Here is a 144,179-nt window from a genome sequence, read left to right as displayed (position 1 = left end):
AAACAGTTTTCTCTCTGATAAAATTACAGACTTATACGGTAGGTGGAAACATGCGTGTGAAAACACGGATAGTTCAGTTTAGAAATAACCTACCGAAATCATGGCCGGAATAGAGAAAAACGGAATTCACTAGTGGCGAAGCTATTGTGAAGATGTTGTCAATAATCAAAAACTGTGTAACCATTGCCGGGTTCGAAGCAGAAATTATGAAACTATACTGGCCTACTGCTGATACGCCTGAGCAATTTGCTTAATTTTCTTACTAATTTCTGGACAAATACTTCTATTAATTCTAGAAACAGCAGGAGCTTTAATTCAAGCTTATGCTTCTCAATCCTAAGAAGTTTATATTCTAGAAAAGGTAATTAAAGCTCCGCCAATGGCAACAACACGGTTTCAGTCGTATTTAGCGTACTTCGGTGAAATTCTGAAGAGAAATCAACGTCTGGACAACCAATATAGGAACGGAAAACTAATTCAGTTGTTTGTCAATACCATGACGACGGAGCACAACAGAACTCTCGTTTTTGTGTAGAAAAGTGACTTGGGGGCTATCACATTGACATTAAAATATCTGGATGAGATCGAGGGGGAAGAAAGGGCGGCGAGTGCTTCGGTACTTCCGAGAGGCAGCAATGCGGGAACTTGTGTGGTTAGGAGAGCGCACTTGGAAATGTGGGAGAGAGCGGTAACGGCAAGCGGAGCCATAATCCAAAAGAAAATTGACTTAGTCCGCATCCGAGGTAGTCTGACGACAAAGGACCACAACGGGCCGGAAAGTCGGTGCCTCGAAGAGAGAATGGAGGTGGTGAAGTAGTAGAGTTACGAAACTGGATTTTGTTTTTATTACGTGTTCTGTAACAGTAGCACTAGGGTATTTACGTATAAGTCGTAGTGTGATTTATTCTTAACTGTGAATAGTTAGTGTGTTGTGGTATTTAGTGTTTTGTTCATGAGTGTTCATTTGTAGGTCTGACCGCATTACATTTAATTAGTTGTGTGCGTAGGGCGTTAGAATAAACGCTCATCGCAGTGAGTTTGCTGTAGATGCGTCAGAGAGCACACGTGATTTGCTTTTGCACCCACTTGGCAGAACGTTTGTTTTATTCATGAGTGTATACGTGTTTTCGACATTTTGTGTTTTCGACATTTTGTAGATTATGATGCGCCGCAGTGAGGTCCGAGAACCATCGGCAAAGCCTGATGACATATATTCATTCGTCTATTCTCTTTAAGCAGCATTGCGACTATTACGCGAAGTGATCAAAAGTAATAAATGTATCTTCCAGTTTGCAAAAGTATCCGGACACCTCGCCGAAAATGACTTCCAAGTTCGTGGCGTCCTCCATCGGTAATGCTGGAATTCAGTATGGTGTTGGGCCACCATTAGCCTTGATGGCAATTTCCACTCTCGCAGGCATACGTTCAGTCAGGTGCTGGAAGGTTTCTTGTTTGGGGAATGGAGGCCCATTCCTCACGGAGTGCTGCACTGAGGAGAGGTATCGATGTCGGTCGGTGAGGCCTGGCACGTAGTCGGCGTTCCAAAATATCCCAAAGATGTTCTATAGGATTCAGGACTCTGTGCAGGCCAGTCCATAACAGGGATTATATTGTCGTGTAACCACTCAGCCACAGGCCGTGCATTACGAATAGATCGTGTTGAAAGATGCAATCGCCATCCCCGAATTGCTCTCCAATAGTGGCAAGCAAGATGGTGCTTTAAACATCAACGTAGGCGTTTGCTGTGTTAGTGCCACGCAAAACAACAACGGGTGCAAGCCCCCTACATGAAAAACACGACTACAACGTAACACCAGCGCCTTCCAATTTTACTTTTGGCACTACACACGCTGGCAGATGACGTTCACCGAGCATTCGCCATACTCACACCCTGCCACCGGATCGCCACATTGTGTACTGTGATTCGTCACTCCACACGCCGATTTTACACTGTTTAATAGTCCAATGTTTTCGCTTCTTACACCAAGCGAGGCGTTGTTTGCCATTTATCGGCGTGATGTGTGGCTTATGAGCAGCCGCTCGACCATGAAATCGAAGTTTTCTCACCTTCCGCCTAACTGTCATAGTACTTGCAGTGGATCCTGATGCAGTTTAGAATTCCTGTGTGATGGTGAGGATTGGTGTCTGCCTATTACACATTACGACCCTCTTCAACTGTCGGTGGTCTCTGTCAGTCAACAGGCGAGTTCGGCCTGTATTCTTTTGTGCTGTACGTGTCCCTTCACGTTTTCGCTACACTATCACATCGGAAACCATGGACCTAGGGATGGTTACGAGTGTGGGAATCTCGCGTACAGACGTATGACACAAGTGACACCCAATCACCTGACCACTTTCGAAGTCCGCGAGATCCGCGGAGCGCCCCATTCTGCTCTCTCACAATGTCTAATGACTACTGAGGTCACTGATGTGGAGTACCTGGAAAAAACGTATGTTTTTGGGGATGTCCGGATATTTTTGATCACATTGTGTAGAGCAAATTGTCTTTATATTAGGACATGTTTTTGTGGAACAGATCTGAAGATGGTCATTATAGATCGAAACCGGTAGTCTTATGACAAAAAAAATTGTGAGCATAGTACTAAAGTAAAGGACATTTGATCCGTGTGAGATTCGCTGTAATGATTTTCTTGTGAGATGTCGGATTTAAATTATAAATGACAGACGTTTGGTGTCAGCCACCTGAAAATGAGTTTAGAGTGGCGTGAATTTAAGCATTAGCAATGGGAGACTTGAGTTTATGTTAGTGATGTGAGGAGGAGTCAAGTGTTGTATGTCATGTGAGACTATGATACACACGGCTGATAATGTAGGAGAGATCTGAGCTTCCCCAAGCGGCGATTTGAGCCTCGGGGAACTAGCTGAGATCAAATTACTTTTTTTCAGCCAGCGATTATGGCCATTTGAGCATCGAGCGTGCTTGACGTTACCTTTTCGAGTTTGATGTTGTGTGCATCAGCTCTCTGTGTCACACAGGCTATTCTTACCTTAAAAGTTCCCATCTCTGGGTGCAATTCCTCATTCCACCAGTCTCTCCTGGACTTCCAGAACCTTCAGTCCTTAGCCCTTACCCAACTTGTCCTGAATCTCTACACTACTTCATGTAACCACCACTCCCAACAGCTCCTATCTCTCTTCAAAGTCCTCCACCTCTCAAACCCTTGCTTGGAGAACACACTCAGGAACATCATCCTAGAAGCCAGCTGTAAACTTGAGTTCCATGCCACACACCACCTGAAAAAACTATCCACAGTGCTAGAAGTGGGTTCCCTCTCCCTATCCCTCACAAACACCAACCACAACAGAACCTTCAACAAACCCCCCTCATAGCCAATAAACCTAGCCTAGCAACCCTACTCAATCTCCCAATCCCAGCACATAACCCACACAGACCAAATCTCAACTATAACCACAGTCAAATGCCACATATCACCAGTCGCAATTCAGTTCTAAACCTCTCATCCAGATCCCTCTCTCCTCCAGAGACATCTGTTCTATCAAATGGCTTAACCTTTAGCCCCACGCCTAAATTCAACCACACTGCCCTGGTTAAAGATCTCCTCTCATTCACCCGGAACCTCAACTGGAAATATCACTTCACTACCCAGACACAGCCCCCAAATACTATACCCAGTGTTGAACCCTGTCTAGAACAGTTCCGACCGCCTTCTCAAAGGGATCCTCCTCCCCTCCCCCAAAACCATCCCTTTCAGACATTTAAGGAATTCCTCACATCCAGTGTTGCCTCCCAGTCCTTCTTGAAGAACATCCTGACAACCCCCAACATCACCCCACTGAATCCCGTGCCATTAAGGAGGTGAAAACAGACCACTCTATTGTCATCCTCCCGGCGGATAAAGGCTCCACAACAGTGGTACTTGACCGTGTGGAGTATGTGGCAGAAGGTCTGCGTCAACTCTCCGACATCTCAATCTACAAAGCTGTTACCCAGGATCCCATTCCCTCCATCCAGACTGAGCTGCACAAAATCCTAAAAATCCAAGGTCCCTCACAAGGCCTCACAACGGCTTCCATAGACCTACTCACTCCACCTGATCCACGTACCCCTACCTTCTACCTATTACCCAAAATCCACAAAGAGAAGCATCCTGGCCGTCCCATTGTAGCAGGCTTCAAAGCCCCAACAGAACGTATCTCAGCTCTGGTAGACCAACACCTCCAACCTATCACCTGCAGACTCCCATCCTACAGCAAAGACACAAACCACTTCCTAGAACGCCTCAAATCCATTCCCACTCCCACCTGAAACCTTTCTTGTCACCATAGAAGCTACATCCCTTTACACAAACATCCCACATCCCCATGGTCTCTCTGCCCTTGAGCACTACCTCTCCCACCCAAAGATCTTCCAAAAACCTCGTTCCTTATCACACTTACCAACTTCATCTTCACCCATAACTACTTCACTTTTAAAGGCCAGACCTACAAACAAATCACGGGAACGGCCATGGGAACCAGGATGACTCCGTCCTATGCCAACCTCTTCATGGGCCACATGGAGGACACTTTCCTGAAGACCCAACAGCTGCTTCCCCTGGCCTGGTATAGGTTTATAGATGACATCTTTATGGTCTGGACTCATGGTGGAGAAACACTCCTTAATTTCCTCCATAACCTCAACTCCTTTTCGAATCTGCATTTCACCTGGTCCTTCTCCAAAACCCAAGCCATCTTCCTGGATGCTGACCTTCATCTTGTTGAAGCTCACATCCACACCTCTGTCCATATCAAACCCACAAACAAACAACAGTACCTTCACTTTGATAGCTGCCATCCATTCCACATCAAACGCTCCCTTCCCTACAGCCTAGGTATTCGTGGCAAACGTATCTGCTCCAGTGACGAATCCCTCAACAATTACACCAATAACCTGACCAGTGGTTTCCTCTCCCGCAACTATCCTGCAGACCTTGTCCACAAACAGATCTCCCGAGCAATACATTCCTCCCCGTCCAACAACAATGTTCCTGTCCCCAGACCACACAGAAGCATCCCCCTAGTCACCCAATATTATCCTGGCCTCGAATACATCAACAAATTACTCCGCCAGGGAAATGACTTTCTCAAGTCAACCCCTGAAATGAGATCATCCCTTGACAAAATTCTCCCCACACCACACAGAGTTGCCTTTCGTCGCCCCCCTAACCTCCATAACATCCTTGTCAAACCCTACAATATTCCCAGACTACCTTCTCTACCCAGTGGTTCCTACCCCTGTAACCGACCCCGCTGCAAAACATGCCCCATGCATCCCCCCACAACCACCTACTCCAGCCCCGCTACTCGTAAAACATACACAATTCAAGGCAGGGTCACACGTGAAACTACACCTGTCATTTATCAGCTGACATGCCTGCACTGCACAGCCTTTTACATCGGTATGACAACAACTAAACTGGCTGAGTGCATGAACGGACACAGACGAACTGTCTGCCTAGGAGATGTCCAATACCCAGTAGCAGAGCATGCCCTCCAGCATAATTCTAGGGACCTAAGAACCTGCTACACCGTATGTGCCTTTTGGCTTCTCCCACCCAACACCAGTCCCTCGGAACTGCGGAGATGGGAACTTGCACTCCAACACATCCTTTCATCCCGCCATCCCCCTGGACTGAACCTACGTTAAACAACCTCACTCTCATTTACTCTTCAGTCTCCTCCTCTTTCCCTTTCCTCTTTATCCATTCACGCATCTTTTCATCCTCCATAGTTTATCTTTATATTATATACCTCTCTACTTCTGTATGCATCCCCTTTGGTTTGAAGCTGGCACAGTACTTACAGTAGAATATCTTTGGCTTCCCTCTGCCAACCATGCCTCCATCCTTGCTACCCTCCCTGTTTTCCTTTCCCTGTTGCTTCATAACCTGGGTTGTGAGTAACTGAATCCACTTTCCCTTCTTCCCTTTTTTCCCCTCTCTCCTCCCTGATGAAGAAACAAAGTTCTGAAAGCTAGGAACGTAAATTTTCGGTTCTGTTTTTTGTGTATCTATCGGCTGTACTGAGCTGAGGTAAGTACTGGCCAGCCCCTCTATCTCTTTGTTAGTATGTGTTTCACATCTTTATATGAGATTTTCCATTAATCACACAGGCTATTCTGTTCGTTATTGAGTTAGAATTATAATTTTGCCACCCCTACTAAATCAATTATATGGTAAATCCATCTTACTAGTACCAGCCACATACGCTGTATAAGGATTTTGGGGAAACGAGAACTTGTTTTTTTTCTTATAATTGTGAAACAATCTAACAGTCAATATGCACCATGTTTCGTTGCGGTAACCGTATTTGCCTTTCTTAAAGAGAACTGACTGAAAAAGTTGCATAACAACAAAATTGTTGCCACGATCCCGCTAATCATTTAGTAAACGCTGTGAACTCGTGTTACGAAATAAATTGTTGGTTTAGGTTTACGGCTTTGTGATGCATTATGTTGATGAAGTATTTTTCTCTGTGGACAGTTCGAATGTTTTACAGCTAGCCGCGTCGCGGTGTGAGCAGAAGTGAACCTACAGTAGAAGGGAGGGGCGACTGACCCTTCCTCTACTGCCGTAATGACACCCACATACCTGTTATAATCCCGGAAGCCGCTCTTTGGCGCTTGCGTTTTGTAGCCCGACGAGTCGGAGCACAACAGATGCTTTTGTCGGCTTAGACAGACAGCGGACTGAGTGTTGCCGCGACAATACCGCTTCAGAGAAGAAGGTCACTTTGTGACGACTAATAATGTCTCAGGTGTGCCTGCCGGCTAGAGTGGCCGAGCGGTTCTAGGCGCTACAGTCTGGAACCGCGCGACCGCTACGGTCGCAGGTTCGACTCCTGCTTCGAGCATGGATGTGTGTGATGTCCTTAGGTTAGTTAGGTTTAAGTAGTTCTAAGTTCTAGGGGACTGATGACCTCAGAAGTTAAGTCCCATAGTGCTCAGAGCCTTTTGAATCATTTTTTGTGCTGTGACTCAGAATTTTATATTGTAAGCCCACAAACGCTCTCATATTTGTACGTCAACCTTTTGGCACGTACATCACACTACGCTCATTTGCAACGTGACGCATAAATAAATTCAATGTATGTGTCACATCTTTTAACGAAGGCAATAATGCTTACGGTAAGATTTATGCATAAGATTTTCATTTAAAACATGTGTTTGGCCAAATGAAGGCGTCACAATTTAATATAATTTTTCTTGAAACTTGTTCATTGTTTATTTCGTTACAATTTTGTGAACACTAACAGATCGTAGTGACATTTTTTTTCCATTAATCATTTTTTTGTGATACACATGAACCACTGTCCGTGTGGATATTTGCCACAGCTCTTAAGGTCTTTCATGAGAAGAGATCTCCATAGAAAGAGACAACAATTACGATGTATCACTTTTTATGGAAGAATAATAGTTTATAATAAAAAATTCATTTAACTTCACATTAGCGATGATGAGCAGACATAATTACGTTTCTGATACCAGGTGGACAAAGATCCCTGTTTTCTGGTTAAAGCCGAACAACCCATTTAGTATGTGGTAATCAAGAGGTACCATAGTTATCTTCATGTTTTTATTGCCATTTTTATCATACCGGCGACGATGCCTTGCTATATTTTTAATTTAAATAGATGTAAGAGTGTCAGGAGCCTCGTGTTGTCAAATTTCCGGTTCTGAGTTGACGCATGTAATTTTTTCATCATGCCAATGTTCAGTGAACATTGAGGACAGCGATCATAGGAGTTTTGTTCTTTTTAAAAGGAGAAGCGATTAGGTGATGTGACATTGCGAACACGTGTCACTATGTTTACTTTTATTTACTGATTTTTGATTATGTTTGAGGAAAGCACAATGCTGTCTAGCTGTGGAGGAAGGGTTCAGTGTGCATTGGTGGAAAGCAAGCGGGATTAGCACCTGCATAGCAGTTCCACCATGACCACAGGTCCGTCACAGGCTCTGGTGGAAAGAGATCAGACGGCTTTTCGCAGAAGCTTCTGCAGTAAGTCACTGGCCGTCCATTTAGTTACGAATACGGTTTTCTCCTTTCAAAGGAGTTGCCGACAAGCTCCCAGAAAATTGCCATATGTGACGAATTCTCATTCCGGTACACAGAACACAGGAGAGAACGATATGGTACTAGTAACCTACCGTGGGAATACTCGTTGCCTTTCCTCCAAAATCTGTTTATCAGATCACGTGAATCTTGTCCGATACCGTGCGTTGGCATGAAGATTCAAATGGCTCTGAGTACTATGGGACTTAACTTCTGAGGTCATCAGTCCCTTAGAACTCATAACTACTTAAGGACAGCACACACATCCATGCCCAAGGCAGGATTAGAACCTGCGACCGCGGCTCCAGACTGTAGCGCCTAGAACCGCTCGGCCACCCCGGCTGGCTGCCGTGAAGGACTGTACCATAGAGCGGAACCTGGCTAGGTGTCAGTGCCAAACTTCTCCATACTAAAATGCGTGCAGTGATCGAAAAATGGGAAATTTATGGTTCAAATGGCTCTGAGCACTATGGGACTTAACTTCTTTGGTCATCAGTCCCCTAGAACTTAGAACTACTTAAACCCAACTAACCTAAGGACATCACACACACCCATGCCCGAGGCAGGATTCGAACCTGCGACTGTAGCGGTCGCTCGGTTCCAGACTGGAGCGCCTAGAACCGATCGGCCACTCCGGCCGGCGGGAAATTTATGCAGGGTTCTCCTTTTTTCTGGAAAAGAAAGTGAAATTGTCGCTCGGCACTCTGGCAATGGTTGGTGATCGCCCAGCTCACTTCCCCAGATTGGATTTTTCGAGAGCTGGAGTGTTAGGAGACAACGATTCCGTTTCGGGATCTGCCGTGGACCGCTCGTCTGGACCTGTCCAGACGTCGGTGAAGATCATTCTCGGCCGCCATTTTGAATTCGATGTTGACTTGTGCCTTGGCGTAAATGTTCGATGAGTTATAAATAAGTATCGCAGTTAGCGGTCAGTCTTATAAGAGCAGCTCACAATTTGCAGGAATTGCAGCGCATCTTAGATTGCTTGATTACTTGCCATCTTTTGCGAGTCTTGAACCCGATTACTTTGCATTTGCTGCCTGTGAACGTCACGGAAGTTAGATGACGTTTCAAAGGCTCGCATCCTCGTTTTGTTCCTCAAGACATCTACATCCCAGCGAAGTCTGTCGGTGTAATTCTGAAACACCCTGTGTACACCGTGCTTCTCAGTACTCAACATGGGGTGAGCTGAAAGATCTCTAGAGAAGTTTGGTGTTGCGAGACCAGTAAAACATAGTTTTCTGCTTTGTACCTCATAGTGCGCTAATTTAATTATCATTTTTATTTCGTCTTTAGTCGAAATCGCCCGTGTATAGCTTCTCTGGGAGGGCAGGTATCCGTATAGTGAACGAGCATACAGAAGTTTTGGTACAGTTAAATCAGCTACAGCTAATATTCAGCTCGCTGCAAGGGTTCAGGTGGCTGCCTACTGCAACAATAGGTTACAGATTGCCAGTAACAGTACCTGCCAAGTACTGTTGGGCTTGCCACTGACTTGAATTCTCAACTACCATTAAGTTTTTGAGGCCAGAACTTTACGCACGGGACTTTTCACGCAGGACGTGCAGAACGTTTGCAGCGTGCTCGAGGTGAGACCCGGGGCTGTTAGCGCGGCTCACACGGGCCGGCTAATATTGACACGTAGGCCCTTCCAGACCGTGTCAGGCGTCGTGGAACAATTAGGCGCGCACGGTGGGCTGCCGGCCCCGGCCCTGCGCTATTTACCCCGCTGCGCGGACGACCCCAGCCGCCAGCCACAGCCCTTTGATCTCGCGGGCCAGCGGCTAGCTGCGCGTCCGGCCGCTGCCATCCCCCCCCCCCCCCCTCCCGCCCCACCATAACCCCCGCTGTCTCCGGATTAGCCCATTAAGCCCCGGTAATTACGTCATCACTTATGTGCTTTAAACTTCCGACAGGTCAAATTTCCTGTAAACGGGGTCTTATTTGTCGACGATGAATTGTCTCTCCTTCAATGTCGTTAATAATTTATTACCGCAATTGACAATCCGCTCATTCGTGTTCCCAGGCGATAGTTATTGTTTCAATAACGCTTTCGGCATACCCTACGTCGTATATCAAAAGGCAGTCGTTTCTCGGCATTATACATCCACTTCCTTCTGGTTGCCATACGTTGACAATGGGAGAATTTGTAAAGCTGTGTTCATTTCGGTGCAGAGAATGTTAAGCACCAGTTGTTAAATCTGTGCTACATTCACCTAGGGTATCCCGATACATCGAGACCATCGCTGTTATGGACCTCCCTTCCCGACATCCCGACAAAACTCGGTTTTGTCCCGATTTTGTAAAATACTGTTACGAGCTTGGCTCAGGTACTGAAGTAACGCCATCCGTTAGTGCAGTATGTAAATGCAGCCTGAGTTAGTTTTATTTATGTCAACAGGCTCAACGGTCTCAGCGCTTCCTTCAAATCCACCTAGACCAATTTACCACTTGGTGTAACCAAGGCTCCTCCAGATCAATCCTTCAAAAACCCAGGCAATCATCGTAGGATGCACCATCCCCTCCTTCTGGCTCCATGGTTTCTACACCATTTATGACTTCTATCCAGTATACTCTCCTTGAAATGCCATGGTCTCACCTTTGATCATCACCTCACCTGGACTCCACATTTCCTTAGCATCCAACACAAAGCCCACAATCGACTCCACCTCCTGAAACTCTCATCTGGCCACACATGGGGACTGCATCAAATGGTTCAAATGGCTCGGAACACTATGGGACTTAACATCTGAGGTCATCAGTCCCCTAGAACCTAGGTCTACTTAAACCTAACTAACCTAAGGACATCACATACATCCGTGCCCGAGGCAGGATTCGAACCTGCGACCGTAGCAGCCGCGTGGTTCCGGGCTGAAGCGCCTAGAACCGCTCAGCCACCGCGGCCGGCGGGACTGCATCCTTCCACCATCCTTCATACCTACAAATGCTTGATCCATCCCATCCTTTGTCTTGCAAGTGTCACCTGGATCTCCACCCTTCTGAAATTCTATAAAGACTTCCAGATCCTTGAATGCAGTGTTCTCTGTCTTGCTTTCTGTACCCTTCTGCTGTCCCCCATGAAGGTCCTCTATGACCTCCTCCCTTTCCCACATCTCCTCCTTTTCCTTCAACATATCTGTGTCCTGTACACCATCTGCAGTCTCGTGTCGGTGTCACACGAGATGCGACAAATGTAGTGGGCCTCATTGTGTACTGCGCCTAACCTGTTGCTATTTGTGCTCCTGTGGTGGTCAGTACCCACCCACGGACCGATCCTGTCCTGAATATCATAGAGGGCTCAGGATCTAGCTACGTTTAATAACATAGACTTCAGGGATGCTCTGAATATTTGCTCGTAAGCCAACCTTTGCTTCTGTCACAGGGGGACATCAAGTTTTCTATTTTGGGTCGATAGCTCCTGCTCAAATAAACAACAGCGCTCCGGATCGCCAAAACAAAATTTTTTATTTTTTTTTTATTTTTTTATTTTTATTTCTTTATTTTTGTCCCACCCGGTAGGCTGCGCGTGGGTCTGCTCCTGTAAACTGAAGGGTAGGCCGAATGTAGGAAGTGAGTAGTAGCAGGAAAAGGTGAAATTCTTGGTACAACTTTTTACGTAACAGTACATTTAATAGAGAATATTAGTCAATGACATACGTAACTTTGCACTGAGCAGCACGTGGGTGCAAAACCAGACGTATCAAAGCTCACAAAAGTTACACAGGCAAAATCTGTAGTGACTAGCCCACTATGAAATAGAAACAATGTTGCTTGGTCGTCTACTCGGAATCAAATGGGCAGAATCTGGAGCGGCGCTCGTAGAGCTGCACAGCGCCGGCTAGAGGGCGCTGTCGTCGGTGTCGGTGTCGCAGTGCCAACCTACGAACTTGCACCTACGTTGTGGCATCGTAGCTATCGATATCACACTTTTCCCGCTGCTACCCGCGACAAGCTTAGATAGTTATACGCGCACAAGTGGGATTGGTGATAAACGTGTGGATGAGCCTCTTCCAACATTGCTTACTTACCGACCTTATCGATGGCAAACGAAAGTAGGTGAACACCTTAATGGACATGAGTGGTCTCAATAACGAAACTGCTGTACACCACGCAACATGCAGTCATTCTTATATGTGAGAATCCCCATGTGCCTAGTGCTCACAGGGTAACTACTTCGCAAGTACCAAATCAGTGACAGTCTCTAGTTCACAATGAACTAATCGATGAGTTAATAAATGCTATAGACATTGTCGTTCAGGACAAGCGACGAAACAGTACTATGAACGATAACGATATCAAGCTTCTCGTAACAGATGTCTTTCTCTCCCATCCTAAATTATGATGCATATAAAAGCATTGAATTGGAACGCAAGAACAGTTAATTCCAACAGAGAAACTTGCAAAGAGAACTATTCATCAGTCAGCCTGATACAGTCCTGTTACGCGAAACATAGTTCAAGTCTCATCAGACTATTCGCTTTAAAAATTATTTCCTAATAAGGGAGAACAGTCTCGATGGGAAAGGTGGCATCGCTTCGTTAGTAAAAAATACTCTGCCGCGTAAAAGATTCAAGTTCAATGCAAGAAACCGTTAAATCGAATTTGTTGCTGTGCAAATACAAGCTGCTCACAAAACCCTTTACAGTAGTCTCTGTGTATAAAGTTCCACAATATAGAATCGTAGCTGGCCGGTTCTAGGCGCTTCAGTCTGGAAACGCGCGACCGCTACGGTCACAGGTTCGAATCCTGCCTCAGGCATAGATGTGTGTGATTTCCTTAGGTTAGTTAGGTTTTAGTAGTTCTAAGTTCTAGGGGACTGATGACCTCAGATATTGTCCCATAGTGCTCAGAGCCATTTGTATCATAGAATCTTGGAAGATGACTCGAAACTCCTGGTTCCATTAATAATAGTGGCGACCTGATTTCGCATCATGTTGCGTGGGGAAGATAGGACTGGTAGTGCTTTGATGGATGTTACCGAAGACAACAGATGTGACGTTTTGCTCCCCTTGTTTTACTGAACATCCTAATAGGCACTTTGAAACTGACTAAGTGGGGTCAGATGATCTCCCAATAGATTTCTTCATTAACATAAACGTTGATACCAAACAAATATTTTATGCAAATAGTAAGTGGAAAATTGCAGAAGCCAGCTGGGGCAAATACAGGGACACAGTTCTAAGAAATCTAGAAATTGCACAGAGCAACTTCCGGGAAAAAGAAGCATACCAGATTTTACTAAATGCTATAGAAACCGCAGCAGGTATCATCTTTCATAAGAAATAAGCGATTACTGTTATGAAGCAACATTTTCCTCTCTCGTGGAATCACGAATGCTCTATAGAAGTTGCTAAACGCCATCTTACTCTAAAAACCTATCACCAAAATGCTGATTAGGATAATTACTAGGAAGTGAGAAAATTAAGTGAGCTGTAAACAAATTTGTGACAAAAAAACAAAAACGGAAAACTGGTTCAGATAGTGTACTTCACTGAATAATGCAACCAGTATGTCCAATATGTGGTATAGAGCACAGGCTTTTAGAAACAGCCGTCTGCCATCGACTCTTCCCACTACAACTTGTTGGACAGAGGGACTTATTGATACGCTCGCTCCTCCAACGGTCCCAATCCGACATTATGCACCTTCAGCTGAAGAGGACTATCGTCGTATCTTGCCTCATCCATTCTCTAAAGAAGAACTAAACGATGCTATTAAAACATCGTGTGATAGCTGTGCTGGTATTGACTGCATAAATTATCCTATGCATGAGAATCTGTACATGGAAGCAGAAGATTTGCTATTGCTCATTTCTAATCACTATTGGTTGAAACAGGACCTATTGAAAACGTGGAAGACGCAGGTTATGATTGCAGTTCTGAGGAATTGGAAAGATCCAAATATCTCCTCTATCAACCGGTTGTGCTGTCGTCTTATACAGGGTGTTACAAAAAGGTACGGCCAAACTTTCAGGAAACATTCCGCACACACAAAGAAAGAAAATATGTTATGTGTACATGGGTCCGGAAACGCTTACTTTCCATGTTAGAGCTCATTTTATTACTTCTCTTCAAATCACATTAATCATGGAATGGAAACACACAGCAACAGAACGTACCAGCGTGACTTCAAACACTTTGTTACAGGAAATGTTCAAAATGTCCTCCGTTAGCGAGGATACATGCGTCCACCTTCCGTCGCATGGAATCCCTGATGCGCTGATGCAGCCCTGGAGAATGGCGTATTGTTTCACAGCAGTCCACAATACGAGCACGAAGAGTCTCTACATTTGGTACCGGGGTTGCGTAGACAAGAGCTTTCAAATGTCCCCATAAATGAAAGTCAAGAGGGTTGAGGTCAGGAGAGCGTGGAGGCCATGGAATTGGTCCGCCTCTACCAATCCATCGGTCACCGAATCTGTTGTTGAGAAGCGTACGAACACTCCGACTGAAATGTGCAGGAGCTCCATTGTGCATGAACCACATGTACTTGTAAAGGCACATGTTCTAGCAGCACAGGTAGAGTATCCCGTATGAAATCATGATAACGTGGTCCATTGAGTGTAGGTGGACGAAACTAAAATGAACTCTAACATGGAAATTAAGCGTTTCCGGACACATGTCAACATAACATCTTTTCTTTATTTGTGTGTGAGGAATGTTTCCTGAAAGTTTGGTCGTACCTTTTTGTAACACCCTGTATAGTAATAACGCTGGAACGAATGGTCAAAATGAGATTGGAATGGTGGCTTGAAAAGTGTAATTTAATGCTGACTACCTCTATTATCTTGCTATGGACATCATCTCAGCCTTTCACACGAATAAACGGGCTTGCCGTTTTTCTTGACGTTAAGGCAGCTTATGATGACATGCAGATACCGATTCTTTTGAACAAACTGACGGATCTTGGTGTTCCTTCCAGGATGATATATAGCATCACTTGTCTGGTCGCTCAAAGAAAAGTCTATATCAGATTTAAAGGAAACATGCCAGTTTCTTCTCTCTCAGGGCCTGCCACAGGAAGCAGTTTTGAGCCCCTCTTGTATACTCTGTATACTTTTGATTTACAAAGAATAATCACTCTCCCGACAAAAGTTTACAATATGCAGACGATGTTTGTGTTTGTTCAACTGTAAACTCATACATTCAGACTAAAATGGAGTTACTTACTGCTACAGAACACATCGATGAATGGCTGTCTAACAATGGGTTGGAGAGCGCGGCTGAGAAATCGGTGATCGTACCTTTTTATAAAACGAGTACTGCTTGCATTGTTTATCATGTCACATACGGAAAGTATACTTTCCAGATAAAATCTCATGCTCTTTTCCTCGGAATCATATATGACTCTTGGCTCAGCTGGGCGTCTCACAAACAATCTATTGTTGATATTTGCGAATAAGGAAAAGTATAATTCGCTCTCTCACTCGTGTTCGGTGAGGAGCACATCAAAGTATTCTAATCATGATGTATCGAGGAATTATTCGACCCAGACTGGACTATGGTTGTATGCTGTATCACAAAGCGCCTCAGACGTTTCTTAGTTTTTTTGTTTTGTTTTTTGTGTTCTTTTTCCATCTCAGAGTAGCACTTGCAACTTACGTCCCCAATTATTTGTTGCATGTACACCAATGTCTGTCTTTCTCTACGGTTTTTGCCCTATACAGCTCCCTCTAGTACCTTGGAAGTCATTTCCTGACGTCTTAAAACATGTCCTATCATCGGCCCCTTCTTCTTGCCAGTGTTTTCCACATATTCCTTTCCTCTCCGATTCTGAACAGAACTTCCTCATTCCTTACCTTATCACTTAAATTAATTTTCAACTTTCGTCTCTAGCACCACATGTCAAATGCTTAGATTGTCTTCTGTTTAGGTTTTCAAACAGTTCATGTTTCACTACCATACAATGCTACGCTCCAAACGTACATTCTCAGAAATTTCTTCCTTAAAATGAGGCCTATGTTTGATACTGTTAGATTTCTCTTAGCCAGGAATGGCATTTTTCCCCGTGTTAGTCTGCTTTTCGTGCCCTCCTTGCTCGGTCCGTCATTGGTTAGTTTGCGGCCTAGGTAGCAGAATTCCTTAACTTCGTCTGCTTCTTGAACATCAATCCTGATGTTAAGTTTCTCGCTGTTCTCATTTCTGCTGCTTCTCATTACTTTCGTCTTTCTTCGATTTATTCTCAATACATATTCACTAGTCATCAGACTTTTTATTCCATTCAACAGATCCTGTAATTCTTCTTCACTTTCACTCAGGATAGCCATGTCATCAGCGAATCGTATCATTGATATCCTTCCACTCTGAATTTTAATCGCACTCTGAACCTTTCTTTTATTTCCATCATTGCTTCTTCGACATACAAACTGAGCAGTAGGGGTGAAAGACTACATTCCAGTCTTCCACCCTCTTTAATCCGACCGCTTCGTTCTTGGTGGTCAACTCTTATTGGTCTCCCTTGGCTCTTGTACACGTCGAATATTAACCGTTTCTCCCTATAGCTCACCCCTATTTTTCTCACAATTTCAACATCTTGCATCGTTTTACACTGTATTCAAATTTACTGGTTTTATTAAAATAGAAAAAGTAAAGTAATTATAATAGCCTAGATCAGTATAAAACATGAAAATGTGGTGACTGGTTTTATTTGACTAAGCAGCCGTCTTCAGGACAGTAATGGTAAAATTACGTCAGAATAAAGCGAACTGAAAACCCTGCATCGTGTATGTAGCTGGGAACTATGTGAGTTATATTTTTTCTTAAAAATAATTGACTGCAGGGTGGGAAGTCACGTCCTATTGCAGATGCCAACGTGTGGTATAACAGAGACTGCACCATTACATATAACAAAACATCTAGTGACCGCGAGTAGCTTCAAGCATGTAGGTTAAAGTCTTCTTCAGATGGACACCAGCAGATCCCATGCCCTCCCCTCGCAGGCTTTATAATGACAGTCTCTGCCTTTTTTGTACACGTTTAGTATCCTCTTTTATTTTATTTGGTACGGGTCCCACACGCTTCAGGATTTGCACTTCCTTTACAACTTGGCTGTTTTTATCTCGTATTCTACCACTGCATCGAGGTTTGCCATCTGATTTACCTACAACAGAGGCTAAGTGACGGTTCCATTCAGTTTCTCTAGAAACTGTTACGTCCAGATATTTATGGGAGCTGACCGAGTCCAACTGCGACTCACTGCTATTGTAAAGTACAAAATTTTACCTTTCAAAATATTTTGGCAGACTGCCAGTTCTTGCACCATTCTGAACTTTGTCAATGCCTTACTAAACGTTTGTGCGGCATTTTTCAGGCAGTACTTCATTACAGGTAACAGCACAATCTGGCAAAATCAGAGGATACACCTTAATATTGTCTCTTAGATCGTTAATACAGGATGTTCCAAATCTATTAGGTCAAATTGGAACGGATGATATTAGGTTCACACCCGATTATATTGAGACAGGGAACAATGGTCGGAAATGCATAGTTATTATGTAATGGGCATAAAGAGCGTACACCACATAACAAGAATGTTGCTCATAGTAATTGTTCAAAACGACGTCCGCCAGTCTCAATTCATTTATTGCAACGGCACCCGCAGTTATGCTCCACTCTCGCAAACAAACAAAAAATGTTCAAATGTGTGTGAAATCTTAGGGGACTTAACTACTAAGGTCATCAGTCCCTTACCTTACACACTACTTAACCTAATTTATCCTAAGGACAAACACACAACCATGCCCGATGGAGGACTCGAACTACGCCGGGATCAGCCGCACAGTCCATGACTGTAGCGCCCCAGACAGCTCGGCTAATCCCGCTCTCGCTAACATTCTGGGTGTGTGTTGTCCACTGGAACAGTCAGCGAGTGATGAACAGCCTACACCCCTGACCACCAAACAGACATGATGTACACAACTTAACTTAACTACTTAACTACTTAACTACTAAGGTCATCAGTCCCTTACCTTACACACTACTTAACCTAATTTATCCTAAGGACAAACACACAACCATGCCCGATGGAGGACTCGAACTACGCCGGGATCAGCCGCACAGTCCATGACTGTAGCGCCCCAGACAGCTCGGCTAATCCCGCTCTCGCTAACATTCTGGGTGTGTGTTGTCCACTGGAACAGTCAGCGAGTGATGAACAGCCTACACCCCTGACCACCAAACAGACATGATGTACACAACTTTCCTCACAATACGCATGTCATGGGACGACCACATGCATCGCACCGGCGCATTAACCTGTGCCGCACGCACACCACTATTCTTGGTGTCAGATGTCCACTGAATCAGACAGCTTGTGATATGTCTATGGTGAGGACCTCATTTTCTGCATCCCTATTTGACTGATTCACTTTACCTGGTGTTTCTAGGAGATGTACTGCCGCAGTTATTGGAGATGTACCACTTGTTGTCCGCAAGTGAATGTGGTTTCAACACGACGGTGCACCAGCCACTTCGATGTTAATGTCGGCGAGCACCTGAACAACACGCACCCTTATATCTGAAGTACAGAGATCCCGTCCTGTGGCCAGCGCGATCACTGGATCTCGCATCTCGGTACTTTTTCCTCTGGGGTTCCGTCAAGACGTTAGTTATGACACCCCCCGTAGAAAGAGAAGAAAGACGTGCTTGCTAGAATCCAAGTTGTCTCCTCCTGTTCAACAGACACCAGGGATTTTTGAGAGTGCGACAGAACTTCATGCACCGTTGCCATGCATGCACTGACATTGGCGGTCGTCACTTTGAACAGTTACTGAAATACGTTGTTGTCACGCGTGTACGCTGTGTATGTCCATAACACAATAATTACGCATTTCTTTGTCAATATAATCGGTTTTGGACCCTCTGTCACCTGTTCCAATTAGACTCAAAATGTTTGAGACACCCTGTGCACAACATGAACACCTAGGGTCCCAACACACTTCTCGGCTACAGATGAAGTTTCTTCTACATCTGTCGGTGACTTTCCCTCCATGGTGTGTTCTCCCTGCCAAGAAATGATTGATCCCATTGAAACGTCCCCTTTGAAAAATTATGAATGTCTGTGCTGGTAAACTTCTACGTTATTTAATTTAAACAGCTGAGCAAAACGGAACGTACTCAGGCAGTTTTCTCTTTACTTATTCTGATCATCACTAAACTGACACACAATATTTTTAGCGCAACGCAATCTGACTTTCAATAATCCCTACAAAAGAAAGGCCCTGATTAACAATAACCTATACCATTCATTAATCACTTACCTCACAAAAATCTTCGTTACTCGAACTACTGCAATGCAGCGAGCGCCAATACTGCCAGCTAAACAAAAGATTCTAACTACTGAAGGCACTAAGTACTGATAGGCATAGTTCGCAAATGAAAGATTTTGATAGAGAACAAACAATGTATTTACCTTAATAATGTTCAAAAGTCATCATATATTTATTTAGCAATTCATGACATCCATCTTTACAAATTTCCTTTTTCTGGCGGACACACATCCAGATCGTCCGCTTATAGTAACCTCTCAAAACTCTGGCATCTCTCTCTACACATCCACCACTACTGGCGGCTCACCTCCAACCAGTGTTTCCAACTCTAAAAAAATACGAGTCCTAGATTCAATATCAGAAGTCGCTAGAAAGTCGCTAAAACTGATTTTAATAGGGGTGTATTGAAAATTTCGTGCTGTGAATGGTGCAATAAGCCATTGGGGGGGGGGGGCGGGGGGTCTAATAAAATATTAATAAAAATTGTCTCATACGTAATTGCTATATTGTCTTAATTAAATGACGCATCGCTTGCAACAACATACATATAAAGTACGCCAACGTTTAATTAAACATGTTATCATAATTGACACAACACATAAATTGTTGTTTCAATCACAGTAGTCAAATATACTAGAAATATACAACTATATTTGTAACAAAAGAAAGCAAGAACTCAAATTTGGTTACAAAATATATACATACTGGTACGTGAGCTATTCATCGTCGTCACTCAGAAGATCGAATAATTCTGTTTCATGCTATGACAGAACTGTAGTTGATGTAGATGGTTGAACGTCGCTCAAAAGTTGATGTTGCAGTTCGACTGGTTTTGTCGCAAAAGAGTAACTTTTGTTCGTTCCAGTAAGCTCCAATACGTCTGACGGTATGTCAGAAGATGCACAATATTTTGTTTCTTTAGCTGGTCTCTCAATATGATCAAAGCATTAATTGTCTTTAACGATAATCTGTTACGTTGTTTAGTTTTTATAATGTTCATAGAACTGAATATTCTTTCCGTTTCTGCATTTGAATGCGATAGGCTTAGAAAAGGCATTGCTAGCTGTGAAATCAAAGAAAAAGGATTCTCCCCTGCGGCATTTTTATTCTGCAAAACCTCACTCAAAAATCGAACGGTGTTAGTAGTGTTATTCCACCTAATGAAGTTGATATTATGCTATTCTTGCAGCATACCGTCTATGAAATCGCCACTAAAACCCAATTCTTTGGCTACATACGCTACAGCATTATTTTTATTCACTTTTAGTGTTTCTTCAACATTGAGCATTGACTTTCTTATCAGGATCGTAACGTTACTTGGCAGTCTTTGTTGAATTTCTTTTATGAGTTTCAGTCTAAACTGAATGCATCTCTTCTTCAAATAAACTTTATTTTCTTCAGACAAACTTGACTCAGACAATTACTGTTCAAACATAAAGCCAAGGTTCGGATTTGCGTACATACGTTTGCTTGGAACTGGTTTTGTCAACAAATCAACAGTCGGAAAAACTTTGTTTTGTCCGAGTGACTGCATGAGAAATACAAGTGTATCTAGTAATTTAGTGGGGTCATTGTCTTCTACTTCAAAAGCTTTTATTGCTATTTGTACGTCTTTTAAAGCATGTTTAAGGTAAAATATGTAAATATGATTTGAGTCGTCACAATACATCTTGTACAAAAGATCGGCAGTGTAACAATTATCTTGAACCATGGCAAGTGAAAAATGTAGCTTTAGTTCTTCCCACTGCTCCAGAATTCTTCGTATTGCTGGTTCAACTGAAAGCCAACGTGTTGCACAGACCTTCAAAATTTTTAGTTGCTGTTTTCCACAATTTATTGTCTCATAAACCTTTTTATATTCCTCTTGTCTTTTGGGTGAAATGAAGAACCACTTGTAGGTTTCCCGAACAAGAAACTCTATGTTTTTAGGTATGGTATTCACTGAGACGTGCGAAACTGCAAGCTGAAGAGAGTGACAAATGCAACGTGTAATACCTCCGTTTATTTATCCCGACCCGATCTGATCGAATAGCAGCCCAATAATTAGTATTAATGTGACCGTGTACCTAATGGGGCTGGCAATCGGAATTGACTGCTACGGAAGTTGTTACTTTCCAGTTCGTCCTTCTCAATACTGTAATAATGAAATGTCTGGTACAAGAAAAACATCAACACAGTTTCATTAATTACGAATCTATATTCGTCTCAAAAACAAAAAAAGGAGGAGACAGCCACTGCCTTCGTCATACATATCTAATTACGGCTAATCTCAGCACAGGCTTCTTCATTTTCCATTATCATCACACGCTAATCCATCACTGTATCCAACACTGCAATCCAAGGTGATGCCGGCGCGGTAGACGCGAAACCAAAATATCGGCACTCGAAATGTCACTGATCACTTCCGTAATGATACTTCTTCACTAACCACGGCGATGGTGACTCCCTTCACCGTTAAAGCCTTGCATTACAACTGTCCGCAGCTCGTGGTCTTGCGGTAGCGTTCTCGCTTCCCGCGCACGGGGTTCCGGGTTCGATTCCCGGCGGGGTCAGGGATTTTTCTCTGCCTCGTGATGACTGGGTGTTGTGTGTTCATCATCATTTCATCATCATTGACTCGCAAGTCGCCGAAGTGGCGTCAACTAAAAAGGACTTGCAATACGGCGGCCGAACTTCCCCGCATGGGGCCTCCCGGCCAACAATGCCATACGATCATTTCATTTCATTCATTACAACAACTGGCCTCCACACACCTCTACCCGCAACATGGCCCTGGCTCAACTCCACACTCGCTCTCGCAACACGATACAATCGATTGTTCGCCCTATCGACCTGTGCCGAGTGCAAATTTATAGTAAGGGCCTACAGACCCCTTACAAACGGATCAATACCAAATGCGTCAAACCATATTCTCTTTTGAGTTGTTCGATAAGCCCATTGTTTATTCCAACCATTGCAGAAGCATTATCTGTGCCAATTCCTACCATATTAGCGATTGGAAGTTTGAGATCTTTCAAAGAATTCACAAGAACAGCAGCCAGATTTCTTACATCTGCGTTTCTACTACAGCGAGTTTGAGAAATGCGGATCTAATGGTTTGGTTGTTTACACCGTAGTACCGTATAAGGATACCTAGCATTTTAGATATTGATACATCTGTGGATTCATCTCTTAGTACACCGTATTTTTGGTTACCTATATCTTCAACCAATGATTGTGTAAAATATGGAGCCAAAGCTTCAGTTATAACGTTAGAGCAACTTTGTACTATGTAATTGCATGTTTTTAGCGCCCTCACCACCGGAAAACACCTTCTTTCACAGTATTCCTAAATGATCTACAGCTAAAATAGAACAATGTTCAGCAATAAATAAAGAAAGGGCGCCTTCCGCTCCGCTTGCTATTCTAACTGTAGTTTTCGAAACAATTTTCACAGGTAAGGTGGTTCGTGTTTTTTTTTAAATCAATTTTTTGTTTATGCTTAATAGTTTTCGAATGCTTTCTAATATCACACAATTTAGCATAAAACTCTGTTGCACATACTTGACTTGCCTTGGATAAGTCTCCAACGACTGGTTTCAGCCACCCTTTGAATTCAGGTTCTGCTTCCGACGCATCCCGATATTTTTGAGCGTACTGCTTCTTCTTCTGCGGTAAATCCATTATGTAAGCCACCACAACATAAGTTTCACCAATTTATAATCACTGGAAATACACTAAAACTCAGGAGAACTAGAGGTCATGAAACAATCTACTCACTCCGTAACTCGATATCAGTCCTATTGTTCATGGTTTAAAACGTAATAATGTCTGAGATACCCCCACCGAATTGTTCTTGCGTTACCACTGGGCATGTGGTAATAATTTGACTGCGAATTAACATTTTCAAAAATTAGAGGTTGCTGGACAGAAATGTATTTTATTATACTTAATATTACGTATGTTTTTTGTCAGTTTGAAAAATAAAGGGAGTTCAAAAGTTGAAGAATTATAGATCGATACGCTATCGACGATAACAGTCTAGTGGGTAATGAATAATGAATGTTCTATAGTCAAGGTTTTCTTACTCTGTAGGCAATGCCCACATTCAGGTTTACTAAATGCTGAACAATGCTACATGATCTGCTAATAACTTAATTTAACTTAGTAAATCTAGAACAAAGTCAGTGCAGTACCCATACTTATAGTCAAAATCTTAGCTTTTTTAATGAAAATACTGGCCCAAAATAGTTTTGATTAGTACTTCAAAAGTCGTCAGTACTCCAAAAGTCGCCAGATAAGTCCCTAAATAATTTTTGTTGCTAAAAAGTTTTTTTTTGTCGCTAAGGCGAAGGCAAAAGTCGCAATTTCTAGCGACAAAGTCGCTAAATTGGCAACACTGCCTCCAACTGCCCAACGTTACGCGCTGTTCACATCCAACTGCCCAACACTACAATAGCAAATAATCGAACAATGCCAACCAGCCACAGACTACACACAGCACAGTCAGTGATTTTGATACAGAGCGCTACGTGGCGTTACCAACATAAAAACCTAAATAGCCTAGTTACACCGTCACAATTTAACCCAATAAGTGCTGTAAGACATTTCAGATCGTTTTGCTAGGAAACCTAGTTAATACATAGTGGGAATGAATGTATACTATTTGCACTTTCTTTCGTTCTCAAATGGTTCAAATGGCTCTGAGCACTATGGGACGTAACATCTGAAGTTATCATCCCCTATAACTTAGAACTACTTAAACCTAACTAACCTAAGGACATCACACACATCCATCCCTGAGGCAGGTTTCGAACCTGCGACAGTAGCGGTCCTACGGTTCCAGACTGAAGCGCCTAGAACCGCTCGGCCACACCGGCCGGCTCTTTCGTTCTCAGATTTACATATTCTGAGAACAAAAGGTAGTTTGTATCTCTAACGTTCCTTGGTGTTGATTCTATGCAGACGGCGGAGAGGTATGTAACTTCAATGGAAGAATAATCGCATTTTTATTGTGTCGCAAATCAGAAGCAGCAAGGAACGGTGTCAAAAAGCATTATAGAATATTGTTCAGTTCTGTACATGCCCACCGTCAAATTCAATCTCTAGCAGATTGCTGTATTATTAGTGTTAGCCTTGGAATTCCTACCAGTCAGGTGTTATGAGGTCAGTAAAGAGAAACATGTCGCATGGTGATATGTTTTGTAGCACGAAGTTTGATTGCACTAGGCAACACGTTAAAACTGGTGCAGAAAGCAGCAGGTGGGACGAGCGCAAGGCGAAGCCAGGTCGTGGGCGGGAAGCAGGCGGTGAGAAGCTGGGAAGCCGCGGCGGCTGAGTTAGGCGGGCGTCGCCTGCCTGGGGCTGCCTGCTGTTTGCTGAGCGATGTTTGCTCTCGGGCCGGCAGCTGCGCCACTCCTCCAGAGATGGAGCCACCGGCGGCGCCTGCGCAGCCAGGAATGCTCCGACACTGTGCGTCGCCTTGCAACCAGTGTACGTACTGAAGGAACGTTTCGCCGACCAGCAAGCTTGCATTTGTCTTTACAGATAAATTATTCATAGTAAATACTGGTGCATTGAGACCACCGAGTTACTGCGTCATAATGTGAAACTGGCTTCAATCAGGTAAGTTCCTTGAGGGAGTTGGCGATCATTACCTTCGTGAAACACACTGAGGTGTCAGAAATGATGGGGTAACGATATACACATATACACATGGCGGTGGTATGACGTATACAAGGCACAAAGCGGTCCTACATTGGTGGAGCTATCGTCTGTACTTCGGTGATTCATGTGGAAAAGCTTCCGGTGTGATTATGGATGCAACACAAAAATTAACAGAATTTGAACGCCGACTGGTAGTTGCAAATAGATGCGTGGGACATTTCGTTTCAGAAAAGGTTAGGGAATTTAATATTCCGAGATCCATAGTGTCAACGGTGTGCTGAGAATACCAGATTTCAGGCGTCGCCAAGGCAACGGAGTGGCCGATGGCCTTCACTTAACAACCGACAGCAGCAGTGTTTGCATGGAATTGTCCATACCAACAGACAAGCAACACTGCATGAAATAACAACAGAAAGCTATGATGGGACGTACCACGAACGTATATGTTAGGGCAGTGCGTCAAAATTTGGCGCTAATGGGCTGTGGCAGCAACCAACCCTAAAGTATTTTCTGACAGCGCGACATAGCTTGTAGTGCCTCTTCTCGGCTAGCGACCATAACGGTTGGACCTTGGACGACTGAAAAACCGTGGCCTGACCAGATGAGTCCCGATTTCAGTTAGTAACAGCTGATGGTAGGGATCGAGTGTGGCGCTGACCCCACGAAGCCATGGATCCAGGCTGTAACAAGGCACTGTGCATGCTGGTGGTCACTCCATAATGGCGTGAGCTGTATTTACACGGAATGGACTGGATCATCTGGTCCAATTGCACCAATAGCTGACTGGAAATGGTTATGTTCCGCTACTTGCAGCCATTCATGGACGTCATGTTCCCAAACAACGACGTAAATTTTATGGATGACAATGCGTCACGTCACCGGGGCCACAAGTGTTGGCGATTGGTTTGAAGAACATTTTGAACAATTCGAAAGAATAGTCTGGCCACCTAGATGAACCGACACGAATCCCACCGAACACTTATGGTACATATTCGAGAGGTCAGTTCATACACAAAATCCTGCATTGCAACACTATCGCAATTATGGACAGTTATAGACGCAGCATGATTCAATATTTATGCAGGGGACCTACAACAACTAGCTGAGTCCTTGCCACGTCGGTTTGATGCATTAAGCCGGGGAAAAGGTCTCATGACATCCAGTTTAACAAATTTCTTTTTCTGACGGACACACGTCCAGATCGTCCGCTCATATTAACATCTCAGAACTCTCGCATCTCTCTCCTCGCATCCACCACTGCTGGCGGCTCACCTACAACTGCCCAACGCGACGTGCTGTTCCCACCCAACTGCCCAACACTACACTGGCGAATAACTTCCAACAACGAGTCCAACCAGCCACAGACTACACACAGCGCAGTCAGTGATTTTAATAGTGAGCGCTTCGTGCCGTTACCAACATAAAAACCTAACAGCCTACTTGAAGTCTGAGTGGTATTGTGAAGTTGAACTCGTGATTATGTAACCTCCCCACAAAATATTCTAAAATAATAACTATATTTATTAGAAATGGTGCCACAGCTAAGTGTGAACTCCCACAGAAATTTTAAAAACAATATTTATTAGAAATGGTGCCATAGCTAAGTATAAACTCCCACAAGAATATTAATGGCAAAGACAATTAAATGAAAGCTCGCTATCTGACTCAAGTACAAGTTCCCATTAAATAATGAACGCTAATCCCATGATAATGAAACTACAGTGATAATCAAAAATCAATTTAACCGAAATGTCGGTCTTTGCCCTGTGCGAATTCAGAATAAATTTCTTACCTTATTAAAACTGCATGTCAAAATTCTGCTCTTATTGTTGGCTGCGGCTTGGAGGAAAAACATTGCAATTGCCTTTTTTTTTTGAAAAATTTTGTTAAAGGGAAATGGAGGGAATTTGAATGATTGTTTGTAAAATTGTTTTTTTTTAAATCCAAATCATTATTGGGGGCGATTTTTGAAAGTTAAATTACAATGAGTGGACCTTACATTATCTGATAAGCGCAAAGCTGCATAAACATTTATTTAATAAAATTATACCTTGTCCTGAATCTTGACCATCGCTGTGCCGACGCCCGCCGACGCAACTGCTACAGACACACTACTCTCCGCGGCAGCTACCAACAGACTACCTTACGCGACTGCTCGCGACACACAACTTTACGCGACTGCTCCTAACAGACTAAAGTACTGCACTGCGCTTCGAGCGCAACTGCTCTGGTCAGAGATTCTACAATGCCTCAGCATCGCTGCCGCACAACATACGTGTTTCATAACCCTCCACTGGGGGGCAAAAAATTTGGCAGCGATGGTGAGTCATTTGGACTTGCCATCGTAACAAATTTTTCATTTAATTAATTAACATTTACAAATTATTTGGGTGTAATACATGAATTAAATGTTGTGCGCATGCACTGATTACAAAACATTACAGACAAGAGAAAATATAAGTACTGAGCATATCAGCAAATCCGAAAAATGTATATACAAATTATTTGACAGATAACAAAGTGTACACACACTGAAAAATTCTTTAGCAGTTTCATAACAGGCAAAAAAAAATCATGTTGACAAGTGTCATGAGTGCACATGCACTGCAGTGGAGAACATATCAGTAAAAGACGAAATGTATATACAAGAGTAACAAATGACATAAATCATAAAAGGTATACAGAATGAACACAAATCATATCGAAAATTGAGAAGAGTGCACAGGCACTGTAGTTCAGTTGAAAACATATTCACATAAGTGCACATGCACTGAAAACTTTTGAACATTTTTATAACAAATAAACGCAAGAGTAGAAAAAATCATCAAATCACAAAAAGTATATACAATATAGATGACAAGAGTGCACACATACTGTACTTCAAAACAAATCGAAAATGTCTTTAGTATTTTGACAACAAATGGCAAAAATCATGTCGACAAGTGACACAAGTGTACTCGCACTAGAGTTCAACAAATCGAGAAAAAATGTATATGCCATGAACATAAATGGTGTTAGTAAAAAAATGATTTTCACTATTAGGATAGGAAAGGAAGGATTGCATCATGGTTGTAGCACTTTAGTTTGCACATAGCTGCACTGAAAGTCCATATCTTTCCACAGAATCACAACTAAGTGATACAATCTGCAGTTCCGTTCCCAGAAGTATTTATCAGCTTATCAAGACAGTGAAACGTCGTAGTAGTATTCCATACTATCATTTGGCAGTATACCAGGTACACCAAACAGTGGGACCAGAATAACGTCTTCATCGGTTACGGTGGTGGACAGCATGTCGTGTCAACACCACGCTCTTAAGAGGCGGCACACAGTGCTCCATAACAAAGTCTTGATTAGTGATTACATAAGTAGTTTCTTCGCCTACAGTGGTGGACAGCATGTCGTGTCAACACCACGCTTTTAAGAGGCGGCACACCAACGTAGAATTAGTGCAAAAACCAAATATAGTGCTCCATGATAATGAGGATGGACAAGACAAATGGATGTTACAATAATTTCAGGTAGTTAGGTCAGAAGGTGAAGGACATTAACTAACACACAAGTCTTGATTAGTGATTACATAAGTAGTTTGCGGTATCCATACTCTAGTCATTGAACATTTCTGTACCATGAATGTAGTATTACAGAAAAATGTTCATTAATTAATTTAAAGACAAGAGTGGTAATCAATCGCCATCAAGTATTGAGTATTACAAAACATTTTTCCTCATTCAAATGACATATTTACAAGTAACTATTAACATTCAGTGGCCTAGCAACTTTCGATTAGTACTAAATATTTATCATCATTCAGTATTAATATGGGAAGTCATCATTGAAAACACTAACAAAACGTTAAGTTACATTAATTATTGGCACTCAGTGGCCAGCAAGTATTGAATAGTATAAAACATTATTCATCATTCAGTATTCTTCATATCATTAAGAAATCATTATTAAAAATCAGTTAATTACAGTCATAGCCTTAATAATCATGGGCATAATAAGTAATTACATTAATTATGGGCACTCAGTGGCCAGCAAGTATTGAATAGTATAAAACATTATTCATCATTCAGTATTCTTCATATCATTAAGAAATCATTATTAAAAATCAGTTAATTACAGTCATAGCCTTAATAATCATGGGCATTCTAAGTTACATTAATTATGGGCACTCAGTGGCCAGCAAGTATTGAATAGTACAAAACATTATTCATCATTCAGTATTATTCATATCATTAAGAAATCATTATTAGAAATCAGTTAATTACAGTCATAGCATTAATAAGCATGCGCATTATAAGTTACATTAATTATGGGCACTCAGTGGCCAGCAAGTATTGAATAGTACAAAACATTATTAGCATTAATAAGCATGGGCATAATAAGTACTCTCATTACAATAGATAGTGGCAATTATGTTTTGGTATCATTAAGAAGTCATTATTCAAGTGACATACTATTCAGAGCTGATCAGTGTTATTCAGAATTATCATAAACTAGTGACATTATCTGGGACTGTTAATACATTTTGTTTTTTTTTTGCTAGCAATGCATTGCTTTGGGTAATTATAAGGGAAAGCAAGAAGAAATAAGAGAAAAAATTGCTTCTAGGTTGTTCCTATAAATGAAAAGATTGTGTAACGTCATTCGTCATGAGTCAGCTGTAGCAAGATTATCACATTTATAAATGATAGACACAAGTGGGTAAGAAAAATGCAAGTACTAGAACAGGTATAATAAGTAACAAGTTTAGTAAGTATCATAAAAAGCTTCTCCTGAAAGAAAAATACAAAATGGATTATTGAGCTGAAAGAAGAAACGCAGACTATGCTGAAAAGTAGTGAACTTCGAATTAACAGGTAGTGAAATGTGTATAAAAAATGTGTTCCATAGCTGTCCTTTCCAAAACCTTCAGTCATCCTACTACGCAATATAACACCTGCTGTCAAAGTAAACTGCAACAAATACTTAAATAACTACATAGCATAAATACATAACTTCAACATTATCCTCATCTGTAAAGAAAAAACTTCATTATCCATATTATCATAACTTCATTATCATCACCTATAAAGAAAAGCTTCATTATTCATAGTACCATATTCATCATCATTATTCTTCATCAGCATTAATTATCATCTGTAAAAAAATCACTTCATTACTCATTACACAACTATTCCTTATCTCTAGCATATTTCATCACTTAAAACTAAAATGTGTAGTTCTGTCTGACAGCTTGCATCAATCGCTTCGTATTCTGAAAGAAAAAATTAGTTAAGACTGCTATTCGACGATGTGTATAGTATATTCTTGTTAATGCTTGTTAATTCTGATCCATTTACTCTTCCTCATAAAGTTATTGCATCTTCTTTCGTTTATTCCGTAGGTCAAATTCTCATCTGTTTAATTTATTTCCATTACGCATCATTTCTTTCTGAAACTGATGAACAAAGATTAATGTCTTGCATTTAAATCCTATACCCATTAAATAATGACTGGTTAATGGTGGCACAATTAAGCATACAGCATAACATGACAGAAAAACGTAATATGTCAAAAGCATAGACAGTGTTCAAAGGCAAAAAGTGTACAGAGAATAATTAAGCATACAGCATAACATGACAGAAAAACGTAATATGTCAAAACATAGACAGTGTTCAAAGTCAAAAAGTGTACAGAGAATATCACAATGCAGCAGCAAAAAATGAAAATGTAAAACAGTCACGATGTTGAGATATCATAGGGCAAAAATGTCAAAGTCAACTTGTGTGTGTTATACCTTAGCTATTTCATAATGTATACAAACAAAACAGGAAAACAATCATACGCAAAAAAATGAAAAATGTGCACAGTCTGATGTGTAACGACAAGAAAAGCGACCTGCTAACCTTACCTTGCCGGGCACTTGCCAAGAAAAAATACGATAGTCATCAATAATTGTTCACATAAATATCTGGAAAATGTATTACAGTGTGATAACTCATTATGTATGTTCATTCAATAAACGCTTTAACATTGGAGATATGGTGATTGCCTTTCGATTTTCTAGTTCTCAGAGTTTCGACGTGTACAACATTGGGGTGAGGAATGCTACGAATCCGATATGGACCTGCGTACAGAAGTTCAAATTTACTGCACTTACCTTTTAATTTGCTGGATAAATAGTGTGTTCGTACTAATATCTTCTGTCCAACGTGAAAGTCTCGGCGTCTACAAACCTGTTTTTGCTGTCTTCTCCGGCGCTCTGCGGCACGTTTGATGTTGTTCAGCGCAATGTCAATTATTTCGTGGTGTCGTAATCGACGAGATGTAGGAAATGTTACTAATTCTTTAATTTTGTTTGGTGGTTCAACGTTTTTCAGTATAACATACGGAGATAGCATAGTGGATTCATTTGGAATGGAATTAATTACATCTTGGAATGAGTGTATGTGTGTGTCCCAATTAACATGTCTTTTGTGGCAGTATATTCTACACAGTTTACCAATTTCTTTCATTAATCGTTCACAAGGGTTCGAAGAAGCGTGGTACTTGGATATATAGATCGGAGAAATGTTTCTAGCTCGTAACATACGTGTCCATATGACAGATCGAAATTGTGATCCATTATCTGAAATTACTTTCATCACATGCCCTACATGAAATAAGAAATGTTTTACAAATGCTTTCGAAACAGTTTTAGCAGTAGCTTTGCGTAACGGAGTGAAGGTAACAAATTTTGAAGTGAGTTCAACAGCGACAAAGATGTAGCAAAAACCTCTATTAGTTCTCGGAATTGGACCAAAAATGTCTACTGCGGCCATATGTCTTAATTTAACAGGTACAATGGGGTATAATGGAGGAATGTGTGAAGTGGTGTCTGACTTAGCTTTCTGGCAAATTTTGCATGACGCTAAAACTCGTCGTATATGTTTTTCCATGTTTGTAAAATAACAGTTCTGTCTCAGTATAAGAAAACATTTTCTTGCTCCATAATGTGCGTAGCTTAAATGAGTGTACCAGATTAATTTGTTAACCAGTTCGTCAGGAATGCATAATAACCAATTGTTACTGTCTGGATGAGAGCGGCGAAACAGAATGTCATTGCGTACAGTGTAGTGGTTTCTAATCGTAACATTATTCTTATCTTGCCAAAGGTGTTTAATTTCTTTCCATACATTGTCTTTACTTTGCTCTCGTGCTATGTCCTGTAATGACGATGAAATAAAATTTTCAAATGCGACTTGTTGAATGTACATGACGCTGAAATTTGCTTTGCAGAAATTGGTTGCTACGTCTTCCTGATTGTTGCTGAGAGAACGCGACAGTGCGTCTGCTATAACATTTTGTGTGCCGGGAATGTGAACTATTGTAAAATTAAATTCCTGTAAATAAAGTTTCCATCTGCTCAGTCTGTCATGAGTGAATTTAGCTGAAAGTAAAAATTGAATAGCTCTGTGATCTGTGTAAACTGTGGTGTGTCTTCCATAAAGAAAGTGCCGAAATCTCGTAAAAGCCCATACAACACATAATGTTTCCAATTCTGTGACGGAATAATTTCGTTCAGCAGGCGACAGAATGCGACTTGCAAATGCGATGTTTTTGATTACTGTTGAGCCATCTTCTTCAATTTCCTGAAAAATGTGTACGCCTAAAGCGGTGTTGGAACTGTCGGTGGCAATGGAAAAATTTCGTGTAAGATCTGGGTGCGATAAAAGTGGAGCATTCAACAAAGCATCTTTCAGGTTCACGAATTCAGAGTGTGCTTGCTTATCCCAAGACCAAATAGTGTTTTTACCTGTTAATTGGCATAATCTAGGCGTGTCTAAAGCAGAGTGATGAATAAATTTACGAAAAAAGTTAATTAAACCCAAAAAACTGCGTAGTTGTTTCTTCGTTGTAGGAACAGTAATGTCACGTAGAGCTTGAAGTTTTTCTGGATCAGGCGCAATGCCTTTTGCTGAAATTACGTGTCCAAGAAATTTTATAGAAGTTTTGCCAAAATGCGATTTACTGAGGTTAACTGTAAGTCCTTGTGCATGAAAAGTTTGCGACAGTCGTTCAAGAATCAGATTGTGCTCAGACCAGTTAGCTTCTGCGATAAGAATGTCATCTACGTACGTCGTAATTCTGTCTTTAAGTTCTGTCGGAAGTATTGTGTTCAAACCGCGAATAAAAGCTGCAGAAGAAATAGTTAAGCCGAATGGTAATTTACAAAATTGATAACAGTCACCAAAACAGAGAAAAGCTGTGTACTTTCTGCAATTCGGATGAAGTTGAATTTGCCAAAATCCCGATTTCAAATCTAATGTAGAATAAATAGCTGTACCGTGAAATTTCTGTAGTAGTTCTTCTAATGTCTGTGGTCGATCTGTTTCATTAATAATAATGTCATTAATGTGACGTGAATCAAGTACGAGGCGAAGTGAGCCATCTTTTTTCTTAACAATATGCAGCGGGTTTATGTACGGGCTAACTGCTGGTTCAATAATTCCTTGATCGAGCATATCCTGCAATTCTTTTTTAACTTGTTCTCTGTGGATATATGGAATGGGATAATGCTTTGCTTTAAATGTGTCGTGCTGTTTGACTTGAAATTCATACATAAAGCCGGACATAGTACCAGGAATGTTGTCGAAAACTGGAGCTTGTTGTAAAAGAATTTTATGTAATTGCGTTCGTTCGTCGTCTGTATTTGCACTGCTTTGTTTAACTTTATCAGAAATCATTTGCATTACGTCGTAGTCAGTTTCGTCTGGAGTGTTATAGTTATGTACGTACGTGTCGGTGAACAATGCGGAATTACAGTTTATGTTACGTGTTGCCGAAATGACCTCTGTGCAGTTAATTGTTTGTTCTTCTGCAGATAGTGAATGTTGAAATTCTAAAGCTAATTGCACATTTTCATCTTTCAACATTAAATAAGAATTTTGGAAATCGACCACTGCGTCGTGTTGTACCAGAAAGTTCATGCCTAAAATAACGTCTGTTGTCAATAAGGGAACAATCCAAAAATTTGAATGAAAAGTATGACCTCCAATACAAAATGATAAATGCGTCTGTAATTTTACATCCACTCCTTTACTCGATACTGCTCCTTTCACTTTCGTTTTGCCTAAAGGAAATGTAGGATAAATATTCTCTTTGTTGCACTCGTTAAAAGTTTCCTCATTAATGACTGACATAGGTGATCCGGAATCAATTACTGCTGAAAATTTCGATGAACCTATTTTAATTTCGATGACAGGATGTGAAATGGTTTTCTGAACAACTGGTTTTTCCTGCAAAAGAGTGTCTCTGATGTCGTCAAACGTAATTACATTTTCGTGAACAACATTTTGCGTGTCAAAACTAGTGCTTGTGTTATCGGAAGATGCGTCCTGTACAGTATCTAGTCAGATTCTATCTGACGTGTTATTATTATCATCACGAGGATGTTGTGGCATTTCTACAATTTGAACAGTTCTATTACTTCTTCCAGACGTGTTACGCTCTGTATGGTACCTACTATCGGGTTCATTTACTAGAATATGTTGTTGCTGATCATTTTGTTGCTGGTAGGACCGGCTGTTATTAGATGTACGCTGAAAACTGTCGTCATTATTTTTACGTCTATCGTAATAGTCATTCCTATACGGTGCATTGCGATAGGAATTGAAAAACTGTCTTCTCTGTACGTAGTTATTTCCTTGTTGCCGTGTGTTACTATTTGTTGTATCAGGGACTATACGTGCACGCGGCGAAACATTAAAGCCTGGTTGACCTTGTGCATTCCATTGTTGGTTAGGTATTCTAAGCGGCTAACTTTCATGTTATTGTGGTCAAAAACATCTATTGTTACAAAAATGTGGTTGCGACTGCTCAAAATTTTGTACATACTGATGATTAAAATTTTATCTGATATTAAAATTACGGCGGTAGTTCTGCAGTGCCTAATGAAAATTGTCACTTTCGGTAAAAATTTGTCATATCCGGTTTTCATTACATTTTTCTTAATTCTAGGTAGAGCAAAAGTTAAAGAGCTGTTTTGATAGATATAAAGGATAGTAGGAGAGAAGGCAGCAGTGCAGAAAACTAAAGATGAAACAGCACTACTACAGCTCGGGGCCCTATGCTCGCTACGGCACATATTCATTAAAGCGTAATGAATCCCCTGAGGTCTGTTACGCACTGCGAATAAATTTTAGTTTTTGCGTTCCAGGCAATGGTGGTAAAAATTCAAAAGAAAATTGTAGTATCCATGCTAATTCTATTTTCTGTATTACACGCAATGCTGTTGAAAATGCAAAAGCAAATTGTCGTATCCAGTTCAAAGCTAATTTCTGCGTTACAGGTAATAGCGGTGAAAATACAAAAATAAATTGTCGTATACGGTGCAAAACGTGTATCTGTGCTCTGTCATTATTATGTTCCTTAGATTTTCTTACAAATAAAAATTGCTCGTGATGTACGTTCTCGTCACTGAATTTAAGCAAACGTTCAGGTTTGTGTGAGAATCTGTTTGTCTGTGTCATTTCTGAATCTAAGTCCCGTACTCTCTGTTGATTACCCAAATTATGCGCGCTGCGTGACTCTGGCAAATGTTCGAAAAGTGGCATCTGCTGTGATGTGTTATTAACTGAAATGTTTTTCATCTGTGTTACCTCCTGCTGTAAACTAGACAATTTTCTACGTAAAGTGTTGTTAGATGAATCGATCTCATTAATCGTCTGCTGTAAATTTTGAAATTCAGGTGTTTGATTAAATGAAACCGGTGTAGTATCGTCTGATTTATTGTCATTAGTATTTTCGATGACGTCAATACGACTGGCCAATTCTTCACATTTTTCAGTCAGTATTTTAACCTGATCATCGGTTTTAGTGTCAGTGGCCTTAATCTGGTTTTGCAATTTACTTGTAGTTTCGTTCAGTTTTCTAACATCGGCTTTGACGACATCGGAATCCTGTGTTAGCTCTAATTGTTCGAGTCTATCGGTCACTGTTTGAATATCTGCTGTGTGTGTATCTGTTTTTGATTTTAGGTCAGAAATTTCGTCACTTAATTCTGTGTTCGCCTGTTCGAGAGTATTAATTTTGTCGGACACTGTAGCAATATTGTTGTCTACATACGTTTTTGCCTTCGCAAACATTTTACGTTTGTCTTCCTGTCTCTGAGCAGTGATTGTTTCCATGACTTGACGTTTTACTTGATTTTGATCTTCAATAAATTTGCGGAAACGCGTATCACTGTTCTGTATGTGAAGACTAAGACGTTCGTTAATCTGTGTGTTCTGTTGTTCGAACTTCGCATCAATCTTTTCATCCACTGTGCGCGAAAGTTCTGCTGTCATTGTTTTAAACTCGTTGCGTAATTGTGTAGCTTTTTCGGAGCATTGTTTAGCGACTGTACTGATTTCCGCTCTAAGTGTTTCTGTTGCAGCTGTTTGCAATTCCCTTAATTCCTGAGCAACAGACTTAATTTCTTCACTATTTTTTTTGGAACAAGTCTCAATTTCTTCGCGTAACTTTTCCTTAGTGTCGTGACACTGCGCGGCAACGGCTCTAATTTGTTCACTAAGCTGTTTGTTGTCTTCTTTAAAGTGTTGTATAAGATTTTCACTCTGTTGTTGTAGCAATCTTGCCATAAGTTGTTCCAACCCATTATTACCTACTCTATTCTCCGTGCTGTTTAATGGTGGATCTGGAACTGTTTCGCTTTCTGTAATCATTTGGTTATTCTGAGATTTACACAAAGGTTTGTCAGTTAAATTTTCACTGTCGGTCACTATTTCTGAATTAAATGGATCCGTCGTACTTTCAGTACACTGTCCATTTTCATTAGACAAATTTGTCTGTTCGTTATTTGAATTTTCCAAACTGGGTGTGTTAAGTTGGGCAGCGCTCATTCCAACAGAACGCCCCGCGTCATCAATTGTCGTCAAATTAACACAGGAGACAATTGAGTTCATTTGTTCATCATTAAGCTGAAAATCATCATTATTGGTTGGAACGCACTGACTGTTAATGAACATAGCATTGTCGTCACTACTCTGCGCGTCACAATTGCTATCGGTCATGTTTAAATCGGAATTTTCATTCAAAATACCTCGCGATACACTATTCACAGTCTTTCGCGGCATTTTAACAATAGACAAATATTCACAAAAGAAATAATCACAATGCAAAAACAACACACAAATTCAACAGAGCAACTAATTGCCGATGATCTGAAGAAAGAAAGTCACAAATTAGTAAAAGCGTTGCGCCAATTCTAATTATATCTAAGCAAATAAGAGCAGATATCTGACTTTTTTTCAAAAGATTCTCACGAAATACGATCCTGGACCGGGTGTCGCCAAGTGTAACCTCCCCACAAAATATTCTAAAATAATAACTATATTTATTAGAAATGGTGCCACAGCTAAGTGTGAACTCCCACAGAAATTTTAAAAACAATATTTATTAGAAATGGTGCCATAGCTAAGTATAAACTCCCACAAGAATATTAATGGCAAAGACAATTAAATGAAAGCTCGCTATCTGACTCAAGTACAAGTTCCCATTAAATAATGAACGCTAATCCCATGATAATGAAACTACAGTGATAATCAAAAATCAATTTAACCGAAATGTCGGTCTTTGCCCTGTGCGAATTCAGAATAAATTTCTTACCTTATTAAAACTGCATGTCAAAATTCTGCTCTTATTGTTGGCTGCGGCTTGGAGGAAAAACATTGCAATTGCCTTTTTTTTTTGAAAAATTTTGTTAAAGGGAAATGGAGGGAATTTGAATGATTGTTTGTAAAATTGTTTTTTTTTTAAATCCAAATCATTATTGGGGGCGATTTTTGAAAGTTAAATTACAATGAGTGGACCTTACATTATCTGATAAGCGCAAAGCTGCATAAACATTTATTTAATAAAATTATACCTTGTCCTGAATCTTGACCATCGCTGTGCCGACGCCCGCCGACGCAACTGCTACAGACACACTACTCTCCGCGGCAGCTACCAACAGACTACCTTACGCGACTGCTCGCGACACACAACTTTACGCGACTGCTCCTAACAGACTAAAGTACTGCACTGCGCTTCGAGCGCAACTGCTCTGGTCAGAGATTCTACAATGCCTCAGCATCGCTGCCGCACAACATACGTGTTTCAATTAGGAAAACAGCAATGTTAAAGTTAATCAGAAATTTAACATTAAACTGCGTACTGCAATGCTAATGACATAGTACAGTCTGCTCGGTTAAATTTACGGAAACTGTCCTGTTAGCAATAACACAAGCAATCTGATTGCGGGAAAAATATGAAATATAAATAACTACGAAAATGCTCTGCATTAAAAGTATGTAACTATTGAAATATGAATTGTACGACGCGTAAATTATAAATGGTTAATCTGTTTGCGCAATGACAACTGCCGTGTGCTGCTACCTCTAAATTACTGCAGCAGTTGCTGCTGCTATGCTAGTTAAAAAATAAAAATTCAAACCACCAGAAACGCAATGTGCAGTGCGTGCTTTTAGAGACATCCACAAAACTTCTGCGCTAATAAATGTTATTACTGCAGTAATCATTTTCAATTAAAGCTCGCGCGGCTTCCCCCGTCGGAGGTTCGTGTCCTCCCTCGGGCATGGGTGTGCGTGTTGTCCATAGCGATAGTTTAAGGTAGATTAAGTAATGCGTAAGCTTAGGGAACGATGACCTAAGCGGTTTGGTCCATAAGATATTACCACAAATTTACAATTTTTAAAGAAAAAAATTAAAGTTCTAAGAGTATACATCACTAAAACAAAAAAATTTAACACATGAAATATTAAAAATTCACTTGACATTAATAGTGGAGAAACCTGACCAAATTGTCTTTACTTTCTTACAAACATGCATGCTGTCCATCTCTGAAGAAAAATCAATAAATCATACATTGTTATATTATCATAAAAATCTCAAATTATAAATCCCTGACCAAATTAATGACAGTGCTCGAATATCTCGGCAAATGCGCTATTACAATACCTTTTGAAGTCTGCTGACTGAATTTACAATGTATCTCTCTGTAAATCAAAAGTAATATAAGAAAGCTATTGCCAGCACACAGCATCGCCAAAACGCATGTTATGGTACTCCATCACAAGACACCTCTCTCTCTCTCTCTCTCTCTCTCTCTCTCTCTCTCTCTCTCTCCGTTCCTCTCTCTTCAACACTGCGTTCCACTCACGAGCAAGGTTCTACTAACAGAGTCTCGCAGCTCAACCTCTTTGGCAGAGATGTTGCCCTCTGTTATTCAGTTGCTACTGAAGCTTTACTTTTCCGTGTGACATCCAAAATATTACCAAACTTACAATTTCCTGTATAAAAAAGCCCTTACAAAGTGGCCGTTGTGTGTGTAGCAAGAGAACTCTTTCCGATCAGTCGTCTGCAAAGCCCGACAGTGTCTCTCAGACAACGATAGCTGTCTTTTTCTTTGCTGTATAACTCAAAATTTCCACAACACTAATAAGTACAAGCAGTGAACAAGAGAAATAGTAAACCGATAATCAAGGGGCATTGCGCCAGTCTACAAAACGCTGCCCACAGAACAAAAGCCGGCCGGGGTGGCCAAGCGGTTAAAGGCGCTACAGTCTGGAACCGCGCGACCGCTACGGTCGCAGGTTCGAATCCTGCCTCGGGCATGGATGTGTGTGATGTCCTTAGGTTAGTTAGGTTTAAGTAGTTCTAAGTTCTAGGGGACTGATGACCTTAGAAGTTACGTCCCATAGTGCTCAGAGCCATTTTTTTTTTTTTTTTTTTTTTGAACAGAACAAAATAACTGACACTGACACGAGTGAGTCAACCAAAGCCAGCAATCGCAAAATGAGGAAAGTAAAACAGTTCAGTATAATTGACGATAACGCAAGGTGCACACTAAAGGTTGAAACACGTATGTATTCAGTGTATTCATTAACAGCGATGGCGAGGCATGACAGAATCTCTGACCAGAGAGTTATTTATCGTTGCTAGTCTGCGCTTGACCGCGCGAGAGCAAGCAGTGCAGTTCGAGAGCTGTAGCGCGAGAGTGCAGTTGCGAGGCAGTAGTTGTACGTAGCGAGTCGCGAGAGCATGTAGTAGCGCGCGAGAGACAGTCGCAGTTGCGTGTGAGGAGTCGGCGGGCGTCGACATGGGGCTCTGGTCAAGGTTCAGGACGAGGTGTATTTTTAAATAAGGTAATGAAGCAGCATTGCGCTCATCTGATAATGTAATGTATCTTAACAGTAATTAATTTGTTCAAGAATCGCCCCAATAATAATTTTGTTCTGAAAGCAATTTTTTAAGAAAATAATCATTACAATTGAAACAATACTTCCTATGCTTTTCCTGCCAGAATCAATTTATCAGATTTGCACAGGGCCTAAGGTCAGCGCAGATGACCTTATAAAATTTATCAGGTTGATCATAACGTTAATTTTGTGGGGACTTAGCATTTTTGCACATTTTTGTTATCATTGAGTTTTGTTACTGTGGGAAGATGACATTTGCCTCCTATTTGCATTTTCATTCAGTTCATATTATTTCAAAATAATTCCGGGGAGGTTACACTTAGCTCTATGTCCATTTACATTTGAATAAAATTATCAAACATTTCTGTGGTGAGGTTACAAGGTTTAATACGTACACGCTTCCATACCGAGTGTCTGTTGTTCACGCACTGAAACCAGCAGATGCGTCTCAGCGCTTCCAGTTTAGTTGAGTGGCTATTCACTGACACAACAAGTGGCTTAGACATAGATCTTTATGAAACTTCCTGGCAGATTAAAACTGTGTGCCCGACCGAGACTCGGTCGGGCACACAGTTTTAATCTGCCAGGAAGTTTCATATCAGCGCACACTCCGCTGCAGAGTGAAAATCTCATTCATAGATCTTTATGTCTGATGAAGCCAGGTTTCACCTGAGTGGTTATGTCAACTCACAGAATCACAGGTTCTGGACAGCGGAGAATACGTGTAACTTCCACGAAACACCACTGCATGATCATTGTTGGGCGTTTGTCGTATAGTGTCTGCACGCCGGTATTAATGGCCTCATCTTCTTTCATCAGACGCTGACTTCGGCGCGCTGCATTGTCGATATTTTGAAACCATTTGTGATAGCATTAACTGCCCATATAGCCGGCCGTGCCTTGGAGCACGCTTACACGATTTTCACGCCTGACAGCGTTGTTAGCAGAGGGCAGTCTCGTCGCTGTCCTAGCTAGCCACCCAGCTCATCTGATCTGTCAGTGTGTGATTACTTCGTGTGTGGCGCCCTCAGGTCCAAGGTGTATCGCAACAACCCTCATAGTCTTCAAGAACTACAGCACAACATTTCGGATGAGACTGCAGCAATTCTAGCAGTCCAGCTTCGATCCGTCTTTAGCAACTTGCTGACCAGGGCCCAAAAGTGCCGAGAGATGAATGGCAGTCACTTTCAGCATCTGGCATAGTCAGATTAGTACTGTACTTCCTTTCCTCTGCTGTGTTTCTTTGTACCCTGGAACACTGTTCTCCGAACCACTTTTATTTGGATCACCTTCTGTTTGTGCAATATTACAGCATGGAGTGTTTTATAAACAATATCTTCTGTATACAAGGTTCAGTTTCCCACAAACTAAATCCACCGTATGATTAACCCATAACTTAAGTCATGTGATCGTTCTAGTTCATACCATGTCTAATAGCAACAGCCAGATGTTTATATGAAATGAATATTTCCAGTTGCGACTTAATAATCATGTAATTTAGTTTGAGTCATTTAAATTTTTAGGTTTTGTGAAACAGACAACTTTAAGTTACTTTACATTAAATGATAACTCCAGCCTTTACACCACACAGATATTTCATTAAGATCTGCCTAGATATTATTACAGTTTTTATGGTCTAACCTTTTATGATAGATAACTGTTTCATAAAGAGGCATGCAAGCTTATTATGTATATCAGGAAATATCCGATTAGGGTTTCGGTTGACAGCAATTTTTGCTTGTGGCTGAATTAAACCGCAGCATCCATGAAGCTAGTATGCGTCAGACGATGTTAAATGTCGTATAACAGCAACTGCATCTTGTTCTGTCCTTTATCTTCTTTCTAGCTTCACCTCATTTTTCAGGGCGTGCTTCGCTATTCCCCTCAAAGAAGAGGAAGAGGAAAGGAGCAGAGTAATGTTCAACGCCCCTCTCGACAACAAAGTCATTAGAGACAGAGAACATGCTACAGTAGGACGGAGATGGAAAGATACCTTGTCCATTCGTAAAAACCATACCGGCATCAGCATTAAGCGATTTAGGGAAACCAAGGAGAACTTAAATCAAGACGGCCGGACGAGGGTTTGAACCGTCGTCCTCCAGAATGCGAGTTCCACATAGAAAAATGAGAAACAAGCTCTGTCAATATACGTAAGAAATTCCGGATACCACTTTCGTAAGATTGTGAGACATAGTTGAAACTGGTCGAGCTGTCGTGGACGTCTTTGCCGTATAGGCGAGCTATACAGGGTGGTCCATTGATCGTGACCGGGATAAATATCTCACGTCATAAGCGTCAAACGAAAAAACTACAAAGAACAAAACTAAAATACAGAACGTAGTACGTTTGAATATTTTATTTCGATTGTTCCAATGTGGTACATGTTCCTTTGTGAACTTATCATTTCTGAGAATGCATGCTGTTACCTGTAAATACCAAATTAATGCAATAAATGCTCAAAATGATGTACGTCAACCTCAATGCATTTGGCAATACGTTTAACAACATTCCTCTCAACAGCGAGTAGTTCGCCCTACGTGATGTTCGCACATGCACTGACAATGCTCTGACGCATGATGTCAGGCGTTGTCGGTGGATCACGATAGCAAATACCCTTCAACTTTCCCCCACAGATAGAAATGCGGGGACGTCAGATCCGATGAAAGTGCGGGCCATGGTATGGTGCTTCGACGACCAATCCACCTATCATGAACTGTGCTATTCAATACCGCTTCAACCGCACGCGAGCTATATGCCGGACATCCATCATGTTGGAAGTACATCGCCATTCTGTCATGCAGTGAAACATCTTGTAGTAACATCGGTAGAACGTAACGTAGGAAATCAGCATTCATTTCACCATTTAGATTGACATCGATAAAATGGGGGCCAATTATCCTTCCTCCCGTAATGCCGCACCATACATTAACCCGCCAAGGTCGCTGACGTTCCACCTGATGCAGCCATCGTGGATTTTCCGTTGCCCAATAGTGCATAGTATGCCGGTTTACATTACCGCTGTTAGTGAATGACGCTTCGTCCCTAAATAGAACGCGTGCAACAAATCTGTCATCGTCCCGTATATTGTCTTGTGCCAAATGGCAGAACTGTACACGACGTTCAAAGTCGTCGCCATGCAATTCCTGGTGCACAGAAATATGGTACGGGTGCAATCGATGTTGATGTAGCATTCTCAACACAGACGTTTTTAAGATTCTCGATACTCGCGCAATTTGTCTGCTACTGATAATACGGATTAGGCGCGACAGCAGCTAGAACACTTACTTGGGCATCATCATTTGTTGCAGGTCGTGGTTGACGTTTCACATGTGGCTGAACACTTCCTGTTTCCTAAACTAACGTAACTATCCGGCGAACGGTCCGGACACTTGGATGATGTCGTCCAGGATACCGAGCAACATACATAGCACACACCCGTTGGGGAATTTGATCACAACAGCCATACATCAACACGATATAGACCTTTTCCGCATATGGTAAACGGTCCAATTTAACACGGGTAATGAACCATGGACCTTGCCGTTGGTGGGGAGGCTTGCGTGCCTCAGCGATACAGATGGCCGTACCGTAGGTGCAACCACAACGGAGGGGTATCTGTTGAGAGGCCAGACAAACATGTGGTTCCTGAAGAGGGGCAGCAGCCTTTTCAGTAGTTGCAGGGGCAACAGTCTGAATGATTGACTGATCTGGCCTTGTAACATTAACCAAAACGGCCTTGCTGTGCTGGTACTGCGAACGGCTGAAAGCAAGGGGAAACTACAGCTGTAATTTTTCCCGAGGACATGCAGCTTTACTGTATGATTAAATGATGATGGCGTCCTCTTGGGTAAAATATTCCGGAGGTAAAATAGTCCCCCATTCGGTGTTATCAGGAGAAAGAAAACTGGCATTCTACGGATCGGAGCGTGGAATGTCAGATCCCTTAATCGGGCAGGTAGGTTAAAAAATTTAAAAAGGGAAATGGATAGGTTAAAGTTAGATATAGTGGGAATTAGTGAAGTTCGTTGGAAGGAGGAACAAGACTTTTGGTCAGGTGATTACAGGGTTATAAATACAAAATCAAATAGGGGTAATGCAGGAGCAGGTTTAATAATGAATAAAAAAAATAGGAGTGCGGGTTAGCTGCTACAAACAGCATAGTGAACGCATTATTGTGGCCAAGATAGACACAAAGCCCATGCCTACTACAGTAGTACAAGTTTATATGCCAACTAGCTCTGCAGATGATGAAGAAATTGATGAAATGTATGACGAGATAAAAGAAATTATCCAGGCAGTGAAGGGAGACGAAAATTTAATAGTCATGGGTGACTGGAATTCGTCAGTAGGAAAAGGGAGAGAAGGAAACATAGTAGGTGAATATGGATTGGGGGGAAGAAATGAAAGAGGAAGCCGCCTTGTAGAATTTTTGCACAGAGCATAACTTAATCTTAGCTAACACTTGGTTCAAGAATCATAAAAGAAGGTTGTATACCTGGAAGAATCCTGGAGATACTAAAAGGTATCAGATAGATTATGTAATGGTAAGACAGAGATTTAGGAACCAGGTTTTAAATTGTTAGACATTTCCAGGGGCAGATGTGGATTCTGACCACAATCTATTGGTTATGAACTGCAGATTGAAACTGAAGAAACTGCAAAAAGGTGGGAATTTAAGGAGATGGGACCTGGATAAACTGACTAAACCAGAGGTTGTAGAGAGTTTCAGGGAGAGCATACGGGAACAATTGACAGGAATGGGGGAAAGAAATACAGTAGAAGAAGAATGGGTAGCTCTGAGGGATGAAGTAGTGAAGGCAGCAGACGATCAAGTAGGTAAAAAGACGAGGGCTAATAGAAATCCTTGGGTAACAGAAGAAATATTGAATTTAATTGATGAAAGGAGAAAATATAAAAATGCAGTAAATGAAGCAGGCAAAAAGGAATACAAACGTCTCAAAAGTGAGATCGACAGGAAGTGCAAAATGGCTAAGCAGGGATGGCTAGAGGACAAATGTAAGGATGTAGAGGCTTGTCTCACTAGGGGTAAGATAGATACTGCCTACAGAAAAATTAAAGAGACCTTTGGAGAGAAGAGAACCACTTGTATGAATATCAAGAGCTCAGATGGCAACCCAGTTCTAAGCAAAGAATGGAAGGCAGAAAGGTGGAAGGAGTAGATAGAGGGTTTATACAAGGGCGATGTACTTGAGGACAATAGTATGGAAAGTGGATGTAGATGAAGATGAAATGGGAGATAAGATACTGCGTGAAGAGTTTGACAGAGCAGTGAAAGACCTGAGTCGAAACAAGGCCCCGGGAGTATACAACATTCCATTAGAACTACTGATGGGCTTGGGAGAGCCAGTCATGACAAAACTCTACCATTTGGTGAGCAAGATGTATGAGACAGGTGAAATACCCTCAGAATTCCAATCCCAAAGAAAGCAGGTGTTGACAGATGTGAAAATTACCAAACTGTCAGTTTAATAAGTCACAGCTGCAAAATACTAACGCGAATTCTTTACAGACGAATGGAAAAACTGGTAGAAACTGACCTCGGGGAAGATCAGTTTGGATTACGTAGAAATGTTGGAACACGTGAGGCAATACTAACCTTACGACTTATCTTAGAAGAAAGATTAAGAAAAGGCAAACCTACGTTTCTAGCATTTGTAGACTTAGAGAAAGCTTTTGACAACGTTAACTGGAATACTCTCTTTCAAATTCTGAAGGTGGCAGGGGTAAAATACAGGGAGCGAAAGGCTATTTACAATTTGTACAGGAACCAGATGGCAGTTATAAGAGTCGAGGGGCATGAAAGGGAAGCAGTCGTTGGGAAAGGAGTGAGACAGGGTTGTAGCCTCTCCCCGATGTTATTCAATCTGTATATTGAGCAAGCAGTAAGGGAAACAAAAGAAAAATTCGGAGTAGGTATTAAAATTCATGGAGAAGAAATAAAAACTTTGAGGTTCGCCGATGACATTGTAATTCTGTCAGAGACAGCAAAGGACTTGGAAGAGCAGTTGAACGGAATGGACAGTGTCTTGAAAGGAGGATATAAGATGAACATCAACAAAAGCAAAACGAGGATAATGGAATGTAGTCAAATTAAATCGGGTGATGCTGAGGGGATTAGATTAGGAAATGAGACACTTAAAGTAGTAAAGGAGTTTTGCTATTTGGGGAGTAAAATAACTGATGATGGTCGAAGTAGAGAGGATATAAAATGTAGACTGGCAATGGCAAGGAAATCGTTTCTGAAGAAGAGAAATTTGTTAACATCGAGTATAGATTTAAGTGTCAGGAAGTCGTTTCTGAAAGTATTTTTATGGAGTGTAGCCATGTATGGAAGTGAAACATGGACAATAAATGGTTTGGACAAGAAGAGAATAGAAGCTTTCGAAATGTGGTGCTACAGAAGAATGCTGAAGATAAGGTGGGTAGATCACGTAACTAATGAGGAGGTATTGAACAGGATTGGGGAGAAGAGAAGTTTGTGGCACAACTTGACTAGAAGAAGGGATCGGTTGGTAGGACATGTATTGAGGCATCAAGGGATCACAAATTTAGCATTTGAGGGCAGCGTGGAGGGTAAAAATCGTAGAGAGATCAATACACTAAGAGAGATCAATACACTAAGCAGATTCAGAAGGATGTAGGTTGCAGTAGGTACTGGGAGATGAAGAAGCTTGCACAGGATAGAGTAGCATGGAGAGCTGCATGAAACCAGTCTCACGACTGAAGACCACAACAAGAACAATGTGTCACGAAGCAAATACCGTCCCCTCTGGCGGAATGTTACGTGATACTATGTACTTATACGTTTGTGGCTATTACAGCGCCATCTGTCACAAAGTGAAGAAAGTGGTCCAACTAAAACATTCATATTTCTTTTACGTACTACACGAATATATAATAAAAAGGGGGGTTCCCATTATAAAAACGCACTTGATATCCGTTTGACCTATGGCAGCGCCATCTAGCGGGCCAACCATAGCGCCATCTGGTTTCCCGCTTCAAGCTAGACGAGTTTCGTTCTTTGTAGTTTTCTCGTTTGTTGCTGATTTCGTGAGATATTTGGCCCGGTCACTATCCAAGAACCACCCTGTGTAATTGTGACCTACCGCATCGACTTACGTGCCATGAAGCGCCAAGCTTAAGGCCAAAATCGAGAAACTTTCAACAAATTAATGTTTCTGTCCCTCTACGTTGTTAACAGTTATCCTCCTGAAAGAGGATAACTGAAGGCTGACTCGCTGATTTTCGGTCCGTCTGAGCAGAAATTTGCACCTCAGTATTTTTTTACGCACAGAAAACCGCTAGTTATGTTTCAGATTCATAAGGCTTACGTTTTCATTTCTACTGGCACTGAATCTAATTCCATACACCGTCGCAGATATACAGGTGCCGCAAAACATTTTCTGAGCAGTTTAATCTCACGGACTCGCAAGCACCGCCACGTGCGTTGTATTCGACAGTGATACACACCGACCAACAACGCCCAAACAGCAGCCAGTAGGCGTGATCTGGCTCGCCGCTACGCTAACCCATGCTCGGTTTTACTGAAATACGTATCTTTTACGTCGCGTAGCCCCTTCCCTCCCCACCACCGTCACCACTAGAAAAATGGTGCTTCAGTATCTAAGCGATTGTTCTCTTGTCGAGATATAAGCTGACTGCTCAATTTAATAACTTACCTCGCTTTTGTTTCATTTTAGTAGTACATTTATTTTGTTATCAACACAAGTTCGTTACTAGTAAAGATCTACTTTAGAATGTAAAATGTGATTATTTTCTTTCTTGGATCGTTTAATTAATGCTGCTGCTGCATAGATATCAAGTCTCAGATTGATTAAAACCATCCGAATGCGTTATTTCATACAGAATGTATCATTTTAATGCTATTTTGTCTAAAACTAACATGGTGAGACCGTGACTGTGTACAATTATTGTAGGTTGATTCTGACAAAGAAGACGACAACAACGAGCCACTGCTATTTATTTAAGTAAATAGCGCCGTAATCGGTTTCGAACTGACAAGTTCATCATTTTTTTTGTTTGGCGTGTGACGAGGGCCTCCCGTCGGGTAGACCGCTCGCCTGGAGCAAGTCTTTCGATTTGACGCCACTTCAGCGACTTGCGCGCCGATGGGGATGAAATGATGATGATTAGGACAACACGACATCCAGTCCCTGAGCGGAGAAAATCTCCGAACCAGCCGGTAATGGAACCCGGGGCCTTAGGATTGACAGTCTGCCGCGCTGACCACTCAACTACCGGGGGCGGACAAGTTCATCATCAGACGGCTACTTACAAGATTTACAAAATTCACTTTACATAATCGTTAGTTTTCGGTTTTTATTCTTCCACTGTAGCGAAATATTCCTGGTGTGTTGGTGCCGTCGAAAATTCGGCGCATTTTGTTGCGAAGTTGCAGCATTGTATTTTTGAAATATTGCAAAATATATGCGGCACTTATATGATTTGCATATCACCATATTGTGCAAAGCACCCCACACACATAAACACACACACACACACACACCAAAAAGTATCTGCCACATGTGAAGTTGACACATGTGGAGTTGTGTTTGCAGGGATACACAAACGTAACTGAAATTAATGTTGAGAGATATGTGTTGGCCAAACAGGGAAATATTTCAGCGTAGGATTCCGGAAACACATGGATGCCTTTCGTTAAAAAAAAGCCACAAAATTAAATAATGAACATACTTGAAAAAATCGAAATATATTCTCACAAATGTGCATCCCCAAGTGATATCCTAAATCACAGAACAGGGCTACCAAACAAAATTTTCTCATATAACGACGCACTAAGTGCAACCATAAGAAACCATAATCCAATGTGAGCCCATGCAGTGCATAAAATAGCGCTGCATAATGAAAATTTCAGTTATTTTTAGTTATACAGAACCTGTAAACAAAATATAATCTTTGACCATAGGTGAATTTTTCAGATGTAAACAGAAATGTCAGTGGACAAGATGGCGGTTATTGAGCTGTTTTTTGCCGAAAATAGATGTAAAAAAGTGTTTGTGTCTTATCCATAAATGCGAAAATCGAAATAACAACAAGTAGAGTATAAAGTAAATATACCTAAGAAAGAAGTATACCATAAATATACAACTCGTGAAGTGTAGTAGCTAAACAAATTGTTATTTCACACAGGGCTGCAGCATCCTATTTGCTGCCAATGATGTAACTATGTACTGATTGAAGACTCAAACATGTATTACGTTAAATGACGATTGGCGAAAGCCCAAATGTGTATTAGCTTAAATAAAAATACAATATAACGAAGTGGCTCGTAGCTGTATTTATAATAATAATGCAATATCTGTCTGTTGTTTTGCATTTTAGAGCCTTGGCTTGATCAAACGATACCATAAAAAAGGAATTACGTTGTTGTTGGAAGCAGTGCTATTCTGAACTGTGTGTTGTTCCTCATTTAGAATTGTTTCCTACAATAAAGAGATACGGAAACTTGTACTTTTTCGTCAGTGCAAATTGTATCCACATCTTAACCTACATTCAGTTTCTGCGAACCCCCGTGATATGCATGGCAGAGGGTAAATAGAAAGGTGGCTCAAGTTTGTGTTTCTGAACTGTTTCAGTCAATAACTTGCGGACCACGGGAGGAATGGCATCTTAAATGTTTTTTTTTCTTGTTGTAAGCAGTCTAATTGTGAACTCACTATAGTTGCCGAAGAATATCTCTATATTTATCACTTAATAATACTGGTTCTTGAAAGTGTTGACGCATCTGACAGACGTTCAACATCTGAGGCTACCAAAAGGAAGCTCTTCGTAGGATTCTTTACTTAATTAATCAGATTTTAGTGTTTATTTACAAACCGTAATGAGGAAACTCGATACTAGAAAGCATATTTTCTGTAGGTGAATACACGTTTTTATACTTTGTCCAGGTTTTGCAGAATGAATAAATTATCGATAGTTTTTTTGCAATGGTAGTATCTAAATACACTACTAGCCATTAAAATTGCTGCATCAGGAAGATGACGTGCTAGAGGCGCGTGATGGTACGCATTTCTCCTCCTTACACGAGGCATCACAACAACGTTTCACCAGGCAACGGCCTCGTATCACTAGCAGTCGAGATGACAGGCATCTTGTCCGCATGGCTGTAACGGATCGTGCAGTCACATCTCGATCCCTGATTCAACAGATGGGGACTTTCCCTGTATCATAGTCAACGCCTGCAAAATGTTCATAACACCAACGAAAGCGTTTGTCGAGATCCAATGACTGTTAGCACAATATGGAATCGGTGGGTTCAGGAGGGTAATACGGAACGCCGTGCTCGATCCCAACGGCCACATCTCGATGAGTCAAGAGATGGGGACGTTTGCAAGACAACAACCATCTGCACGAACAGTTCATGCTGCATCACATACAGGAGCGCCTGCGATGGTGTACTCAACGACGAACCTGGATCCACGAATGGCAAAACGTCATTTTTTCAGATGGATCCAGGTTCTGTTTACAGCATCATGATGGTCACATCCGTGTTTGGCGACATCGCGGTGAATGCACATTGGAAGCGTGGATTCGCCATCGCCATACTGGCGTATCACCCGGTGTGATGGTATGGGGTGCCATTGGTTACACGTCTCGGTCACCTCTTGCTCGCATAGACGGCACTTTGAACAGTGGACCAGTGGACGTTACATTTCAGATGTGTTACGACCCGTGGCTCTACCCTTCATTCGATCCCTGTCAAATCCTACATTTCAGCAGGATAATGCACGACCGCATGTTGCAGGTCCTGTACGGGCCTTTCTGGATGCAGAAAATGTTCGACTCCTGCCCTGGCCAGCACATTCTCCAGATCTCTCACCAATGGAAAACGTCTGGTCAATGGTGGCCGAAAAACTGGCTCGTCGCATTACGCCAGTCACTACTCTTCATGAACTGTGGTATCGTGTTGATGCTGCATGGGCAGCTGTACCTGTACACGCCATCCAAGCTCTGTTTGACTCAATGCCCAGGCGTATCAAGGCCGTTATTACGGCCAGAGGTGGTTGTTCTGGTTACTGATTTCTCAGGATCTATGCACCCAAATTGCGTGAAAATGCAATCACATGTCAGTTCTAGTACAATATATTTGTCCAATGAATACCCGTTTATCATCTGCATTCCTTCTTGGTGTAGCAAGTTTATTGGCCATTAGTGTATAATGCAGCACATTAGACTGCTAATTTACTGGTAATTTTAAATTTAAAACGGTACCCGATAATAGGGCAAATCCCTAAAGTCGAGGGGAGGGAGGTGAGGAGAGGAGAGGAGGAGGGCGTCTCGTAGTCGAACTTTCTCTTGGGCTCCCGTTACCGCAGAAACGCCGCTGCCTGTGTCTGCTGATCTCCCTTCCACTTTGCGTGCCACGCTCCTCCATAAGAGGAGAAGAAAAACAGCAGGCGGACTTCACACAGGAGAGGGAAACACTTGGCTTCCGTTTCTGAAAAGAGCAGCCAAAGAGGTCGTGACGCGCCGCCGGACTCACATCGCGGCCGACAGAGGCGCCCGCCGCGGCCGGTGGACCAGCCCCAGCCTCCTCCTGCTCCTCCGCCTGACCCTGATTAGACGGCGCGATTAATTGCTGCAGTCTTTTGTCTCGCGGCGGTTAATTGGAAAGCGGCGCGGCTGCAGCTGCCGCCTCGGCGCTGGCGGCGTCCACCGGTCCGGGAGCGCCACGCGGCCGCCGCAGAGGAGGGGAGCGCCCGGGACTTTGAGCGGCGGCCACGCGGAACGCCTCGCTCTGGCGGTTATCTCGTGACGAGCCAGACGGATATCGCGGCTAGCGCCAGCACTCGCCGTCATTACATTCACTGCCACAGCAGTGCTCTCAGTCAAAGGGTCTGGAGAACGTATTGCAAGAGCAGCTAGTAGCTCCATTAAGAATTAGACACGGTTAACGACTGATTCCGACTATACCTAGCAGGTAGGGCACAAAGAGCAGAAATTACGCAAACCTCAAACAACACTCACCAGACACTAAATACACTCCAAGAAAAAGATAATAATAATAATATGGTCAAATCTGTGTGAAATCTTATGGGACTTATCTGCTAAGGTCATCAGTCCGTAAGCTTACTCAAAAAAATGGTTCAAATGGCTCTGAGCACTATGGGACTTAACATCTGAGATCATCAGTCCCCTAGAACCTAGAACTACTTAAACTTAACGAACCTAAGGACATCACACACATCCATACCCGAGGCAGGATTCGAACCTGCGACCGTAGCGGTCGCGCGCTTCCAGACTGAAGCGCCTAGAACCTCTCGGCCACTCCGGCCGGCTAAGCTTACCCATTACTTAACTAAATTATCGCCGGACGGTGTAGCCGAGCGGTTCTAGGCGCTTCAGTCTGGAACCGCGCGACCATTACGGTCGCAGGTTCGAATCCTGACTCGGCCATGGATGCGTGTGATCTCCTTAGGTTAGTTAGGTTTAAATAGTTCTAAGTTCTAGGGAACTGATGATCTCAGATGTTAATTCCCTTAGTGCTCAGAGCCAGAGCCTAAATTATCCTAAGAACAAACACACACTCATACCCGAGGGAGGACTCGAAACTCCGCCGGGACCAACCGCACAATCCATGACTGCAGCGCCTAGACCGCTCGGCTAATCCCGCGCTACTAAAAAGAAAAAGAAAAAACAAAACAAAAAAAACATGTACAACAAAGGAATTATCGGAATGGACCGAAATCGAGAGATGCGATGCACGTGTACAAACAAATTATTACATTTCAGAAAATTGGGATGATTTATTCAAAAGAAAGAACTTCACAAGCCGAGAAAGTCAGTTACGCGATGGTCCACCTATGGTGGATGGTTGGATTACGGTACCAATAATGCTCAACAAGTACTCATTTGGGGAGAGAACATGTAAGAGGTCCGTGACTGAGGAATTTAGTGCTAGCGCACTCGAGCAGATGTAATTTCGACGGATTGCTCACGCGCTGCCTGCGATATGTAAGCTATAAGAGAATCTCAGACCAGAGAGTAGTGTTGGCTGCAGTAAGAGCAGAGTCAGTAGGAGTAAGTAGTAGCTAGCAGTCGTGTGTATGGAGTTGGCTGGGTCGGTCGTGGGGAGCGATGGCGGTGCCTGAGCTATGTAATACACTCCTGGAAATGGAAAAAAGAACACATTGACACCGGTGTGTCAGACCCACCATACTTGCTCCGGACACTGCGAGAGGGCTGTACAAGCAATGATCACACGCACGGCACAGCGGACACACCAGGACCAGCGGTGTTGGCCGTCGAATGGCGCTAGCTGTGCAGCATTTGTGCACCGCCGCCGTCAGTGTCAGCCAGTTTGCCGTGGCATACGGAGCTCCATCGCAGACTTTAACACTGGTAGCATGCCGCGACAGCGTGGACGTGAACCGTATGTGCAGTTGACGGACTTTGAGCGAGGGCGTATAGTGGGCATGCGGGAGGCCGGGTGGACGTACCGCCGAATTGCTCAACACGTGGGGCGTGAGGTCTCCACAGTACATCGATGTTGTCGCCAGTGGTCGGCGGAAGGTGCACGTGCCCGTCGACCTGGGACCGGACCGCAGCGACGCACGGATGCACGCCAAGACCGTAGGATCCTACGCGGTGCCGTAGGGGACCGCACCGCCACTTCCCAGCAAATTAGGGACACTGTTGCTCCTGGGGTATCGGCGAGGACCATTCGCAACCGTCTCCATGAAGCTGGGCTACGGTCCCGCACACCTTAGGCCGTCTTCCGCTCACGCCCCAACATCGTGCAGCCCGCCTCTAGTGGTGTCGCGACAGGCGTGAATGGAGGGACGAATGGAGACGTGTCGTCTTCAGCGATGAGAGTCGCTTCTGCCTTGGTGCCAATGACGGTCGTATGCGTGTTTGGCGCCGTGCAGGTGAGCGCCACAATCAGGACTGCATACGACCGAGGCACACAGGGCCAACACCCGGCATCATGGTGTGGGGAGCGATCTCCTACACTGGCCGTACACCACTGGTGATCGTCGAGGGGACACTGAATAGTGCACGGTACATCCAAACCGTCATCGAACCCATCGTTCTACCATTCCTAGACCGGCAAGGGAACTTGCTGTTCCAACAGGACAATGCACGTCCGCATGTATTCCGTGCCACCCAACGTGCTCTAGAAGGTGTAAGTCAACTACCCTGGCCAGCAAGATCTCCGGATCTGTCCCCCATTGAGCATGTTTGGGACTGGACGAAGCGTCGTCTCACGCGGTCTGCACGTCCAGCACGAACGCTGGTCCAACTGAGGCGCCAGGTGGAAATGGCATGGCAAGCCGTTCCACAGGACTACATCCAGCATCTCTACGATCGTCTCCATGGGAGAATAGCAGCCTGCATTGCTGCGAAAGGTGGATATACACTGTACTAGTGCCGACATTGTGCATGCTCTGTCGCCTGTGTCTATGTGCCTGTGGTTCTGTCAGTTTGATCATGTGGTGTATCTGACCCCAGGAATGTGTCAATAAAGTTTCCCCTTCCTGGGACAATGAATTCACGGTGTTCTTATTTCAATTTCCAGGAGTGTATAAGGTAAAACCAGCCGCGCGCATATATAGTTTGCTACAACAAAATTTGTACTATTGTTATATCAAGTCCCATGTAAACGTTTCAAAAAAAATCTTTTAATAATAATCATTTTTATAAAAAAATAACTTTTTGACAATCATTCATCTGAATTTAAAGAATTTAGTAATTTCTGCAATCCATGGTCATCCCGATTATCGTAAAGGAAAATCAGTCGTTTCCTTTTATACATGACAAATCTAGCGGCCAGCATTGCACTGGGCTGTGCCAGAAAAATTTCTTATAGGAGCAAATATATACGCGTTATCCGGCGACTTCATTGAGGTAAGAATTTTCAATTTATTCAGAATGATCTTTCAGAGCCATGACGCAGCACTGCTGACGTCCAAAATTTCCCGGTTTAAATTCATAGTCAGTTATTGGAAGGTTATAAGTGACACACAATTTTATTGAAAGGTTAGTCACGTTATTATTGCGAGCTTACGGATAATAAACTGTTGGGAGGTTACACTGAATATGAATGATATAAATATATTTACTGTTTGGAGGCTGCAAACTGGTGACCTTGATGGACAGGGTAGGGTTTTTCAAGCACGAAGACAAGCACTGCAAATTCTCGCCACATGTGAGTCGGTATTATCTAGTTGAAATGTAAGCCGAGGATGGTTTTCCATGAAGAGCAACTAAAAGGGTCGAAGAATATTGTCGACGTACGGTTGTGCTGTAATGGTACCATCGATGACAGTCAAAGAGATCCTGCTATGAAATGAAATGGTAAACCAGGTCACCATTCGTGTCTGTTGAGCTGTGTGTCAGGCAGCCATCAGGTTGGTATCCAACCACTGTCTGCGGCGGCTCCAGACAGGTCTCTGCTGGTCATCAGGGCTCAGTGCGAAGCGGATCAATGAAGACGATTCTACTGCAGTCAAAGAGACACCCCGGACTGCAGGATACCGACCTACCTGACGTCCGCCAACCAGCAGTGATGGTCGGGGACCCCTTGGTCATCCACCGTGCCCCTGCACCACAGCGGAACGTCGATGATATTTTGTACTTCGTTTTGTTCCCATTGGTGGTAAGCCATCTTGTGCTTACATTTCAGCAACATAGTGCCCTTCCGCACACGACGAGACTTTCCACTGCTTGCCTTCGTGCTTCACAAGTCCTACTACATTGGTCTGCAGGGTCGAAAGATCTGTCCCCTGCTGAGAACATCTGGAGGATTATGGGTAGAGCCCTACGACTATTTCGGGATTTGGCAAATCCATCGCGTCAGTCGCGCCAAATTTGGCACGATATCCCTGTTGAGAGGCCAGACAAACGTGTGGTTCCTGAAGAGGGGCAGCAGCCTTTTCAGTAGTTGCAGGGGCAAAAGTCTGGATGATTGACTGACCTGGCCTTGCAACATTAACCAAAACGGCCTTGCTGTGCTGTTACTGCGAACGGCTGAATACAAGGTGAAACTACCGCCGTAATTTTTCCCGAGGGCATGCAGCTTTACTGTATGGATAAGCGATGATGGCGTCCTCTTGGGTAAAATATTCCGGAGGTAAAACAGTCCCCCATTCGGATCTCCGGGCGGAGACTACTCAAGAGGACGTCGTTATCAGGAAAAAGAAAACGCGTTCTACGGATCGGAGCGTGGAACGTCAGATCCCTTAACCGCGCAGGTAGATTAGAAAATTTAAAAAGGGAATTAGTGAAGTTCGGTGGCAGGAGGAACAAGACTTTTGGTCAGGCGAATACAGGGTTATAAAAACAAAATCAAATAGGGGTGATGCAGGAGTAGGTTTAATAATGAATAAGAAAATAGGTTTGCGGGTAAGCTACTACAAACAGGATAGTGAACGCATTATTGTGACCAAGATAGACATGAAGCCCACGCCTACTACAGTAGTACAAGTTTATATGCCAACGAGCTCTGCAGATGATGAAGAAATTGAAGAAGTGTATGATGAGATAAAAGAAATTATTCATGTAGTGAAGGGAGACGAAAATTTAATAGTCATGGGGACTGGAATTCGAGAGTAGGGAAACGGAGAGACGGAAACATAGAAGGTGAATATGGATTGGGGGGAAGAAATGAAAGAGGAAGTCGCCCTGTAGAATTTTGCACAGAGCATAACTTAATCATAGCTAACACTTGGTTCAAGAATCATGCAAGAGGTTTGTATACATGGATGAATCCTGTAGATACTAGAAGGTATCAGATAGATTATATAATGGTAAGATAGAGATTTAGGAACCAGGTTTTAAATTGTAAGACATTTCCAGGGGCAGATGTGGACTCTGACCACAATCTATTGGTTATGAACTGTAGATTAAAAGTGAAGAAACTGCAAAAAGGTGGGAATTTAAGGAGATGGGACCTGGATAAACTGACTAAACCAGAGGTTGTACAGAGTTTCAGGGAGGGCATAAGGGAAGAATTGACAGGAATGGGGGAAAGAAGTACACTAGAAGAAGAATGGGTAGCTCTGAGGGATGAAGTAGTGACGGCAGTAGAGGATCAAGTAGGTTAAAAGACGAGGGCTAGTAGAACTCCTTGAGTAACAGAAGACATACTGAATTTAATTGATGAAAGGAGAAAATATAAAAATGCAGTAAATGAAGCGGTCAAAAAGGAATACAAACGTCTCAAAAATGAGATCGACAGGAAGTGCAAAATGGCTAAGCAGGGATGGCTAAAGGACAAATGTAAGGATGTAGAGGCTTATCTCACTAGGGGTAAGATAGATAGTGCCTACAGGAAAATTAAAGAGATCTTTGGAGAAAAGAGAACCACTTCTATGAATATCAAGAGCTCAGATGGAAACCCAGTTCTAAGCAAAGAAGGGAAAGCAGAAAGGTGGAAGGAGTATATAGAGGGTGTATACAATGGCGAAGTACTTGAGGACAATATTATGGAAATGGAAGAGGGTGTAGATGGAGATGAAAGGGGAGATAAGATACTGCGTGAAGAGTTTAACAGAGCACTGAAAGACCTGAGTCGAAACAAGGCCCCGGGAGTAGACAACATTCCATTAGAGCTACTGACGGCCTTGGGAGAGACAGTCATGACAAAACTCTACCATCTGGTGAGCAAGATGTATGAGACAGGCGAAATACCCTCAGACTTCAAGAAGAATATAATAATTCCAATTCCAAAGAAGGCAGGTGTTGACAGATGTGAAAATTACCGAACTATCAGTTTAATAAGTCACAGCTGCAAAATACTAACGCGAATTCTTTACAGACGAATGGAAAAACTGGTAGAAGCTGACCTCGGGGAAGATCAGTTTGGATTACGTAGAAATGTTGGAACACGTGAGGCAAAACTAACCTTACGACTTATCCTAGAAGAAAGATTAAGGAAAGGCAAACCTACGTTTCTAGCATTTGTAGACTTAGAGAAAGCTTTTGACAATATTGACTGGAATACTCTCTTTCAAATTCTGGAGGTGGGTAAAATACAGGGAGCGAAAGGCTATTTACAATTTGTACAGAAACCAGATGGCAGTTATAAGGGTCGAGGGGCATGAAAGGGAGGCAGTGGTTGGGAAGGGGGTGAGACAGGGTTGTAGCCTATCCCCGATGTTATTGAATATGTATATTGAGCAAGCAGTAAAGGAAACAAAAGAAAAATTCGGAGTAGGTATTAAAAGCCATGGAGAAGAAATAAAAACTTTGAGGTTCACCGATGACATTGTAATTGTATCAGAGACAGCAAAGAACTTGGAAGAGCAGTTAAACGGAATGGACAGTGTCTTGAAAGGAGGATATAAGATGGACATCAACAAAAGCAAAACGAGGATAGCTGAATGTAGTCGAATTAAGTCGGCTGATTCTGAGGGAATTAGATTAGGAAATGAGACACTTAAAGTAGTAAAGGAGTTTTGCTGTTTGGGGAGCAAAATAACTGATGATGGTCGAAGTAGAGAAGATATAAAATATAGACTGGCAATGGCAAGGCAAGCGTTTCTGAAGAAGAGAAATTTGTTAACATCGAGTATAGATTTAAGTGTCAGGAAGTCGTTTCTGAAAGTATTTGTATGGAGTGTAGCCATGTATGGAAGTGAAACATGGAAGATAAATAGTTTGGACAAGAAGAGAATAGAAGCTTTCGAAATGTGGTGCTACAGAAGAAGGCTGAAGATTAGATGGGTAGATCACATAACTAATGATGAAATATTGAATAGAATTGGGGAGAAGAGGAGTATGTGGCACAACTTGACAAAAAGAAGGGACCGGTTAGTAGGACATGTTGTGAGGCATCAAGGGATCACAAATTTAGCATTGGAGGGCAGCGTGGAGGGTAAAAATCATAGTGGGTGACCAAGAGATGAATACACTAAACAGATTCAGAAGGATGTGGGTTGTACAGGATAGGGTAGCATGGAGAGCTGCATCAAACCAGTCTCAGGACTGAAGACCACAACAACAACAACATCCCTCTGTGGGATGTCCAACAAATCATTTAATCGATGTCAAGCTGAATAACTGTTGCGTAACGGCCTGAGGTGGACCAATACTTCGTCGACTTGCTCAGTTAGTGACGCTCTTTCCTGAATATATTGCAATCTGTTTATATGCGCATGAAATGCCTGGGCTAGCAGGACAGAGCGGATTAGGTTGTGGAAAGGGGACAAAATGAGTTCCTGTCAGTTGCAAACAACATACAGACTTTATTTATCAACACATAATATTACAACAAGGATGCAAGACACTCAAAACTTTAATCTACCTCCTTTGATTGGCCGCATCCAAAATCCAAGACACAAGGTTTAAGCAAAATTGAAATACAAGGTTCTTCTGGAGGTTTCACTCAAGAATATTTTCAAAATCGTCAATCTAATCGGCTGAAGGCCTTAGCAATTTAATTTTAATGGAACCTGGCTGAAGGTCCCATACTAAGCAATTATTTTAAAACATTTCATGCAAATTTGGCTGAAGGCGTCATTCAAAAGCATAACAGTCTTATGCCTTAAGAGATATTAAAACTCGGCTGAAGGTCGCTCACCAACAAATAATTTAACAGCTTAAGCCCTAGAAAGAAGAGCACAATTTTAAAGTGCAGAAGGCTGTATCTTAAAATATTTCATATACAATAAAGAATAACAATCACAAGCCGTAAGGGCAAGACAAGAACATTAATTCAAGCGATATTGATACTCAGCTGAAAGCCACACATCAACCAAATAACAAAAATCCTAACAGGGAAATTACTACATAACACATAAGGAATGGCGCTCAGAAGTTTCCAAGGGTCGGCCTGGGATTGTAACACAAGTGCCCGTTTAGGTGAGACAGGCAGCCTGTCCAACAACTTCTTGATCTGGCGGCAACTCAATCGACAGAAATCCGACCGACCAATCAACCAAATCAATTCCGCTCCATGCAACCAGCAAACCGACCACAAGATTTCAGTACACAACACACATAATATTGGCGCCCACAACAACCAACAACACCTCAGCTGTCGAACTGAAAGCCGCGCTGGACAGCAACAACATGACGAGGAAAAGTACACTGCCTAAAATTACGTCAACGACCAGGGCAGGTAACCGTAACGTCAACGGCCATAAGGCAGAAGATACCGCTGGTGAACTTCCATAAAAGGGAATAAATTAAGTTAAATTTAACAGGAAGGCGGCTGGAATTTTGGCTGACTTAAATACACACACGTCGTTGCTTGCAGCAATGTCTTAAAAGCGACAACTAGGATCAAACGAAGAAATGGAAACAGTTGAGGTTCGATAGTACGTTAAGTGAGGACTCAACTTTTAAGTCCAAGATTGGTGGGCGACGAACTAAGTAGCACTCACAAGCAGCACCTCACACTCCAACAGCACGTGCTCGCCGCCAGCGGCTGCAGCCCGACTCCGCGCGACGGGCGCTTGCTTGCTGCTCCACGCCAACCGACTGGACTGCTGGTCCGTTCGCGACTGCTTCTCCGTTGCTACTGCACTGCTGGTGCGTCTCCCACTCACTGACTACCCGACACACGATGGCCCGGAAATATTATCGGTCGCTCCAGAGATGGTACGACAGCCCCTTATTGATATGCGCTGCTGCTGCCACTCACGGGCATGTAAGGCAGGAAGTTAGTGACGCCATTAAATGGAACAAGAAAACGAGGCGGCACTACCGTAATAGAAGATGACAAACAGCTAATGGGGTGGACATGAGCCGTGCACGGCTTAGTATATGTAGAACACATCTACCGTTTTCCGTCCTATTCGGGAAATTCTTTGCGGTATTTCGTTTTTGTGTCTTCAAGAGTACATTGATAATGGAATTCCGCAGGATAGCTTATTAGTACCTATCGTGTTTCCACTATATATAAATAACTTCCCCAGGTCTCACAGATGAATCAGTCAGGACATTTGAAGTTGAGTGACCTGTGTCCAGTGCTGAAACCTCCAATGTTTGAGATCTCGCTGTTGTTTACGTGTTGCTGCTCCCAGGGTCAGTGAGACCAGCCGCAACAAGTGGGGTCTGTCAGGTTGGCGGAAGCTATTAGTCGCCTTCTCCTCCTTGATTTTAGTTTGTATTAAGTATTATTCTTATTTGTGAAGTGCAACCAGTGGTATTTTCAGCCTTGTGGCCGCTAATGCCCTAGTTACCTGCGCTGGAGATTAGCGTACTTTTCCGGCAGTGTACCTTTCCTCCTTGTGCTCATGCTGTCCGACACAACATTTAGTTCAACGGCCTCTTGAATTGTACTCTGCATATGGTTTTGGGAGATATACCTTGGTTCTAGTGTTTCCTTCGGCTCTGGGTGTGTTTCTGAACACGTTCTGCTGTCTGTCTTTTCATCCTTGTCTAAAAATAGTCCATCGTTGTACCGGTGATCGGGCGTTAGGCGGATTGGTTAGTCGGTCGGTCTGCGCTTGGACTACCCCTAGTTTGAGTTGCCATCCTGTTACGTGAGTACAACTCTTGGCTGCCTGTCTCACCGCTTGCACAGCTGTAGTCACCTTCCTCAGGTCGATCCAGGGAGCACTGTCTGTGGATCACTTCGTCTTATTTGGACAAGTTGTCATAATTGTTTAAAATTTACCCTAATGTTTTAACATTTTATTACCTTCCCCACTTGTAATTCCGGCCTTCAAAGGTTAATTGTTTGTAACACTGCTTGTGGCCTTCAGCCGACAAATTGTTTTCAGTTTTATTTTAATAAGGCCTGCAGTTGTCACGATAACCTGTTACAGTTCGTTAAGATTGTTTTAAAAAGGTTTTAATATTTTAACATGCAACTGCCTGCCTTACTTGTAATTCAGGGCTTCAGCCGTTGAGTATTCTGATAATTGCTTGTGGCCTTCAGCCCCCAATAATTTTGAATCCTTTCTTAATCATGCCTTCAGCTGTTAATTGTTGGTAACATTGCTTGTGGTCTTCAGCCGACAAATAATTTTCAATCCTGTTTTAGTGAGGCCTGCAGCTGTCACTATAGCTTTTTACAAGTTATTAAGATTATTAGAAAGGGTTTTCGTGTTTTTAAAGTGTAATTATCCACGTTCTTGATAATTAAGGCCTTCGGCCATTGTGTATTTTGAAATTGCTTGAGGCCTTCAGCCCACGAATAATTTTCAACTTTATTTATTATTCCTTCAGCTGTTGATTTTGTGTAAGATTGCTTGTTGCCTTCAGCCGAAAATAGCTTGCAATTCTTCTAATAAGACTTTCAGCCGCCAGTGTTGTAAAATCTTTTTAAAATGATTGTTGAGAGTCTTGTTTCTTAAAAATAAAGTGTATATGTTTTCCGTGCAACCAACGGTAACATTATGCCCCGTCCACACCTTTCCTGCTTTCCCTAAGTCCCACGTCTCAACGAGAGTGTAAAAAAGTAGTATCAATGTCACAGCCGCATTTCAGATGACTGGCAGTCACTGGTTAGACTCTGTTTTCGACAGAAACAGTACTAGCAAATTGGTACAGTAATGAGACACTTGCGGGGATGACAAAATTAGGGTTAAAATAAAATGGGTTATTATTGTATGGAACCAAGTGGGATTTAGCCGGAACAAAGTTTCACCTGCCTGCTGTGACTATAGGTACCGCAATAAGTACAAAAACTCGACCATTCTTGTATTGCCCGGAGAAACTCTTTAGCATGTTACCCAAGCAAGAATTAACCTTATTGTATAGAACTTTAGATCCCGCTTTACTGTGGTCAATAGATGATTTAGTCACTGCAAAAGAGACAAATTCGTGTGGATTAAATGTTACAGCATGTTCGGAAATATCAAGAGAAGCATAAACAAAATATCGTAACAGTGTATCAACCACTTGTGTTATGGCAATACTAGATTTAATTTGTGCCGTCTACTTTTGGTTCAGAAAGAGAATAAATCATGCAGAGGGAACAACTTATTCTGAAATTCTCTTGGACAGTATTTGTGATAGTAAGAAAGAGATTATCAGCATAAAATGTAAAAGGAAGCAAGCTAGAAAAATAATGTCAGTCTAGGATAAGATTTCTTGTGATCTAAGGAACGAAAGTTTCAAAGTAAATGGAAACATGTGAGGTAGATGTAGATGCAGATGTGGTTAACCAAACAGATGAAAAAAGGGTAAAATTCGGGGCTAATTTTACTAAAATGGAAGGGAATGTTAGGTGACAAAACTAGAAGGGATGATGAGAGTAAAAAAGTACTTAAAGCAGGGATTACCCAGTCAGGCGCAAGTGTCGCCAGCCACCAACCAGAAAGCGTAAACATTTCAGCGGAAAATGATTTGATCAGTAAAGCTACTTCTGTAACGTTACACTAGAGAGACTAGGTAGGACACAACAGCAACTAGCGAGTATTTGAATAAACCGTAAAGACCTTGTAATAAATTCGATATGCAGATGTAGTGCAACTGGAGATTACCGACGACTCTAGAAAAGCAGAATCAGTTCGACCATTACGACTGACGTCGTAGAACAGATCCTCTCCTCGGCGACGTAAACACAGTACTCCCTCTTGCTTTTGGCACTCGATCAGTACGATCGATGGCGTTCATATCGTTCGAACCCAGTTCTCTGGTTATGGTATGCTAACATCTTGTATGTCAGATTGTTCTAATGTTGGTCTTGCACTTTCTGCCCTCCGAGACGATCAATGATCCGAAGCCACTTCTGAGTCCAGCATCCAGTTCTGAGGCCTGCACAGCAGCCAGCGCTGATGGATGGATCGATGGTGTACCAGCAACGCATCTCCGGTCCAGTGCCGAAGCCGCCGCAAACTCGAACGTCTCACAGGTCTGAAGGACCACCGCACCAGCGGACCAGGTTCAGCATTCAGCATAACCATACGGCATCCGACATGTCGGTTCACCTGAGGGGACAACATGGGCAGTGATGACGGAGGGATCGAGAACTCCTCGCAACGGCGTGTGTATCAAAACACGCACTTCTTGGCCACCAACATCTCTAAAAGCAGAGCTACCGACAGGGTGGGCCTACCCCGCCAGCAGGCGCAAAATCGCCACATCCGGGTGTCATCGACTTCCTCTACAAGTTGGTGCAGCGCTCCCTGCAGCCGTGAGTTCGCTGTTCGATTCATCGGATTCTTCTCCGGATTATGTAGCTGTTAGTCGGCACAGAAAAGCTGCAACGACTTTCTTTTCAGTAATAAATGGCATAATTTTGAATATTATTTTATTGCATCTAATGACGCTGCACAGGTCCTCGGTCCTCATCCTGACGAATTAGTAGGGGTTTCCAGTGGGTGGGCCCTACTCTTACGTCACTGGTAGAAATCTGAGATTATGTATCTTGCTTGTTTCATTACTTCTCCTAGTTTCTGGCCTTTTCCATATTGTGTTACTAAAGCAGTTTTCTCCGTTATATCACCACGTTTTGATAAAAAGTCACATTTGTCGTAAGTATCTGTGCGTGGCAAATGCAATGAAATTTGCTGGCGAAGTTTTGTAAAGGTTCTGTAGTAGAACTGGTACATAATCTTGGCGTCTAAATGTCTGCTTGAAGGCATGGTGCAGCCTCTTGATATTCACATCTTAGCTCATATTCTCTTTGTTACTAATTCTTTTTCCATAATGACTCTCACCTCTCGGAAAAGAGTCAGTCAGCATGCTCGCTAACGAAGTCTACACATGGTTTCTTTCTGGGCAAAAACGCGAGCAGAAGAACTTTCGTTTGTTTGAATGGGATTCAAACGCACCTAAGTTTACACTAGAAGCTTTAATGAAACAAAGCAAGAAATGGATTATATCATTGTTCAGACTATTAAAAGAAAGAATAAGTCATTACTGTGTATAAATACCATAAAATAGTCACTGGGTAATAATTTTGAATTTTAGGGAGTGATGCTGATTTCAGGCGCCACTCTCTAGGGTGAATGATGGAGTGACGTGCCGGTGGAGCCCAATGGCCGACTAGTCGAGAGAAATGTTTTATTATACTTCAGTTACACACCTCGTCGTCGACAGTGCGAGGCAGATACGCTCCATACCGGCACTGCAGTCCGGCACTGGCCAATGGATTACTGGCTTCCGCCCTGGTGGGGATGTCTACACATTTGTGCGCTCAGACGCTGACGTCCGGTCCGCAGCAGTCCAGCGGCCGCTCAGTCGGCCAAATCCATGACGTCAGAGGCGCTCTCCTTCTTGTTCTGTGACTGTGTTCCGCTGCAGAACACTCGTGCTAGAGTGACACAGGCCCAGCTCACATTCAACAAGGTGTCAAGGGGAGACTGCCATGCACAGGACCTGACTCACCGCCTCCAGGCAGGAGTATGGTGGCGCCAGGCATGGATAGCAAGTCGGAGACACTAGTTCTACAGGGTGGACTCTGTGCAGGAAGCAGCTATCCAAACCCTTTCCCGCATCCGTAGCTGCAGCTCGCGGTTCTCAGTCGTTTCTCGAGCTAGCGTAGCCCTGATGTCCTGGTGGTGCTACCAGACTCTGAATGCATCTGCCTAAGAAATTAAAATGGTTCAAAATGGCTCTAAGCACTATGGGACTTAACATCTGAGATCATCAGTCTGCTAGACTTAGAACTACTCAAACCTAACACACACATCGATGCACGAGGTAGGATTCGAACCTGAGACCGCAGAAGCGCAGTTCCGGACTGAAGCGCCTAGAACCGCTCGGCCACATTGGCGGGCTAGCTCTTGTTCCATGGTCATGAACTCTGCTGTTTGTCAGCTGATAATGACTGTTGCTCTTCTTGATGTGCATAACGGATTCGTAGAGGATAACTGTACTGGTTGATTGTACCATTACATTCCACAAATTCACAGAAATCAAATCTGGCACGTAGTGTAAAATAGGTGGCCGGCTATAGTCCGGTAAGGTTACGACGCATACTCGTGAACAGACGGCTCTCGTCTGTAATTTGAGTGCGCCGAGTGCCGAAAAGGGCCGTCAGCTGAACGCCCCCCTCCGCTGCCCGGTCACGTCCCCCGGCTGCGCCCCGCGCGCGACCGGCGCGGCGTCGCGTGTTTTGAGTGGCCATCAGCGGCCGGCAGCCGGTGGCGCTGCCTGCGCGGCGCCGCGACGCGCCGGCCCGGGTGACGCCGCTAACAAGCGCCAGTAATGACGGCCGCTGACTGGGCGCCAATTACCGCCGCCCGCCGCAAGTGGGGGCCACGCGCGCCGCCCTGCCCTGCACTGCCCTGCCTACCCTGGACGGGGGTTCCCCTCCGCCCGGACACTCTTGACGAGGCGGCCGCGGCCCGTTCCCACGTCCCGCGAGCACGCAGACTCCAGCACCCCTCGTCTTACATGCACCCTTATGTAGTTTTCGTGCAACTCGCTACCGTAATCCAGTTACTTCGCGAACTAAATGTACCGGGTTATCAAAAAGTCAGTATAAATTTGAAAACTGAATAAATCACGGAATAATGTAGATAGAGAGGTACAAATTGACACACATGCTTGGAATGACATGGGGTTTTATTAGAGCCAAAAAAAATACAAACGTTCAGAAAATGTCCGACAGATGGCGCTTCATCTGATCAGAATAGCAATAATTAGCATAACAAAGTAAGACAAAGCAAAGATGATGTTCTTTACAGGAAATACTCAATACGTCCACCATCATTCCTCAACAATAGGTGTAGTCGAGGAATAATGTTGTGAACAGCACTGTAAAGCATCGGAGTTATGGTGAGGCATTGGCGTCGGATGTTGTCTTCCAGCATCCCTAGAGATGTCGGTCGATCACGATACACTTTCGACTTCAGGTAACTCCAAAGCCAATAATCGGACGGGGTCTGGGGACCTGGGAGCCAAGCATGACGAAAGTGGCGTCTGAGCTCACGATCATCACCAAACGACGGGCGCAAGAGATCTTTAATACGTCTATCAGTATAGGGTGGAGCGCCATCCTGCATAAACATCGTACGTTCCAGCAGGTGTTTATCAGCCAGGCTGGGGATGATGCGATTCTGTAACATATCGGCGTACCTCTCACCCGTCACGGTAGCAGTTACAAAACCAGAATCACGCATTTTCTCGAAGAAAAAAGGCCCGATAACGGTAGATGTGGTAAATCCAACCCATACCGTGACTTTCTCGTCGTGCAATGGAGTTTCCATGACAAATGGTTCAAATGGCTCTGAGCACTACGGGACTTAACATCTATGGTCATCAGTCCCCTAGAACTTAGAACTACTTAAACCTAACTAGCCTGAGGACATCACACAACACCCAGTCATCACGAGGCAGAGAAAATCCCTGACCCCGCCGGGAATCGAACCCGGGAACCCGGGCGCCGGAAGCTAGAACGCCACCACACGACCACGAGCTGCGGACTGTTTCCATGACAGTTCTAGGATTTTCGGTAGTCCAAATTCTGCAGTTGCGGGCGTTGACAGACCCTCGTAGCGTGAAATGAGCTTCGTCGGTCCACAACACGTTACTCAACCAATCGTCATCTTCCGCCATCTTTTGAAACGCCCACACCGCAAATGCCCTCCGCTTCACTAAATCGCCAGCTAACAGTTCATGATGCCAATAGATTTTGTACGGATAACAACGGAGGGTACGCCTCAGTGCCAACCAGACAGTAGTGTATGGAATGCCGGTGCGACGTGCGACTGCACGAGCGCTGACTTCCCCGTGCATAGACGAACCCACTACAGTCTCCATTTCTTCCTGAACCGTCTCAGCAGCATTACGCCTTGTGCTCGGTCGGCCACTACTGGGTCCATCGTCTAAACAATCCGTGGCTTCGAACTTCGAAATCATTCTCGCCACAGCTGCATTTGTCAACGGACTTTTACCCGTTCGAATCCTCTTCCTATGGCGATAGGATCGTAACGCTGAACTAGCACATTCCCCATTCTGATAATACAGCTTCACTAAATGCGTCCTTTCAGGTAACGTCAACATGCTGCGACTGCTGGCGCATCTGATTCTCGTTACAGCTCCATTCATACACGATTGTCATGCGCAGTCACTGACTTTTTGCTGTCCAGTGCCATCTGTCAGACATTTTGTGAACTTTGTTTTTTTTTTTTTGTTCTAATAAAACCCCATGTCATTCCAAGCATGTGTGTCAATTTTTACCTCTCTATCTACATTACTCCGCGATTTATTAAGTTGACAAATTTGTACTGAGTTTTTGATCACCCGGTACATCGATAACCAATAGGCAAGTTGCATTATAATTAATAGCGAAACTGACGCTAGTGAAAGAACACGAAAACAGAAGAGAAATCGTTGCAGTAAACATAGGATAACAGACGAGCCGTTACGAGTTTGTGGATGCCAACTGCCACTGCGTCTACGTGTACATTACGGTGACCGCTCTACAGTTCATTCGCAAGTGCTTGACAGAGTGTTCATAGGACATCTGTCAAGTATTACCTTACTGTTGCACTTTGAAATAGAATGACGGAAAAAATGAACACCTAAACCTTTCTACATCGATACTTCGCAAGTCACAGATGATGGCTCTGAGCACTATGGGACTTAACATCTCAGGTCATTAGTCCCCTAGAACTTAGAACTACTTAAACCTACCTAACCTAAGGGCATCACACACATCCATGTCCAAGGCAGGATTCGAACCTGCGACCGTAGCAGTAGCGCCGTTCCTAACTGAAGCGCCTGGAACCACTCGGCCACCGCGGCCAGCGGCAAGTCACACTTAAGTGTCTGGAAGAGAGTTTATTAAACCTCCATCACAATAATTCTCTACTATTTCAATCTCGAACAGCGCGCGGAAAAAGCGAACACTTGCATCTTTCCGTGCGAGGTCTGATTTCCCTTATTTTATTATGATGATCGTTTCTCCCTATGTAAGTCGGCGTCATCTGACTTGGGAGGTTGCTATTTTATTGGGGTTGCCAGGAATCATCGCTGACCATGCTAACTCACAGGAACGATCTTCTTCAATTTCGCTACAAGATAAACTACTTCGGAACACCGGTAGGTTCTTCAGAAAAATTTCGACTCAGCTCACACTGAATGCCAAAGAAACTGGTAAAGCCATGCGTATTCAAATATGGGGATGTGCAAACAAGCAGAAGACGGCACTGTGGTCAGCAGCGCTTCTGTAACACAACAAGTGTCTGGCGCAATTGTAAGATCGGTTACTGCTGCTACAGTGGCATGTTATCAGGATTTAAGTGAGTTTGAACGTGGTGCTATAGTCGGCACACGAGCGATGGGACACAGCATCTTCCAGGTAGCGATGAAGTGGGGATTTTCCCGTACATTTCACGAGTGTACCGTGAATATCAGGAATCCGATAAAATATCGAATTTCCGACATCGCTGCAACCGGAAACAGATCCTGCAAGAACAGGACAAACGACGACTGAAGGGAATCATTCAACGTGACAGAGGTGAAACCCTTCCGCGAATTTCTGCAGATTTCAATGTGGGGCCGGCCATCTACAAGTGTCAGCGTGTGAACGATTCAACGAAACTTCATCAATATGGGCCTTCGGAACCGAAGCCCCACTCATGTACGTTTCATGGCTCCACGACACAAATCTTTATGCCTCGCCTGTCCCCGTCAACACCGACATTGGACTGTTGATGACTGCAAACATGTTGTTTGGTCGGACGAAACTCATTTCGAATTGCGTCGCGCGGAAGGACGTCAACGGATATGGAAACAACCTCGTGAATCCATGGACCCTGCATGTCAGCAGGAGACTGTTCGAGCTGGTGGAGGCTCTGTAATGGTGTGGGGCGTGTGCAGTTGGAGTTATGGGACCCCTGATAGTCAAGTTACAACTCTGAAAGGTGACACGTACGTAAGCATCCTGTTTGATCACCTGCATCAGTTTATATCCACTGTGCATTGCGATGGACTTGGGCAATTCCAGTAGGACAACGAGACACCCCACACGCCCAGAACTGCTACAGAGTGGGTCCAGAAACACTCTTCTGAGTTCAAACACTTCCGTCGGCCACCAAACTCTACAGACATGAACATTATTGAACATATCTGGGATGCCTTGCAATGTGCTGTTCAGAATAAATCTCCACCCCTCGTACTCTTACGTATTTATGGACACCCCCGCAGGTTTAGTTGTGTCACTTCCCTTCAGTACTACTTCGGACATTATTCGAGTTCATGTCACGTCGTGTTACGGCACTTCTGCGTGCTCGAAGGGACACTACATGATGTTAGATAGGTGAATCAGAGTTTGCTTTCTTAGTGTATTTCAGGCTTTAGCCAGCTTTCAGTGCCTGTAATGATTTGGGCATCAGTGGTTTCCACAGGAAATCAGATTTCTCTTATTTCACTAAGATAGTAATTTGTTCCTATGTAGGTAAGAGTCTGCATAATCTTTTTGCATTCGAAGGAGAAAGTTCTTGATTGAAATTTCGCGAAAAAATCTCGCCGCAACGAAAATGCCGTTTTCTAATTTTTGCCACTTCAACTCGCTTATCGTTTCTGTTACTCTCTCTCCCCGTCTCGCGATAAAACAAAACGACCTGCCCTTATTTGAATTTTTTGGACGTTTACCATCATTCTTATCTTGTAAGGGCCCCACACCGTGCAGCAATGTTCCAGGAGAGAGCCGACAAGCGTAGTGTGAGCAGTGACTTGATGCACCTTCTTTCTATTCGTCCTCCCACGAACATGTTCTGCGTGAAATAAAATCTGTAGTGCAAGCCCCTGACCGGACTTTCAGCCTGGCTGCAGCTTTCTGCTCGCTGCTACACAAGCGGGGCAAGATACGGCGCGTCCCTCGCACCAGCCGTCTGTTACCTAGAGACGGCGGTTTTCGAACCATAGAATCAAAATACTAAATTAAATACGCAAACGAAAGAAAACATAGTCCGTCCAGCGTTCGCTGCTTTTCTCGAAAAGTGATTAGTGGCTGAATACTATAATCACTTATTTCCTGTTGATTCATATGTTTTGAAACTCTGCTTAAGAATCGTACCACTATTTGGGTATTGCAAATTGTCAATGATAAAGGATGAAACTGAAGTTAAAGAATATTTTTCATGTTGACTTGTCCATTGTAACGGGCTACAAGCAGATAAAGGTTTATCATGTAGACAAAGGCAGTGCATCAGCTACTTTATATTTTTATTGTATAATATGAATGAACTTTACGTAATATGAATCACATTGCGAGCTCAGCCGAAGGAACAGACATCGCGCAATCTGTTAACTGATTCTCCTCAATGGGCCATGAATCCAGTGCGGATGCACAACAACGTTCGACCTCCTGCGAGTAGCTATCATGGAGAACGTGGACGGAGACTATAGACAGGTGGCGCTCGGGAGGTGTCTGGGTCGGTCAGAAGGCGGACCAAGATAGTCCGCTCAGTTACGATAAACACTGTGTCCGGATGGAGCAGTGGTTCATGTAACTGCCTAGTAAACAGGATATCCTGGGATCGGTTTGTGGTCCAGCACACATTTCTACTCGCCGCCACTGATTTCAGATAACGTCCCGATGCAACTGACATCAATCGCTTCTTCCTTTTCCTTTCTTCTCCGCCCTCCTTCTTCAATTTACGTAATATGAATCAACTGTTTTCAAGTTTTTAATTAATTACTGTGCTATAATTTTCTTCGTCTGTTATTGTTTCATAGAAATACTGGCCTTTAATCTTCTCTAGCAAATGAAACAGTGTAGGAGGAGGAGGAGGAGGAGATTAGTGTTTAACGTCCCGTCGACAACGAGGTCATTAGAGACGGAGCGCAAGCTCGGGTGAGGAAAGGATGGGGAAGGAAATCGGCCGTGCCCTTTCACAGGAACCATCCTGGCATTTGCCTGAAGCGATTTAGGCAAATCACGGAAAACCTAAATCAGGATGGCCGGAGACGGGATTGAACTGTCGTCCTCCCGAATGCGAGTCCAGTGTGCTAACCACTGCGCCACCTCGCTCGGTGAAACAGTGTACTTCATTGCTATGTCGCTTGGTAAAAATATTTCCAGAGTAAGGTTGGTGTCACCTGCAATACGATAGATGTTCGACGACAATAGTGAGAAAATATCGTATAGATCAAGTGCTGACATGTCTTGCACACGACACACGGCAACAGGGACATTATTGTGATTACGTAGGCTTTCCCGGCGTAATAAGTCTTGAAAGTCTCTTCGGGTTTGCTGCCGGATCCTAAAATCAACTTGACTCGATATTTCGGCGATCCAGCTGGTCGCCATTTTCAGGAAAATGCTGCTTCTGCTGATGAGTCCTGCTGAGGACTGTGTCTGTGCAGTGTTGTACCGTATCTTATGCTGTGTGTTTGTTGCTCTTTTCTGTGGGCATTCGTATTAAAATAGCACTGATCGCTTTTTTCGTTTCTTGTTATTACGAAATATTTCAAATCAATGTAGGTTTCAGGAATATTGTTACTCCTTTATTAAGAAGGTTTATTTTAAAACGAAAATTTTAGCACTGCTGCTATATCTATGCGATATTTTCTTTTTTTACTTGGTTATTGGCAAAAAATAAAAAAGACATCTGTTATAACAACTGTTATTGTCGTCCTCAATCCAGAGGCTGATTTAATGCAGCTCTCTGTGATACTCTATCCTGTGCAAGTTTCTTCATCTCCAAGTAACTACTGCGCCCTACATCCTTCTGAATCAGCTTAGTGTTGTATGGAAGCTGTTTAGGTTTTTATGTTGGTAACGCCACTTAGCGCTCTACACCAGTTCGTCAAATTAAGTAACTTGTAAGCATTCATTTCAGTGCACATATTTCTGTTGGCCATAGTATATGCACAATATGTGAGAAGTTGCGACTGTTAATGTTTGCACCTGTGTTGATAATTCAGCAAGGGACTGGTTAACAGCATTGCTGGTACTAAAGACATTTCAAAAAAAAAAGTTTTGTGTGTGCACAAGTGGTGGTTAATGGACTTGCTAAATTATCCGCAAGACTCTTCGATGGTGATTGTGCACCGGCACAGTCGCAACGGATGGCTGCTAGTAATCTCTACAAGCACTACAGTGGGTCTGCACCTTTGATGGCCCACCAATACAATTATATCTACAAGGCCTACAGTGGGTCCGCACCTCTGATGTCCCACCAGTACCATACTCTCTATCAGGACTACAGTGGGTCTGCTCTGTAATGACCTACCTACCAATATTCTTCAAACCTTCGACTGACTCTGCTGTGGGTTTGCTCTGTTGTGGCCCATTGCCTGTCTGCATGTCAAGAGACAGCACTGTCTTTCCGTTGGAAGGACAACGCTACTTCTTCAAGACTGCATGGAAATCCACTACTTCCGTGTGCTTTTTCGTTTGCTGCTCAGACTTTGGGTTTGGCCAAAAAGGTAGTGCACAATGAGAAATAATTATTGCCAAGTATATCAACCTTGTATAAATCTTCTATATACTCCTTCCACTTTTCTGCTTTCCCTACGTTGCTTAGAACTCGTTTTCCATCTGAGCTCTTGATATTCATACAAGTGGTTCTCTTTTCTCCAAAGGTCTCTTTAATTTTCCTGTTGGCAGTATCTATGACGCCCCTATTGATATATGCCTCTACATCTTTACAGTTGTCCTCAAGCAATCCCTGCTTAGCAGTCTTGCACTTCTTGTTGATCTCATTTTTGAGACTTTTGTATTCCTTTTTGCCTGCTTCATTTACTGCATTTTTGTATTTTCTCCTTTCATCAGTTAAATTCAATATCTCTTCTGTTACCCAAGGATTTCTACGAGCCTTCGCCTTTTTACTTACTTGATCCTCTGCTGCTTCACTATTTCATCTTTCAAAGCTACCCATTCTTCTTCTACTGTATTTCTTTCCCCCGTTCATGTCAATCGTTCCCTAATGCTCTCTCTGAAAATCTCTACAACCTCTGGTTCTTTCGGTTTATCCAGGTCCCATCTCCTTAAATTCCCACCATTTTGCAGTTTCTTCAGTTTCTATGTTCATTTCGTAACCAATAGATTGCGGTCAGAGTCCACATCTGCCGCTGGAAATGTCTTATAATTTAAAACCTGGTTCCTAAATCTCTGTCTTACCATTACATAATCTATCTGAAACCTTCCAGTGTCTCCAGTCCTCTTCCACGAATACAACCATCCTTCATGATTCTTGAACCAAGTGTTAGCTATGATTAAGTTATGCTCTGTGCAAGACTCTACCAGGCGGCTTCCTCTTTCATTTCTTACCTCCATTCCATACCATATTCACCATATTCACCTACTTTTCCTTCTCTTCCTTTTCGTACAATCGAATTCCAGTCAACCATGACTATTACATTTTCGTTCAAAAAATGTTCAAATGTTTGTGAAATCTTATGGGACTTAACTGCTAAGGTCATCAGTCCCTAAGCTTACACACTTCTTAATCTAAATTATCCTAAGGACAAACACACACACACACATGCCCCAGGGAGAACTCGAACCTCCGCCGGAACAAGCTAAATTTTCGTTTTCCTTCTTCACTATCTGAATAATTTATTTTATCTCATAATACATTTCTTCAATCTCATCTGAAGAGCTAGTTGGCATGTAAATTTGTACTACTGTGGCAGGCGTGGACTTCGTGTCTATCTTGGCTACAAGAATGCGAGCACAATGCTGTTGGTAGTAGCTTACCCGCGCTCCTATTTTTTATTTATTAATAAACCTACTACTGCTTTATCCCTATTTGATTTTGTATTTATAAACTTTTATTCACCTAACCAGAAGTCTCGTTCCTCCTGCCACCGAACTTCACTAATTCCCACTATATCTATCTTTAACCTATCCCTTTTCAAATTTTCTAACCTCCCTACCCAGTTAAGACATCTGACATTCCACACTCAGAACGCCAGTTTTGTTTCTCCTGATAACGACATCCTGCTGAGCAGTCGCCGGCGGGTGATCCGAATATGGGACTATTTTACCTCCGGAACATTTAACCCAAGAGGATGTCATCTTCTCTTAACCATACAGTAAAGCTGCATGCCCTCGGGAGAAATTACGGCTGTAGTTTCCCCTTGCTTTCAGCCGTTCGCAGTACCAGCACAGCAAGGCCTTTTTGGTTAGTGTTACAAGGCCAGATCAGTCAGTCATCCAGACTGTTGTCCCTGCTACTACTGAGAAGGCTGCTGCCCCTCTTCAGGAGCCATACGTTTGTCTGGCCTACGATGCGGCTATCTTTATCGCTGAGGCACGCAAGCCTCAAAACCAACGGCAAGGTCCATGGTTCATGGACAGAGACCAAACAAACCGTAAAATACTGATTATTCAGATCTAAAATACTGGTACCGGTTTTAAACGGTCACTTTCTCCCATCCCTACTTTAACCCTCGGGAAAGATCCCCAGCACTTATTTAACAGCAGGATGATTGGACCTGGACCTATCCTGGAGGTACTGGAACGAGTAAAATTCCCCGTCCCTATCCAGGATGTAACCCCGGATCTCCAAGACCGGAGTCTAGCGTTATGCTCAACAGATAACCACAGCTATCACATCTAGCGAGATGTTTCCAATTTAGGCGTTATCACTAGGTATTTAATTGAAATGAAAAACTTTAAATTGAATGATTTATCAGGTAGCAAAATTTAATCGATATTGATTTTAGTACACATCTGGAGAATGCCGGACCTTTTATTGCTAATGGTCAATTTTCAAATTTCACTCAATGTAGTATATCTTGTGTAAATCGTCTCGAAATTCGGTTTGATCTTCTGATGACTTTAATAGACAGTAAATTGCAGCATCGAACCCAGACAATCTAATATGGCTGCTCAGATTGTCTCCTGAAACTTTTATATTGATTAAGTACACTCCGTTGAGTAACCCCAAATATCACTTTTGATTATGTAGATCTCTTGAAATATCACATCCAGTAGCACAATTGACACGATACTCCGTAGGCACACAATCTGGTTAGAAGCCACTTGTGAGGAACGGTGTCAAAACTCTTTTGAAGAAATGGAAATATTGGATCAATTTGAGATCCTACGTTGATTGTACTCATTACTTCCCGTGAATAAATAGTTAGTTTTTATTCACATGAACGACGTGAATCAGTGTTGACAGTGTGTCGATGGATCATTTCCTTCGAGATATTGCAGTACGTCAGGATACAGTATATGTTTCAAAATTCGGATGCAAATCAATGACAATTATACGGTCTATAATTCAGCGGATGACTTCTATTGAGTTTCTTGTGCATTGGTGGTAGGGAACTTTTGATGAGCGGGTGGTTGTGTATAACTGTTAAAACTGGAGCTTTTTCATCAGCATACTCTGAAAAGAACCCAACTTTTATACAGCCTCGACTGGAAGACTTGCGTTTATTGACTTAAGTTGTTTCGCTACACCGAGTGCATCTACTTCCAAATTTCTAATGTAGGCAGCAGTTCTTGATTAGAACTCTGTATTATTTAATGCATCTTCTTTGGCGAAGGAGTATCGGGAAATCATGTTTAGGAAATCCACTTTAATGGCGCTGTCATGGAATCGATTGTGTCTTACTGCTTTGTACTTTTGATACAACCAGTATTATAATAAGTGTCTGACATTGATGTGCGTGCTAAATTTAGAGTTTCTTTAAACCATTACCAATCTCCTTTTGGAATATTGGCCTAGTCTTGACATATATTTGAAATGACATGTTGTTGCAACGACAGAACAAAAATACCCTCAAGAAATGAAAACACTTCTGCAAGTCGGAATCTAACTGGCTGAAATTCCACCCAAGGCTTGTCTTAAAAGGAAATACAATATTATTTCAATAAGTTATTCTCTACAGTTTATTAAACACACTGTGTCTTTTAAAGGCGGTGTTCCATGTGTCCCCTCAAATTTGCATGCAATGCTGCGCTCGCCTCTGCTGTGAGCCACGAAATCTTTTAAACACCCGTGGATCATCTCGTAAGGCGTGACAAGTACTTTAGCCGTATTGCCTTGAACGTTGTAGATTGCACCTTTGGGAAGTTCACAGATAGAAAAATCCAGAGGACTGAATTCAGGTTACCTCAGAGGCCAAAGGACAGGCCCAACTCGATCTATTCATTTGGACCATATAACAGAGTGACATGTCGTCTTGCAATAGCAGCAAAATGTACCGGTGCCACATCGTTCAACTTACCATATTCTCCAACACTGCGCTAGGGTGATATCTTCAAGCAATCCTGGAAGATCCATAAACAGAAACGCAATCCGTCCACGTATTCTTGGGAGAGAATGAGTGACCCGATGGGACGACCACCATTCTAGGAGAAACGCTGCTAATGTGAACAAACTCTCGGTCTCTATCCGTAACTGTCTCTCAAACGTCTCGTTCGCAGACCCTTGTTTATAGAATTTTTTTGCTTTATGTTGTGTTATATTTCTGCCCCTTCCAGTTTTCATTGTTAACTATGATACACTTTGTGATTTCCATATCGATAACCTTGCAGGCGAAATTTCGCCCTCTCTTAATAATTTAGCTGGCCGAAGTGCCCATCTGGTTCTAGGCGCTACAGTCTGGAGCCGAGCGACCGCTACGGTTGCAGGTTCGAATCCTGTCTCGGGCATGGATGTGTGTGATGTCCTTAGGTTAGTTAGGTTTAATTAGTTCTAAGTTCTAGGTGACTAATGACCTCAGAAGTTAAGTCGGATAGTGCTCAGAACCATTTAATAATGTAACTGACGAAACTGGGTTCTGGACAAGGTCACATGCCCTGAATTTTCTGTCATGCATTCCAGAACTCGATGAGCATCATCAGTTAATGCGCAGATGAAGGGAAACGTACCACAGAAGTTACGTACCTGAACAACTGAGGTACTTTTTGAGCATTTATAGAAAGAACAGGTACAGTTATAAAGAGAAAGTAAAAGAGCTGAGACGGAAGAGTTGGGAGAAATTTGTTAATGATACTATTTGCTTAGATCCTTGGGAGAAATCACGCAGGATAGCCACGGGAGACACTAAGCAGTGAAAATTAAAATCTTAAGCCCTCGAAAGACTGGCAGAGTGCTGTGAAATGTTCATGGAATCGTCATTACTAGGTGATGATCTTGTCGAAGATACTCCAGATCAAACACGAATTGAAGTACACCACCAGCCACAAGCAAGAGGGTTGCCATGCGTCACCGCCTCCGGCAGACATCTATGGTCTGAAGATGATCTTATAATAAGATCGAAACCAGTCACCACATTAAAAAATTTATGCGATCAGGACTGCTTCCAGTTTATTTATAATAATTATAGATCGCTGTTTCCTATAATAAGCACTATATTCTTTAAAATGTTAAACGAATTAGAGGAGCCGACTACGAACTGTAGCCATGCTACATGTTGGAAAATACTAAGAAGTTAAATTCGTTCAAGACAGGCAAGCCCCTGGGCTGGACGGAATGGCAGATGAGGTGCTGCACTGTTTAGCTTCAAAATTGACTCCTGTATTTACGAAGATATACACTCCTGGAAATGGAAAAAAGAACACATTGACACCGGTGTGTCAGACCCACCATACTTGCTCCGGACACTGCGAGAGGGCTGTACAAGCAATGATCACACGCACGGCACAGCGGACACACCAGGAACCGCGGTGTTGGCCGTCGAATGGCGCTAGCTGCGCAGCATTTGTGCACCGCCGCCGTCAGTGTCAGCCAGTTTGCCGTGGCATACGGAGCTCCATCGCAGTCTTTAACACTGGTAGCATGCCGCGACAGCGTGGACGTGAACCGTATGTGCAGTTGACGGACTTTGAGCGAGGGCGTATAGTGGGCATGCGGGAGGCCGGGTGGACGTACCGCCGAATTGCTCAACACGTGGGGCGTGAGGTCTCCACAGTACATCGATGTTGTCGCCAGTGGTCGGCGGAAGGTGCACGTGCCCGTCGACCTGGGACCGGACCGCAGCGACGCACGGATGCACGCCAAGACCGTAGGATCCTACGCAGTGCCGTAGGGGACCGCACCGCCACTTCCCAGCAAATTAGGGACACTGTTGCTCATGGGGTATCGGCGAGGACCATTCGCAACCGTCTCCATGAAGCTGGGCTACGGTCCCGCACACCGTTAGGCCGTCTTCCGCTCACGCCCCAACATCGTGCAGCCCGCCTCCAGTGGTGTCGCGACAGGCGTGAATGGAGGGACGAATGGAGACGTGTCGTCTTCAGCGATGAGAGTCGCTTCTGCCTTGGTGCCAATGATGTTCGTATGCGTGTTTGGCGCCGTGCAGGTGAGCGCCACAATCAGGACTGCATACGACCGAGGCACACAGGGCCAACACCCGGCATCATGGTGTGGGGAGCGATCTCCTACACTGGCCGTACACCACTGGTGATCGTCGAGGGGACACTGAATAGTGCACGGTACATCCAAACCGTCATCGAACCCATCGTTCTACCATTCCTAGACCGGCAAGGGAACTTGCTGTTCCAACAGGACAATGCACGTCCGCATGTATCCCGTGCCACCCAACGTGCTCTAGAAGGTGTAAGTCAACTACCCTGGCCAGCAAGATCTCCGGATCTGTCCCCCATTGAGCATGTTTAGGACTGGATGAAGCGTCGTCTCACGCGGTCTGCACGTCCAGCACGAACGCTGGCATGGCAAGCCGTTCCACAGGACTACATCCAGCATCTCTACGATCGTCTCCATGGGAGAATAGCAGCCTGCATTGCTGCGAAAGGTATGATATACACTGTACCAGTGCCGACATTGTGCATGCTCTGTTGCCTGTGTCTATGTGCCTGTGGTTCTGTCAGTGTGATCATGTGATGTATCTGACCCCAGGAATGTGTCAATAAAGTTTCCCCTTCCTGGGACAATGAATTCACGGTGTTCTTATTTCAATTTCCAGGAGTGTATATTGCCTCTCTAGAGCAACAAAAATTTCCTAAGTGCCGACTCAAGGCCAACTTAGCGATATTGACGAAATTACCCGATAACGTGCCAACTCTTCCTAAATCATACCATCCAATCTGCATTTTGGACATAATTGGAAAGCCGGTCGTAGTGGCCGAGCGGTTCTAGGCGCTACAGTCTGGAACCGAGCGACCGCTACGGTCGCACGTTCGAATCCTGCCTCGGGCATGGATGTGTGTGATGTCCTTAGGTTAGTTAGGTTTAAGTAGTTCTAAGTTCTAGGGGACTGATGACCTCAGCAGTTAAGTGCCATAGTGCTCAGAGCCATTTGAACCATTTTGAACCATAACTGGAAAAACATTAGAAAAGTTACGATGCGGAATTCTCCCTGGCCATCATGTGATACAAGGCCTAAACGGATGGTATTTTGGCTTCGGGAAGGCAGTTGAGGATTATTCGACGGAGGGTAAATATGTTTGTGGGGTCATGTTAGACATTGCAGGGTCCTTCGACAACCTGTGGTGGCGTTGCCCTTCTCCTGCTTGCTCAAGATAGAATATCTGCGTCTGCTACACGGTTGTCTGAGGGCCCACTGAGTAGACCGATTGGCAGTGCTTACCACACAGGGATGTTCTTTCATTAAGTGGGTACCCAAAGGTTGGCCCCAAGTCTCTGTATGCGGCCCAATGCTCTGGGACGTTAATATGGAGCAGCTGCTGAACCACTTGCAGTGTGAGGCAGTTATCCTTGGGACGATGACCTATACGAATGACTTACTTCTCTTGGTGCATGCTAATTCTAGGAAACAGCTTGAAGCAAAGTCCTTGGTCGCTATGAAATGGCTAATGAACTGCTGCTGGATGACCAAATCTAGCTATATAATGTTGAAGGGTAAAATTTTAAGGGGCCCAAGTATCAAAATATCCCGAGAACCAATTAAGCGCCAAATTTAAACGAGATATTTACGTTAAAATCAACAGTCGAGATCGCAGTAATATTTGTTTATTTACCAGTTTCGGCTTATGTTAGAGCCACTTTCTGAATTTTTGGCTTCCTATGGCAGATGTTGGCGGATCCTTGGTTATCTCGGTGTACGATCGTGGTATCATGCGAAGACCAAGATGCCGCCAGCAGCAGCCGAAGGAAGCCAAAAATTCTGAAGGTAGCTTTAACATAAGTCGAACCGGTAAATTAACAAATATTACTGCGATCTTGACTGTTGATTTCAACCTAAATATAGGACCAGATCGCTGTACTCTGTAGACAATGTTGTCTAAATTTATGTTCAGCGAGATATCTGGGTGTCTATCTCGACTAGAAGCTACGTTTCCACTCACATATGAAGCAAGTAAACATTAAAAAGTTACTAATGTATAACAAAATCATAAGTATTGGACAAAGGAGATTTTATCTCCCCGTAATGTAATAAATATATAAAATAAGTTTATGTGCCTCAGTTGTGGGCTATAGCGCAAGTGTCTAGGTACACGGGCTAGACCGACCATGGCAGTACAGAATGTGCAAAGAAACATAGTCATACCGTTAACAGGGGCATTCGCAAGCACACCACCCAAATTCCATTGTGTCACTATGGGGCTGTGCTGTGCGATTATCAGAAAACGCACTACGATGTACTGGCTTAAAAGGCACGGATTTATGAAGGTACATTATGTCGTGGGTCTACAAAAATATAAGGGACATTAAGCAGTTAGTCAAAGAGACTTTAGGAAGGGACTGGGGAATTTCGGGACAGCACATCGCACGTTTAATTTTCTGACATTAAAATTAAAATATCTGCAGCCTCCTCGTTTCCATTTAATTTATTTCCGAAATCAGTTTCGGTTTTCCATAATACCATCTGCAGGTGCCCTTGACCAACGTAAGTTGGGAGGAACCCAGTCTCGTGTCCATTCATAACGGGAGCCAGTATTAAACAAGCAGTGTCTGTAGATCTCTGCTTTGCATGACAATATATGTTCATCAAACGACGATTCAGTTGTAGGAAAGAAGAGAGGCGCGGTTGAGACGTGTGACCTCGAGGTCACATGGAGAGGCAGACACACCTGCCTGCAGCCTTGCGCGCTCTTGTTGAGTCCTTTGAGTGAACGTCGCCTTTTAGCATTAGTTCTGTCTTCACTCTGAGCAGCTCATAATTTGTGAGGACTACTCCAGAACTTCTGTTTTTCTTCAGTATTTTCACTTAGTTTGATCACTGATCCGTTCTTTAGCTTGCATCTGCGAGGTGCACAGATTTGGAAAGCCAGTCGCAGTTCCGCAGCATATCGTTTGAAGTGTCAACCAGTTATTAACAGTATATACTGTACCGGTGTTAGACTGACTCAAGCAATCATTTATTGTACTTCTGCGCTTGTCTGTATGCATTCAGTTCTGGAATTAAAATTTCTTAAACTCAATTTAGCTTCGAAAATGCATGATGTTTTTTTGTGCTTCAAATAAGTTATCATTTTAGATACACTTAAGTGAATAGATATTCACATTTTATGAAAACAGTTAATTGCACATTATCCAATAGTGATACTAATTTGAGGAAATAAACTAAAGTTAATGCTTAGGATCGTATTCCGTTTTTTATCCTACAATAGTTCAGGATAGTCGACGCTCATTAAAATACACTGAAGAGCCTGAAACACGTATGTATTCAGTGTATTCATTAACAGCGATGGCGAGGCATGACAGAATCTCTGACCAGAGAGTTATTTATCGTTGGTAGTCTGCGCTTGACCGCGCGAGTGTTCTGTTGCATGTAGGGAGTCGGTAGTGCAGTTGCGAGGCAGTGGAGTTGCGAGGCAGTTGTTGTACGTAGCGAGTCGCGAGAGCATGTAGTTCGTCTGTGCTAGGAGCGCGCGCGAGACAGTAGCAGTTGTGTGTGAGGAGTCGGCGGGCGTCGACATGGGCCTCTGGTCAAGGTTTAGCTTGGTATATTTTTTAAATAAGGTAATGAAGCAGCATTGCGCACATCTGATAATGTAATGTATGTTAACTGTAATTAATTTGTTCAAGAATTGCCGCAATAATAATTTTTGTTCTCAAAGCAATCTTTTTAAGAAAATAATCATTACAATTGAAACAATATTTCGTTTACTTTTCCTCCCAGAATCAATTTATCAGGTTGATTATTGCACAGGGCGTAAGGTCAGCGCAGCTGGCCTTATAAAATTTATCAGATTGATCTTAATCTTAATTTTGTGGGGACTTAATATTTTTTGCACATTGTTATTATCATTGACTTTTATTACTGTGGGAAGCTAACATATGGCACTATTTGCATTTTTTTATTCAATTCATATCATTTAATAATAATTGCGGGGAGGTTACACTTAGCACTATGTCCATTTACATTTAAATATTATCTTTCATTTTTGTGGGAAGGTTACACTAGGTTCTATTCCCATTAACATTTAAATATTGTCTTTCAAAATTTTGTGGGGAAGTTACAAGCCAAAGACACCGATACAGACATACTTATTCAAATACAGAGATATGTAAACAGGCAGAATACGTCGTTGCGGTCAGCAGTGCCTATATAAGACAACAAGTGTGTGGCGCAGTTGTTAGATCGGCTACTGCTGCTACAATGGCAGATTATCAACATTTAAGTGAGTTTTAACATGGTGATATAGTCGACGCACGAGCGATGGGACACAGCATCTCCGCGGTAGCGATTAATTGGGGAATTTCCCGTAAGACCATTTCACGAGGGTATCGTGAATTTCAGGAAACCGGTAAAACATCAAATCTCCGACATCGCTAAGGCCGGAAAAAGATCCTGTAAGAATGGGACCAAGGACGACTGAAGAGAATCGTCCAACCTGACAGAAGTGCAACCCTTTCGTAAATTGGTGCTGATTTCAATGCTGGGCCATCAACAAGTGTCAGTGTGCGAACCGTTAAACCGTTCAACGAAACATCTTCGGTATAGGCTTTCGGAGATGGAGGCCCACTAGTGTACCCCTGATGACTGCACGACACAAGGCTTTAGGCCTCACCTGGGCTCGTCAACACCGACACAGAACTGTTGATGACTGGAAACATGATGCCGGTCGGACGAGTCTCTTTCCAAATTGTATCGAGCGGATGGACGTGTACGGGTAAGGAGATAACCTCATGAATCCAGGGATCCTGTATGTCAGCGGGGGACTGTACAAGCTGGTGGAGGCTCTATAATGGTGTGGGGCGAGTGCAGTTGGAGTTATGGGACCCCTGATACGTCTAGATACAACTTAAACAGGTGACACGTACCTAAGCATCGCCTGCATCCGTTCATTTCCATTGTGCGTTCCGACGGACTTGGGCATTTCCAGCAGGACAACACGACACCCCACAAGTCGAAATTAGTACAGAGTGGCCCTAGGAACACTCTTCTGAGTTTAAACACTTCTGCCGGCCACCAAACTCCCCAGACATGAACATTATTGAGCGTATCTGGTATGCCTCGCAACTTGCTGTTCACAAGAGATCTCCATCCCCTCTTACGGATTTAAAGACAGTCCTGCAGGATTCATGGTGTCAGTTCCCTCCAGCACTATTTCAGACATTAGTCGAGTCCATGCCACGTCGTGTTGTGGCACTTCTGAGTGTTCGCGGTGGGCCCGACACCATATTAGGCAGGTGTACCAGTTTCTTTGGCTCTTCGGTGTATAAATAAGGCTGGTGTTTTTTTTTTTTTTTTTTTTTTTTTTTTTTTTTTTTTTTTGCATAGCTGAATTGTGCTCCCGCCGTGGCGGCAATTCATTGTACTACAGGCGCCAGTATTTGGAACATCTAATATATGCAGCGTGAAATTTACTTAATTTGCATTACGAGTGGTTAAAGAGAATTGCTCTCATATGTATTTGCCACAGAGAATTTCATTTAACTGCTGCAACCAGCAGTTTGTCGTTCTAGTGTACAAAGACTGTAGTAGCTTACGTAACGTTTCTGTGTTGAGTTCGTAAATATGGTAGCCAGTTTGCACACTCCACTGCCGGGTTCCAGCACGTCAAGCTCATACACTCTTGAACTGTGAGTAAACACTTCAAACTTTGTTCTCATCCGAGGTTTCAGAGGACGTATTTGAATATATGATGATTTTATCTGGAGTAACTTACGACTTTTTAAACGATTTGTCTACCCATATAGGCGAGGTAAACAGAAGTAAACATGTGGTGTAGCACCAAATAAAATAAACGGCTGGCAGACTGAGCTAATGAGCCCGAACTACAAACAGCCACAACACGCATGCCTCACGCGTGTGGTTTCCCGAATTCGCAATCTCGAAACAATGCAGCTGCAGAGCAAATCGCAGTCAGTCACGGAACGATTCTATTAACTCTGATTGCAGATTAGAATTGAGCATGTAAACAGCTATTGAGGCCGTACGTGAATGTATAACTGCCGCTGAATAGGAGTCTGGTGCTCGAGTGCCACTGAAGTGGTGTTAGCGGCTGCGCAAACCTGTTAGCGGGAAACAAGAATGGCAAACAGCGTCCGTCACGTGGCCAGGTCCTGCAGGAACGGTGGACGTCGCTGAAGTAGCCTGAGCGTATAATCTCTTCAATCACAAAGCGATTATATTCAGAGTTCGAATATATATATATATATATATATATATATATATATATATATATATATATGGTGTCCCAGCTATCTTGTCCACCCAAAATATGTCTGGAACAATAACAGCTATTGGAAAACGACTTTCACTGGTATCAATGTAGGGCTGGGGCCCATAAATGTACATATTTGGAAACGTTCTAAAACGAAAGGATATGTGTTTTTTAACACAAATTTATGTTTTTTTAAATGGACCTCCTGCACTTTTTCTTCAGCAATCCATAGCATGACAAAGCACATACACAATGGCGTTGATTGCATCGCAATATTCCCATTACATCCCGAGATATTAAGACGCGAAGTTGACGCTTGAAACACCCGACATGCGCTGCTAGCGCACGTCCTGAGGCTCAGGCGTGAACCCCATGCTGCCCGTAATAGCGATGTGATTGACATGCGTAATCACACTTCCATACTTACCAAGAGCTCCGAAACGAATAATACGGTCTGCTGCCATCCTGGTGCGATTACGGGCAGCATGAGGTTCACGCCTGAGCCTCAGGACGTGCGCTAGCAGCGCATGTCGGGTGTTTCAAGCGTCAACTTCGCGTCTTAATATCTCGGGATGTAATGGGAATATTGCGATGCAATCAACGCCATTGTGTATGTGCTTTGTCATGCTATGGATTGCTGAATAAAAATATAGGAGGTCCATTTAAAAAAACATGATTTTGTGTTAAAAAAACACATGTGCTTTCATTTTAGATTGTTTCCAAATATGTACATTCATGGGCCCCAGCCCTACATTGATACCGGTGAAAGTCGTTTTCAAATAGCTGTTATTGTTCCAGAGATATTTTGGGTGGACAAGATAGCTGGGACACCCTGTATATCAAATGTTGTTCTTATTGCTTACGTCATCTCTAAGTGATGCTTACAGTCGTAGGGTACTTTTACACTAGATTTTCGACATGGCTGTCTCTGTTGAGAAAATATTCTTAGATTACTAAACTTTTCGTATCATTTGAAAGTAGACCTGCAATTACATGAATGTACTGAAAATATTTGCAGCTATATTTTCGAGCATGTTTAATCACACAATACTTAAATTATCTCTATCACACACACACACACACACACACACACACAGACGCGCGCGCGCGCGCACACACACGCACACGCACACAGAGAGAGAGAGAGAGAAAGAGAGAGAGAGAGGAAGGGGGGGGGGAGGGAGAAAGAGAGAGAAAAGAGAAACAAATACAAATATTTTTTCTCATTTTTACTTGCTGAGGTTTTATTTTTCTCTTGGCGTGTTAAAAGAAGTTTCTCTTTATGAACTGCCGTTAGGTACTTAATTTTTTGTGAGATTTGAGCTTACTTTTCTGTAAGTATGTTCTTAGGTACTTTTATGGACTGTGTTTTCCAGATGTTCCGGAAATCGACATTCTTTCTCTTGCATTTTGTGTGTAAGAACTTTAGGGTTTTATCATTTACTGTATTTTCTGAAGTGTACATGGGGGTTACATCGTTTTAACTGAGTAATCAAAATGGATAAGATGAAATCAGATTATTTTAAGTATTTTTTTAGCGCATTTGCAAAATAAGATTTTAGAATACTTGAATACAGTTTAGCATAAGAGTAATGAGTCCATAGAGCTCGACATGTATTGTGCATTGTTAAAAAAATTATTGTTGTTACTGCAGGTGGATGCTATACAGCACTGAATGGACAGACATAGTCATGGAGGTAACCGTTCCCATCATGGATTAGAGAAATATCTCATAAACTTTTCTCCCCAGCAGTGAGAAGCATTACTTACTACATCTGTATATGCCATTACCAATACCGGCGCTACCTTGCAGTTAAGTGTAGAGTACTGCAGTAGAAGTTAACTTAATTCCTTCTCCAATACTTACTATACTTTTTTGAGAACCATTTTCAGAACAGTCTGACATTATGTTGCAAACAAATCCATGGTCTAATGGGAGAGGATACGTTTTTGCGAAATACATGTAGAGTGGAAATGAATCTTTATGTGAAATGCCTTTTCTGCGTCTTCCTCTGCTGTCAAACCGAAGTGATTTAAAACATTATCTACTTCAAAGGAACCATTAATCTATCTTCATGTACACTATGTTTATTTGGCAACTGAAGCAATGAACTTGATTTCTTGTCTATTTACGACTGTTTTTCAATAAACCTCCACATCTACTTTTCATCCTAATGTAATAAAGATATAGCTTTTCTAAGCAGAAACCGTCTACTTACAGCTGCCAACTTCAGAAATAACAAACGGCTCGGGAAAGTATGCTTCTGCAAATGTGAATTGAAAATATAACAACGAAAGCATGTAGCTTATACCCGAGTGCAATATTTTTCATAGTACTTTATTTCGCCATTGGGAGATCTTCCATTATCAGCTGTTGCTCATGGTGCAGCTTCACGTCATTGTTGAGTTACACTGCGTAGCCAAATTACTAGGGTCATCAGCTTAATAAAGTGTTGGTCCACCATTGCTACGCCAGCAACAGGTGTTTTACATGGAATTAGCTTAGCACGTGCTTGGTATATTTTCGGAGGTATGTGGCACCAGTTGTCTAGGCAGAGGTCACGCCATTCCCTTAAATTGTGGGCGGCTTGCATCGGGTTCCGATCAGGGGTATCTAGTGACCAAGAGAGTAACTTGAGTTTACTGTCAACGTCCTCAAACACCTGGTACTGTGACGTAGATGAACTACTGCGAGACGCCATTGCCGACGGGGAAGACTTCAACATTGAAGAGATGAGAGAGATCCGCAATAATGTTCAGCAATCTATAGCTATCATGGTGCTTCGAATACTATCACAGTTCCATAGAAACCCAAACGTACGTCTCCTATAGCGTAATACAATGAAGTGACAAAACACATGGGATACCTCCTGATATCGTGTAGGACCTTCTTTTGGCCGGCGTAGTGTGACGTGGCATGGAGTCAACAAGTGGTTGGAAATCCGCTGCAGAGATCTTGAGCCATGCAACCTCTATAGCCGTCTCAATAGATGCATCAGGACACGACAATAATTTAATGGGTGGGAGGAAGGTGCAGACCAGGTTTACGGAAAGCCGTTTGTTGCTTCACAACAGTTGGTAATCATTTATTTAACAAGGTATACTTAAAACATCAATAACATAACTGTCTGAGGCTGATTTCAGAGCGACAAACCAGAAAGACCAAACTTATAATAAACTAGCGCTCAAGGAACAGAAAGTTTAAGGTAAGTTGACACGAGTTACGTAAGGCGGTTTAAATACCCCTTCAAGCTATTGCAACCTTTTTCTTTTTTACAGGGCAAGTAACGCCTCCTTAAAATAAGAAGTTCAACATTCTTAAAAATACATCTCGAGAGTCCTTTATGCACTCGTATAATTTCAAACAGGCGAGTGTGACTTCTCTACAATTACAGAATATGAGAACCACAAATTAGGTAGGAAACTTCAAACAAGGATGATGATGAGGAGGTCCCATACTCAGAGGAGCGTAGGTAACGATGCGGAGGCCGCACCGGCGACTAGGCAAGGTGCTAGCGGAGGTGGTTTGCCATTGCCTCCGACCGCAATGGAGATGAATAGATGAATGATGATGATGAAGACAACACAACAACACCCAGTCATCTCTAGGCAGGGAAAATCCCTCAAAAAAGGAAAGTGACCCTTATTTAGAAGAATTATACAAGTTTGAGATTACGATTAAAATAACATGAGGATGGTTTTAGCGCTAACAATTTAGAAACTGAAGAATAATCCCTTTTTTCCAGTTTACAGGTTCAGAATTTCACAAAACTGGAGGAGCTCTTTGATATTCGCAACTTTTCAAACAGGAAGACAACAATATTCAAAATTATAAAAGTTCAGCATCTGACACTCAGAAGCCCCTCAGGCGTTAGCACTTTCTCAAACAGGAACGGTAACAAGGTGTACATGTTGAGTATTTCACCACTCTGGAGAGTCTATTTGTCGTAAGCAGTTTTTCAAACAGGAAAGCCAATCCCATTTTAAAATTTAAAGGTCCAGTTCTACGATAAAAGATTGTGGGCACCCTTTAGGGCTAACGATTTTGGAACAGAAAGGTAACAACGATTTTAAAATTCGCACTTTCAGATCTCCAAATCAAAGCAAATTTTAAGGCAGCAATAACAAGACAAGGCCGGGATGGCGGGCTGGCGGAACGAGGCTTGGCGTAGCAGACTGATTTAAACGTAAGTACGAATGCCATAAAGATTAAGAACTTATAGACAAACATGCCGTAGAATGCGAGGAGGCCGCGTGCCTCAGTAGCTACCCCCAGAAAGGAGGCGGAACACCACGCTGCACACACGTGCACAGCCGACGTAGACTAGCTGTGCTCGGTGAATCGGCGGGTAGTGGATAGAACGTCGGGGCCAACGGCTCCAATGGTACGAAAAACTCGGGAAGCTGAGGACGAACAAACATACATATAATTCATGTAAGACTGAGCATCAAGATTAAGTAAATTGTCAAGGCCCAACACAAGAGTAGAAAATCCAAACCCCACCCCAGACACCGACCAAAATCTATGTGTTGCAATAACTGCATGATTAAAACAATGGTGGTTCACCAGTTAATCCTTCAACAGTAATGATCAGACATAACAATTTTATTAAGCAGCCAATTGTTAACAAAACCTGCAGAAAAAAATTACTTAAATAAACTTAAGAAGTAGCTAGAAACGCTTGAGTGCTAATACCTAAGCAGGAGACTGCGGTAGCAATAAAATATACAGCAGTAAACGCTACAGTCCTCCTTTTAAGAGAATTGCTGGGTCTCACCAAGACCTTCCAACGTGAGCACAGGAAACGAGCCAACATTTATCGGGCCACTAGCGTTTGCTGACCACAATAATGCCCGATGATACAATTCATACACTAGTCAAGCAAAAGATAACTTTGCCACGTTAAAGGTGATACCCTAGAACATATTACAATCAAATTAATTTCAAATCCAAGCAATAATAACAAGGATCACCGAAATTATGAACAACTTGCAATAAAAAGGAAAACACAGTTTAAATACACTCAAATATATCATCCATATAGGAAGTTAACACAGTGAGGGGGCGAATTTACACTACTGGCCACTAAAATTGCTACACCGCGAAGATGACGTGCTACAAACGCGAAATTTAACTGACATGAAGAAGATGCTGTGATATGCAAATGATTAGCTTTTCAGAGCATTCACACAAGGTTCGCGCCGGCGGCGACACCTACAACGTGCTGACATGAGGAAAGTTTCCAACCGATTTCTCATACACAAACAGCAGTTGACCAGCGTTGCCTGGTGAAACGTCGTTGTGATGCCTCGTGTAAGCAGGACGTTGGCAAAACAACAACCATCTGCACGAACAGTTTGACGACGTTTGCAGCAGCTTGGACTATCAGTTCGGAGACAATGGCTGCAGTTACCCTTGACGCTGCATCTCAGACAGGAGCACCTGCGATGGTGTACTCAACGACGAACCTACGTGCACGATGTAAGACGTATGCTTTGCCGGCGATGGGCGAGGCGTGACAGAATCTCTGACCAGAGAGTAGTTTATCGTTAGTTGTTGCTTGTCGCTAGTCTGCTCTTGTCTGCGCGAGTCGACAGTAGCAGTCTGGTGTAGTCTGCTTGAGTCGGCGGGAGTCGGCATGCGTCGGCTGTGTGCTCTGCTCGCGACTCTGGTCAGGATTCTGGAGGATGAGTATTGTTGTAGAAGGTAAAGAAGCAGCCTTGCGCATATTTATTAATGTATGTTAATTGTAATTTAATTTGTTCAGAAAAAATGCCCCAATAATAATTTTTATAATATAAAAGTACCTCTTTTAAAGAAAAGCATTCATTTCAATTTCCAATGCATTATCATTGCTTCCAAGAATAAAAAAAAATATAGGCCAGCATTGCACGAAGCTGTGTCGAAAAATGACTAATTAAGAGCAGATATAACTGCAGTTTTATTGAGGTAAGAATTTTGGCTTTTTTTTACTCAGAATACAGGGCCGAAGGTCAGTGCTGCTGTCCTCATAAAATTCATCAGGTTACAAAACTTTTTTATTATTTTGGTGTTTAGGAATTTTTCTGTTTCGAACTTGACATTAAATGAGAAAAGAATTTTTGTGGGAACATTAAATGTGAATGCATTTCTGCATACAGACTATAAATGGGAGCCAATTTTGTTCAGAGGTCACAATATTAGAAAAATTCATTTAATTATTATTTTTTTGTGGCAAGGTTACACTTGGCTCCATTTTCTTATTCCCATTTAAATATTTTGTAGGGAGGTTACACTTGGCGACCCTGCCAGAATCGTATTTCTTTGTGAATCTTCTGAGAAGTAGTCATATATCTGCTCTTATTTACTTAAACGTAGTTTGCATCTGGCGCAACGCATTTACTAATTTGTCACTCTTTCTTCCACAGATCATCGGCAATTTGTTGCTCTTTGTTGTAATTTTGTTGGTTGCATTTTGCATTGTCTTTCTTTCATTTGTGAATAATTTTGATTTGTGTAAAAATGCCGTGAAAAACTGTTAACAGTACATCGCGATGTGTAATGAGTGAAATAGCCGACTCGAATAATTTGACTGATAGTATTTGCGACACTCTGTGTAATGATGACAATCCTCCATTTACAGACAATCAGTGCGTACCGACCACTTGTAATGATTTTTATCCTAATGATGAACAAACGAATTCAATTGTGTCCTTTGTTAATTTAATGACAATTGATGACGCGGGACGTTCTGTTACAATGAACGCTGCCCAGTTGCAAAATTTACGTAGCGAACAGATAATTGTTTCCAATGAAAATGAACAGTATAGTCAAAGTAGGACAGATTTATTTAATTCCAGTGTAGTGACTAACAGTGCACATCCGATTGGAAAACCTTTTCGAGAATTACAGAACGACCAAATGGTTGCACAAAACGTGACAATTGCATGTACGCCATCAAACAGCACAGAGAATAGAGTAGGTAATATTGGCTTGGATCAAATTATGGCATTATTGCTACAAATTAATGAATCGTGCAAACAACTCAATGAAAATTATGACAGGTCGATCAAACTAATTAATGAAAGTTTCAAACAGTCGAACGAAAAACACGACAACCATATTAAACAACTTAATGAATCGTGCAAACAACTCAATGAAAAATACAATGACAATCCTTCAAATACAGACAATCAGTGCCTACCGACCACTAGTAATGATTCTAATGCTAATGAGGAACAAACAAATTCAATTGTGTCCTCTGTTAATTTAACGACAATTGATGACGCGGCACGTTCTGTTACAATGAACGCTACCCAGTTTGACACACCCGGTTTGCAAAACTTACGTAACGAACAGATAAATTTTTCTAACGAAAATTGACAGTGTAATCAGAATACGTCATATTTATTTAATCCCAGTGTAGTGAATAACAGTGCACATCCAAGTGGCGAAACTTTTCAAGAATCAGAGAATGACCAACTGGTTACACAAAACAAGACAAAAGCAGATACACCATCAAACAGCACAGAGAATAGAGTAGGTAATTTTGGCACGGATCGAGTTGTGGCATTATTGGTAAATGAAAAACAAGATAACCTTAATGAATCGAATAAACCACTTAATGAAAAACTTGACAACAATTCCAAACAGTTGAATGAAATAATAGACAACACTTACAAACAACTTATTGAAATGTTCAGACAGTGATATGAAAGTTGCAAACAGTCGAACGAAAAACAAGACAACATTAATGAACAGAATAAACAACTTAGTGAACAGATTACAGCCGTTACCGTGCAACGTGATGATACTAAAGAACAATTACGTGACGAAATTGAGGTTTGTGTTAAGAACAATAGTGAAGAAACTAGATCTGTTGCACAAGAATTAAGTAATAGACATGGAGGCATAACAGAATCACTTAGAGATGAAAGTAATGCAGTCACTGAACAATGTTCAGAAAACGCAACACAGATACGCGACGAGTTTAATTTAAAGTCACCAGAACTTTCACACACTCTGGATACGGAAGTCGATATGAAATGTGAACAACAGAACAAGCAAATTGACGAACGTATTAAAGTGACAGAAATGAAAAATGTTTCAGTCACTAACACGTCACAGCATACGGCACATTCCGATCATTTGTCACACTCACACAGCCAGTGTAACTTAGGTAATTTACAGAGACTACGTGACTTAAAATTCGAAAAGACACAGACAAACAAATTCTTATGCAATCCTGAACCTGTTCACACATTCAGTGACGATGACGTTGATTACGAGCAATTTTTATCTGTAAAAAAATCTAAGGTATTTGAAAATGACAGAGCACAGGTACACGCATTGAACTGGATACGTCGATTTATTTTTGTACTTTCACCGCCATTACCTGTAATGCAGAAACTACGAGGGCAGTTCAATAAGTAATGCAACACATTTTTTTTCTCGGCCAATTTTGGTTGAAAAAACCGGAAATTTCTTGTAGAATATTTTCAAACATTCCCGCTTCGTCTCGTATAGTTTCATTGACTTCCGACAGGTGGCAGCGCTGTACGGAGCTGTTAAAATGGCGTCTGTAACGGATGTGCGTTGCAAACAACGGGCAGTGATCGAGTTTCTTTTGGCGGAAAACCAGGGCATCTCAGATATTCATAGGCGCTTGCAGAATGTCTACGGTGATCAGGCAGTGGACAAAAGCACGGTGAGTCGTTGGGCAAAGCGTGTGTCATCATCGCCGCAAGGTCAAGCAAGACTGTCTGATCTCCTGCGTGCGGGCCGGCCGTGCACAGCTGTGTCTCCTGCAATGGCGGAGCGTGCGAACACACTCGTTCGAGACGATCGACGGATCACCATCAAACAACTCAGTGCTCAACTTGACATCTCTGTTGGTAGTGCTGTCACAATTGTTCACCAGTTGGGATATTCAAAGGTTTGTTCCCGCTGGGACCCTCGTTGTCTAACCGAACACCATAAAGAGCAAAGGAGAACCATCTGTGCGGAATTGCTTGCTCGTCATGTGGCTGAGGGTGACAATTTCTTGTCAAAGATTGTTACAGGCGATGAAACATGGGTTCATCACTTCGAACCTGAAACAAAAGGGCAATCAAAAGAGTGGCGCCACACCCACTCCCCTACCAAGAAAAAGTTTAAAGCCATACCCTCAGCCGGTAAAGTCATGGTTACAGTCTTCTGGGACGCTGAAGGGGTTATTCTGTTCGATGTCCTTCCCCATGGTCAAACGATCAACTCTGAAGTGTATTGTGCTACTCTTCAGAAATTGAAGAAACGACTTCAGCGTGTTTGTAGGCACAAAAATCTGAACGAACTCCTCCTTCTTCATCACAACGCAAGACCTCACACAAGTCTTCGCACCTGAGAGGAGCTCACAAAACTTCAGTGGACTGTTCTTCCTCATGCACCCTACAGCCCCGATCTCGCACCGTCGGATTTCCATATGTTTGGCCCAATGAAGGACGCAATCCGTGGGACGCACTACGCGGAGGATGAAGAAGTTATTGATGCAGTACGACGTTGGCTCCGACATCGACCAGTGGAATGGTACCGTGCAGGCATACAGGCCCTCATTTCAAGGTGGCGTAAGGCCGTAGCATTGAATGGAGATTACGTTGAAAAATAGTGTTGTGTAGCTAAAATATTGGGGAATAGCCTGGTGTATTTCAATGCTGAATAAAACAACCCCTGTTTCAGAAAAAAAAAGTGTTGCATTACTTATTGAACTGCCCTCGTAGCTTTGGACTGGATACAACAATTTACTTTTGAATTTTCACCGGCATTGCCTGTAACGCAAAAGCTAAAATTTATTCATTACCTCAGGGGATTCATTACGCTTCAATGAATATGTGCTGTAGCGTGCACAGGGCCCCGAGCCGTAGTAGTGCTGTTTCATCTTTAGTTTTCTGCACTGCTGCCTTCTCTTCTACTATCCTTTATATCTATCAAAACAGCTCTTCAACTATTGCTCTATCTAGGATTAAGAAATGAGTAAAGAAAACCCGATATAACAAATTTTACCGAAAGTGACAGTTCTCTTTAGACACTCCCGAAATGACAACTGTCGCCGTAACTTTAATAACAGACAAAATTTTAATTATCAGTATCGACAAAATTATCAGCAAGAGGAACCACATTTTGGTAACAATAGATGATTTTCCCAACAACAGCAACAAAACCAACCGGCTAGCATACCTAACCAACAATGCAATGCACAAGGTCAACCAAGCTTTAATGTTTCGCCGCGTACACGTATAGCATCAGCTCCAACAAATAGTAACGCACAGCAACAAGGGAATCAGTACGTACAGAAAACACACTATTTAAATTCCTATCGCAATGCGCCGTATACAAATGACTATCATGACAGACGTAAAAATAATGAGCAAAATTTTCAGCGTACATTTAATAACAGTCTATCTTATCAGCAGCAAGAACATTAGCAACAACATATTATCATGAATGAACCAGACAGTAGGTATCATCCAGAACGTAAGACGTCAGGAAGAAATAACAGAACAGTACAAATAGTGGAAATGCCACAGCATCCTCCCGAAAATAATGACACGTCAGATGGAATTTGACTAGATACAGTACAGGTTGCATACTCCAGTAACGCAAGCAATGCTTTTGACACGCAGAATCTTGTTCACGAGAATGTTATTTGAAACAAGCTTTGTTGAACGCACCACTTTTATCGCACCCAGATCTTACTAGAAATTTTTCCATTGCCACCGACAGTTCTAACACCGCTTTAGACGTACATATTTTTCGGGAAATTGAAGGAGATGGTTGTACAGTAATTAAAAACATCGCTTTTGAAAGTCGCATTCTGTCACCTGCTGAACGAAATTATTCTGTTACAGAACTTGAAACATTATGTGTTGTATGGGCTTTTACCAGATTTAGGCATTTTCATTATGGAAGACACACTACCGTTTACACAGATCATAGAGCGATACAATTTTTACTTTCGGCTAAATTTACACACGACAGATTAAGTAGATGGAAACTTTATTTGCAGGAATTTAATTTTACAATTGTTCACATTCCCGATACACAAAATATTATAGCAGACGCACTATCCCGTTCTCTTAACAACAATCAGCAAGACATCGCAACCAACTTCTGCAAAGCAAATTTCAGCGTCATGTACATTCAACAAGTTGCATTTGAAAATTTCATTTCGTCGTCATTACAAGACATAGCACAAGAGCAGAGTAAAGACAACGTGTGGACAGAAATTAAACACCTTTGGCAAGATAGAAATAATGTTACCATTAGAAACCATTACACTGTACGCAATGACATTCTATTTCACCGCTCTCATCCTGAGAGCAACAATTGGTTATTATGCATTCCTGACGAACTTGTTAACAAATTAATCTGGTATACTCATTTAAGTTACGCACATTACGGAGCCAGAAAATGTTTTCTTATACTGAGACAGAACTGTTATTTTACCAACACGTATACGACGAGTTTTAGCGTCATGTAAAATCTGCCAGAAAGCTAAATCAGACACGACTTCACATGTTCCTCCATTACATCCCATTGTACCTGTTAAATTGAGACATATGGCCGCTGTAGACATTTTTGGTCCGATTCCCAGAACTAATAGAAGTTTTTGCTACATCTTTGCCGCTGTTGAATTTACTTCAAAATTTGTTACCTTCACTCTGTTACGCAAAGCTACTGCTAAAACTGTTTCGAAAACATTTGTAAAACATTTTCTATTTCATGTAGGGTATGTGTTGAAAGTAATTTCCGACAATGGATCACAGTTTCGATCTGTTATATGGACACGTATGTTACGAGCTAAAAACATTTTTCCGATCTATATATCCAGGTACCATGCTTCTTCGAACCCTTGTGAACGATTAATGAAAGAAATTGGTAAACTGTGTAGAATATACTGCCATAAAAAAACATATTGATTGGGACACATACATACTCTCATTCCAGGATGTAATTAATTCCATACCAAATGAATCTACTATGCTATCTCCGTCTGTTATACTGAAAAATGTTGAACCACCTAACAAAATTAAAGAATTAGTAACCTTTCCTACATCTCGTCGACTACGACACCATGAAATAATTGACATTGCGCTGAACAACATCAAACGTGCCGCAGAGCGCCGGAGAAGACAGCAAAAACAGGTTTGTACAAGCCGTGACTTTCACATTGGACAGAAGATATTAGTACGTACACACTATTTATCCAATAGAGGAAAAGGTAGGTGTAGTAAATTTGAACTTCTATACGCAGGTCCATATCGGATTCGCAGCATTCCTCACCCCAATGTAGTACACGTCGAAACTTTGAGAACCAGAAAATCCAAAGGGAACCACCACATGTCGAACATCAAACCTTTTATTGAATGAAGATACTTTATGATTTATCACACTGTAATGCCATTTTCTAATTTTTTATGACCACTTATGCAATTATATCCACATGAACACTTACTGATGATTATCGTATTTTTTCTTGGCAAGTGCCCGGCAAGGTAAGGTTAGCAGGTCGCTCTTCTTGTCGTTACACATCAGACCGCCCGCATCTCGTGGTCGTGCGGTAGCGTTCTCGCTTCCCACGCCCGGGTTCCCGGGTTCGATTCCCGGCGGGGTCAGGGATTTTCTCTTCCTCGTGATGGCTGGGTGTTGTGTGATGTCCTTAGGTTAGTTAGGTTTAAGTAGTTCTAAGTTCTAGGGGACTGATGACCATAGATGTTAAGTCCCATAGTGCTCAGAGCCATTTGAACCATTTTGAACACATCAAACTGTGCATATTTTTCCAGATGAACTTACACATTTTTGACCACTTATGTAATTATATTTATGTGACTACTTACTGATGATTATCGTATTTTTTTTCTTGGCAAGTGCCCGGCAAGGTAAGGTTAGCAGGTCGCTTTTCTTGTCGTTACACATCAGACCGTGCATATTTTCCATTTTTTATGTATGTATGATTGTTTTCCTGTTTTGTTTGTATGCACTATGAAATATTTAAGATATAACAAACACCAGTTGACTTTGACATTTTTGCCTTATGATATCTCAACATCGTGACTATTTTACATTTTTTTTTTTTTTTTTTTTTTGCTGCTACATTGTGATACACTGTGTACATTTTTGCTTCTGAACACTGTCGATGTTTTTGACATATTACGTTTTCTGTCATGCTATGCTGTATGCTCAATTATGTTACTATAAACCAGTTTTTATTTAATGGGTATATGAATTAAATGCAAGACATTAATCTTTGTTCATCATTTTCAGAAAGAAATAACGTGTAAACGATATAAATTGAACAGAAATGGGAATTTCACTTTCGGAATGAACGAAAGAAGATGGAATACCTCGTGACGAAGAGTAAATGGATCAGAATTAACAAGCATTAACAATAATATACTATACACATCGTAGAATAGCAGTCTTAACTAATTTTTTATTTTAGAATACGAGGCGATTGATGCAGGCTGTCAGACAGAACTGCACATCTTAGTTTTAGTGATGAAATATGCTAGAAATAAGGAATAGTTGTATCATGAATAATGAAGTGACTTTTTGGCAGATGATAATGAATGATGATGAATAATGATGAAGAATATGCTACTATGGATAATGAAGTTTTTCTTTACAGGTGATGATAATAATGGAGTTATGATAATATGAATAATGAAGTTTTTTTCTTTGCAGATGAAAATAATGATGAAGTTTATATGTTTACGGTTAGTTAAGAGATGCTATGTAGTTATTTAAGTATTTGTTGCAGTTCGTTTTGACAGTAAGTCTTATATCGCATGGTATGATGACTGAAGGTTTTGGAAAGGACAGCTAGAGAACATATATATTTTTTTATACACATTTCACTACCTGTTAATTCGAAGTTCACTACTTTTCAGCAAAATATGCGTTTCTTCTTTCAGTTTAATAATCCATTTTTTTGTATATTTTTGCAGGAGAAATTATTCATGAAGTTAATGTGCTATAAGCGGTTGTTCATTAAACCTATGTCGTTTATGAATATGATCACATATACTCTACATGTTTCATAACCTTGCTACAGCTGACTCATGACGAATGACGTTACACATCTTCATTTGCAGCAATAACTCAAGAGCAAATATTGTTATGCCCCAGTAATTAATTATCGATCCCAACGGAGTGCATTGCTAGCACAAAAAAAAAAAAATGCTTTGTAACTGGCCAATGAATGCCACTGATTACTGTAATAAGATGACCTATGATGCCAATGATTACTATAATTAGATGAATTATGTATAAATGCTATACCAATAAGTAACTCATTTTGAATGATGACTTCTGAATAATGCATAAAAAAAAATGCTTTGTAACCGGCCAATGAATGCCATTGATTACTGTAATAAGATGACCTATGATGCCAATGATTACTATAATTAGATGAATTATGTATAAATGCTATGCCAATAATTAAATCATTTTGAATGATGACTTCTGAATAATGCATAATAGCAAATAATATTTTGTAACTGGCCAATGAATGCCACTGATTACTGTAATAAGATGACCTATGATGCCAATGATTACTATAATTAGATTAATTATGTATAAATGCTATGCCAATAATTAACTCATTTTGAATGATGACTTCTGAATAATGCATAAAACAATGCTTTGTATCTGGCCAATGAGTGCCAACAATTACTATATTCAGATAATTTATGAACATTATTCTGTAATACTACATACATGGTACAGAAATGTTCAGTAACTGGGCGATGAGTGCCTCCAATTACTCAAATCAGTTGTTAGACTAGTGTAATTCTCAATAAAGGCTACTATGTGACTTAATGTCCTTCACCTTCTGACCTAATTACCAGAAATTACTGCAATATCCGTTTGTCCTGCCTATCCTCATGATCTTGGAGCACTATATTTGGTTTTTGCACTAATTCTACGTTGGTCTACTTTACAAAAACGTGGTGTTGACACGACATGCTGTCCACCACCTTGAGCGATGGAGATGTAATTATGGTCCCACTAATTGGTGTACCTAGTGTACTACCAAAATGGTGGTGGTTGTTAGTGTTTAACGTCCCGTCGACAACGAGGTCATTAGAGACAGAGCGCAAGCTCGGGTTAGGGAAGGATTGGGAAGGAAATCGGCCGTGCCCTTTCAAAGGAACCATCCCGGCATTTGCCTGAAACGATTTAGGGAAATCACGGAAAACCTAAATCAGGATGGCTGGAGACGGGATTGAACCGTCGTCCTCCCGAATGCGAGTCCAGTGTGCTAACCACTGCGCCACCTTGCTCGGTCTACCAAAATGATAACGTGGAATATTATTACGACATTTCAGTGTCCTGGCTACACTGATTAATACTTCAAGGAAAAGAACTTCAGATTGTCTCACTTGGTGTTGTGCTTCTGTAGAAAGATATTGACTTTCAGTGCAGCTGCGTGCAACCTAAAGTGCTACAACCATGACGCAATCCTTCCCATTCCTTTCCTAATTCTTGTAAAATGATAAAGACATATACAGTGCGTGTGCACTTCATTTCATTTGTTAACAAGATCAGTTGTCCTAAAACTGCTAAAGACTTCTACAGTGCGTGTGCACTTTATTTTACTCAATGATATGAAAAATGCTAAAGACTTCTACAGTGCATGTGCACTTTATTTCACTGCTTGATATGTTTATTTGTTCTAAAAATGCTAGAGAGTTTTACAGTGCGTGTGCCCTTTATGCCATTTGTACTCATTACGTATACATTTTGTGATTCCCATACATGTTCTGTACTACAGTGCGTGTGCACTTTCGTCATTTTGTTAACATGATTTGTATTCATTGCATATACATTTTTGTGATTTGCTGATATGTTCTTAACTACAGTGCGTGTGCACTTTTGTCATTTGACAATAGGATTTGTACTCATTATCTTTATTTATTGTAAAAAAATGCTAAAGAGTTTTACAGTGCGTGTGTACTTTTGCCATTTGTTAATATGTTTTGTACTCATTGTGCATACATTTTGTCATTGCCTGATATGTTCGTGATTGTAAAGTTAGTTAATTAAGAAAAATTTGTTGCTCATGGCAAGTCCAATTGACTCACCATCGCTGCCAAATTGTTGCCCCCCCAGTGGAGGCTTATTAAGACGTATGCTTTGCCGGCGATGGGCGAGGCATGACAGAATCTCTGACCAGAGAGTAGTTTATCGTTAGTTGTTGCTTGTCGCTAGTCTGCTCTTGTCTGCGCGAGTCGACAGTAGCAGTCTGGTGTAGTCTGCTTGAGTCGGCGGGAGTCGGCATGCGTCGGCTGTGTGCTCTGCTCGCGACTCTGGTCAGGATTCTGGAGGATGAGTATTGTTGTAGAAGGTAAAGAAGCAGCCTTGCGCGTACTTATTAATGTATGTTAATTGTAATTTAATTTGTTCAGAAAAAATGCCCCAATAATAATTTTTATAATATAAAAGTAACTCTTTTAAAGAAAAGCATTCATTTCAATTTCCAATGCATTATCATTGCTTCCAAGAATAAAAAAAAATATAGGCCAGCATTGCACGAAGCTGTGTCGAAAAATGACTAATTAAGAGCAGATATAATTGCAGTTTTATTAAGGTAAGAATTTTGTCTTTTTTTTACTCAGAATACAGGGCCGAAGGTCAGCGCTGCTGTCCTCATAAAATTCATCACGTTACAAAACATTTTTATTCTTTTGGTGTTTAGGAATTTTTCTGTTTCGAACTTGACATTAAATGAGAAAAGAATTTTTGTGGGAACATTAAATGTGAATGCATTTCTGCATACAGACTATAAATGGGAGCCAATTTTGTTCAGAGGTCACAATATTAGAAAAATTCATTTAATTATTATTTTTTTGTGGCAAGGTTACACTTGGCTCCATTTTCTTATTTCCATTTAAATATTTTGTAGGGAGGTTACAACGAATGGCAAAAAAATTTTTCGGATGAATCCAGGTTCTGTTTACAGCATCATGATGGTCGCATCCGTGTTTGGCGACTTCGCGGTGAACGCACATTGGAAGCGTATATTCGTCATCGCCATACTGGCGTATCACACGGCGTGATGGTATGGGGTGCCATTGGTTACACGTCTCGGTCACCTCTTGTTCGCATTGACGGCACTTTGAACAGTGGACGTTACATTTCAGATGTGTTACGACCCGTGGCTCTACCCTTCATTCGATCCCTGCGAAACCCTACATTTCAGCAGGATATTGCACGGCCGCATGTTGCAGGTCCTGTACGGACCTTTCTGTATACAGAAAATGTTCGACTGCTGCCCTGGCCAGTACATTCTCCCGATCTCTCACCAATTGAAAACGTCTGGTCAATGGTGGCCGAGCAACTGGCTCGTCACAATACACCAGTCACTACACTTGATGAACTGTGGTATCGTGTTGAAGTTGCATGGGCAGCTGTACTTGTACACGCCAACCAAGCTCAGTGTGACTCAATGCCCAGGCGTATCAAGGCCGTTATTACAGCCAGAGGTGTTGTTCTGTGTACTGGTTTCTGAGGATCTATGCACCCAAATTGCGTAAAAATATAATCACATGTCAGTTCTAGTATAATATATTTGTCCAATGAATACCCGTTTATCATCAGCATTTCTTCTTGGTGTAGCAATTTGAATGGCCAATACTGTATAAACTTCAGTACGGAGTAACGGAGAACAGCAGGCGAACCCGCCTAACGGGAGCAATTCCAGCACAGGATCCCATGTACCACAATCCTTAAACAAAAATAATTTACCCAAAAATAAGAGAGGATGGGCGGCTACCAGAGGAAATCAACGTGATCACGACTCCCACATCAGCAGACAGTAATCCCCAAAACCAGGTAGTCAATCGGGCGCAACAGGGTAGAGATCAACACTCCACATCAACACGGCCCTGTTCCAGTAGCCGCCCATTTGCACGAGCAACCGCCGATCAGGCCCCGTAATTCGTCACACGTTCACCTCTGTCACTGCCCCACCGTCCGTCAGAAAGCTGCCTCCAACTCCCTCTAACCAAAAAACCAACTACTAGAAGACCGAAGCGCACCTTGTGGCGTGACAGGAAAATGGATTGTGCCAGTAAGCGAAGATATACACTCCTGGAAATGGAAAAAAGAACACATTGACACCGGTGTGTCAGACCCACCATACTTGCTCCGGACACTGCGAGAGGGCTGTACAAGCAATGATCACACGCACGGCACAGCGGACACACCAGGAACCGCGGTGTTGGCCGTCGAATGGCGCTAGCTGCGCAGCATTTGTGCACCGCCGCCGTCAGTGTCAGCCAGTTTGCCGTGGCATACGGAGCTCCATCGCAGTCTTTAACACTGGTAGCATGCCGCGACAGCGTGGACGTGAACCGTATGTGCAGTTGACGGACTTTGAGCGAGGGCGTATAGTGGGCATGCGGGAGGCCGGGAGGACGTACCGCCGAATTGCTCAACACGTGGGGCGTGAGGTCTCCACAGTACATCGATGTTGTCGCCAGTGGTCGGCGGAAGGTGCACGTGCCCGTCGACCTGGGACCGGACCGCAGCGACGCACGGATGCACGCCAAGAGCGTAGGATCCTACGCAGTGCGGTAGGGGACCGCACCGCCACTTACCAGCAAATTAGGGACACTGTTGCTCCTGGGGTATCGGCGAGGACCATTCGCAGCCGTCTCCATGAAGCTGGGCTACGGTCCCGCACACCGTTAGGCCGTCTTCCGCTCACGCCCCAACATCGTGCAGCCCGCCTCCAGTGGTGTCGCGACAGGCGTGAATGGAGGGACGAATGGAGACGTGTCGTCTTCAGAGATGAGAGTCGCTTCTGCCTTGGTGCCAATGATGGTCGTATGCGTGTTTGGCGCCGTGCAGGTGAGCGCCACAATCAGGACTGCATACGACCGAGGCACACAGGGCCAACACCCGGCATCATGGTGTGGGGAGCGATCTCCTACACTGGCCGTACACCACTGGTGATCGTCGAGGGGACACTGAATAGTGCACGGTACATCCAATCCGTCATCGAACCCATCGTTCTACCATTCCTAGACCGGCAAGGGAACTTGCTGTTCCAACAGGACAATGCACGTCCGCATGTATCCCGTGCCACCCAACGTGCTCTAGAAGGTGTAAGTCAACTACCCTGGCCAGCAAGATCTCCGGATCTGTCCCCCATTGAGCATGTTTGGGACTGGATGAAGCGTCGTCTCACGCGGCCTGCACGTCTAGCACGAACGCTGGTCCAACTGAGGCGCCAGGTGGAAACGGCATGGCAAGCCGTTCCACAGGACTACATCCAGCATCTCTACGATCGTCTCCATGGGAGAATAGCAGCCTGCATTGCTGCGAAAGGTGGATATACACTGTACTAGTGCCGACATTGTGCATGCTCTGTTGCCTGTGTCTATGTGCCTGTGGTTCTGTCAGTGTGATCATGTGATGTATCTGACCCCAGGAATGTGTCAATAAAGTTTCCTCTTCCTGGGACAATGAATTCACGGTGTTCTTATTTCAATTTCCAGGAGTGTAACAGCTCGGCAAACGAGCGGACACGACTCAGTCCATAATTGCGAAAGGGTTGCCGGGGCAGGATTTTGTGCATGAACTGAACTCTCTATTACGTGCCGTAAATGGTCGGTGGGACTCTTGTCGGGGGGTCTGGGTGGCCAAATCATTCGCTCGAATTGTCTGAATAGCTCTTCAAAGCAATCGCGAAAAATTGCAGCCCGGTGACTAGGCACATTGTCATCCATGGAAATTCGATGGTTCTTTGGGAACATAAAGTCTATGAGTGGTTGCAAATGTTCCCCAAGTAACCGAATATAACCATCTCCAGTAGACGATCAGTTTAGTTGGACCAGAGGAGCAAATCCATTCTATGTAAACATAGCCCACACCATTACGGACGTTCGTCGTACTTTGCACGTTAATTATTTCCTTAATTTCAAGTAGTGTTGCTTGTCTGTTAGCAAAGACAACTCGACGCAAACGCCGCTGCCCTCGGTCGTTAAATGAAGAGCCTTGGCCACTGCGTTTTCGGTGGTGAGTGGTAATGCCTGAAATTTAGTATTCTCGATACACGTTTGACAGTGTGGATCTCAGTATACTGAATTTCCTAACGATTTCCGAAATGAAATGCCTCAAGCCTCTAGCTCCAACTACGATTCCGCGTTCAAAGTCTGTTAATTCCTATCCTGCGGTCATAATCACGTCGGAATAATTTTAAGGTGAATAGCCTGCGTATAAGTGACAGCTCCGCCAGTGCAGCACCATTTTATACCTTGTTTACGGGATGCTACTGCTATCTGTGTACTTGCATATCGCCTCCCCATGAATTTGTCACCTGAGTGTATTTTCCTCATCGGCAGCATCCGCGGAGCACTGCGTGAATGGACCAGCTGTTCTCCTAGATGGTGGAGTATCAATAAAGATGATTCGTCAGACCAGGAGGCAATTTCCCTTGTTCCCACTGAAGTAGTGACTGTAGACGTCGTTCGGTTAACGTAGGAATATGTGGAGATTATCTGTTGCGGAGCCTTCTGTTCAACACTGTATGCTGAACAGTTTTTCCGGAACTCTCGTGCCTTCAGCACCGCTCTGTACTGTCTTCAGCTCTGTCACAGATCACTGCCTATTCTGCTTTACACTGATGAACCAAAACATAACGACCACCTGTTTCACAGCTTGTTTCTCAGTCTCTGGAACGAAATAAATCACTGATTCTGTGCATCAGGGATCGGACAATTTGTTGGTAGGTTTGTGGAGGTGTGTAGCATTAGATGTCAACGCACAGGTCACGTAATTCAAACAAATGACGCCAGCTGATTTGCGTACACTGTGATGACGCAATCATGAGTTCCGTAGAATTTCCATCAAGCAAATTTGGTCACCGAGAGTTCATAGTAATGCTCCCCAAACCACAATAGCAGGGTTCTGACTTCGAGACACGGACGGTTACATGATGAAAAACGATTCGCCGTTGTGGATGACATAAATCGCGAAGGGATGCAGCTGGTTCGCAATTGTTAGCGTGTCTTCGATTACCGGCACATGTTCTATGCAAGCGCAGGAGAATGTCTCCTGTTGCATAATACTGCTCTCACCAGCTCGACGACGGCGTTTGTGGAGACTGCCATCGGTCTAGTGTAGCAAATGTGTGTTTCACGCACAGATCCGACACATTTCCATTGATCTTTTTCTCTTTCCATGGTGCTGGATCACAACAATTTGAACTTTGTCAAAGTTGCTGTGTCAGTGTAGTCCCCCATGTGACTACCGCTTCGTCTTGCCTCAGCTTACTGACTTTTCTATGTGTCAGTTGCCTGCAACGCCACCAGGCGGCTTTCAGACACGCTGGGTAGTGGTCATGGCTTCGCCATTGTATTTTTGATCAGTGCACTACTCTAATTTCGTTAATTATCTATTCAGCACGCGTTCACTACATTTGAGAACCATAATCCTCTATGTTATTTTGAGAAGAATCAGTTAACTATACGTACAATCTAACACAAAGAGACGACGCAACAGAAAGGAATTATGCGAATGGGACGGAAATCGATAGATGTGATGTACAGTCGTGCTCAAAAGTATCCGAACGACCTGAATTGCATTTCGCCTGATTCTCATGCAACCCATATAACGCAGCTGTCTAGCAGGTCCTCTAATCGCTCCTTGGTACAGTCGTTTGACTATTGAAAATGGATTCAACAAGTCACTCCTAGAAAACTCGGCTCTGTAACGCAATAACTCAAAATGTAAGGTAATACCACGATACTACAAATATCAGGGAACACCTTATCACAGATAAGGCTTCTAAGCTCACATTTATTGCAATAAATGACATACCTGAAATGTTACCACTCTCATTGTTACGTCAGATAGGTAATGCACCTAGTAAGTTCATCGTATTCATGCTTTCTTCTTCAAAGTAACATACTGTACCTGTTATTTAACACAAAATGACATTAAAAATTTAACTTATTCACGAGCAGCTAGTTGAGAATATTTGTGAACTTCAAATGACACGACGAACCGTCTCGTTCTGCATATGGATTCAAACCCAGGGCATGCAGACTAATATTTCGTGACTGACGGAATCTAACAGTCATTCCTGACTAGGCATACAGAGAGTGATATGCCTCGATTTTAGACAGTATCAGTTAGCAAATATCAACTTTAAATTACATAACGTAAACATTTTTGATGGACGCGAATTCCTACCCAGCATCTATTGTCCCTGTTAACGAACTAAAGAGATGTTAAATATTGCTTCTTCACAGGTAACTTACTCGAAATGCCGTGAGGTAAAGCTTTGTGTTGGACAGGGATTCGAACCCAGAACCTAATCGGATTGTTATCGAAGCACAATCAACTGTGACATATCGGATTTTCTCGGCAGTAGCTAGATGTTTTAACTGAAATGACGAGACGAAACATTAATTTTTTGCTTCCCAGGACTCTAACCCGGAACCCATCGCGGTTATATTCTAGAGAAAACTAACGTTAAATATTGGTTTGTTACAACAGCAGCGACATGTGAGCATGTTTGAACTAGAAATAATATGACGAAGAGTTCAATGCTGACTGGGAATCGAATCCCACACATACCGTTGTTGACTACACACAAAGAGACGTCAGCTACCGAATTTTTCTCCAGCAGTAGCTCGGAAAAACAACCTTGAACTTACAGTGATCTCTCAAATAGTCCTGTGTCTCACTGGGAGTCAAAAACGTCAGATATCGTTAGTGTTGACAACGAATGAAAATGCATTAAAAATCAAAATTATTATCCACCAGTCGACAGGTGTTCTCCTGCTAGAGCTTGATAATACACAATGAAAGCTTTAGTGCCAGGCCAGCATTCGAACCCATTTACGTGCAATATGTGGAGATGTTGAGGAATTTGCAGTTTTGAACAAACAACAAATTATAGTCGAGCTGTACTGTCACGAAGGGATCAAATTCCGCGTTAAGGGCGGTCTGAGTTGCATTCCCAGTTCAGAACTAATTTTATCGACATACAGAAGCTCAAATAAAAGATGGAATAAGGGTCCTGTGACCCTACATAGCGTTTGTAGCGTCACTAGAAATAAATAACTAGTATAAGAAAGGTTACTTGTGATAGAATTCCCACATTTCGCCACTCCTGACTTTACTGTGGTTCAACCTTACGTCTACTTGGTAGAGAAGGAATATCATGCTTAATGTGAATTTCAGACCACAATGCCATTATACCTTCTTAACTTGGCGTAGCCAGAAGAGATTAGAATCTGTCTCTCCCTATTAAAAACCATCGCAGAAGTTGGAATCGAACCCAGTCCATCACCACGTGAACCTATCACCAATACAACAGACCACCAACGCACTTCCGTGCGACTCACTTTCTATCATAAGACAGCTGCGGCACACTCGATAAGAATTCTGACACACAGGCTCCCTGTAGTGGTTTGCAGCATGTTCAGTACATTCATTTACTTGGTTGACCGAATCGCCATGAACTAGCTGCCTCGGCTACCCAGTGCATAAATTCGACTCTATAATCACCGAAATAAAATCACGTAACTGCCACCTACAAAGAACTTCCAACAGTGTAGGATGCAGAAATTTAAATAGGAAGTGTTCCTTTCCAGTTGAGCTACTCTATTGCGCTATCTGTTTGTTGAAAACGTCCTGTAGTGCAAAAGAAAAGCTGTAACTGTCTGTCTCTCAGAAGTCTAGATCCGCCCATATGGATTATATCACAGCACTGTGGAATGCGGAAGTTCTGGAAGACCTGTTCACGATTTCAGGAGGTGCTGTAGCTAGATGACAGCTAGTAGCCTCACGGTTCGTGTCACGCACAGTAGGTAAAACGTCGCGAGTTCTATTCCATTCGCTGCTACAGTTCTTACAACGCAATTCTGCTGTCTGCTGAAGTTACCAATTTAATGGAACTTTGAACATAATTCCTTTTACTTCTCAACCCAAAATAACAGCATGTGGAAAAAGGGCTCACTTCTGCGGCATTTTGTTCTTTTCAGGTTTAATAGACGGCCAGGCAGCAGATGCATCTCGAAGCTTTTGTGTTATGTATGGGGAGAGCGCATCGTGCCAAAATAGAAAAGTATTTTCTACATTAGCTGTCGTCTGGTAGAGGCATTTTATTCTTCTTCAAACCATGTTTGACAGCTTTAACTCAGAACAAGTTTTCTACATGCATGTAATCAATAAACTGCATGTGCATTGTCAGACTGTCATAGATAACATCAGGGAATTCTCATATATCGTTGATGATTAATTTCTCTATCATGTTTAGTATTGTTTTAACGACATTAAAGAAACCTTACGAAAATTGAGCACTGCATTATAAGAAATGAAATAAAAGTATCCACGATAACATTACATAACCTTACGTCGAAAGTCTCTTTGATAAACTGAGTATCTGTACACAAGCGTGCATCTATCGGCACGAATTAGTAAAATACTACTCACTTAGATTTCGATTGGGTCTGTGTTTAATTGGTATGCTATGTCATACTCAACAGGTATGCAAATGTGGCATTTCATAAATAAAGTTAAGTATTCCTAGAGTCCTAAAATTTGCCTGTCAGCAGCGGAACGAGGCGTTACCTGTTGCGCAGCATTGTTAGTTTTTCACCATTGCACTATGAGTTGAAAGTATTTTCTTGCGATTTCCTTATCGATGTTTGATCTGACTGCTTGTAGCTTCTTCACAGAAGGGATAAAAACGTTACATTCAGCGAGAATGGAACCGCGTACCATAACATACATTGCTTCAGATGTCGACACGTCACCACAGAGCTAGCGAAGAGGTACGTGTTGCGCAATCCTCTTACGAGACCAATAGTGGCTAGAACTCGCAAACTGCTATTTAAAGGACGAGTTTAGTTGTGATTTCCACCTGCAATGACTTTCCTGGGCTGAAAACCGTAAATTTACAATCTTTTGTTACACCTCAAACGATAATAACTCAGATTATTCAATGGAAATGACAGGAAAAATCAAGTGAACTTTGAGGCTTAATTCCGTGCACACCGGGAAGAAACCCGTCGATCACAGAGTTGCCAAATCTACCTTGGCCTGTTGCCAAATCTCAATTACAGTACTAGCAGGAAGAAGACGAGCCGATGTGATCCTATAGCGGGCTGGGAAGTGACCATAGGTGGCCTCTCAAAGACGCGACTGCTACGGCCTGGAAAACGTAATGGGTCTGATTCGCATTTCTGTAACCAGGTTTAGGGACTGGAGCTTCGTTACTAATAATACTCAGAAGTTACTGCAAACTAAGCATCATAAATCAGTAACTCTCATATTTGCTTTTATATTTCTTTCGTAAATGTACTCAAAACTAACAAACGCATTCACGGACGTATTAGTGCCTCGTTGATAGTCAAGCACATCAAACAAATAAAATTAAAAAAAGCATGTGTGTGTTTGTGTGTGTGTGTGTGTGTGTGTGTGTGTGTGAGAGAGAGAGAGAGAGAGAGAGAGAGAGAGAGAGAAATAAAGATAAAAAAGAATGAGACAGGGGGTAAAAAATTGTTATAAAGGAATTGAATACCGGTATGTAAAGAAATCTTTCATTAAAATGACACCTTCCACATCATTACGAAACGTCGTATTCATGATCAATGTAGCAAGTATTGATCTAATCTAATCTAATCATATTGATGACTAGCTATAAAGAGTCATGAATAACGGAAATTTTCGCCAGTATCAGTAACCAAATCTAAACTTGTAAACAAAAGACGACAGTTTTTGTTATAAACCGGGACTCCTATCAAGACCCTTTCATCCGTGTTAACTAGCCACGCAAGATGTCTGATATACCTCCACTCAGAAGTAACAAAGTGTGTATGCATGTAAAGCTGAAGTGCATGATGTGAAGTTCTGTGACGGAGGTACGAACCCATCACGTAATCGGATTGTTAACTACGAAAATCAAATGTTCCGTATAGGTTTTTCTTACCAGCTGCTAGGTGTTTGAATCTAAATTAAGGATTCTTTGTGCCTGAGCGACAATCGAATCGCACTCCTATCGTTCTTTTTTGTCGTTCACGAATATAACGTAACTATCAATTGCTTGCTCACCAACAGTAAAACGTGTGCGTGTTTGACCAGAAATTGTTGGCAACACATGAACAGACATTAAAAATACACGTTAATTTTCACTAGCAGGCCGGTGTGCATGTCATAGGGCTTGAAATGAAATTATGAGTATTTTTGTACTGCATCAGGAATCGGACCCACATTCTTACCTTTGGAGGAGCCTAGAGAAGCTTGCAGTCTTGGAAAAAGAAACGAAATGATTGAACTAGACTGTTCCGAGAGATTCAGATCCTCGAAGGGGGAGATACGAATTCGAATCGCAGTCCAGTACAAAATTTTTCCACGTTTCTAGTTCAATCAAGTACAAGTAAAATAAGAGCCCTGTTCCTTTAAATGGCTATCGGTTCATCAAATAAAATAAGGTTTTCTATTGTAAGTAAGTTTACTGGCGACAGTATTTCTGTTTACAATGACCTCCGCCTATATCATTTCCTAAAACAAACCGGCTCTGTCCACTTGGGAATGAAGGAACGTGATGTTTAATGCGGATTATGGATTATAACGTCTTTCTCGAGGTTACCGGAGGTATAGTAAATCTGTTTATGCCTCTTAAAAGTAAATGCCTGAACCCACGCATTGCTCTTGTGATTGTTCGTTCCACCAGACATTTCCCAGCCCCAGGTGTGTGCTGTATCGGATGATGTTCTTAGCATACAAAATTAGTCACGGCGGACAAAAAAGCGAGTCTATTAAATGGTTAAGTAGAAGCAAGCTTCTGACGCGGAGATTATGCTATGCTCACGATAGCGGGATGTAAAGGCTCTTCTAGGCATCATAGCCTCGATGTGAAGCCATTTTGAAAATTTCACTAGTTCGGGAAATTTCCTAGTTCGAGAAAATCCACTGTGAAGTGTGAAGTTACCGGATAAATCGATTATTATCGTCATTATCACTATCATTTCCTTCATACCGCTGCTGGAACACATGTGCTTGAAGATCATTTAAGGCCTTTTGGTCATTAGAGATGTAGTTGCCCAAGAACAGGTTCTTTCCCTGTCTACTGAATCCTTTTCATGTTAATATCAAACATCAGCAATTACTCGTAGATTACATTAAAAATAAAGTAATTGATGAAGACGTTACTTGATAGCAAAAACGCTCTGCCTTTCTTCATTTACTTGCGCCTAGAAATGGCTGTCGAATACTGTCAAACCAAAAGCCAAGGGATCTTACTGCCTTCCGATATACGTCGCTGTCAGTTCTTCCATATGATTTGGTCGACGTGACCTGTTTCGCGTTGTGTATGACAGAGAATGTTTTAGAAAATCAATTGTTTTCCTTTGCAGTAAACAGAAAGATTTTCATTCTAAGCTATCCAAGTTCAGAATTTTCGGAATATTAGTTCTAATTTAATATTCGCTTCTATAATGTAGGAAACTACTTACTTCACAGTTGCAAAAGCCGCATCCGACTCATTGGCCTTACACTTAGTCGCTGACCATAAATTCTAGCCCAGAGTGGCACTAGTTTAAGTAACCTAATGTACGAAGACTGTTTCCTAGTGTTATTTCTCAGTGGAAAATATGCAATTCACTCATTGGGCTCCATTAGTATACTGTAACATTAATTTCTGTGTGTATGCATTGCATACGGATTGTAGAATTCAGTGGTGCTGTCTCTTCCACTTCTGTATACAACATGCGTTACGTAAACGGGCTCTTTATCATTACAGGCCCTGGGCGGTGGAACATCATACTGACAACAGCAATGTGCTTATACTGACAACCACACAGTTCGTTTTACCTGATTTTGTAATCATTTAAATAAAACAACATGGCCTTCCAGTGGGAAACATTTCGTCCGTCCCCCTTTTCCTCGCGTGAAATTTGTCGGTAAGCTTTTTGCCTTCCAACCAACGAAATGCGGCAGAGTACGGCCGGTAAACGATTCACAAACCACGATTTAGCGGCGTTAAGACGCTTTCTTTAAACATAGGCGTAGCTGAAGGAATTTAGTTTCTTCTTAAATCGTCTGATGCAACAACGTTCACAGATATCTCAAACAGGAAAAGCTCTTTATCCAGGTACGAAGGTTGTTAATCAGAGTTCCCACAGTTTGTGTCAGGTTGATCTTTTCGTCTGAGAGCATTGCCTAAGTATTTTGTCTAAGAGGTACCACAAGTAGTGTTCCTGTAGCTGTGGGAATCATTGGTTAAAAACGAGTTTAACACCAGTGGGTACAGCACTGCTAAATATTCAAAATGATTATCAACCTAAGTCTGAGTTCATTCACAAACTGAGCGTATTTATAATATTGAAGCTAGACTGTGTATCCGTGTCTTCCTTGAGTGTTCATTGGAAGGCGTTGACTCACATGTATACAATACAATGAATACTTCGAACGCTATCGTTAACGTTGCTCTCAGAAACTAATTTTGTTTTTGTAATTCTTCTGTTTCTTATGTGTGCAATATGTGTTGTAGATACAGTCTTAGACAAAAAAATTGACCACCGAGTCGTTCACGTAAGGTGGACAATACAGTCGTGCTCCCCTCTGAAATCTATGTTCGGCAATATTCTCGACTTGGCTACATAGTAGACTGCTACACTTCCCGAAGGAACTCTTGACTGCAGTCAGAGTACATCACTCTTGTCTACGACCGTAGTCTTGAAGTAAAACTAGTGACTAGCTAATACGACCTGTGGTAACCAAAAGTACACGTTGACAAATTTTTATCGCCCCTTTCTCTCGGTGCTGAAGCTATGAGTATAATTCAAGCTAATCTACAATATATTTCGCTTTCTGTCACATTGGTAATAACAGTTTGGTTCAACAATATTTTAGCGAGAGATTTCTTGGCCGAACATCTGCTTCTGAACACTGCATGTGCCTGAGTTCTTTGGGACCCGTTTGCTGCCTACTGGCGGTGGCTGAGGCACTGGGCTGCCTCGCCTTCTGCCGACAACGTCTGCTCCACTCCTCACTCTCGAAGGGGTAAAATGTTTTTATGTTGTTGAGTGGTGACCCATAAAATCTGTCTATGATTTGTGTTTCACACTCGATAGCATTGGAGGCACAAAACCGTTTTTATTTGATGAGTACTTTATTACACTAGTATGCAATACATCAATGTGGCATGGAATTAATGTCATTGTGTCTGATCCAGTGCACTATAATTAAAGCGTCACATCCTGTTCTTTTACCTTTCACTGGAAATTCTTCAAATAATTTATTTTTGCCATTGATTCATATGTGTTAGTCTAGGCACAGAGAGTAAGTGTAATGTAATGTGTTTGGTTTCTTTCTTTGATTCCCTATGGTAAATGTATGAGAAACATTGTGTCAATACCTTTCAGAACCTGCTCTATAGCTAGTAAGGCAAATTGCGTGTTTTGAGGTCCATCATTAAATAATGGAGAAGTGAACACTGTTCAAAAGTGATATTTAAAATATTCAATTGGATTTAAGACAAAAAAAATTGCCCATATTTGAAGCTACCCAGAGAAAAAGTAAGTTGCTAGAGCCACCTGTTAGCAAATGTCTGCAGAGAGTTCCAATTTCTACTGTGGAAATTTAGCATAGATGCCCTGTAGTAACCAAGAGGTTCCTTTCCATCGTACTTATCACCCTGGCCTGTGAGTCTTAAGTGATGAACAGTATTGAATTTCGTATCGTTGACAGTCGATTCGAATTTCTTCAGAGACGCTTGTATTGTGAAGCAGCTTGGCAATCAGAAAGGCGAGATCTATGACCATTAACACAAGTTACTGTCATCTTCAACTTTTGTAGTCCTGTTTGCCTCAGTTGCATGTAATATTACGGTATATTGGTAATTTTTACTTATGGACCGTCTGATACAAAGAAAATATCTGATGTTGGAAGTATGAAACAAACCATTCCACATTTGCAGAACATTTTAAACACCATAATCTTCATCCTACAAACATGGAACAAGAAATGAAAATAATGAGAATAAGCAACCATGACAAACATCTTATACAAATACAAGAAAACTTCCACATCCAGAAAGCCATAACAGAAAACAAACAAGCACAGGCTCCCTACTACACTTAATAAAGGAAATGGTAAGATAAAACATAAAAACTCTTCCCCCTTCACCTTCTGGACACACACTCTCACACACAGACACACACAGAGCAAAAAAAAATTGTATCACACCAAAATACACACACACACACACACACACACACACACACACACACATAAGCAGACCCCACAAAAAATTTATGTATATACCACACCAAAACACACACACACACACACAGCACAAAAAGTTATATCACACCTAAACACACACAGACACACACACACACACACACACACACACACAAACACACACAAATGCATACACAACAGATCACAGTTACTTCAATAATTACACTCGAATGTTTGGCAATAACATTTGATCTTTGGCAAAAACACTTGACGGTTGGCATGAGAAACCAAAATATTGCATTGAAACAAGCGTTCAGCTTATAGTGCTGTGGAATGTGGGGAAAAAACGCAAATTGGCATTCATACGAAGAAGAACACCAAAAATGCAAGAGGAGCGTAATATATAAGAAATTGTCCACGCAACCTGTAAGTACAGTTCAAAATACTACTTAATAGGAAATACCAACCACCAGAACTGTTTATAACCTATAGGTACAGCGACAAAAATGTAAATTAAATAGCAAACATATGTACACATTCCAGGCCACTGATGATGCCTTGCAGAAAATAAAGGCGAAACGCGTATGCCACTAAAATTGTGTTTTATTCAGTTGCTGTCAGGCAGTCCATAAGTAAAAATTATTAATATGCTGTAATACAACTTACTGTGTCGAGCTACCAAGAGGATTTGATGTGTAAAGGTTTTCTCCTGATTTCGTTACAGAATTTTTCTGCAAATTCGCAGCCCCATAAAATAAATCAGAAAAAAACACTCACACACGCTGGCCCCGACCACGGTTAGAACTGACGACTCATTGAGCCGTTGCGACAGGAGCCATGGGCGATACCAAGGGGCTACGGACACACTGCTGCCAGCACGCCACCCTTATCATGGTGTTGGCCACTCAGCCTCGTAATGCATCGTGTAAGGTAATGAAAGATGTCACTTACGTGAAGAATAGCATTTCTTTAGCCAAAAAATTGAATTTTCTGTCTCAGTGTCTTAGACTACATGAGGATTATACAGCACGAGTCATTCAAATGGAAAGGGAATATCAAGTAAATTTAGCGAGTCAATTCGGTATCATACACGGAAGTGATTGCAATGTCACAGTGTTGCCAAATGTTTGTGACGATGTTGCCAATTCTCAGCTGTGCTAGGAACAGCTCTGTAGCGTTATGATAGGAGAATTCCGTGCTCGTGTCATAGGAGGATACAGAGAGGAGGCGCGGGGTTTGGTTAATATGCAGCGTCTTCCATCACGATTACAGTTGCCAAAAAAATATATACGAATAAAACACTTCCCTTGTTACTTTGTGACAAAAGATTATTTCAGTACAATAAAAAGTCTTTGGAAATCAACTTTGCCCACCTGTCACGAAAAGTAAGGTAACAAACACTTTGCACCTCGAAATCGATTGCATCTATGTGCAGTCTTGTGATCATACAAGTAGAATTTCATGAATTGCACGAGACTGTAGAAAAATGTTGGTGCGAATGGAAGCTGTAAGAAAGACAGTTAACTAATTATTCTCTACCACGTAATAATCAATTCATTTGAAAATTCAGAAGAGAATAAACTAAAAATTATGCCCTTTAAGACAGAAACTAAAGTGCAGATTCGGGCACTGTGCAGATCTGCGCTTTTTCATCTCCAGATCTATACAAATAATGTATACTAACCAGGGTATTCATTGCTTTCTTAACGTTTCCCTCTTGTTTAGTCTTCTAGTGATGAACTGGATCCACACCAATGAATCTGATTGTTTCTTTGTATCCTTCCATCTACTATCTTTGTGTGTTGTTGTTCGACGTTCAAAAAGTAAAATATTATGCCTGCTCCCACGAGGTATTAAAACGAGGTCGTAAGAAGGCTAACGAATTACAATCAAAATACAGTGAGACGCCAATTTGTCTGTCGTCAAGGTATTAAGTCCACAGAAATAGTTAGGTGTTATTGCCTGCGTCACTGGCATCCCCTTGTCGTCTTTTCTTATTGAGATTTTCATATTACCCTAAACACAAGACGCCGAGATAAATGTGTATATTCTCCGTGACGAAACATCCCATATTCCATTCATCCTGATCCATTCGTTACATGCATCGGCAGCAATGAGTGATAGGGAAGCTGTTGTGAGGTGACGAATAACAATAAAAATGGTAGTAATAACGAATCAGTAATCAAGGATGTTACTGCATTACAGACGATGAAGAAAATAACCAAGAAAAGCTGAGTGTTTAATTGGCCCACTGCATAGCTGTTCTTACCACTTTGTTACTGAATTCTGTTCTGGTTGTTTGCAGAGAGAAAAGAAAGAACCCTTTAGCCATACACATCGCTAGTACAACGAGATATTATCTATCAATTATCCTTGCTTTACATCACGAGACGAACATGGCGTCACTGAGCTGATATTTGAAATACATTTCTGTTTTCTCTCTCTGTCTCTCCTTTTTTATTTTTATTTTAATTTTTTGAGGAAAGCATCGAGAAGCGCGAATAATAAGCAAGTAGGCATATAACCTGTTTACTTTTATTTTCATTGGGACACATAATGCAAAAATGCATCTTTTAAGTGTATTATTGCGTAATTCCAGTTATTGACAGCCTATTCGTGAGCTTGCTTGCATTCAGTGGGGTGAAACCTATCACAGAAGCAAGCAAATCACAAATATTTCTTGCACCATGCGCATCACACAAACAAAATCTCGCTGCACTGACGTGTTGTCCGATATATTTCACGGAAAACATATCTGATTCATGTTGCTAAATACATCTCTATCAGATATCAATTTGGCTGCGTACCAAGTGTACAAAAGTATATCTTGAAATACGCAGAAAGTCACATGGAGGTATTCGGCTGAAACATAGCCATGAGCAAGACTGTAACTGGGGTAGACAGCATCGTCGTCTACCACCTTGACAACTCGAACGGTAGCAGTGCTCGGCCGGTTACTTACGTTTGCTGGTATCAAAGCTACAGCATGAAAGCACAAAAATTTTAATAACCCGAAGATGATTAACTATGGAACCCATAGAAAGTAAAGCAATAATCAGTCGGAAGAGTGGTTTGAACATCACAGTGCTTTAATAGGCACGCTCTTGTTGGAGGTGGTATGCCGTTGCTTTCCTCCGACGTTTGAGTGGACTTACCTAGTCAGTTAACAGGGGAACCTACAGTTTATCGTGGCTTTCGGACCACAGTGCAAACACTGCCTGACAGGAAATAAGTGTAAAATGGCACATATAAATCGTGGGCTTAACGAGGGACTGAACCTGAGACCTTCGTATTCGTGCTCTTGCTCTTTATCACTTTACCAATATGCAGCTACTACTGTGGTCTGTGCTTAGCATTAAAATTAAGGATCTCTCATTTGTGCCTTCGTTGGCACATGCGTGTCCCTTAGGAGACCTTACTTTTGGGATTACCCTCGTATAAGTGTCTAAACGCCTTCCGATGCCCACTCAAGGAAGACAAGGATACACAGTCTAGCTTCAATATTATAAATACGCTCAGTTTGTGGATGAATTCAGACATCGGTTGATAATCATTATGAATATTTAGCAGTGGTGTACCCACTGGTGTTAAACTCGTTTTCAACCAATGATTCCCACAGCTACATGAACACTACTTGTGATACCTCTTAGTCAAAATACTTACGCAGTGCTATCAGACGAAAAGATCAACCTGACACAAACTGTGGGAACTTTGTTTTACAACCTTAGTACCTGGATAAAGAACTTTTCCTATTTGAGATATCTGTGAACGTTGTTGCATAAGACGATTTAAGAAGAAACTAATTTCCTTTAGTTACACCAGTGTTTAAAGAAATCGTCTCAACGGCATTAAATCGTGGTTTGTGAATCGTTTACCGATCGTACTCTGCCACATTTCGCTGGTTGGAAAGCAAAAAGCTTACTGACAAGTTTCACACGAGGAAAAGAGGGACGGACGAAATGTTTCCCACTGGAAGGTCATGTTGTTTTATTTAAATGATTACAAAATCAGGTAAAACGAACAGTCAGGTTGTCAGTATAAGCACATTACTGTTGTCAGTATGATGTTGCACTGCCCAGAGCTTCTAATGATGAAGGGCCCGTTTAAGTCAGGCATACTGTATACAGAAGTGGAAGAGAGAGCACCACTAAATTCTACAATCCATACGCATTGCATACACACAGAAATTACTGTTACAGTGTACTTATGGAGCCCAATGAGTGCATTGTATATTTCCTGGTTAGAAAGAGCACTGGGAAACAGTCTTCGTTACATTAGGTTACATAAACTGGTGTCACTCTGAGCTAGAATGTATGGTCAGCGACTAAGTGTAAGCCGGTCGGAATGGCCGAGCGGTTCTAAGCGCTACAGTCTGGAACTATGCAACCACTACGGCCGCAGGTTCAAATCCTGTATCGGGCATGGATGTGTGTGATGTCCTTAGGTTAGTTAGGTTTAAGTAGTTCTAAGTTCTAGGGGACTGAAGACATCAGCAGTTAAGTCACATTGTGCTCAGAGCCATTTGCACCATTTTGAACTAAGTGTAAGGACAATGAGTCGGCTGCGGCTTTTGCAACTGTGAAATACTTTCCTACATTATAGAAGCGAATATTAAATTTGAACTAATATTAGGAAAATTTTGAACTTGTATTGCTTAGAATGAAAATCTTTCTGTTTACTGCAAAGGATAGCAATTCATTTTCGAAAACATTCCCTGTCTTACACAACTTGAAGCAGGTCACGTCGACCAAATCATATGGAAGAACTGACAGCGACGTAAATCGGAAGGCAGTAAGATCCCTTCACTTTTGGTTTGGCAGTATTCGACAGCCATTTCTAGGCGCAAGTAAATGAAGAAAGGCAGCGCGTTTTTGCTATCAAGTAACGTCTTCATCAATTACTTTACTTTTAATGTAATCTACGAGTAATTGCTGATGTTTGATATTAACATGAAAAGGATTCAGTAGACAGGGAAAGAACCTGTTATTGGGCAACTACCTCTATATGACCAAAAGGCCTTAAATGTTCTTCAAGCACATATGTTCCAGCAGCGGTATGAAGAAAATGATAGTAATAATGACGGTAATAATCGATTTATCCGGTAACTTCACACTTCACAGTGGATTTTCTAGAACTAGGAAATTTCCTGAATTAGTGAAATTTTCAAAATGGGTTCACATAGAGGCTATGATGCCTAGAAGAGTCTTTACATCCCGCTATCGTGAGCATAGCATAATCTCCGCGCCAGAACCTTGCTTCTACTTAACCATTTAATAGACTCGCTTTTTTGTCCGCCGTGACTAATTTTGTATGCTAAGAACATCATCCGTTACAGCACACTCCTGGGGCTGGGAAATGTGGCCACAATGGTCCGGCGGAACGAACTATCACAAGTGCAATGCGTGGGTTCAGGCATTTACTTTTAAGAGGCATAAACAGATTTACTATACCTCTGGTAACCTCAAGAAAGACGTTATAATCCAGAATCCGCATTAAACATCACATTCCATCATTCCCAAGTGGACAGAGCCGGTTTGCTTTAGGAAATGACATAGGCGGAGGTAATTGTAAACAGAAATACTGTCGCCAGTAAACTTACTTGCATTACAATATCTTATTTTATTTGATAAACCGATATCCATTTAAAGGAACAGGGCTCTTATTTTACTTGTACTTGATTGAACTAGAAACGTGGAAAAATTTTGTGCTGGACTGTGATCCGAATTCGTATCTCCCCCTTCGAGGATCTGAATCTCTCGGAACAGTCTAGTTCAATCATTTCGTTTCTTTTTCCAAGACTGCAACCTTCTCTAGGCTCCTCCAAAGGTAAGAATGTGGGTCCGATTCCTGATGCAGTACAAAAATACTCATAATTTCATTTCAAGCCCTATGACATGCACACCGGCCTGCTAGTGAAAATTAACGTGTATTTTTAATGTCTGTTCATGTGTTGCCAACAATTTCTGGTCAAACACGCACACCTCTTACTGTGGGTGAGCAAGCAATTGATAGTTACTTTATATTCGTGAACGACAAATAATAACGATAGGAGTGCGGTTCGATTGTCGCTCAGGCACAAAAATTAGAATCCTTATTTTAGATTCAAACACCTAGCAGCTGGTAAGAAAAACCTATACGGAACATTTGATTTTCGTAGTTAACAATCCGATTACGTGATGGGTTCGTACCTCCGTCACAGAACTTCACATCATGCACTTCAACTTTACATGCATACACACTTTGTTACTTCTGAGTGGAGGTATATCAGACATCTTTCGTGGTTAGTTAACAGGGATGAAAGGGTCTTGATAGGAGTCCCGGTTTATAACAAAAACTGTCGTCTTTTGTTTTCAAGTTTAGATTTGGTCACTGATACTGGCGAAAATTTCGGTTATTCATGACTCTTTATAGCTAGTCATCAATATGATTAGATTAGATTAGATCAATACTTGCTACATTGATCATGAATACGACGTTTCGTAATGATGTGGAAGGTGTCATTTTAATGAAAGATTTCTTTACGTACCGGTATTCAATTCCTTTACAACAATTTTTTACCCCCTGTCTCATTCTTTTTTATCATTATTTCTCTCTCTCTCTCTCTGTCTCTCTCTCTCTCTCTCTCTCTCTCTCTCTCTCTCACACACACACACACACACACACAAACACATACATTCTTTTTTATTTTTATTTTTTTTATGTGCTTGACTATCGGCGAGTCACTAATACATCCGTGAATGCGTTTGTTAGTTTTGAGTACATTTACGAAAGTAATATAAAAACAACTATCAGAGTTACTGATTTATGATGTTTAGTTTGCAGTAACTTCTGAGTATTATTAGTAACGAAGCTCCAGTCCCTAAACCTGGTTACAGAAATGCGAATCAGACCCATTACGTTTTGCAGGCCGTAGCAGTCGCGTCTTTGAGAGGCCAGCTATGATCACTTCCCAGCCCGCTATAGGATCACATCGGTCCGTCTTCTTCCTGCTAGAACTGTAATTGAGATTTGGCAACAAGGCAAGGTATACTTGGCAAATCTGTGATCGACGAGTTACTTCCTGGTGTGCACAGAATTAAGCCTCAAAGTTCACTTGATTTTTCCTGTCATTTCCATTGAATAATCTGAGTTATTATCGCTTGAGTTGTAACAAAAGATTGTAAATTTACGGTTTTCAGTCCAGGAAAGTCGTTGCCTGTGGAAATCGGAATTAAACTCGTCCTTTAAATAGCGGTTTACGAATTGTAGCCCCTATTGGCCTCGTAAGAGGAATGCATAATAGATACCTCTTCGCTAGCTCTGTGGTGACGTGCTGACTTCTGACAAAGCGTCTGTTATGCTTCGTGGTTCCATTCTCGCTGAATGCAACGTTTTTATCCCTTCTGTGAAAGAGCTACAAGCAGATCAAACATCGATAAGGAAATCGCAAGAAAATACTTTCAGCTCATAGTGCAATGGTGAAAAACTTACAATGCTGCACAACATGTAACGCCTCGTTACACCTTCGATCTCTGTTAGGTTGGCTACGAGAACCTTTTCGTATAACTCGGACGTGCACTGTAGTTCATCGACCGAGTCTTTAAGTAACTTTGAGAGCAACTCTCCGCCCCGTTCCGTAGCAGTTACTGGAGGTGACGACATCGCGAGATTGATCGTGCAGCATTTTCCGACGTTTAGTGGCAAGTGTTGTCTCACATTACCTTGGAATAGCCCTGTGTTAATCATCAACGGGTTGCTCGTGAGGATTACAATTACGAAGCACGCCTCCACTACAATGGTTGCGAATGCCCTGTCGCTACGTTTGCATCACGAGATACTGGAGCTGCAAATCGACATCTAGCGCGGTAAGCTCTACTGCCTGTCCCCTGTTGCTGTGAACGTATTCGTGACGTATGGATAACTTATTTCGCTATACTGATTCATTTTAATTAATTTTTGCGCTCTGGCTAGGGACTGGTCTTTCTCATGAAGACATATTGTTTATGTGAACATTTTGTTCTATAGATTTCTGCTACAGCAAGTCCATTGATCGCCAAGGGCTGCACTATTGTGAGTCATAGTTAGGAAACTTGTGACGCGGCTACCTCTCATTTACGTATTCCATTTCTAAACAAATGCATTGCCAGACTATACCGACTTCCATTGGCCTGTAGCTTCCCTGCTCTCCCTTTTTGTTAAACTATTCTTTACTAGGCGACGAAACACCTGCTGTAAGAAACGAAGTCCGACGGTTGGGACATAAGATCGGCAAATGAGTGATCTGCGAGTGAATAGTCAAAGTTGGTACATCTCCGAAGGACATTTTGTCCATCTTTCGATAATCTTTATTAATTCAAATTTTGGACGAAAAACGACAGAGACCTCAGAAACACACCCAACAGGCTAAGTATCGCTGCTAATGTACAATTAAGTCTGCCAGAAAAACAAATTGGAGATAGTACCGAACAGTTCTGAGTAAAAGAGTAAATCGAGTGTTTGTGTTATGGCAGCACGTATCGTGAGAAAAGGAACAAGTTTGTTCACAGACAAGGCAACGGTACATACCGTCAACATTTGTATGGGTGCGTAGCGATTTTCAGTGCAATACAGACAAAGACAAATTGCGGAAATAAAATGAAACGAAGTTCGATTAGTCTTTAAGAAGCCGTCAGAGACTATGGGTTCATTTTACCAATATTCTTTGGAAAATATACCTTCGACTTTATTAAGGAACGGTACATTACATGGGAACGACAAATGTAAGGGTGAATCCCGTATCGCCTGGACTGTGCTTTAAACAGAAAGAAACAATTTCATTTTCATAATTTCTAATAGGTAATCGCTGATGATATACGTAAAATAATTTTATTGGCACTTAACTCTGAATGACACTCTAGGGATGAAGTAGGTAGAAATTTTGATAATTTTTGGATGTGCTTAGAAGTATGTTGTCATTGTTGAAGTGAGAAAAACTTTTTCTGAGATTATCTATTTCAATTTCTCACCATTTTAAAACTAAAAATTCATAATTTTTAATTTGTGAAAAATTTATTGTTTAGATTTTATTACGGGAGATTACACTTTGTTTTAGGTTTACGGTAATAATGCACCACATGTGTTTCCTTTTATTCTAAGGACATTCGTACTCCGACTTATTACACTTCATGTGTCAGGAAATACATATACTACTGACGGTGAGCTGCATAAAATCCCTATACGGTATATCATTTCATCTTCGGCTGTAAGACTCAACTGATACTGTTTTGTATGCTACCTCGTAGAAATTATTCAATGATATTTACGTCTGGCTTACTCTCTCCAAATTCCTGAACGTGGGAATGTATTATGAAACGGACAACCAACCACTAAGGAAAAGTTATCTAGGCGTACTATAACCAAAACTGTTCGTTCCCAATAATTCCATAGACAAGAAATTATTTACAGTTCAAAAATGATAAATTATGTACTGATAAAATGAAAAAAATACGTATAATTCGAATCTAAGGAGCGATTAAAATGTTTCCGGTAGAAGGCCACACTAAATCCAACACGAAGTGTTGACTGCTATTAAAAGTAAACTAAACTCCGCCGAACAGGCGATGAAGGCCCATGTGTACCGACCGGCCGCCGTGTCAACCTCGGCCCACAGGCGTCAAGAGACGCGGATGTGGAGGGTTACGTGGTCAGCACACCACTCTCCCGGCCATATGTCAGTTTACGAGACCACAGCAGCTACTTCTCAATCAAGTAGCTCCAGTTTACCTCACAAGGGCCGAGTGTTGTTGAGTGCTATTGACGTGGGATTTCAAATTGATTCGGTATTTCTAGATTTCCACAAGGCTTTTGACACTGTACCACACAAACTGCTTGTAGTGAAAGTGCTTGCTTGTGGAATATCGTCTCAGTTATGTGACTGGATTCGTGATTTCCTGTCAGAGAAATCATAATTCGTAGCAATTGACGGAAAGTCATAGAGTAAAACAGAAGTGACTGGTGTTCCCCAAGGTAGTGTTATAGGCCCTTTGCTCTTCCTTACCGATATAAACGATTTAAGAGACAATCCGAGCAGCTGTCTTAGGTTATTTACAGATGACGCTGTCCTTTATCGACTACTAAAGTCATCAGAAGAGAAAAACGTTGCAAAGCGATTTAGAAAAGGTATATGTATGGTGCGAAACTGGCAATTGACCCTACATAACGAAAAGTGTAAGGTCATCCACATGAATGCTAAAAGAAACCCATTAAACTTCGGTTACGCGATAAATCAGTCAAATCTAAATGCCGTAAATTCAACTGAATACTAGGAACTACTACTACGAACAACTTAAATTGGAAGGAATCCACCGAAAATGTTGTGAGTAAGGCTAACCAAAGACTGCGTTTTATTGGCAAGACACTCTACTAAAGAGACTGCCTACACTGCGCTTGTAGGTTCTCTTTTAGAATACTGCTGCGTACACGATAGGATTGACGGCGGACATCGAGAAAGTTCAAAGAAGGGCAGCATGTTTTGTATTATGACAAAGTATGGAAGAGAATGTCGCTGAAATGACACAGGATTTGGGGTGGACATCATTAAAAGAAAGGGGCTTTTAGTAGCGATGGAATCTTCCAACTAAATTTCAGTCACCAACTTTCTCCTCCGAAAGTGAAATATTTTTTTGACGCCGAACTACGTCGGGAGAAACTATACCAATAATAAAATAAGGGAAATCAAAGCTCGCAAGGGAAAATATAGGTGTTAGTTTTTTGCTCGCGTGGTACGAGTTTGGAATAATAGAGAATTATTGTGAAGGTGGTTCGATGAACCTTCTGCCAGGCACTTAAAGGAGATTTTCGGAGTATCCATGTAGGTGTAGATGTAGACATTCGGTGCTTATACCCCCGCATTGAAGTCACGCTGGGTTGCATATACGCTTCAGCAGCGACCTCCAACGGAAACTTTTTGATTGCCCCCTTATAGAAAGTATAAGTACAAGGCTTTCTTAATAACAGTGTTAACAAATAGATATTTCATATGGATAGCTAGGAGGACTGTTGATATTTTTAAAAATATCGGGCCTCCGATACATCGATATTTTGAAACATGTCTTATCCAAGTGTCGATATATATTGAGGAGAAATATCGATATCGATAAACATGCGGAGAAGGAATCGACTTATCTACCTATGTTATTATCGGTTACACATTGTAAATATACTGCTGGTTTTAGAGCTCTGTATACAAGTACTGATTTATTATTGGATAGACTGTACATCAACAAACTAGCAGCCTCGCGAAAGAGCTAGTCACTTCGAAAGTTGGAGTGAGTAAATGACTATGTAAACAAAGGAAATATATAACTGCAAATGATTAACACTTATAATTATGACTGTCGGAAAATCGGAAGAGAAGAGAACCGAAGCATTTGAGATGTGGTGCTATAGAAGAATGTTGTAACTCAAGTGGGCTGATGCGGTAAGGAATGAGGAGAATCTCTGGAGATTCGTCGAGTAAAGGAATATATGGAAAACCCTGACAAGAAGAGAGGGAACATAAGACATCACGGAAGAACTTCTTTGGTACTAGAGGAAGCGGCGGTTTGCCAGAACTGTGGAAGAAGAGAGAGGCTGGTGTGTCCAATGTAATATTTCTGGCTTAGTCAGCCATCATATTAGGCTCCAAGAAACTGTTCCCAGAGCAGTGCAGATGCAAGAAGTATATAGATGACGAAATGTGGTGTGAGGTACCTGTGACAGATGTTAGATTCCGTACCATACCCGTGAGGAAGACCACCTGCATAATGCTACTGCTCTGTGATTGGCTGCTGTGTTCGGAGCAAGGGCGCCAAAACGTTAAAGTATAGTTATTATTATTAGCTAAACTACTCATTGGAATGACTTCACTTTTTAATATAAATATCTCTCAACAGCAGACTATCAGTCAGTCATTTTAGAATTATTAAAAACAATTTAAATCAAAAACAAAAGACTGACGAAACTGCAGACGAAGCACTTCGGAAGCGTTCGGGTCACGCCTTTTCTGGTATGGCGCGCGAAGAGTTTCGGGCTGTTCGTCTCTCTGGATTAGGCAGTCGAGAAGAACAGACATGTTGGCTGTCGTAGGATGTGTTTCCAATTTTTATTTAAGTTCCTGTTCGTCACTCAGGATTAGGCAGTCGAGATGTACAGTCATGTTGTCTGTGGCAGGTTGTGTTTGCCAGTATTCAGTATTAAAATATTCACCCCGGTAGTCATGAGACACAGACACGTGCCACAAATAGTGTAAAGATGCATTTTCGTAAACATTGTGTTTGATCATGTACTTTGCTGTATCAGAAAGTGTTGTATTAAGATCATGTAGTCTTTTCGTGTGGCTATATTAAAATACACGAGTGGCATCCCAATGAAGTGATACACTATTTCAGAACAGAACCCCGCTAAAAGTCAGTTTCAACCTCAAGATACAGAAACTACGACCTGCGTGCCGTTTTCTGCGCTGGGGACTTCAACTTGAAGACAGCAGGTTAGTGAACTATAACTGAACCTTCGTATTCCACACAGTCCAGGCCTCACGTGTACTGCATGCACAGAACAAATGTGCTCAGTGACACATCATCTGCAGTAATGCAGAGGACGTAAAGGAGGATGATCGTTATTAACACCAACAATCAATTCCTTCTTCCTTTCTTGCCGTACATGGCATCTCTCGCGGGGAAATCTTCGATGTTTGAGTGCTTTGGAGATATGAGGCTTGATTATTAGTGAGAACTCTGAACTGTGAAAAATTTTAGTGAAAATTCATACTATCGAAAGTGACTAATTTGCTACTAAATTACGACAGAACTGTGTAGGAACTCTGTTCGAACGCTATTTTGAACTTTAGTTGAACTTTGATTATTGATGCCACAGACAAATTTTTTTATTCACGAGAACATTACGTTTGTTGAGAGTGAAACTGGATGTATTGATGTGCAATAGTCAAAAAACCAAATACGTATGCAAGGTCCATGGGATTACTTTATTGTTTCTTCGAGAAGTTTTCGTCGTACTAGCAGTGTGAACGGGCGCAGTTCACCGCGGCAGATACACGCCTTGGCAGCCAGCAGCATAACCGAGACACAGCTGTAGCAGAGTTGCTGAACTGGGTGTTTTAGCAGTCTGGAAAGCAGTGGGTCACAGCAGCTTCAGCAGCGGGAGCAGAGAAGGAACTTCTCGACGGCAGCACACAGAATAGCATCTAAGAGTAAATGTTACTCCGGCACAACAATTTAATCTATGTAACGGACAGTTCAGTAGTTGTAAAATCTTAAAATGTAGTCTAAAATCGATTCATTTAAACATATTTGGCTAAAATTCATAAATTTTATAAAGTATAAAACGTCTGACGAAAGGGAAAAAGAGATATCTTCCAAGAAGTAGGGAAAGAGATCAAGTAAATATTGATGGCTATGATCCTTCAGATCAGCCACAAGACTCGCAAATAAATAACATTGTAGATGATTTAGTAGATCAGTTGCAAAGCTCAGATAATAATGAGATTAATGTTTCTGAAAATGTAGATTATATGTTAAATGATGGCACTGAGAACGTAGATATTGTCGCTCCTGACCGAAATGACATGGTAAATTTGGATGACGACGTGAGAGACATAGAATCTGACGTCAACATTACCAATGAGTGGAGTCAGGATAAAGGAGTCGAGCAAGATCAAAATCAATCTATGATGTCAATGTTGCAATCAATTATAGCAGAGCAAAAAGAAACTGAAAAGAAAATAGATAGTGTGCAATCAGAGTTAAAAGGCACCAAAGAAGTATTGGAGAGGAAAATAGACAATGCGCAAAAAGAAACTAAAGAGAAATTAGGAAAGAAAATAGATATATGCGGGAATAACTCAAATCAATAGCAATTTCAGGGCTTCAGAATAAAAGGTATTAAAACTTGAAGCTAAAACTGAAGCTTGTTCCAGTAAAACAGATAGGGAAATAAAAGAATGGGGTAAAAAATTAGAATTATGTAAGCTTAAAATAAATCAGAAGTTTGATAGTAATGTTAAAAAGCTGAGTGATGATATGGAGGCTCAGGATTGTGTAATATCAACAATAAATAGTAATGTTAGTCAAGTAATAAAGGAGCAAGTCAAGGCTTATAAAGAATGTAGTGATAAACATGACCAGCAGTTAAGTGAGTTAGAAAACATCAAAAGAGAGCAGCAAGTGCTTAGTCATAAGGTTTCACAAATAGGTGCTCATTGTAAAGGTATCAGAGATGCGATTTAATGTGAACTGAAAGAAATTAGGGAAGTAGTGAAAATCGACTTCCAGATAAAAGCAGGGATAAAGTGTGTGTGCATGTTAGTGATGTAACAAATCCCCCTATTGTTTACCATCCTTTCTCTAGTAGAGGTAACATACATTCAGTTGATTTTATTAAACAGTTCGAGGGTACACTTTCTGAAAACCTAACAGAACAACAAAAAATAAAAGCTTTGGCAAGCATATTTCAAGGAGACGTAATATCATGGGGAACAGGTGTCAGTAACACATGTACTACATACAAGGAATTTGTACAAGCATTCTTAAATCAATATTGGTCTACTAGCACACAAAACAGCGTATAGAGTGAAATTTTTGAAGGAAGGAGTTTTGCTAGTAGTGGTTGTAATAGCTATAAAGAGTTGCAGAGGAGGTAATGGAGGATGATCGGTATTAACACCAACAATCAATTCAGTCTTCCTTTCTTGCCGTAACAAAGCAAATAATTGAAGGTATAGGACGCAAAAGCTGTGCTGAGGTGAAAAGACTGCTGCAGCCAAGCCCTGTATACAACATAAATTTGGATGAAATCGGTGGTGAAGAGTAGGTACGGTGCCCTCGTGAGACGGAAAAGGACTTTCAGTTCGGCAGCTGTATTGGATCTTTTCATTAATGATGGATGGATATGGCATATGTGAAGAAAGCAGTAGAGTTCTCGCCGAAGCGAGCCCATAGATCGTATTAGCTTGGCGTCTCCTCGGGGTGACTAGTTTTTGTCCGTTGTGCTCTAAAGCGAACCAGCTATAGTAAAAATGCAGTAGCGAGATATGTGGTGCGGAAGACTCGTACGAACGGGGCGTGCGTGCGTGCAGCGCGCAGGAGGAAGCTGTCCGGGGAATCGCTACAAGGGCGGCACGTGTTTCGGTGTCGGGTGACCGCAGGAAGAAGCCGGCCCGATCGCGGGGACAACGCAGCGGCGCGGAAGTGCCGGCGGCGCCCGCGCCTCGCCCGGCTCGCCTTACAGCGCCGCCGCCGGACGGCTCCGCCCGCACGCCTACCATTCAACACGTCCGCCCGGCGAGGCATTCGACAAGTGTCGCTCTGAGTCAGCAGCGCTAACAACCCTCTCCGGCGGGCGGGCCCGCCTGCATATTCAACGGCTCAGCCCGCCCCGGGCGCTGCCGCCGCAGCAGGACGGCAATTCTGCAACCGCGGCACGGCGCTGACGTCTTCACACGCAGAGCAGGTAGCGGCGGTTTCAGTCGCGCACCGCCGGCAGCAGGAATTTGCGTAAAATTACCCACCCGGCTCTCTCTCGCGACGCAGTATCGGCACCTTCTAAGGAGGTGAAAGGGTAGGGAGAGAGATTTAACATGCGGAGGCAGAACACTCTGAGGAGAAGTTCACGCAAGCGAATTTGAATATTCCAAAAAGAGCTTCAAGAAGTAGGAGGAAAGCTGATGGTGATGATTGAGAGCATGAACTTTGTTCCAGTACATATGACTTCTCAGAAGAGAAATTTATTAACATCGACTATAGATTTAAGTGTGAGGAAGTCGTTTCTGAAGGTATTTGTATGGAGTGTAGCCATGTATGGAAGTGAAACGTGGACGATAAATAGTATGGACAAGAAGAGAATAGAAGCTTTCGAAATGTGGTGCTACAGTAGAATGCTGAAAATTAGATGGGTAGATCACATAACTCATGAAGTATTGAATAGAATTGGAGAGAAGAGAAATTTGTGGCACAACTTGTCTAGAAGAAGGAATCGGTTGGTAGCGCATATTCTGAAGCATCAAGGGATCACCAATTTAGTACTGGAGGGCAGCTTGGAGGGTAAAAATCGTAGAGGAAGAGCAAGAGATGAGTACACTAAGCAGATTCAGAAAGATGTAGGTTGCAGTACGTACTGGGAGATGAAGAAGCTTGCACAGGATAGAGTAGCATGGAGAGCTGCATCAAACCAGTGTCAGGACTGAAGACCACAACAACAAAAACAACAACATGACTTCTTACGGTTGTGCTCGTCAGCACTGAGTCTAAAGTTTCAGTCATTAACTTTGGTCTCCCTAGAACGAATAACCGTCTGTACAGTACGCCAGGTCCATTGTCATATGAAGTAATTACAGTCCAAAGTGTATTAGTTATTTCTGAGAACATTTGTCGTGGAGAAACAGCGGTCTAGCTAAAAGTACTTTGCAGTGGACACAAATTGTCTCGACCGCAAAAACATTTATTTAGATGGGCAACCGATTTCGGTCAGTTTTTGACCATCCTGGTGTAGGCTGTGGTGAGCAAAGGAGCGAGTGTTGTAACTCCACGAGCAGTTGACGTTCGTGGAGTTACAACACCGGCTCCTACAGAAAGTTCCGCTGTTTTTCAACCGAAACTGGCCGAGCAGAGGTGGTTATTGAACGCCCCTCATATCTTACATTTCAACTGGTGGATAACGGGTTTCTGGTACAGATTTTTTTTCTCTAGATTTTGGAACATCTATTTGAATTTAATTGTCGGTTTCGTGTGCTACTTTGATGTCTGATTTTCTGAAAATACCAGATATTCTTTGAGTGTATTTGTGGTTGTATATCATTCTCTACCATCTTCCGTTGTCGTTTTCTTTCTTAAACTTCATTGTTCTTGTTCTTCTGTGTTGAAAGTGGATTCTGTTGTGGTGTAGGTGGTAGCTGTAAGTTTGCTCTTTCCGTCTCTTGATTTCATTGTTAGCTTTGTTACTTAGATTTCTTTATATCTACTGATTGTGGTTATTCCTGCTACGGTATTAATTTCGTTTTGGTAGTTACCTGTGTTTAGTGGTAATGGGTTTAGTCTGTGGAGCATGTGTCTAAGTGCATCTCTTTTGCTTGGGTTCTGTTGATATGATGTTTGAATTATTATTGTATCTGTTGTAACGGATTTTCAGTATATGACTAATGTGGGTTGGTAGTCCCAAACTTTATGGCAGTGTCCAAGAAGCTTTGCTGTCTATTTCGTTAATTGTGACAAGTTCTATATCGTTTATAAATATGTTTGCTACTGCTCAGGCACTTAGGGTCCCGTTGGTAATCCTTCACTTTGTAAATAAAAGTCGATACTGAACTATAAATGTTTTTTTTCCATTATTAGCTCCAACATCTTGGCTGTTTGTTTGATGTACTCATGTGGAAAAATACTGTGCCAGTAAAGATTTTCTTCTGTGATGGATATTGTTTGTGACATTGAAGTATTGGAATATATATTAATTATATCAATGAGATGAGGTTAGTTGCTTCTTGAATATGTGTGTGTTTTACGTATTCAATCAATTCTGTAGCGTTTCTTCCACATCCTGTTACTTACTGCCACAATAAATCTTTTAAAATTACAAACCTGTATATACTGTCGCGACCATACTGTCACAGTAACAGATGCATTTATTGACACAATTACCATATATCTATCTTTTTGTGAATCCATTCAATCCCCGAGATAAAGCACAACGAACATTGCTGGAATGTATGGTATAACAGAGTATAGTGGTATATGTTCTCAAAGATTAAACTCTGGGATACTACCAGAAGTGGGCCGTACACATAATTAGTTACGTGAGTGATGTCTGTGGAAAGAGGCGATAGCCGTGGATACATATAATTTACCGAATGCTACTTGAAGGGAAAACACAATAAACCTCAGGAATTTTCTAACACAGGCATATGTAAGCTGCTTTGTGGCGAAAGTGTCTAAAACTTGTCGCCGGGCTCCCGCCCAGAACAAGACTAACGAGTATCAAGAAAATGTTTGAAATTAGTTTTGAATAACTAAGATTTAACGCTCATAATTATCTTTTTAATCGGAAGCCAATTGGAAAACGAGGTCTTTAGAATAATGCCTGCTCTTCTGCGTGATACATAAGGGTGTCTCTTACCAGCGCTGCTTCGTTTTCCGTTTCGGATTCATTAAAACGCAGCTGCTGTTCCTCATGTAGTGAAGTACAATAATAGGTCTTCCATTAAAAAACGTCGTGTTCTCCATGGCAACTGACTGAACAAAGAAATTGTTCCTAGCATTTCCGGTCGGACAATTGATCATCAGGTATCACAAAATGACAGTCCAGCACATTTCATCAGTGATGGAATGTACCTTGTGAGGTTATGTTATAGACAAGTCAGGAAAATATCATACTTACGTCATAGGTCTTATAGTTAAAGTTAAAAGTTGTATGGCAGCGGCTGGGACATCCCGAAGGGCAGGTTCAGCCGCCTAACTACAGAGGTTTTCCTTGCTGTTCACGAAGGAAACGCGCCTGCAAAAAAATGGCTCTGAGCACTATGGGACTTAACATCTGTGGTCATCAGTCCCCTAGAACTTAGAACTACTTAAACCTAACTAACCTAAGGACATCACACACATCCATGCCCAAGGCAGGATTCGAACCTGCGACCGTAGCAGTCGCGCGGTTCCGGACTGAGCGCCTAGAACCGGTGACCACCGCGGCCGGCAAACGCGCCTGCAGGCGCCTTTCCTTCGCGAAGTGACAGTGTTGTGTTGGGAAGTGTTAATGTTAAGTGCAGGTGACTGTTAATGTGAGTGAGTGTGTGTGCGTGTGTGTGTGTGTGTGTGTGTGTGTGTGTGTGTGTGTGCCGGCCGGAGTGGCCGTGCGGTTCTAGGCGCTACTGTCTGGAGCCAAGCGACCGCTACGGTCGCAGATTCGAATCCTGCCTCGGGCATGGATATGTGTGATGTCCTTAGGTTAGTTAGGTTTAATTAGTTCTAAGTTCTAGGTGACTGATGACCTCAGTAGTTAAGTCGCATAGTGCTCAGAGCCATTTGAACCTTTTTTTCTTTGTGTGTGTGTGTGTGTGTGTGTGTGTGTGTGTGTGTGTGTGTGGAGTGTGATGTGTAAGTAGGCTGTTTATGTTTTCTTATTGGCAACGTTACGTAGAGCTCTGTATGAAAATCACTGGCTGTGCTGTGTGCAGTCTGTGGCTAGTTTGCATTGTTGTCTGCCATTGTTGTAGAATTTTTCTAATAATATGTTATTTACTTTGTAAAGATGTTTAGACATTATTTATTCTGTTTTGTTTTAATGCTCACGTGTGAAGTTGATGTTTCAAAAGTTATTCTGATCTTTTATGTATTTACTTATGTCATAATTCCTGTAACACTGATGTATATGTTATTTCGATTCCTCTGTAAAGCCTGCATTACCACAAATGTTATCTGTATTGTTATGTTCTTTAATGATGTATTTTGTACTTTTGTTATTGTATTCTCATGTTATAATATTGTAATTGACACCAGTTCATCAAATTAAGTAACTTGTTAGCATTCATTTCACTGCACACATTTCTGTTGGTCATAGTAATGCACAATATGTGAGAAGTTGGGACTGTTAGTGTTTGCACGTGTGTTGATAATTCAGCAAGGGACTGGATAACAGCAATGCTGGTTCTAAGGATAATTCCAAAGACATTGTGAGTGCACAAGTCGTGGTTTATGGACTTGCTATATTTTCCGCAAGACTCTTCGATGGTGATTGTGCACCTGCACAGTCGCAACACATGGCTGCTGGCCATCTCTACAAGGACTACAGTGGGTCTGCATCTTTGATGGCCTGCCAATACCATTATTTCTACAAGGACTACAGTGGGTCTGCATCTTTGATGGCCCACCAATACCATTATTTCTACAAGGACTGCAGTGGGTCTGCACCTCTGGTGGCCCACCAATACCACAATCTCTACCAGGACTGCAGTGGGTCTGCTCTGTGATGACCTACCTACCAGTATTCTTCAAAACTTCGACTGACTCTGCTGTGGGTTTGCTCTGTTGTGGCCCATTACCTGTCTGCATGTCGAGAGTCAGCACTGTCTTTCCGTTGGAAGGACAACACTACTTCTTCAAGACTGCATGGAAATCCACTACTTCCGTGTGCATTGTCTTTGAGATAAACACTGCAATTTTACTGTGATGAACGATCAGGACTGTCTTTATGGACTGAAAAAAAATTTTAGATTTTGACCAACATTGTATCAATAAGTGTGTGCATTTGATATCTTTGTTATTGTAATTATGAAAAAAATTTTCAAATCTGTATTGGCCACTGCCCAAAACAATTCGTAATATTCTTTGTGGGGAGCATGGGGGCTATGTAAGTGTGCTGTTTAGGTTTTTATATTGGTAACGCCACGTAGCGCTCTGTATGAAAATCACTGGCTGTGCTGTGTGCAGTCTGTGGCTGGTTTGCATTGTTGTTGGCTATTGTAGTGCTGGGCAGCTGGATGTTAACAGCGCGTAGCGTTGCGCGGTTGGAGGTGAGCCGCCAGCAGTGGTGGATGTGGGGAGAGAAATGGCGGAGTTTTGAAATTTGTAAGACTGGATGTCATGAACTGCTATATACACTCCTGGAAATTGAAATAAGAACACCGTGAATTCATTGTCCCAGGAAGGGGAAACTTTATTGACACATTCCTGGGGTCAGATACATCACATGATCACACTGACAGAACCACAGGCACATAGACACAGGCAACAGAGCATGCACAATGTCGGCACTAGTACAGTGTATATCCACCTTTCGCAGCAATGCAGGCTGCTATTCTCCCATGGAGACGATCGTAGAGATGCTGGATGTAGTCCTGTGGAACGGCTTGCCATGCCATTTCCACCTGGCGCCTCAGTTGGACCAGCGTTCGTGCTGGACGTGCAGACCGCGTGAGAGGACACTTCATCCAGTCCCAAACATGCTCAATGGGGGACAGATCCGGAGATCTTGCTGGCCAGGGTAGTTGACTTACACCTGCTAGAGCACGTTGGGTGGCACGGGATACATGCGGACGTGCATTGTACTGTTGGAACAGCAAGTTCCCTTGCCGGTCTAGGAATGGTAGAACGATGGGTTCGATGACGGTTTGGATGTACCGTGCACTATTCAGTGTCCCCTCGACGATCACCAGTGGTGTACGGCCAGTGTAGGAAATCGCTCCCCACACCATGATGCCGGGTGTTGGCCCTGTGTGCCTCGGTCGTATGCAGTCCTGATTGTGGCGCTCACCTGCACGGCGCCAAACACGCATACGACTATCATTGGCACCAAGGCAGAAGCGACTCTCATCGCTGAAGACGACACGTCTCCATTCGTCCCTCCATTCACGCCTGTCGCGATACCACTGGAGGCGGGCTCCACGATGTTGGGGCGTGAGCGGAAGACGGCCTAACGGTGTGCGGGACCGTAGCCCAGCTTCATGGAGACGGTTGCGAATGGTCCTCGCCGATACCCCAGGAGCAACAGTGTCCCTAATTTGCTGGGAAGTGGCGGTGCGGTCCCCTACGGCACTGCGTAGGATCCTACGGTCTTGGCGTGCATCCGTGCCTCGCTGCGGTCCGGTCCTAGGTCGATGGGCACGTGCACCTTCCGCCGACCACTGGCGACAACATCGATGTACTGTGGAGACCTCACGCCCCACGTGTTGAGCAATTCGGCGGTACATCCACCCGTCCTCCCGCATGCCCACTATACGCCCTCGCTCAAAGTCCGTCAACTGCACATACGGTTCACGTCCACGCTGTCGCGGCATGCTACCAGTGTTAAAGACTGCGATGGAGCTCCGTATGCCACGGCAAACTGGCTGACACTGAAGGCGGCGGTGCACAAATGCTGCGCAGCTAGCGCCATTCGACGGCCAACACCGCGGGTCCTGGTGTGTCCGCTGTGCCGTGCGTGTGATCATTGCTTGTACAGCCCTCTCGCAGTGTCCGGAGCAAGTATGGTGGATCTGACACACCGGTGTCAATGTGTTCTTTTTTCCATTTACAGGAGTGTGTATTATGACTATTAAGATAAATACATTGTTTGTTCTCTGTTAAAATCTTTCATTTGCTAACTATGCCTATCAGTAGTTAGTGCCTTCAGTAGTTTGAATCTTTTATTTAGCTGGCAGTAGTGGCGCTCGCTGTATTGCAGTAGCTTGAGTAACGAAGATTTTTGTGAGGTAAGTGATCTGTGAAAGGTATAGGTTAATGTTAGTCAGGGCCATTCTTTTGTAGGGATTTTTGAAAGTCAGATTGCGTTGCGCTAAAAAAAAATATTTTGTGTCAGTTTATGTACAGTCATGTATAATTTTTCAAAGGGGACATTTCAAGTGTTGGAATTTATATGTGATTAAGTATGCTGATTGCAATTTTTTGAACGTGGTAATGATCTGTGTGACCGAGATTACTAATAAATACATTTTTGTTAATCGGGACCTTACCTTAAAGGAATATGATGCTTTTCAAATTTTTGTCAAATGAGAGTCACAGTCCGTATAAAATTTCTTACTTTATTTGTCGCACAAACTGTCTAGAGGAGTCTCCCTTCCCTTGATGTAAATTTTTCGCTTCAGCAGTGAATCATTAAGACGTGGAGCCCGCATGTGAGCCTCCTCACCTTGTCAGTGGGGTCTTTTGAGCAGCGCGGAGCTGTGCTGACTCGAAATTGCAGAGGTGAGGGAGCTGTCCGCAGGGACGCATCTTAAAACTGCAAGGCCAGCGCGTGCTGCTTGCCGTATCCCCCCCCCCTCACCACCACTCCTCTCGCAGCCCTACCACTCCCTCCCTAGCCCCTCTGACGCGGGGCGGCCTGTAATCAGAGCGAGCATTGTGCTCCCTGTTTGGCTGGCCCGCGCTCATTTGAATAATGCCGATGACGTCGGAATTAGCCCGACTCCGGGGCCAGCTGACCACAGCCTGACTCACCAACTACCCCCCCCCCCCATCCCCCCTCCTAACCAGGACTGAGACGATGAACGCCACACCCCACAGCTTCCACTATCCTCATCTCGTCTAACAGCCCGCTGCCAATGGCCCTCTCTAGGACAACGTCAGTTTTATTCCCGATGGAAAGGATGGAGGGAATGTTCGAAACGTGCACCAAAATTTAAAATCATTTGGAGTGAAGCATGGAGAGTTAGGAAAAATTACACAGGAGACTATATGATAACACACAAACGGCCAGCAATTGGACTAATGCTTGCCTGAGGCTCTCCCTTCGTGATGGAACCAAAGTTCCTGATCATTACGACTGTAAAGTGTTCTTGAAATTTGTCTGTGTTGAAACATTTATTGAGTCAAAAACACACTACTGGCTTAATGGCACATCATATCCCATTGGACAGGAAATTAGTACAACCTTTCAGAGGTTCCCATTTCACTCAAGATTTATCGTTGCAATAGTACATATGGAGAGATTATTAGTTACACACAAGTGGTTTTGAGGTAACAGTTATTGAACCATCCATATTTGTCAGTGACGTAGCCTTCACGGTGACAATGGAAGCGCTGACTCTGGTATCTAGTCGAACGTACAGATGGCGAGTACTGTCCTGGGATACATTACACCACGCCTGCTCAACCTGTTTACGTAGTTCTGTAGAAGTTATTGGTTGACGAGTCGCACGTGTCACTTCTCGTACTATCATATCCCACAGGTGCTCTACTGGAGACAAGTCCACAGATCGTGCTGACCAGCGAAATTGCTGTATGTGTCGGAGAGCACGTTGAGTTTCACAGGTAGTGTGTGGGCGAGCTTTATGATGTTGGACAACACGTCACCTTCCTGTTGCAAGAATGGCAAAAGAACAGGTCCAACAACATTTTGCACGTATCGAGCGCTGATTACGCCTACATCTACATCTACAATTATACTCCGCAAGCCACCCAACGGTGTGTGGCGGAGGCCACTTTACGTGCCACTGTCATTACCTCCCTTTTCTGTTTCAGTCGCGTATGGTTCGCGGGAAGAACGACCGCCGGAAAGCCTCCGTGCGCGCTCGAATCTCTCTAATTCTACATTCGTGATCTCCTCGGAAGGTATAAGGATAGGGAAGCAATATATTTGATACCTCATCCAGAAACGCACCCTCTCGAAACCTGGACAGCAAGCTACACCGCGATGCAGAGCGCCTCTCTTGAAGAGTCTGCACCTTGAGTTTGCTAAACATCTCCGTAACGCTATCACACTTACCAAATAACACTGTGACGAAACGCGTCGCTCTTCTTTGGACCTTCTCTATCTCCTCTGTCAACCCGACCTGGTACGGATCCCACACTGATGAGCAATACTCAAGTATAGGCCGAACGAGTGTTTCGTAAGCCACCTCCTTTGTTGATGGACTACATTTTCTAAGGACTCTCCCAACGAATCTCAACCTGGCGCCCACCTTACCAAGAATAAATTTTATATGATCATTCCACTTCAAATCATTCCGTACGCATACTCCCAGATATTTTACAGAAGTGACTGCTACCAGTGTTTGTTCCGCTATCATATAATCGTACAATAAAGTATCCTTCTTTCTATGTATTCGCAATACATTACGTTTGTCTATGTTAAGGGTCAGTTGCCACTCCCTGTACCAAGTGCCTATCCGCTGCAGATCTTCCTGCACTTCGCTGCAATTTTCTAATGCTGCAACTTCTCTGTATACCACAGCATCATCCGCGAAAAGCCGCATGGAACTTCCAACACTATCTACTAGGTCATTTATATATATTGTGAAAAGCAATGGTCCCATAACACTCCCCTGCGTTACGCCAGAGGTTACTTTAACGTCTGTAGACGTATCTCCATTGATAACAACATGCTGTGTTCTGTTTGCTAAAAACTCTTCAATCCAGCCACACAGCTGGTCTGATATTCCGTAGGCTCTTACTTTGTTTATCAGGCGACAGTGCGGAACTGTATAGAACGCTTTCCGGAAGTCAAGGAAAATAGTATCTACCTGGGAGCCTGTATCTAATATTTTCTGGGTCTCATGAACAAATAAAGCGAGTTGGGTCTCACACGATCGCTGTTTCCGGAATCCATGTTGATTCCTACAGAGTAGATTCTGAGTTTCCAAAAACGACATGATACGCGAGCAAAAAACATGTTCTAAAATTCTACAACAGATCGATGTCAGAGATATAGGTTTATAGTTTTGCGCATCTGCTCGACGACCCTTCTCGACGACTGGGACTACCTGTGCTCTTTTCCAATCATTTGGAACCTTCCGTTCCTCTAGAGACTTGCGGTACACGGCTGTTAGAAGGGGGCAAGTTCTTTCGCGTACTCTGCGTAGAATCGAATAGGTATCCCGTTAGGTCCAGTGGACTTTCCTCTGTTGAGTGATTTCAGCTGCTTGGACACTTATTTCGATGTCAGCCATTTTTTGGTTTGTGCGAGGATTTAGAGAAGGAACTGCAGTGCGGTCTTCGTCTGTGAAACAGTTTTGGAAAAAGATGTTTAGTATTTCAGCTTTACGCGTGTCACCCTCTGTCTCAATGCCATCATCATCCCGGAGTGTCTGGAGCCACTTACTGATTTAACGTAAGACCAGAACTTCCTAGGATTTTCTGTCAAATCGGTACATAGAATTTTACTTTCGAAATCACTGAACGCTTCACGCATAGCCCTCCTTACGCTTTGACATCGTTTAGCTTCTGTTTGTCTGAGAGGTTTTGGCTGCGTTTACACTTGGAGTGAAGCTCTCTTTGCTTTCGCAGTAGTTTCCTAACTTTGTTGTTGAATCACGGTGGGTTTTTCCCGTCCCTCACAGTTTTACTCGGCACGTACCTGTCTAAAACGCATTTTACGATCGCCCTGAACTTTTTCCATAAACACTCAACATTGTCAGTGTCGGAACAGAAATTTTCGTTTTGATCTGTTAGGTAGTCTGAAATCTGCCTTCTATTACTCTTGCTAAACAGATAAACCTTCCTCCCTTTTTTTATATTCCTATTAACTTTCATATTCAGGGATGCTGCAACGGCCTTATGGTCACTGATTCCCTGTTCTGCACTTACAGAGTCGAAAAGTTAGGGTCTGTTTGTTATCAGTAGGTCCAAGATGTTATCTCCAAGAGTCGGTTCTCTGTTTAATTGCTCGAGGTAATTTTCGGATAGTGCACTCAGTATAATGTCACTCGATGCTCTGTCCCTACCACGCGTCCTAAACATCTGAGTGTCCCATTCTATATCTGGTAATTTGAAATCTCCACCTAAGACTATAACATGCTGAGAAAATTTATGTGAAATGTATTCCAAATTTTCTCTCAGTTGTTCTGCCACTAATGCTGCTGAGTCGGGAGGTCGGTAAAAGGAGCCAACTATTAACCTAGCTCGGTTGTTGAGTGTAACCTCCACCCATAATAATTCACAGGAAATATCCACTTCTACTTCACTACAGGATAAACCACTACTAACAGCGACAAACACGCCATCACCGTCTGTGCTATTGTAGAAATGTCGGCAGAATTTATCTCTGGCTTCAGCCAGGTTTCTGTACCTATAACGATTTCAGCTTCGGTGCTTTCTATCAGCGCTTGAAGTTCCGGTACTTTACCAATGCAGCTTCGACAGTTTACAATTACAATACCGATTGCTGCTTGGCCCCCGCATGTCCTGACTTTGCCCCGCACCCTTTGAGGCTGCTGCCCTTTCTGTACTTGCCCGAGGCCATCTAACCTAAAAAACCGCCCAGTCCACGCCACACAACCCCTGCTACCCGTGTAGCCGCTTGCTGCGTGTAGTGGACTCCTGACCTATCGAGCGGAACCCGAAACCCCACCACCCTACGGCGCAAGTCGAGGAATCTGCAGCCCACACGGTCGCAGAACCGTCTCAGCCTCTGATTCAGACCCTCCACTCGGCTCTGTACCAAAGGTCCGCAATTTCCTCCGATCCATAGCGACACACATCATCGGTGCCGACATGAGCGACCACCTGCAGATGGGTGCACCCTGTACCCTTCATGGCATCCGGAACGACCCTTTCCACATCTGGAATGACTCCCCCCGGTATGCACACGGAGTGCACATTGGTTTTCTTCCCCTCTCTTGCTGCCATATCCCTAAGGGGCCCCAGTACACGCCTGACGTTGGAGCTCCCAACTACCAGTAAGCCCACCCTCTGCGACCGCCCGGCTCTTGCAGACTGAGGGGCAACCTCTGGAACAGGACAAGCAGCCATGTCAGGCCGAAGATCAGTATCAGCCTGAGACAGAGCCTGAAACCGGTTCGTCAGACAAACTGGAGAGGCCTTCCGTTCAGCCCGCCGCAATGTCTTTCGCCCCCTGCCACACCTCGAGACGACCTCCCACTCTACCACAGGTGAGGGATCAGCCTCAATGTGGGCAGTATCCCGGGCAGCCACAGTCGTAGTCCGATCGGGGGATGCGTGGGACGAGCTGGCCGTCCCAGACAAACCCCCATCCGGACCCCCACAGTGATGCCCATTGGCAACAGCCTCAAGCCGTGTGACCGAAGCCAACACTGCCTGAAGCTTGGAGCGAAGGGATGCCAACTCAGCCTGCATCCGAACACAGCAGTTGCAGTCCCTATCCATGCTAAAAACTGTTGTGCAAAGAACGTCTGAACTAATCTACAGAGAGCACAAACAATTCGACACAAAATTTAAACGGTTATTAAAATACAAGATTGCCTAGTAAATGTAGTAATGCTGCTACTTGCGCACTGCTGACACACTGCTCGGCGGCTGAAGGAGACTACGCGATTTTACACTATTCGGGTACTAAAACGCGATGCTACAACTCTCAAATACTATAATACGCCCGAAATTCATGAATTAAACAATGCAAATACCAAAAACACGCAAAGAAATTGAAACGTCCCCTTTTGAACAATTATACAGGACTGTGCTTATCCTGACACACAATATTTTTTTAGCGCAACGCAATCTGACTTTCAATAATCTCTACAAGAGAATGGCCCTGACTAACATTAACCTGTACTTTTCACAAATCACTTACCTCAAAAAAATCTTGGTTACTCCCACTACTGCAATACAGCAAGCGCCACTACTGCCAGCTAAATAAAAGATTCAAACTATGGAAGGCACTAACTACTGATAGGGATAGTTAGCAAATGAAAGATATTAATAGAGAACAAACAATGTATTTACCTTGATATCATATATATATATATATATATATATATATATATATATATATATATATATATATATATATATAGAGCAGTTCATGACAAATTTCAAAACTCCGCCATCTCTCCCCCCACATCCACCACTGCTGGCGGCTCACCTCCAACTGCGCAACGCTACGCGCTGTTCACAGCCAGCTGCCTAACACTACAATGGCGAGTATTACAACAATGCAAAGCAGCCACAGACTGCACACAGCACAGCCAGTGATT

This window comes from Schistocerca nitens, chromosome 1, assembly GCF_023898315.1.
Source record: "Schistocerca nitens isolate TAMUIC-IGC-003100 chromosome 1, iqSchNite1.1, whole genome shotgun sequence".
NCBI lineage: Eukaryota > Metazoa > Arthropoda > Insecta > Orthoptera > Acrididae > Schistocerca > Schistocerca nitens.
The sequence above is the reverse complement of the archived record's forward strand: the minus strand, read 5'-3'. Positions refer to the sequence as shown.